The 144,179-nt window shown below is 34.0% G+C and overlaps 6 protein-coding genes, 1 long non-coding RNA gene and 2 pseudogenes across 10 annotated transcripts; 4 read left to right on the forward strand and 5 right to left on the reverse strand.

Moving 5' to 3' along the window:
- Positions 1-14,415: 14,415 nt before the first annotated feature.
- Positions 14,416-16,920, reverse strand: LOC120175075 (vesicle-associated protein 1-2-like). Of its 2 annotated transcripts, XM_039181779.1 has the most exons (9): positions 16,753-16,920; positions 16,589-16,659; positions 16,416-16,497; positions 16,219-16,334; positions 15,922-16,083; positions 15,820-15,838; positions 15,475-15,500; positions 14,978-15,055; positions 14,416-14,639 (listed from the first exon to the last, which is right to left on the reverse strand). In XM_039181779.1, the coding sequence occupies exons 1-9, from the start codon at positions 16,802-16,804 to the stop codon at positions 14,529-14,531; spliced, it is 717 nt and encodes a 238-aa protein (XP_039037710.1). In that variant the 5' UTR covers positions 16,805-16,920; the 3' UTR covers positions 14,416-14,528. The 2 variants fall into 2 exon arrangements, with proteins under 2 accessions (XP_039037710.1, XP_039037709.1); XM_039181778.1 differs by lacking the exon at positions 15,475-15,500 and having other exon boundaries at positions 15,794-15,838.
- A 20,586-nt stretch (positions 16,921-37,506) lies between these two features.
- Positions 37,507-41,787, forward strand: LOC120175049 (asparagine--tRNA ligase, chloroplastic/mitochondrial-like). Its single transcript, XM_039181759.1, has 15 exons — positions 37,507-38,013; positions 38,090-38,158; positions 38,240-38,350; positions 38,740-38,844; positions 39,071-39,208; positions 39,554-39,634; positions 39,907-39,984; positions 40,066-40,134; positions 40,255-40,329; positions 40,419-40,502; positions 40,666-40,752; positions 40,964-41,059; positions 41,144-41,218; positions 41,297-41,423; positions 41,628-41,787. The coding sequence occupies exons 1-15, from the start codon at positions 37,621-37,623 to the stop codon at positions 41,741-41,743; spliced, it is 1,704 nt and encodes a 567-aa protein (XP_039037690.1). The 5' UTR covers positions 37,507-37,620; the 3' UTR covers positions 41,744-41,787.
- Positions 41,788-45,603: 3,816 nt separating this feature from the next.
- Positions 45,604-45,921, reverse strand: LOC120175166. The gene has a single exon (XM_039181857.1). The coding sequence runs from the start codon at positions 45,919-45,921 to the stop codon at positions 45,604-45,606; it is 318 nt and encodes a 105-aa protein (XP_039037788.1).
- A 1,072-nt stretch (positions 45,922-46,993) lies between these two features.
- LOC120175167 lies at positions 46,994-48,356 on the reverse strand (annotated as a pseudogene).
- Positions 48,357-55,608: 7,252 nt separating this feature from the next.
- LOC120175085 lies at positions 55,609-75,161 on the reverse strand (annotated as a pseudogene).
- On the forward strand, positions 61,605-62,849 carry LOC120175086. The gene is made up of 3 exons (XR_005521228.1): positions 61,605-62,098; positions 62,572-62,634; positions 62,753-62,849. It is a non-coding gene; the product is annotated as an uncharacterized LOC120175086 (long non-coding RNA).
- Positions 75,162-75,539: 378 nt separating the features above from the next.
- LOC120175168 (proline-rich receptor-like protein kinase PERK3) lies at positions 75,540-84,547 on the forward strand. Its single transcript, XM_039181858.1, has 2 exons — positions 75,540-75,727; positions 84,163-84,547. Exons 1-2 carry the CDS (start codon positions 75,540-75,542, stop codon positions 84,545-84,547), a joined length of 573 nt encoding a protein of 190 aa, XP_039037789.1.
- A 10,435-nt stretch (positions 84,548-94,982) lies between these two features.
- On the forward strand, positions 94,983-95,881 carry LOC120175040 (ethylene-responsive transcription factor 2-like). Of its 2 annotated transcripts, none has more exons than XM_039181750.1 (2): positions 94,983-95,104; positions 95,135-95,881. In XM_039181750.1, the coding sequence occupies exons 1-2, from the start codon at positions 95,019-95,021 to the stop codon at positions 95,814-95,816; spliced, it is 768 nt and encodes a 255-aa protein (XP_039037681.1). In that variant the 5' UTR covers positions 94,983-95,018; the 3' UTR covers positions 95,817-95,881. The 2 variants fall into 2 exon arrangements, with proteins under 2 accessions (XP_039037681.1, XP_039037682.1); XM_039181751.1 differs by having other exon boundaries at positions 94,987-95,070; positions 95,104-95,881.
- A 44,767-nt stretch (positions 95,882-140,648) lies between these two features.
- Positions 140,649-142,330, reverse strand: LOC120175078 (60S ribosomal protein L37a-1-like). Of its 2 annotated transcripts, XM_039181782.1 has the most exons (5): positions 142,243-142,330; positions 141,551-141,590; positions 141,196-141,284; positions 141,001-141,083; positions 140,649-140,919 (listed from the first exon to the last, which is right to left on the reverse strand). In XM_039181782.1, exons 1-5 carry the CDS (start codon positions 142,243-142,245, stop codon positions 140,856-140,858), a joined length of 279 nt encoding a protein of 92 aa, XP_039037713.1. In that variant the 5' UTR covers positions 142,246-142,330; the 3' UTR covers positions 140,649-140,855. The 2 variants fall into 2 exon arrangements, with proteins under 2 accessions (XP_039037713.1, XP_039037712.1); XM_039181781.1 differs by lacking the exon at positions 142,243-142,330 and having other exon boundaries at positions 141,551-141,596.
- Between the last annotated feature and the right edge of the window lie 1,849 nt (positions 142,331-144,179).

Raw genomic sequence — 144,179 nt, forward strand, 5'->3', positions numbered from 1 at the left:
ACAAACCAATAATTTTATCAAAATAATTAAAAGCATGCAAGAAAAGGGAAACTATAATTTTAAACCCTACAGGACCAGAATGTAAAAACGCGCTAAATTACGAGGGACTAAAATGCGAATTACCCAAAAAAACAAAGCACACACAGAAAAGGAAAATAGCAGTTTTGGCCCCTACAAGTGACCAAATTACAAAAATGAGCTAAACGTTTAGGGACCTAATTGTGATTTTACCCTAAATTTATCCTATAAATATAAACATTATTTTTTATTTCATTTCAGTCGAGAGTTTGAAAAAAACAAAAAAAATTAAAAAAATGATATGTTCTCTCTCGTCGGCCAGCCTACTTTCGACCGTCCTAAACTGCTTCGAAAAACCCAAAATGCCCAAAAAATTACAACAAACCTAGATCTACCCACCTAGGACCTAGTTTAGGGCTTAAAACCACCTAAATCCCCCTAAACTACCCAAAATCGGCCAAAACACTTCGGCTCCCCAGACTCCGGTGACACCTCTCTGACTAACGTAATACTCGGATCTAGCATTTCTTTTATTTTTTAGCGTTTTTTATTGCATAAAATGGTTGTTACTATTATTGATCGATTTTAAAAAAAATCTATTTTTGTTTGTTATTCGATATATATTAGTGTTTTTGGAACGAAGCTAAAGGTTATGTTTTTATTTCGAAATCTAAATGAAAAAAACTTTGTTTTACTGAGATCCAAACCCAAAAGCAAAAAACAGGAATAAATAAAAAAAAGAGAAGCTATTCGAATATTAAAAAAAGAGATAAATAACCTTGTAATATTGATGTTATTGCTTAAAAAAATGGTGTTACAATATTTTTCTAATCCCTGTACAATGTTTAATGCATGGGTTATATACCCATTTACAAGGAATTACAATGATTGTATCTTGTTTGCTTGTCTTTTTTTTTCTGATGCAGGGCCGTAGAGCTTGGCGTACATGGATGGCTTTGCTGGGATTGGGGCTGAAAATGGTGGCCATTGGTTGGGGGAGTGGGCGGCTACCTAGGACTAGGTTTAGACTCGTGTCGGGTCTAATTTGGGCCCCGTGTTAGGTTTTAGGTTTAGTTTGAGTCAATTTTTCTACTTGGTTTTTTAGGTTTGGGGCTTGAGGCCCTATTTGTTTTTCTTTTATTTTGTAATGGGTTCGGGTTTAAATTGGGGGTTTGGTTTGTTTTGGGCTTGAGGCCCGATTGTAAATTAAAATAAAAAATGGTGATCATAGTTGCCCCTCTTTGCTCATTACTGTAAAATAGGAATGAAGCAAAGATAATATAGCGCCATTTTTTAGCTCAATCTCTGTTCGTCAAGCTATGTGTTCTTCTCATCATGATATTTCTACTGGAAATAATGATCCTTCAAGCAAGGCGTTGCTAATTTGAAATATTGTGAATCGAGCAATAGGTCAAACAAGTTCTTCTCATTATGAATTCTCCATTGAAAATGTTAATCCCTCAAGCGAGATGTTACTGATTCGAAGTGTCCTGAATCGAGCAATAGGTCAAACAAGTTCTTCTCATTATGAACTTTTCTCCCTCTGTCAGATGAGTTCTTCTCATTATGAACTCTCCATTGGAAATGTCAATCCCTTAAGCGAGGCGTTGCTAATTCGAAGTGTCGTGAATTGAGAAATAGATCTAACAAGTTCTTCTCATTATGAACTTCTTCTCCATCTGTCGGATGAGTTCTTCTCATTATGAACTCTCCATTGGAAATGTTGATCAGTTCATCTTCTCTTTGAAGATTTTTAAACCTGTAAAAGATTATCATGTATCAGTGATTTGGTGTTTGAAGTACTCGAAGGTATTGACCTGAAGGTCTCAATTTGCTACGATCCATGAAAATTATGGGCTAATACTTTGCTAAAGTTGTGAAATGAATCTTTGTTGATTCCCTGAATTCATGTCAGACATTCAAAACTTGATGTAAAATGAATGTATATGCTTCTATTCAGTAAATGCTTGAGTATGCATGATGTGATTTTTGTGTTTTTGGGATTTAAGGTCTTGTAAGCCTTTGTTTCCCCTCGATTCATTGTCTTCTCTGACTCCTTGTCTGTTTGAAAGACCGATCTCAAAGACTATGCGTCTCTCTCCAGGAATGGCAGGAGATATGCCTTAGAATGAACTGTGTTATCTCCTCTTCATCATTTACTATGCTATTTGGGATACTGTCATCTTTTGTATCACCCTTTTGTTAATCACTTATGTTAATGAATGCAAATGTCGACCTGATGGACTGCCTTGGATTCTCAGTATTTTATAGATCAATTAAAAGTAATACCGAGAAATTACTCGTTTAGAATTTGGATTATGCAAGGATGTTTATGATACGCAGAAATGAGTGATTTGAAGATTGAAATGATAATAATGAAATTCATTGATGGAATATAAGTTTTACACAAAGTCATAGTAATTGAAAGAATTGAACAGAGATACCGAAAGAAAAATAATATGTCATAATGAATTCTAGCACAAGTGTTCCTCAATCAGTTAATTCGACTTCTCGAGGTGATCTTTTGTCGGGGAGATCTCAAGGTGGCAGGGTTATTTGTATATGTGAAGTCCTTCACGAACTACTAGTCTTTCGAGAAGGTTTATTTGCCAAATGCCTCATCATCAAAATGTATTTGAGCCACCTTTTCAGGTTTTCAACTCAAATTCTTCTCTTGGTTTCAAGACGCCCTTTGCGGATTTTCACCTTGAACCTCTCATTTTTTTTCTTTTTCTTTTCTTTTTTTTTCTTTTTTCCTTTTTCCTTTTTCTTTCTTTTTTTTTTCTTTTTTCATTCTTTTTCTTTTTTCTTTTCTTTCTTAGGCGTAATATTTCTTGACAGAGTCTGAATGTATTGGGTCTTTCAGTACTCTTCCGTCCATCTCTGTCAAAATTAATGCTCCTCCAGATAAGGCCTTTTTGACAACGTAGGGCCCCTCCCAATTGGGCATCCATTTCCCGCGAAAATCTTTCTGGATCGGTAAAATCTTTTTTAAGTACTAGATCCCCCTCTCAGAACTCTCTTGGTGCATTTTCTTATAGTGGGCTCCCATCATCCTCTTTTGGTACATTTGCCCATAACATATAGCATTCAGCCTTTTATCTTCAATAAGATTCAATAGATCAAGGCGAGACTGATCCCATTATGCTTCATCCAACTCTACTTCTTTCAAGACTCGAAGTGATATAATTTCAAACTCAACGGGTACGACTGCCTCTGTTCCATATACCAGAGAGAAGGTCATTGCCCCTGTCGATGTACGCACAGTCGTCCTATATCCATACAGGGCAAAGGGTAATTTCTCATGTCAATCTCTATAAATTTATGTAGTCTTTGTAATGATCCTTTTGATGCTCTTGTTCGCTGCTTCTATTGCCCTATTCATCTTCGGGTGATAGGTCATAGAGTTGGCATGTTTTATCTTGAAATTCACACAGAGTTCATCCATCATCTTTTTGTTCAGATTAGTAGCATTATCTATGATGATTCTTTCTGGCAATACATATCGACATATTATTTCCTTCTTTATGAATCTACAAACTGTAGATCTTGTGATACTAAAATAGGAAGCAATCTTTACCCATTTTATGAAATAATCAATTGCCACTAAGATGAATCGATGCCCATTTGAGGCTTTCAGTGTGATTGCCTCAATGACGTCCATGCCCCACATAGAAAACGGATAGGGTGAGCTCATGACATGTAATGGCGAAGGCGGTGCTTGAATTTTATCCGTATATATTTGCCATTTATGGCATCTACTTAAGTAATTGATGCAATATGTATGCATCGTGGCCCAATAATATCCGTATCTTATAATCTTCTTGGCCATAGATAAACCATTTGCATGTGTTCCACATGTTTCGTCATGCACTTCTTCCATTACGCTTATTGCTTCCTTGGTCGTTACACATCTCAACAAAACTTGGTCACTGCCCCTTCTGTATAAGATTTCCCCATCAAGGAAGTATTCGACTGTCATTCTTCTAATTGTTTTCTTGTCAATTTCAGATGCGCTATGAGGATACGCATGACATCTCATATATTGTAAGATATCGTAGTACCATGGATGGCTATCCATTTCTTATTCTAGATGATAGCAATGGGTCTGGGTCTTATATACTTGCATCCTTATTGGTTTCATGTCCGTTCTCTTATTAGCTTTGAACATTGCCGCCAAGGTAGCCAAAGCATCAGCCATTTGATTATCTTCTTGGGGGCGATACATGAACATGACATCCTCAAATTCTTTCAGTAGTTCGAGGACCAAATTTTGATATCCGACTAACTTTGGGTCTTTTATCTCCCATTCTCCCTTTAGTTGGTACACTACTAATGAGGAATCTCCGTATAATTTGAGCATTTTGACCTTTCTTTCAATGACTACTTTTAACCCCATAATGCAGGCTTTGTATACGACCATGTTGTTGGTGAGAAAGAATTCTAATCTACTCGTGAAAGGATAATATATCTCTTCTGAGAAAATCAACACTACCCCAATTCCTTTTCCTAAATCTCTTCTGGAGAAATCAACATTGCCCCAATTCGTGAAAGGATTCTAACCTTCCCATTCTGCTTAGGTACCAAAACTATATTGGCTACCCATTCGGGATATTTTGCCTCCTGAATGAAACTTGCATCGATCTATTTTGTTACTTTCTCTTTAATCTTTAATAACATTTTTGGTTTCATTCTTCTAAGTTTTTGTTGAATTGGCTTGCATTCTGGTTTAATGGGCAATGTATGGAATATTATATCAGTTCTCAGCCCAGGAATATCTTGATACGACCATGCGAAGACGTCTTTAAACTCTTGGAGCAAACTTATCAAATCTAGCCTTATTTTTTAGGATAGAGTAGTGCCAATTTTTATTTCTCTCTTTATTTCCAATGTCCCCAAATTCACGAGCTCTGTTTCTTTCTTGTGGGGTAGAATATGTTTTCCTCTCTTTCCACCAATTTTAATAGCTCATTAGGGACTGCATATTCTTCTTTATCTTCGCACTCGTTGACTTTTTCCAGACACAATGGTCACTCGAAATCTATCTTGTAACTGGCCTCAATAACATTTATGCTAGTATTATTATGACATATGCATAAAATTTGGCTCGGATATATTGGAATGTAAAGAATAAATAATAATGAATATGATACAAAGAACGCAATGCAAAAATACGAGGAATGAAAGTGATTATCATTTGAGAAGAAAAATAGCATTCATTAATTAACTTGATAATCATTGAGTTTTACAAAAAGTTCCATAGATACTATTAAGATGCTAATAAAAATTATTTATGGGCATTACTTTGGATTGAACCTAAAAACTACGGGGAGGTCTTCGACTGTCCAGTTGTCGAGCTTTTCACCGGGGAAGCAAGAACGAATTACAACTAGAAACTTTCTAGGTCGGTTGGCCCCGGTAATCATGTTGATTGATAGTCCTTTCAAAGCTTCTCCCATCCATTTTTCTTATTTTGTCAGCCTCTCGATCTCGATGGCACTGGACAACTGTTAATCTATGTCGTATACTCCTCCGAACTTAAAAGAGTTCTTTAAAAGAGAGAAGGACATGCATTCTCCGGGGATGTCCTCTCTTTTTAATATGGTTTTTCTCGCTTCAGCCCTTTTCTTCAGCTCTTGGCCACGCTGCTGGAAGGTGAGCTTAAACACGAGCCTAAAACGGTCTCTCTTCAATTCAATAGTTATGGGTCGTACTAGCCCTTGCAGATCTTTTCTTAGTCATTGTCGGTCCCTGTTCCTCTTCCTAGGATTTGTCTTACTGTCATCTTAGTACAATCTGATAGTGTGGGGAGTAAAACCCTACTTTCTTCGGCCACATAGGCCACATTAATAAATTCTAAGGCCCTAAAAGAGCATTCCAAGGTGTCCTCATTGACATTAATGTACGGGGTATCAGACGTTACAGAAGAAATGATTTCTTGTTCAGCTCCAATGCTAACCAACCTTCCATTAATTACAAATTTCAGATTCTGATGTAGAGATGAAGGAACTAGCCCTGTAACATGGATCCAGGGTCTCCCTAGTTAGCAGTTATATGTTGCATGGATATCCATTATCACGAAGTCAATGTTGTAGATGGAAGGTCCGATCAACAAGGGCATTTCTATCTTTCCCACATCCTTATGGGTTCCATCGAACGCCCTAACGACATTATGATAAGCTCTCATGTGTGAGCTGTCTAGGGGCATAATTTGCAGTATAGCCAAAGGCATTAGGTTCAATGCAGACTCGTTATCTATCAGAACCCCCGGCAAGACATGGTTGTGGCAGTGCATCCTAATATTTAAAGCTTTGATGGACCCATTCCTCCTTCCGGGATCTCATCATTAGTGAATACAATATAGTTATCGGTAGCTATGTGTCACACGATTCGGTCCAACTTATGTGTCAAGATATCCTCAGGGACGAATGTCTAGTTGAGTACTTTTAGCAGGGTGTTCTGATGTACTTCTGAGTTGATCAACATATCCAATATTGAGATTTTGGCATGTTGCTTGTAAAGTTGCTCCACTATATTGTATTCACTATGTTTTAATAACCTCAATAATTCACGACCCTGAGCTTTAGTCACTGGCTCATTAATCCTCAGTGGACGTCTCAGGCAAGTAGCATCTTTCACTCCTTGTGAAGTAGCCAACCTCATTTACTTCCTCTGTGAGTGACGTTTTTTCCTCATTTATCCTTTCAGAAGACCTTGACCCTTCTGGTATGGATACACTAGCTGTGTAACTCCAAGGAACATGTCGTGTGCCCTTGAACGGGAAGGGAGATGGAGGTGTAATTACAACTTTAGGAGTTTTTGATGATGAGCTCTCGTTTCTTGGTATAACTATGATGATCACCGGCTTCCTCGTTCCCAACATCCTATTAGAGCCATTAGTCATACAAACACTCATCTTTCGTGGTTTTTTCTCTTCATTAAATAATTCCACTTCACCGTTGTTCATCATCTCCTGAAGTAATCCTCAAAATTCATGACAGCTCTTGATGTTGTGGTCATATCTTTGGTGATACTTACAGTCTGTTTCACGTCCCAATGGCTTCGGCTTGGGATAGCCTCTTGTCATTCCTGATGTTCATATCTTCCTAAACACCCAGCTAAGAGGATATTTGACTTATGATATATCCCTCTTTGTCCTCCTAATCTCCCTTTCATCAATCGTATTGACCCTTTACCCCCTATGATTGGACAGGAGGTGAGCATTCGCAACTGGTGTTTTTAACTCCAAGTCTTCAGTGTTGATGAGATTTTGTACAACCTTCTTGAAAGTCATGCAATTCTAAATATCATGCCCGAAGATCCATACATGGTACTCACAGTAGGTGTTGGCATTATACCAATGAGGGTAAGGCGGCTGTAACAGAGTCAACTTATAGGGGTGTATTAAATCTGCTTTCAATAACGAGGCATAGATCTCTAAATACGACACTGACACAGGTGAGAAAGTTGGTCTCATAATCTCCCTCCTCGACCCTCTATTTTCATGGGCATTTACTTTCTTTGCCTTGGGTTGGGTGATCGAAACACTAGCTGCGCAGTTTTTATGATAAGTGTTTGCGTGATTCACTACGTTTTCTTTCTTTTTAAAATAGGGCTTCTTTGACCCTTCTCCTCCTTCAATCTTTCAATTCTTAATGGCATTTTTGAATAGCTTTTCGGAAATGACTAGGTCGTCAAAGTTCTTAGTAGCATTTCTTAACATATGCCCTAAATACGGCGCTTTCAAGGTATTTACAAAAATAAATGTAACTTTCTTTTTCAGTAATGGGGGTTGCACCTGTACTGCCACATCACGTCACCTTTGGGTGTATTGCCTAAAGGTTTCATTGTGTTTTTTTTCTTCATATTTTGCAGTGTCCACCTGATGTAAGGCTAACCAGGCTTCTTCAATAATGGAGAAGATGGCAACCTTGTTATTTCCCGATCTAGGAGAGACACCAAATGCTACACCTTGAATTGAAAAGTAATCTGCTCAAAAGAAGAATAATTGGTTAAGTAAATGAATAATTAAGAAAGAAAATGGAAAGAATTGAAATGGATAGAATAGTTATCAAAGAATGGCTGCGGAAGTGTTGTAGAATGGTCCTTCAAGTGATAATGGATTCGGCCTCCAATGGTGGTAAATGGACGAATGCCTTGTTGATGATGAAGGATGATTATATGGGTGAGAAGGGATATGGATAATGGTGATGGAAATAGTAATGGAATGTTGATGGAGTTGGCGTGAAAGTGATGATAGAAGGTGGTAATGAATAGATAGTATATTATAAGACTAAGAAGGAACCAATGCTATAAAGGAGCAAAGACCCGTTTCTTATAAGTCGTTATAAGGGATGGTATTAAGGACTTTGACCCTCTATCTATAGGAGATAGGTGTCCATTCGGCTAAATACATGACTATTAAATAGAAATACATGATGTTTTAATGAATGAAGATGTCCTTGGCCGAATGGTCTCCTTGCTCTTCATCTTGGCGCCAATTTTGAATCAAAAGGATGCTTAGGCCGAATAGAGAGAACCCTCTTCATTTTGGCACCCATTTCATCCACACGCATGGCACATGTGTGGGCTGGTCATGAGGCACTCACATGGGTAGCTTGGGGTCTTATGGTGTGTCTCCTACTTGGCGTGAAGTTGAACAACAACTTAGGTGTAACTTTGCATCCAACTTGCTTCTAGATGACATGGCGTCAATGGGGCAGCAACTATTTATGAAAGGTCACATTTGTGGAAGGAAACCTTTCATCATTTGAGCTACTTCCAATGTGTTTGAGCTGAAGATGAGCTGGCCATAGATGCAATACATGACAATGAGTCTTAGGACAACTCTTTGTGAAAGGGCACTTCTCGGATTGGCAACTCTTCGCGAAAAGGTACGAATTCACAAAATTCGACCTAGACCATATTTGTAGTGCTCTGTGTGGTGAAGATGATGGCGTAATTCTCCAGCTGAAATGAGGCCTTTAGCTAGCTCAAAAATCCAGCTCAAGTGAGCTATGAGCTCGGGGGTCAGCTGACTACTTTTCACCATTTGTTCTTCATGATCTCCCGAGTCATCCTATGTAAGTTTTCCTAGCTCCATATCCTTAGTTAACCTCAAATTTAACTCCCATCATGTGGCCGAATATGTACCTACAAAAGAAAGCCTAATATAAGTTAAGTATTTGAAGTAAATAACTTATAATATAAAGATGTGACCTATAGGTTATAATAATAACTCATGCATCATATGATAATGAATGAATAGTATTACAACTATAGATTATATGCTTGAATATCAATCAATGATGCAAACCATATAATGAATGAATGCACATGTTATGATAATTCAAGTATAGTCTAATCTGTAAATGTATGCTCATAATAATAGATAATGAATAAATGAGTAAATATAAGATAAAGTAAGGTAGAACTCCCTTAGAACCAGCTTTGAATAACATCCATGGTGTGATCAAGTCATGGAGAAAATTGGAGCTAGACAGGATCACATCACCACCTCTCAGGTACCAAGTCAGTGACATGGTGATACTGCTCTAAAAAAGCTCGGGCCAAATCCCTCCATGATTTGACATGGGATTTGGTTAACTGGTTGTACCATTTTACAGTTGATCCAGTCAAAATATCCTGGAAGTAATGTATCAATAGCTTCATATTCTTGGTATACCATGCCATTCTTCTACAGTACATAGTGAGGTGAGCAGATGGACAAGTGGTCCCGTCGTATTTTTCGAAGTTGGGTGCTTTGAACTTCGGGGAAAGTACAAGATCAGGAACTAAGCTCAGCTCCCTTGCGTCCATCCCATAAAAAAGCTCTACTTCTACTGACCTCACTCTTTCCTCCAGACTTTTCAGCTGTTGAGTTATCTCACTATTAGCCTTTTCCTTTTCTGCTATTTCATTAAAGTCGGGCGGCAGCTCTTCCATGCCTGATTCGACAAGCCTTACCCTAGCAGTAGGTGGGTAATTCATTGGGAATACAGGCTCGGTGTGGTATTGTTGATTGACCACATAGATTCCAGAACGAGTCTTCTATAGAGCTGGAGATCGAATAAAAACGTGCACCAGTATAAAATCGAGAGAATGCGGGGGGTTCGATGTAAAACCCGATGGGAGTGACAATCCTGGTCCAAAACCTGGGGGATACGAGGACTCTTGATCGGACAACGCTGGTTGGTCAGCAGTGGCCTTTTTGGCCGTAAAATGCTTTTTGAAAAATGTCCTCGATCTTTTACAGTAAACCGAGCTGTGTGCTTGTTATTTCTACTTTCATTTTACTCAGTTTTTCTCTAATTTCCTCTTGTGCTTCCTTGTGGTCTTGTTCAATTCGGACTAGTCTCTCTTTTATTTTTTTTTTGTTAATTTACGAGTACCGTAGGGGTGTGAAGTGTACGTCAGGATCACTACAAATGATCAGAAATTGTATTTTATTATTTGGTGTCTTATTAAATGAATGAATTGTTGTAATGCAAGCATTTAAGATTTAAATATTAGAAAAACATAAAAATACAAATGTAAACGATATTGATTCCAAAATAACTAGTTCATATAAAAAGTTCTCAACAACTCACAATGCCTAAGCACTTAGACAAAGAGAGTTCATCCACAAGAAACTAAATAAAATATCTATCCCTATCTCATAATCTCTCGAGCTCTATCATCATCTTTATGATGTGCTGCTCTTCTTCTGATTTTGGGATCACGAAAACTCTCAAGGCTTCCGCTTCTTCAAAAAACTCATAGACTTGAAGAGCAACACAGCTGGCCTGATCCATTGCCTTCTCCATCACTTCATGCTACCTCTGAATGGTATCATTAGCATATCGTAGTGTAATTCCCAGTTCTTGAATAGTCAACAGTCAGCTCTTCTCAAGCTGTTGGATTCGCTTATGGCATCTTTGTATCGTTACTTCTAACTCAGTAATCTTCACTTTTAAGGCTTTATTTTCTTGCCTGGCCATTTCTCGTGCAGATGAGGAAATCAGTTCTTCTCCCTCCAATTAGCTTTCATCTTCTTCAATGCCTCATTCTCTCTTTGAAGAATGAAACTGTTGATGTTGTAGGGGTCTTGAAAAGTCTCTTCTATGCTAATCAGTTGTGATTCGAGCTGCTCAATATGTGTTTGCCTCTGTGCCAACTCTTGATTGGCCCCATCCCTTTGCTCTCTCAATCTTTAGGCATGCTGTATGACTCGTTTCTTTTCCTTATGACTTCTTCTTGTACTTCTCTCCACTCCATCGAGTTTAATCTTTAAGGTCTTAGCAATATGATGTAGACCTTGGGCTTTCATGTTCTTCTCTAGGTCTTTGAAATACCGATCCAGAGCATCAAAATTCTCTTGGACTTTCTCTTTTTCTTTGGCTAACTTCTTTATCACCCCATCTTTCTTAATCAGCTCGAGCTCCCACATTATCCTTTCATCTGATAAGCTTCTTTGTTCTTTCTCTCTCTCCAGATTTATCAACCATATTTCCTCGCTTAAAAGCTCGGCCTCAGTCGAGAGCCTTCTTAATCGTTACTCTATTGTTAACCCGTCATCCAAATTTGGCCTCAGGGTGTTATCATTGATCTTCGTTAACCTCCAAACCTCGTAGGCTGGTGTGAATACATACTCTATCATCTTGAAGCTCATAAAATAAGGTTTTTTCCATGCAGTGTAGATCTTCGAGACCCACTCTCGGTAACCTAGGGTAGAGAAAGAAAACTCTGCCTCCTTCAAACCATGAGTAGCTGGTATGAATTATCGAGTACTGAACTGTCGAATTACAATTAAGGGAGTATAACCAACTACTCCCCACAGTCCGTGCAATATCACAAAGTTATCATTATCGCATATGTACAGTATGCCTTCTTTTCGTAACTAGTAAGCTTTCCATATTATTTCGATGTCTTTTATGTTCCGGAGGGACTCAACCCAATCTTTTCTTTTATGATGTTGTGGGATTTGGCACTTGTCGAGGAAATCCACTAGAGGAGAGAAATTCGATTGATGCCTTTGAGCCCAACCCTTCTTGACTATCTAGGAATAACTCCACCACCATACCAGTAACAACGATGCATAATCGGTAAACTGACCTCCCCTGATCGCCTACACTGGTTTAATGACAAGAACGTTTCCTCTAAGATGACCGGTACGGGATTTGTCTTTATGGAAATGACTTCGAAAAAATCAATTAAAGCTATGTCGAAATGATCCTCCTTCCTCGGAAAAACCACCATGCCATATACTGTGAGCGCAAAGTGATCTCTCCTCTTCTTGGAAGGCTTTTGCTCGTAAATCGAACTTTTCAGCTGAGCCCAAGAGATTCCCTCATCGTGAATATACTCCTCAACCCATTCCTTAGTCTTTCCCGTCAGTGTAACCATCTTGGTTATGCATCCCTTGGGTCAGATTGTCTTGGTGTAAAGGGATTGCCTCTTAACATTTAGGATGTTTAGTAGAGCCGTATATTCTTCCAAGGTAGGGGTCATGTCCACTTTGCCAAAAGTGAAGCAACGGTAAGCCGGATTCCAGTATTCAGCCAAAGCTCGAACCACCACCGCATCTATCGGTACCCACAACAACTCGACGATGTCACCATATACTTCTCTGAACAATATCTTTTATGTCTCATCCCAATTAGCTCAAATTCTCGATAACTCGGACCAATGCGCTTGCATGACACTGACAATCACCTTCTCTGACAATACTGACTCTTCGGCAGTTGCGATACTGTCCCTAAACCATATCTTCCCATACTCTGACCAGGTCTGCACATTTATTACATTTTCGGTCCTATCGGAAGACATTGTTGCCTTAAGCTCTTTTTTACAGTAACTAGGTAATCCAGGAATCAATATCTTCTATGCAATGATATGACATAAAAATGAAAATAACACATGCAATCAAGAAACAAAGAGACATGTTAGTAACATTAGATTAATCCATAAAAATCAAAGAATAATTAGCAAAAATTTAAAAAAATCGGATGTAAAACACACCAAAGAAAATTAAAATCCTAACTGTATACTCTCTAGTTCTTCTAGGTTGTCCACATGGCTCTAGCGGGGGTAGGTTTACTAAATTATGTACATGTGGTTGGGTTTTAGCAAAGGTTCCCGAGCCATTTTTACAACATGCTAAGGTTGACTATGATTCTGGCCCATTACAGACTTGCGAATCAGGTTCAGCTCAGGGGATCACACCACTAAAAGCGTACCTTGGATCTGATATCCGGATAGGCAACTTAGGATGCTTTCCAGAGATACTTTATCAGACCCACGCAATGAAGCTCAATGCTCCTCATGAGGTGTGACGTTTCTCCCTACTTAGGTAAATTGGGATTAAGCTCAGGTTTAGAGCTATGATATGCAACAGTCTTAAATAATTTCACGGAAGTGTAAGCATTAACAAGAGAGAAAATCTCTTTTTTTCTTTTGAAATAACATAATGAACTGTAAATTAAATAAGATCGAACTCATAATTTCTAGAATCCTAAATATAGGGTAACCAACTCGTGGCTCGACTATCAAGTTGTTTAAAAAAATTAGAGTTCCTTTAAAATTTTAATATATTTTTTTAATTTTTTAAAAATATTATAAACATCACGCGATAGAATTACAATATATATAGCGGGACATAATGAATTAAATTTCTTAGTTTGAAAATTTAATTGAATATAAAATAATTATTAATTTAATCGATTTTAAAAAATTTGAGGTTTCAGTCATCCGTAAGCTATAATTTAATTAATATTATTTTATATAAATAAAATTACATCATTTATTGAATTAAAAAAACAAATATGTGAATAATTTGAAATGCATATCAAAGTTATGTTTTGTGTTAATGGTATATATATATATATAGTTTAAGTATATTTCAATAGTTAATCTAACAATTTTATTATAGCACGAACTAAGCGACTTCAATGATAAAAGAATTGTTGTTGTCTCTTAATGTCCCGGATTCAAACATCACTGTACCAGGAAAGCTAGGGGTATAAGCGTTCAATGTTAAACTTGCCCCATATTAAAGAAAAAATATTTTTATAATAATTAATTTAATTGTTATTAATTCTAATTACATTATTTATATGTACAATTATGATCTTATTTGTAATATATAAATAACATAAGATGGTATTTGCTCATTGTTCGAAGCCCAATAACCTTTTCATTATTAAAAAAATAACAAATATTAAATGATGTTATATTTAAATTTAAATAAAAATAAATAAATTATTATATAATAATTTGGACTAGACCGGACTATACCACACAGGTCGAGTAGCCTGATCCTTGAATAATCCGATTTCGGAACCGGTCTAACTCGGAAATTATATAATCATTTATTCATTAAGCAATAAAAAAACGATGTTTACAGAAAGAATGCAACACATTAATGGAAGTGCAACGACCAATTGCATACTCACCATAGGACCTTAAAGCTAACTGATGGAAGGAAAGTAGAGGAAGAATATGCAGATGAGCCAGACTAGGTCGGTCGATGTTTACGATCTCTTCATGATATATCCCGTAATTAATCCGATCAAGCCGACCAACATAACAAGCATGAATGACAGACCGCCACCACTTTTGCTGATTTCGCGCTTCAACAGTCCCTAAACATTTGTGATTTTTACTTGTGAGAATTTCGCATTGCTCGTGTAGACCGACAGAACATGGTAAACCGGTTGGAGACAAGTATATCGACAGCACAAATCTATCAGATGATGGAAGTTTTTAACTGCATTTCATAAGCAACTAACAACAAGATCATGTGTGGCTTGATGGTAAGATGTGTAGGGATCATGCTGAGGTCTGAGATGTAAAAGGGAAACAGAAGGCTTGAAATTTTCAATAACTAGAAGCAATTACGGAGAGACAGTTAAGCAGAAAATAAAGGGTCGATGAATTTACTACGATTCCTATGACATATATCACGGTCAGTTCGACTCACCAGCTCTTGACGAAGCTTGTTATTTTGTTGAATTGCTTTATTTTTTTCTTCAGTCAGTTTTGTTATAAGAGCTTTTGCCTGCAATTATAGAAAGCATTATTGAGGATTATTACCTTCAATATATCACCATCACATACAATAAAAGAGCTTTAGGCCCCAACCCGGAAGCGTTGAAAGCAATGCAAATATCCCACTAGAAAAATACGGACCTTACTAAATACAGGAACTATGTTACTTTGACTCGGGTGTGAGTTCCAGATACAGGTAGAGGTATGTATACAACACAGATAGGATCAGTTTTTTAAGTTCTTTCATGTGTTTGGATGCTATAGGAGGATCATATTTTCTTATCGATATTGGATAAGGTGTTGGACACAAGCATTTCAAGAAAAATGAAGAATTGAAGAAACATAGATCCAAAATGCCAAAGTAAATGAACTAATCACGCGTAAGCAGCAGCATAGGGTGACACAGAAGATGCAGATTTCAGAATTTACTTTGGGAGATTTATCTTGAACTTCATCTGTAAATATCTACCTAGAAAAATATGATTCTTACCATATCCAAAACTATGTTACTCTGACTCGATGTAAGTTCCAGATACGAGTACGTTTTTCATGTATTCTGAGGCTATTGGAACATCATATTCTCATAACAATATTTGGATATGCATAGGATATAAGTGTTGAACATGAGTATTTCTAGATAAATGAAGAGTCGAAGCAACAGATATTGGAATGGAGAAATAAATGAAGAATAAATCATGCATATGCAGCAGCATAAGGTGATACAGAAGATACAGAATCCAGAATTTACATCGGGAGATTTATCTTGAACATCATCTGTAAATGTTCTTGCAGCCTGCATTCACCGACGAAATGCAAACTATTAGCATAACATAGCCAATAACAAAAATATACGCAGCAAGATCTCGGTTTCGGTACATTAACAAACTCAGAAGCATTCGCCTGGCCATTGTCCGAAACAGAGCCTCTCATTGAAGACCCTACTTCAGATCCATCATGTGCAGGTGTATGTTGAGATGAAAAAACATATACCACTCTCAACTTGAATTCCTCAACCACATTGCGAGCTTCTCTATTGAACTAGAAAACCGAACATTTCCGCAATCAATCAAAACTATACACTATTTTACTCGAATTCGAAGGTAAATGTCAGATATGGGTACGTGTCCGCCATGTCAAGCGAAACGAAGGGCCGGAATAATAATAATATCATACCATTTCTGCAGTTATATCCTTTGGGGTTGCACCATCAGGGGCTTTTACACCTTGGAGGAGGAATTTGTCCTTGCATTGCATATCAGCAGGGAACTCGTTTTGCGCTTGCATGGTGACTAAATTAAAAAAGAAACTGATTCTTTTAAAGATTACCAGAATTCAACAATGATAAAAATATGGGGAAAATGCAATTGTACCTATAACCTCGCATGTAGAGTTAGGTAAAACGATCCCCGTGTTGGGACGAACACAATACTTCTTCGGATTGGTTGTTTTCACCTGAAAACAAAATCCAAATAAAATATTGATTCACATTTTTTTTCTCAGCTTCCAAACAGACCATTTCGATTCGACATTAACAAAAGGGTACCTTGAAAGCAACATGATAATCGGTTTTATTCGACAATTGAAGAGAACATGAGATCTGTTTCTTCAGCTCAACTATTGAAACACCATAACAACAACGACGGATCAAAATTAAAAATCCTGAAATAAAAACACAAACCCAAGACCGGAGAATCCCAGAAAACTTACAAGGAAACTTGAGCTCTACAGGGTCGACGTTGAGAAGGTCGCCCGTGCTCATTTCGAAGCAATGGGTGATAATTCGAGAACTCGATTAATCTCTAAAAAGAGAGGAAGAGGAAATGAAAACGAGAAGGAATCCAATCTCTTCCTTTATTATTGGAATCGGCAACTGCTCCTACTCGATTCCTCCTTTTCGGGTTTCTTTTTTATAAATTAATTGCTTCAAAAAGAAATTCTTTTTCTTATTATTATTAGTTAAAATCATTTGAATCGACCAAAAATGATTGTATTGGTCGGTATTACAGGTGATTTGACTAAATTGACACTTTTTAATTGAATGTCTTTTTTTTAATATCGTTTTATATATATTTTTTTGAAGTGAGATCCTTTCGGTTGAGATGGCAAAAGAAGCATCTCCGGAGACGCGTTTTACCTGATTTTAGGCTGAGTTGGATGCCACGTGTAAAAGGCGCATCCTTGGGGACGTGTCTTCACGGGATTTTGCTGATTCAACTGTCACGTGTGAAAGGCGCATCTCCGGGAACGCGCCTTTCATTAAATGTCTTAAATGTCTATCCGAATTTTCCCCAACTACTCCTCCTCTTCCCCTATATAAACCCCTTCAACCCCCTTATTTTTCACACCAAAATCATCTTCTCCTCTCTTATATAACTCAAATTCTCCAAATCTTTGAGTTTTAAATTTCTTATTAGTAGTAAGAAATTTATTTTTAAGTTAGTATTTTTTTTAAAATACTCACATTCACATTTGGACTACAAAAATTATGTTGATCCCGTATACTAACTTTCACAAGTATTCAATGTATATGAATTTGAGTTTCCGCCCATAGGAAACAAAAGAGACCCAGATAAGATTCAAACTTGGCTTACAATTGTACCAGATCCATTGCTATTGAGACTCAGGTCGTCCAAAATCTACTAGAATACATTGTGATATGAATATTCGGGAGAAGTCAACAGAACAAAAATGATGTGGGCATTGTAGAAACATCGGACACAATAGAAAAAAATGTAGTTTTCATAGAAAAAAATCTACTAGAATACATTTTTCATATAACTACAATAAAATAAAAACTAGTTTTCATCTATCGTTTTATCCGATTAATGTGGATAATATACTCTACCTTTAACACACATTAAAAAAAATACATTCGATAATTATTAAATTATAATCGACACAATTTATATAATATATTACTAATTTATAATAACAATAAAAATAAAATTTTTATTATTAAAAAAAATACCACCGTGGCAGCTGAATTAGCAAAACCCCGTGAACACGTGACATCTAACTCAGCGTAAAATCAAATAAAGCGCGTCCCCGGAGATGCGCCTTTCGCCACCACAACTGAAAAGGCGCCACTTCGAAAAATATATATCAAATGATGCTAAAATGTGAGATATTTAATTAAACGGTGTCAGTTTGATCAAATCACCTTAATTATATCTCCATCGTTTATTTGGGTCAGTTTCATATTTAGATTGTTTGATGTTACTTGTTGAGTAATCACCGTGGATCTTAGAAAAAGCTCCAACTTGAGTGGTAGCGTATGAAATTCGAAAATATCCATGAAGGTTGAAAAGCAATAGAAATTAATACCATCGAAAATATTAAATAATAGGGTAAACTACATGGATGATCACTCAATTATGATCGACAATTATTTTGACCACCGATATTTTAATTTGATCAAATATACCATTCAACTATTTGAATGCTTCAATCAAGCCACCTGCCGTTAAGAGCTAACGGAACAGGTGACATGGCAGTTAAAAACATTTTGGTATAATTTCGCAATTGATCCATATTACTTATATATTCAATCAATTTCATTGAAGCATTTAAATAGTTAGATGGTGAAGATATTAATTTTTTATCCATATTATTTATTATTATTATTATTATTATTAATATTATTATTATTATTATTATTATTATTATTATTATTATTATTATTAAATATACATTAAACATATATATATAAATAATAATTATTACATACCAATTACAATTGGACCGGCCCAGTTACAAACTAACCATAACCGGTCCAAATCAAACCAGAAACCCTAAACATTTGGGTTTCCAGTTAGGGTTTCCTAACCCTAATCTAAACCAGCCGCCTCATCACAACCGTTGGATCTGGCACGATCCAACGGTCCAGATGACTCCAGAGGGAAACCCTAGGGTTTGATACCCTAGGGCCACGCGGCGCCGCCCCAGCTTCCACGCGGCTGCCGACAGTTTTCTCGCCGCCTCCGCCGTTGCCACGTCCCAAATGAAGACTCCAGAAGATCAACGCCAACCGTCCATGCAAGGCTACGGGGTGAGTCACCACTGGTAGTCCGGTGACTCACCGAGACCCCCTCTTCGGACCGGTCCGACGGCTACAACGGTGGTGGCTATAAAAGCCACCACCCGAACCTGAAAAGAAAGAAAGGAGAGACAGAAACCAGAGACAAAGACAGAGAACGAAAAAAAACAGAGAAAGAAAAAAAAAACAAATATACCAACGATCTCAGTCAACATCAACGCAGCAAGAAAAAAAAAAGAAAAGAGAGGAAAGAAGCTTACCCTGTCATCGGAGAACCACAACCGTCGCCGGATCTCACCAAAACCTTCGAAAAGCCGAAGGTATTATTTTAGATTTGCTCCGATTGGGAGCCGTTTAACGAAAAAAACATCGGAACCGTCATTAGGACGGTCCGATCTACATTTAGAATAAATTTTTTTTTTTCCGGCCACCGAAGACGGTGGCCGGCGGCGGTGGTTGACGGCGGATGAACGCCGGCTAACGGCTGCCGGCCGGTTGGGCTTCTCTCTGTTTTAGAGAGAAGCGAGAGAAAACTCTCTCTCTCAGAGAAGAGAGAGAGAAGGAAAATGAAAAATGAGGGCTGGCCCTTCGGGCCAGCCGGGTTTGGACCATATATAGTCCTTCCCGAACGACGTCGTTTCGGGAAGGACTATGCGCGTAATTATAAAATAGTTAAATCCCGTCTGTAGTCCTCCCAACTTGTAAATTTTATATTTTGGTCACTAAACTGAATTTATAATAATTTTAATTCAGTCTTTGAATTTTAATTTTATTCATTTTAGTCCCTTTTATTAAAATAATATATTTAGGATAAATGACAGATTTAATCCCTTAATTTTAATAAATAATTTTTTAATCCCTATAATTTCAATTAATTAGGAATTAGATTTAATTTTATTTTTATTATATTTAGATATGTATTTATGTTTTCATTTTACTGCTTAAATATATTGTTTTAGTGATATTTTTATTTTATATTGTTAAATATTTTTATATATTCATAAATATACATATAATAAATAGTAATTTTTTAAATATTTATTTTTAATATCGAAGAAAAGGACAGTCTTAATACAACTGGATGTTCTATTCTGATATTTTAAAATTAAAAAGTAAACAATATTATTTAAATTAATATTTATCAATATCAAAGAAAAGAGCTGTCTTAAGGCACCTAGAAGTTCTTTTCGGATATTTTTAAATAAATAAATTTTTTTATAATTTTGAAATAATAGAATTATAAATTAAATATTTTTGAATTTTTAAAATTTAATAATAGAGACAATTTATAATTAAAAGTACCAATTTTGGGCGTTGTAGGGGTGCTAATCCTTCCCTAAACGTAACCGACCACGAATCCCTTTTTATTATTAAAAAGAATGAATTTTTGGTTATAAACGCAGATCAGTTTATTTTTTTTTAATTGGTGTTTTATTAAAACTCTTTTAAAAAAATAATTTTTAGGTATTCGACCTACCTGACCCAAAAGGCCGATGGCGACTCCCAAATTATTTTCAAAACCATTTATTCACATCACTTTTCCCGCCAAACAAATAAATTCGTGCCCGGACGAAAACCGGTTACGACAGCTTGGCGACTCCGCTGGGGACGGTCAAACTTTTAAAAATCAATTATAAAATTGTCTCTATTAATTAAAAATTAAAAGTTCATATATTTAATTTTTAATTCTTTCTTTTTAAAATTTTTATATATATTTATTATTTTCATAATATTTATATGTTTTATTTTATTTGCAAGTATTTTATTTCATTATTTATTTTTCTGTCGAAGGTTTGAACATTTCTCCTCACACACAACACTTGCATTGCATTACATAAAGCTCTATAATTGAGTTGTCCCTTCTAAGTGGGAGTGAAAGCGACGTCTTCGTGAGAATTTATTCTCCGTGTCAGACCTAGCAAGTAACTTTCGGGGTTCGTATGCTCTATGTCTTCGTGAGAATTTATTCTCCGTGTCAGGCATAGAGAAATGTATCCCCTTGAATTGAACTCGATCCACTTTAGTCTGTGATGGACTAGGATTGAGGGTTAGCAGCCTAAGGGGGCACTAACATGGACAATTCAAGTACCTTTACTCCTAGATCTGAAATCCTGCATATAAAAAACCTTAGAAACTCTTCCGATCAGAAGTCATGCCGAAATTTTGTCCAAAATAGGTGTACACACAGGAGAAATGAATTCTGTCTTTCCTGTTAATTTATTTATTATTTAAATTACATGTTTATTTAAATTATTTAAATTCAGAAAAGCATGTTTAAATAAAGAATATTTATGTAAATGTTATTATTAAATTTCTTTATTATGTAAACTAATTTTTTCTTTTTGTGTGTCTTTATTTTTCTGTTTGCATTGCATCATACAGGATAAAAGACATTGATCCTTGTGTTAATTGTCTCATTGGAAAGCCTTTATCTATGGATAAAAAAGTGTTCAAGTCAAGTAATTCTAAACTCAGAAGTAAGACAGTGGGCTGAGGATTTACAAAGACAAGAAGGAGACAGTTTGCAGGATGATTATGTATCTGACTTGGCCAGTAATGCTTCAGTTTCACTAAAAAGAAATGATATGCAAGATTTACGAAGCATTTGGGAAAGTTGGGATTCAAACAAAAAATTGCAGTTTTATCAGACTTACGGAGACATCCCATATTTGCTCTATGTTGAAGTTGATGATTGAATTACTCAGAGCCCTAGTTCAATTCTGGAATCCAGGGTACAATTGCTTCACTTTCAATAAGGAGGACTTGGTCCCTACTATTGAAGAATATACAACATTATTACATCTTGAAGGTGCTTTGGAGAATCGAATATATTCAAAGTCAATTAAAACTCAACCCTTTCGAGTTAAATTAGCAAAGATTGCCGGGGTACGAGAAGAATGGGTAGCATCCCGTACAAAACAAAAAGGCGAAAGCGAAGGCATAGCTTGGACCAACATCAGAGAACTTATTCAGAGCCATCCAGATATTAAAGTACGATTCGATCTATTTGCTCTGGGAATATATGGTATGGTCATCTTCCCAAAAGTATTGGGATATATTGAAGCTGCAGTGGTAGACTTGTTTGAACAGCTACCGAAGAAGATTAATCCTGTTTCTGCAATCCTAGCAGAGACCTTCAGATCGTTAAATGCTTACAGAAGGCTAGGAGGTGGACGATTCTCAGGGTGTACTCAGTTGTTATATGTTTGGATCCGTAGTCATTTCTGGAGAACAGAAAAGGTTTCATACCGACGCTTTAATACGGATTATTCACCATTAAAAGAATTTCTGGAGCAGGAATGACCGAAAGAAATTAAGAAAGATATGTGGATTAATGCCTTTCGAAATATGCAAAGCAATGACATTGTTTGGCGAGCCCCGTGGCAAATACAAAGGGAACTCTTTTACAGGTGTGGTAATTACGATTGGATAATGCTGCTCGGATTATGGGGAGGAATTGGATATGCACCACTTCTGGTTATAAGACAGTATGAAGGTCGTCAATTTGTACCTATCACTGCTGGATTACAGTCATCTGAATTCGCATTCCACAGCAAAAATTATAAAAGAAGTATCATGGAAGCCGTTACAGCTTGGAAAACAACTTTTTGTATCCGAGCTAAAGCAGCAAAAGAAATGTTAACTCCTGATTATGAAGAATGGAGATCTGTCAGAAAAAACGAAAATATTCCTCTACCAGATCAAAATGAAGATATTTCTATGGAAGATCGCATTAAGGTGGTTCCATCAGAGATTGAAATCTTGAGAGCTGAGTTTGAAGCAGAAAGAGATGGCTGGTCGAAAGAGTTAGAGCAAATGAGACAAGATAAAGCTATGTTGGGGGTTGACATTGACTTTCATTCATCACAATGTGCAATGTTGAGAAAATATAAAGAAAAAGGTGAGGATGAGTACAGAGCCTTACAGAAAAATTACCAGGAGTTATATAAATCCCGAAAAGCATCAGGACCCAGCCAATCGACGGTACAGATGACCAGAGAATTGAACATTGAGAAAAGACGAGTTGAAGATCTGAAAGGAAAGAATAGACGTCTACTTAAAAGTCTGGAAAAAGGAAAGCAAAAAATGGAAGATTTCGAGGTTGACAGAAGAGAGCGAATTATAAAACACAAGGCTGAACACCGCGAGATCATGAATGAAATGCAAAGAGAAAGGGATCGAGCCAAAGATTTAGAAGAGATGAAGAATGACATCTTTGATAAATTTGAAGGCGAGAAAAATATTATGTTCAAGGGATTTGAATCTGAAATGAACCAGTTGATTGTTGAACTTGAAGTCAGAGGCCAAAAGATGGAAGAATCCAATGTTGAAAAAGAAAAATGGGAGCTAGAAAGAAAAAATTTCAACACCAGACTTGAGGTAGAGCAGGAAGTGGCTAGCAATTGGATGCAAAGATGCGGAAACAAAGATGTTCAAATCCAGAAGCTTAATCGAAGAACACAAGAAGCACGAACAAAACTTGAAGAAGATCTGGATCAGTCTAGAAACAAAAACTCAGAGTTTAATGCTTACATTTTGAAACTTGAAGAATCATTGTTTCAAGAAAAGGTTCGTTTAGGACCTAATGATCTCAAAGAAAGTAATGAGGAAAATGCTTCACTGCGAAGACGCATTAGAGATCTTGAAAAAATTCTGCACAATTGTCAAGTCAGAATCACTGAATTAGAGCAGACTCTTGAAGAAACAAATGAACAATGGCAAAAGTCAACTAATTTCTATGTGGAAAGAAGTGAAGAAAGAAGTAATATGGTGTTCGAGGCCATGGTTCAAATGAGCGAAGTTGCCAGATATGTTGGGGAACTAGCTGTTGAAGCAAAAATAATTGAGCATCAAGTTGATCCAGTTTCTAAGTGTGGAAAGAAGGTTTCATGGTTAATGAAAGAAATTATAGAGCTTAATAGGAAAGCTATGCCTTATCTGTAGTTATGAATTATTATAAAGAAACTTTTGTATGCCGATGAAAGTTGTTCTATGACAGTTAACTTTTTGGGATCAATGTTTTTACATACATGCATTTTGCATACATTCATCATTCATTTCATAATTTTCGCTATGAATTATTTTATTAAGTTAAAATTCATTAATTAAAATTTGAAAAAATAATATTAAAAGATTTTTTTAATCGCAGTTACTCTGGCCAAAAGAGAAATACTACATCACTATGGTACTAGACAAGCTACTAAGAGAATTATGGATGATAAAATACAGCGTATTGAGGAACAGCATCATAAAGAACAAGAAGAAATGAGAATGAAGTTGGAAAAAATTGAAGCCAATATTGCAAATTCACAAGACAGTATGATGAAGAAAATAGAGGACATGTTTAAAAGGCAGGCTATCAGTGGAAAAATGCATGAAAATCCTGTATCTTTCGACCAAGAACCCATATATCCTCTAGGTTTTTCACCAGAACCAATTTATCACTCTGTTACTACACCTATACAAATCAATGCTCGTACATCTGCATTACAAGAAGCCAAACCACATGAAGATCAACAAGTGGATCCTGCATCTTCAAGCAAAAATCCGCTTATATCCGATGTGAAAATAGGGGATCTTAATACTGAGCATTTGATCCCGGATTTGAATGATCTGAATGAGAAACAAAAGTAAATGAGAACTGACCAGACAGATCAAGAGCTTAGAAGAACGAATGAAATCCGTGGAAATAACTGAATCGTTCTATGGGTTTGATGCTAGTGAGTTGAGTTTGGTTCCAGACTTAATCCTTCCCATCAAGTTCAAAGCTCCCGAATTTGATAAATATGATGGTACTACATGCCCTTCATCCCACATTACTATGTTTTGTCGAAGAATGGCAGGATATGTGAAGGACGAAAAATTGTTAATTCACTGCTTTCAGGATAGTTTAACAGGACCGGCTTTAAAATGGTATACTCAATTGACCAAAGCCAACATTAGATCCTGGAAAGATTTGGCTAAAGCATTTTTAGAGCAATATCGCCATGTAACAGACATGGTTCCTGATAGATGGACTCTCCAGAATTTGGAGAAAAAGAATAACGAAACATTCAGACAGTATGCACAGAGATGGCGTGACACTGCAGCCCAAGTTCAACCACCTTTGTCAGAAAAAGAGGCCACAATGATGTTTGTCCATACATTGAAGGCTCCTTATTTAAACCATCTAATGGGGAATGCAACCAGAAATTTTGCAGATTGGTCATTTCTGGAGATTAATTGAAAATGTCTTGAAAAGTGGCAAGATTGAATCAAATGATGGGTCTAGTTCCAAAAGACCTACGTACCGGAAAAAGGAGAATGAGGTCAACAATGCAAATTCTTACAGCAAGGATTCATCGAAAAGTGTTACATAACCCAGCCAAGGGTAAGAAAGAGGAAACAAACACTAATCGAGCAGAGTCCAGAGGATCTCGAAAGGAAAATGAAAGGTTGTCTTTTACACCTTTACCAGTACCATATGCAGAGATCTAGATTCGCTGTTAAAAGCAGATGTTATACGGCCCTATCCTTTGGTTACCATGCAACCACCATTCCCTCCTTGGTATGATACAAAGGCACACTGTGTTTACCATGAAGGAATTACAGGACATTCCATTGAAAACTGTTTAGCATTCAAAGGGTGGTTCAAATTTAGCCGGTATAATTCCACAACAATTCAGGCCAAAGCAGAATGAAGGCAAGAATTATTGTGAATATCATCAGAGCAAGGGCATAAAATTCAACTATGTCCTGAGTTTAGGGATTTGGTGCAAAAGTTGATGAACAACAGAGAATCATCTACGGCGATCATGCCCAATAAAGCCAAAAGTAGTTATTACCACCTCTACCATTTCCATACAAAGATACCCGCAGGGTACCTTGGAATTATACTACCAATGTTTCATGGTAGGAGGATCTGTTTCTCTAGATAAAACAGAAGAAAAATACAGAGTTTGGGTACCACATCGACGTCTGAAGCAGAGCGAGGTCGGTTTCTTTACAAGAAGTGGGAGATGTTACTCCCCGAACATCCAATGCTTCAGAACAAATGAAAGCAAAGGAAAAGCCATGGCAATACCTCATAAGGTATTTGAAGATGAATCCCTTCCAGCATTCAATGAGCCTGTGACAGAAAAACAAGCTCAAGAATTTTTGAAATTCCTGAAACATAGTGAGTATAGTGTGGTTGAACAACTACACAAACAACAAGCGAGAATTTCTATTCTTGATCTATTGATGAATTCAAGCGCATAGGAATGCTTTGATGAAAATTCTCAATCAAACATTATCCCCGAAGATATATCCCTCAATAAACTTGACAGAGATTGGGACATATAGCCGCTGACAATTACATAACGTTCACAGATGATGAAATCCAGAAGGCGGAATGGGGCAGTAAAAGCTTTGAACATCACGACACATTGTCATGGTCATGTGTTGCCAGGAGTATTGATTGACAATGGATCTGCTCTCAACTTGATGCCTCTAGTTACACTTCAAAGAATGCCTCTGGATCAATCACACATGAAGAGTTATCAGAATGTGGTACGAGCATTTGATGGTACTCAAAAAGAAGTGCTTGGGAAAATGGAAATACCGTTGCTAATCGGCCCAGTCGTGTACAATATTGACTTTGTGGTGATAGACATCCACCCCACATATAATTGTCTATTAGGGAGGCCATGGATTCATTCAGCAGGAGCCGTTCCTTCTTCATTACATCAGAAATTGAAATTTGTTGTTGATGGACAACTAATATGCGTCAATGCTGAAGAAGAAATCATTGCGTCTGTAACAAGCGATGTTCCATATATCGACACCAATGATGAGGCTCTTGAATGCTCTTTTCGAGCTCTTGAATTTGTAAATGCAACCTTTATTGTAGAAGGAAGCAAAATTCCACATCCCAGATTGTCTGATTGTACCAAGATGACGGTACAACAAACTTTAGGCATCGGAGCTAAAACTGGGAGAGGTCTAGGAAAGAATCTTCAAGGGATTTCAGTTCCTATCAGTATAAAGATGAAAAAAGACCGTTTTGGGCTAGGGTTTAAGCCCAATTTTCAACAAAAGAACAAAGAGATGAAAAGAAGATGTGAAGACAGAAAGGCAAAATTGAAAGGAGGAGAAATCCTTTGGAAACACATGTCTTTCCCACAGTTGAAGACCACATTCAGATCAGGGGGAACAATTAATGTAGAACAGCAGCTTGTTGAAGCCTTTAAAGAAAAAAAGTTGACGAAAGATCAAGACATAGTTGAAGAAGCTATGAATGGATTATTTGTCAACATGATCATGAATGACAACAAAACTGGCAAATACTTGGATAGGATTCGACCATGTCTTCCTGGAGAAACACTCACCAATTGGACTACTGAAGATCTTCCTATAGTTTTTAATATTAATGCAGAGTAATATTCAGAACTAATCTTTATGTTTAGCTCAAAAATATGAAACTTTTGTTATCTTGTAAAAGAAATTATGTTAAATATAAGGAACTTTCTTTAAAATTTTCAGATGGCAATCATTCTTTACATTTTCTTACATTTTTACATTTATTTATTTCATAAATTTACTATATTCTTTCGGAAATATGTCCGATTTAAATTTGCAGGTGTCACAGTGTTAATAGCATGTTTATTCCTAGATTTAATCCAGTGATAAATTTAGAGCAGCCTATATGTCTGGAAGAAATCAATGGTTGTGAGGATGAAGTGGAATGTGATATTCCTACTGAACTATTAAGATTGGTAAAAAAAGAGGACAAACAAATTCTACCACACAAAGAAGAGGTTGAGACTGTGAATTTGGGAACAGATGAAGAAAGAAAAGAGGTGAAAATTGGCACTACTCTGACAATCCAGATAAAACAAGAATTGATAAATCTCCTTCAAGAGTTCAAAGATATATTTGCCTGGTCCTATCAAGATATGCCTGGTTTAAGCACAGATATAGTGATACACAAGCTTCCTATTAACCCAGAATATAAACCGGTTCAACAAAAGCTCAGAAGAATGAGGCCAGAAATGTTGTTGCAAATCAAAGAAGAAGTGATGAAACAAATCAATGCAGGTTTCCTACAGGCATCTAAATACCCAGAAAGGGTAGCCAACATTGTTCTCGTACCAAAGAAGAATGGGAAGGTTCGAATGTGTGTGGATTACAGAGATCTCAACAAAGCTAGTCCGAAAGATAGCTTTCCCTTACCCCACATAGACACATTGGTGGACAATACTGCAGGGCATGCATGGTTTTCATTTATGGATGGATTTTCAGGATATAATCAGATAAAAATGAATCCTGAAGACATGGAAAAGACAACATTTATAACCATGTGGGGCACATTCTGTTATAAAGTGATGCCATTTGGATTGAAAAATGCAGGGGCAACATATCAAAGAGCCATGGTAACTTTGTTTCATGACATGATGCACAAAGAGATTGAAGTATATGTAGATGACATGATTGCCAAATCCAGAACGGAAGAAGAACATATTCAAAATCTGAGAAAGCTTTTCCAGAGATTGAGGAGATATCAATTAAAGCTTAACCCCGCTAAATGCACTTTTGGGGTAACTTCTGGAAAACTTTTGGGATTTGTGGTCAGCAAAAAAGGAATTGAGATTGATCCAGATAAAGTCAAAGCAATTCAAGATCTTCCACCACCCAATACAAAAAAAGAAGTTCGAGGCTTTTTGGGAAGATTAAATTATATATCTCGGTTCATTTCTCAATTAACTGACAAATGTGATCCAGTGTTCAAATTACTTCGAAAGAATAATCCTGAAGTCTGGAATGAAGAATGTCAAGAAACTTTGGATATTATTAAGAAATATTTATCCAATGCCCCAATTTTAGTATCACCAATGCCTGATAGACCATTAATTCTCTACTTGACGGTCTTCGAAAATTCGATGGGATGTGTACTAGGACAGCATGATGAATCAGGAAGGAAAGAAAAAGCTATTTATTATCTGAGCAAGAAATTTACTGATTGTGAAGTTCGATATCCACCAATACAAAAATTATGTTGTGCCCTGGTGTGGGCTACTCGAAGACTCAGACAATATATGTTATACCATACTACTTGGTTGATATCCAAACTTGATCCTTTAAAGTTTTTAATGGAATCACCAGCTTTAACAGGCAGGATGGCTAGATGGCAGATGTTATTATCTGAGTTTGATATTGTATATGTCAACCAAAAAGCGATAAAAGGAAGTGTCATAGCTGATTTTTTTGCCAGTCGTGTATCAAATGATTATCAGCCTTTGAACTTCAATTTTCCCCGATGAAGATTTTTTATGCATATCCATGAATGAAGAAGTCAGAACAAATGATGAATTTGCAACTTGGAAGCTTTACTTTGACGGAGCATCTAATGCTTTGGGACGAGGAATCGGGGCAGTGTTAATTTCTCCAGAAAATGTTTATTATCCCTTTACAAGTAGACTGGATTTCTTTTGCACCAATAACATGGCGGAATATGAAGCTTGTATCATGGGGTTGAAAGCAGCTATAGAAAGAAAAATCAAATTTCTCAAGATATATGGAGATTCATCGTTAGTGGTGTATCAATTGCGAGGAGAATGGGAAACAAAAGATCCCAAATTGTTGGAATACCGAAATTTTACCCTCGAATTAGTAAAAGAATTTGAGAGAGTTACCTTCAATTATCTCCCTCGAGAAGAAAATCAAATGGCAGATGCTTTGGCTACATTAGCTGCTATGTTTCAGGCAACTAAGAAAGTTGATATGATGCCAATCAAAATGCAAGTATATGAAATTCCTGCACATTGTTATAGTGTGGGAAGAAGAGGTAAATGGTAAACCGTGGTATCATGATATTCTGCAATATATCAAAAATCAAAGTTATCCACCAAATGCATCGGAAATTGATAAAAGAACTTTGAGAAGAATGGCTGCTGGATATTTTCTTGATGGAGAGATTATGTATAGAAGAAGCAGTGATCAAATGCTATTGAGATGTTTAAATACTAGCGAAGCTCGAAATGTCATTGAAGAAGTACACAGCGGAATATGTGGAACACATGCAAATGGTCTTTCCATGGCCAGAAAAATAATGAGATATGGATACTATTGGGCTACTATGTACACAGATTGCATTGATTACGCAAGGAAATGTCATAAATGCCAGATATATGCAGACAAGATTCATGTACCCCCATCTCCTTTACATGTAATGACAGCACCCTGGCCATTTTCTATGTGGGGAATAGATGTCATTGGAGCAATCACACCAAAAGCATCGAATGGACATTGTTTCATCCTTGTGGCAATTGATTATTTTACCAAATGGGTTGAAGCTGCTTCATATACCAATATTAAGAGGTCCACAGTCTGCAAATTCATAAAGAAAGAGATAGTTTGCCGGTATGGCCTACCAGAAAGAATCATTACAGATAATGCTCTGAACCTGAACAACAAAATGATGGCTGAACTTTGTGCGCAGTTTAAGATTAAACATTCAAATTCAGTGGCATATCGTCCAAAGATGAATGGGGCAGTTGAAGCAGCAAATAAGAACATCAAGAGAATCATTACAAAGACCACTGAAACTTACAAAGATTGGCACGAGAAGTTACCTTTTGCTCTATATGCATACCGAACTACTGTTCGAACATCTACTGGGGCAACGCCTTTTTCTTTAGTCTATGGGATGGAAGCAGTCTTACCAATTGAAGTTGAGATTCCATCGCTTCGAATATTGAGAGAAACAAAATTGGATGAATCTGAATGGATCCAAGCTAGAGTTGATCAATTGAACCTTATTGAGGAGAAAAGATTGAAAGCTATTTGCCATGGACAGATGTATCAAAAACGGATGATGAAGTCTCATGATAAGAAAGTACATCCAAGAGAATTCCAAGAGGGTGATCTAGTACTAAAAAAGATCTTGCCTATACATAAAGATTTCCGTGGGAAATGGATGCCTAATTGGGAAGGGCCATACGTTGTGAAAAATGCCTTTTCCGGAGGAGCGTTGATCTTGGCAGAAATGGATGGAAAAATTCTGAAAAATCCAATAAACTCGGATTCTGTCAAGAAATATTATGCTTGAAGAGAAAAGAAAAAAGAAGAAAAAAAATAGAAGAAAAAAAATAGAAAATGAAAAAGAAAAAAAAAGGAAAAAAGGAAAAAAGAAAAAGGGGGTCAAGGTGAAAACCCGCAAAGGGCATCTTGTAACCAAAGGAAGGATTTGAGTTGAAAACCTGAAAAGGCGGCTCAAATGCAGGTTGATATTAGGCATCCGACAATTGAATTCTCTTAAGATTTTGATAGTTTGGAAGAAACTTCACATCTACAAGCATTTCAACAACGTTTGAGATCTTCCAGACAAAAGCTTACATCATCTCTAAATTGTGTCAACTTGATTAATTTAGAAATACTTATGCTTATAATTTGTTGAGACATTTGAATTTTTATCATTCTTATGTTTGCCATAACTTTGAATACAATTCTATTTATTTCAAGTTCAATTTATTTGAGATTCAATTTATTTTTGGAAATTCAATTTATTCTTTTCTATTGAATTAACATAATTTTGAAATAATTTAAAGATTTCTGAATATCACTTTATGTTAATACATGGAATACAAAGTAAGCAAATCATCACTAGCTTAAAGCCATGAACATCAAGATTATTACACGGGATCCTACCGACAACAAAGTCGAATCCGCCAAATCTACTCATCAATTGCTCCAACCGATCACCATTCAGTTCTTGCACATCTGTTTTCAAAAATATACTAAGATAATAGAAGGTGATCTTTGCAGCACTGATTCCAACAAAAGGAAACAAGACATTGATATCACTGGAAAATATGTCTCTATACAGATCCTTGTGTATGGTTTTTAAAGAAAACTAGAAGTATTTCCACCTCATCAGGTTCAAGTGGAGCAACTTTATTACTTCCAACCCATACTAGATTCCATTTTCAGCACTCATCAAGAAAATACTTCTGGACACTCAAAGGAAGGCCATCATTTCTTTGTCAATGGAAAAGCATCAACACATGGAGGAAGTAGAATAAGAGAAAATCTGTTCTTAATTGGCAGAATTAAGAATATAGCCCTTTTTAGTGTAGCAGCATGGAAATGCTTCGAATCTACAAATTATGGCTTTACATCGAATAAGTACTGTGATATCCCAGTCCAAACATTAAATAGAACAAATGAATTTGCCAATAGCATCTTCTGGAAGTGTTCTTTGAGTTATCTGATCTGATTGTACAGAATCAAGCATTGAATTTGGAAGATGAATTTGCCAATAGCATCTTCTGGAAGTGTTCTTTGAGTTATCTGACCTGGTTTAGCATAACCAATCATTGAATTGGGAAGATGAATTTGCCAATAGCATCTTCTGGAAGTGTTCTTTGAGTTATCTGACCTGGTTTAGCAGAACAATCATTGAATTGGGAAGATGAATTTGCCAATAGCATCTTCTGGAAATGTTCTTTGAGTTATCTGACCTGGTTTAGCAGAACAATCATTGAATTTAGAAGATGAATTTGCCAATAGCATCTTCTGGAAGTGTTCTTTGAGTTATCTGATCTGATTGTACAGAATCAAGCATTGAATTTGGAAGATGAATTTGCCAATAGCATCTTCTGGAAGTGTTCTTTGAGTTATCTGATTTGGTTGGACAGAACAATCATTGAGTTTAGAAGATGAATTTGCCAATAGCATCTTCTGGAAGTGTTCTTTGAGTTATCTGATTTGGTATGAACCCAAAAAACCAATCATTGAATTTGGAAGATGAATTTGCTCACAGTAAAAATAATGATACTCAATAGCATCTTCTGGAAGTGTTCTTTGAGTTATTTGATCTGGTAAGAACTACAGAACCAATCATTGGAATTAAAAGATGAACTGCATGATTATCTTCATTAAGAAGCTTCTTTTCAAGCTTCCTCTGCTTCTTCCTTTTCAAAAATCATAGCCCAAGTTTTGCCTTTGCTTGTAATTGGGATCATTGCATAATGACTTCCTATTTTTTACCAGAAGAAGTGCATCAGCAGCCTTAGTCATTTGAGCCGCACATATAAAATTTGCCAATTCTGCAATTGATGAATCTGGGCCACATTTCTCCAGGGCTATTGAAGTTTCAGCCCATGAGAATCCCATTTTTGTCAAGTATAACAGTTTATTCTCTTCATCAGAATCAGAATTCAAGATTTCTCGGTATTAGAAGAACTATCGATATCTGTGAAATCATCTTGAAAGGTCACTTCATAATCAGATGGATTGTTATCAGAATCAACATGTTGCCTGAATGCAAGCTTTTCAAGAGCCTATACTATTGAGTTTTTATTCTCAAGAGGTTTTGTGACATTATATCTACATTTGTCAAAGATGATAGATTCTCTGATTTGAAGAAGAAAGATCTATTGGGTTTTTACAATTGAATAAATACTCAATTCACCAGTCTGAAATCAAATAAATTAACATTCATGCATCATATTTTAGGTGTTTACAAAAATAGGTGCATTTTCATTCATTTTCATCTATGTTGAATTTTTAACAGGAATTTCAAAGACTTTAACAAAGATTCAAATCTATCATTTGATGGATTATCTTTTCCAGAGAAGTTCATAATGAGAAGAACTCATCTGAAGAAGGAAGAAGAAGTTCATAATGAGAAGAATTTGTTCAACCTTTTATTTGAATTCATCAAATTGATGGATTAGCTTTTCCAGAGAAGGTTCATAATGAGAAGAACTCAGCATCTGAAGGAGGAAGAAGAAGTTCATAATGAGAAGAATTTTTTCAACCTTTTATCTGAATTCATCATTTGATGGATTATTTTTGCCAGAGAAGGTTCATAATGAGAAGAACTCATCTGAAGAAGGAAGAAGAAGTTCATAATGAGAAGAATTTGTTCAACCTTTTATTTGAATTCATCAAATTGATGGATTAGCTTTTCCAGAGAAGGTTCATAATGAGAAGAACTCATCATCTGAAGGAGGAAGAAGAAGTTCATAATGAGAAGAATTTTTTCAACCTTTTATCTGAATTCATCATTTGATGGATTATTTTTGCCAGAGAATGTTCATAATGAGAAGAACTCATCTGAAGAAGGAAGAAGAAGTTCATAATGAGAAGAATTTGTTCAACCTTTTGTCTGAATTCATCACTTGATGGATTATTTTTGCCAGAGAAGTTCATAATGAGAAGAACTCATCTGAAGAAGGAAGAAGAAGTTCATAATGAGAAGAATTTGTTCAACCTTTTGTCTGAATTCATCACTTGATGGATTATTTTTGCCAGAGAAGTTCATAATGAGAAGAACTCATCTGAAGAAGGAAGAAGAAGTTCATAATGAGAAGAATTTGTTCAACCTTTTTGCTCAAATCTATTACTTGATGGGTTATTTTTTTCAGAGAAAGTTCATAATGAGAAGAACTCATCTGAAGAAAGAAGAGAGAGTTCATAATGAGAAGAACTCATCAAAAGCTTATTCAACCTTTTGAATGACTCTATCACAGAAAAAAAGAGGTCATCATCATCCCCAGCAGAAAGTTCATAATGAGAAGAACTCATCTGGAGAGAGAGAATAATTTATTCAATATCTCCATTATGATCAAAGTAAAGTCAAAATGGATAAAAAATTTTATTATCTTTTCATCTTTGCCCTATTCTTGTTAACACAAGAATGAGCAAAGAGGGGCAGCTGAAGATATTAATTTTTTATCCATATTATTATTATTATTATTATTATTATTATTATTATTATTATTATTAAATATACATTAAACATATATATATAAATAATAATTACATACCAATTACAATTGGACCGGCCCAGTTACAAACCAACCATAACCGGTCCAAATCAAACCAGAAACCCTAAACATTTGGGTTTCCAGTTAGGGTTTCCTAACCCTAATCTAAACCAGCCGCCTCATCACAACCGTTGGATCTGGCACGATCCAACGGTCCAGATGACTCCAGAGGGAAACCCTAGGGTTTGATACCCTAGGGCCACGCGGCGCCGCCCCAGCTTCCACGCGGCTGTCGACAGTTTTCTCGCCGCCTCCGCCGTTGCCACGTCCCAAATGAAGACTCCAGAAGATCAACGCCAGCCGTCCATGCAAGGCTACGGGGTGAGTCACCACTGGTAGTCCGGTGACTCACCGAGACCCCCTCTTCGGACCGGTCCGACGGCTACAACGGTGGTGGCTATAAAAGCCACCACCCGAACCTGAAAAGAAAGAAAGGAGAGACAGAAACCAGAGACAAAGACAGAGAACGAAAAAAACAGAGAAAGAAAAAAAAAACAAATATACCAACGATCTCAGTCAACATCAACGCAGCAAGAAAAAAAAAAGAGAGGAAAGAAGCTTACCCTGTCATCGGAGAACCACAACCGTCGCCGGATCTCACCAAAACCTTCGAAAAGCCGAAGGTATTATTTTAGATTTGCTCCGATTGGGAGCCGTTTAACGAAAAAAAACATCGGAACCGTCATTAGGACGGTCCGATCTACATTTAGAATAAATTTTTTTTTTCCGGCCACCGAAGATGGTGGCCGGCGGCGGTGGTTGACGGCGGATGAACGCCGGCTAACGGCTGCCGGCCGGTTGGGCTTCTCTCTGTTTTAGAGAGAAGCAAGAGAAAACTCTCTCTCTCAGAGAAGAGAGAGAGAAGGAAAATGAAAAATGAGGGCTGGCCCTTCGGGCCAGCCGGGTTTGGACCATATATAGTCCTTCCCGAACGACGTCGTTTCGGGAAGGACTATGCGCGTAATTATAAAATAGTTAAATCCCGTCTGTAGTCCTCCCAACTTGTAAATTTTATATTTTGGTCACTAAACTGAATTTATAATAATTTTAATTCAGTCTTTGAATTTTAATTTTATTCATTTTAGTCCCTTTTATTAAAATAATATATTTAGGATAAATGACAGATTTAATCCCTTAATTTTAATAAATAATTTTTTAATCCCTATAATTTCAATTAATTAGGAATTAGATTTAATTTTATTTTTATTATAATTTAGATATGTATTTTATATGTTTTCATTTTACTGCTTAAAATATATTGTTTTAGTGATATTTTTATTTTATTATATTGTTAAATATTTTTATATATTCATAAATATACATATAATAAATAGTAATTTTTTAAATATTTATTTTTAATATCGAAGAAAAGGACAGTCTTAATACAACTGGATGTTCTATTCTGATATTTTAAAATTAAAAAGTAAACAATATTATTTAAATTAATATTTATCAATATCAAAGAAAAGAGCTGTCTTAAGGCACCTAGAAGTTCTTTTCGGATATTTTTAAATAAATAAATTTTTTTATAATTTTGAAATAATAGAATTATAAATTAAATATATTTTTGAATTTTTAAAATTTTAATAATAGAGACAATTTATAATTAAAAAGTACCAATTTTGGGCGTTGTAGGGGTGCTAATCCTTCCCTAAACGTAACCGACCACGAATCCCTTTTTATTATTAAAAAGAATGAATTTTTGGTTATAAACGCAGATCAGTTTATTTTTTTTTAATTGGTGTTTTATTAAAACTCTTTTAAAAAAATAATTTTTAGGTATTCGACCTACCTGACCCAAAAGGCCGATGGCGACTCCCAAATTATTTTCAAAACCATTTATTCACATCACTTTTCCCGCCAAACAAATAAATTCGTGCCCGGACGAAAACCGGTTACGACAGATGGTATGTTTGATCATATTGAAACATCGGTGGTTAAAATGATTTTTGACCATAGTTGAATGGTCACCTGTGTAGTTTATCCTAACAATATAACAATTTTAATAATATTTTCCGTTATAAAATATTATTGAAAAATATAAAATATTGTAAAAAAATATAATATTTTAAATTATTTCCAACTTAAAATAATATTTTTATAATATTTTTTCGTAACAATTTCTATCATTTTTAGCTTTAAATTATTAGGTTATATCATAAAACTTTATTGTTATACGTAAATATGAATAAAATTTGGATTCAAAAAAATATTCTTTTTAAGATTTAAATTATTTAAATTAGTTTAAATATTTTTATTGATATTTTGAGTTAAAGTCAAATTTAAATTTATAAAGTTCAAATAATTTAAGATTTACGACAAATGTTATCATACGTGACAAATTCATCACGCTCTTATGACGAGTTTGTCTAAATAATATTTTTGATTTAAACTCATAATGTAAAAATGAAAAAATTTAAAAATCATTTTTATTAAAATTTTATCTCATTAAAAATATAAATTTTAATAAAAAAATATTTTATTAAAATTTATCATGTCTAAATAACATGAATTTCAATTCAATATAGTAAATATTATAGTTCCTAAAATAAAATATTCGGTGCTCTATTAAGTTAAATAATTAATTCGCTTACTGAATTTGGTTTGTTCTTTTTTTACTGACAACACAATCTGTTTGTGATATGAAATGATAATTTTTTTTTTGGAAATTTATGCACTTATGGTCGAAATCACAGCAGTAGTGTTAACAAAGAGCCCAATCCAAGCAAAGCAAAGAGTGGCGCAAAAATGGCTGCTGCTCTAACACCCGCCACTCCTCTCCGATTCAAACCCTACTCTACCCTTCGTTTCCTTTCATTTTATTCCAAAAATCCAACAACCCCTCGCCTTTTCCCGCCGCTTCCTCGCCGGCCGGTCAATTTCCACTCGCCTTTCCATCCGCAGCGATGCTTCTGCTCCGTTATTTCCGCCGCGCTGCAGTCCGGGGAGGTGAAGAAAACAGAATTCCCAGAAAAGAAAGTTGGCGAAATGGGGAGTAAAGTAGGCGAATTTAGGAAAAAAGTGAAGATAGCTGACATAAAAGGAGGACCCGATGAAGGTTTGAATCGGGTCGGACAGACTCTGGTGGTTATGGGTTGGGTTCGGACTCTCCGGGTACAAAGCAGCGTTACATTCCTTGAGGTAAAAATCAAAACTTTTTTCAGTCTCCTTTTTTATTTCAATTAATGTATGTGGTTGATATTATTATAATTTGTAGGTAAATGATGGTTCATCCCTTTCAAACATGCAATGCGTGATGAATTCAGATGCTGAAGGTTATGATCAGGTAATTCAACATTAATTTGTTAGTCTTCTTAGTACCATTTGTTGTTTGAGAGTGAAAACTGGAAATATTTCAAGCTTGTAGGTTGAATCTGGCTTGATTTCTACTGGTGCATCTATATGGGTGCAAGGGACCTTGGTGGCTAGCCAAGGGTCGAAGCAGAAGGTGGAGCTGAAGGTTGAAAAAGTTGTTTTGGTATGGTAGATTGTCCCCTCTTTCGTTTTGTTGAAGTTGATTACTGTGATATGTAGGAGTTTATTCATCCCTTTTGTCTCAAGAATCATCCTAGTGGTCTGCATCTGCAAACCATCAAAGTGGCTTTACGAAATCAGAAAATGATTATAACTTATCATACTGCTCTATGAATTGCTACGTTGTAATCCCAATTTGTTTTTGACTTTTTGTCACTATCCTTTTTCATGGCAATGCTTTGAAAAATTGACTATTGATGTGCCATATTACATTAATGTTACTGCATGTTCCTCTGTTGGGTTATTAAAAGAAATTTCCCCCCTAATCGAAGTAAAGTTTTTAAACTTCTAGTATTCTTGACTAGTTGTATGTATCCTTTGTTCTTTTGGCAGGTTGGAAAAAGTGATCCTTCCTATCCCATTCAAAAGAAAAGGGTCAGCCGAGAATTTTTGAGAACTAAGGCTCATCTTCGTCCTAGAACAAACACATTTGGTGCGGTATGGTTCTGTTGCTTGTTCACTATCATCTCTAGTTGCGATTATATTAATTTATTCTTAATCTTGCCATAGTTTGTGCAAGGCATCATCTTTGATAATAGTTTTAACTTCTACTTGCTATTTGCCAGCATGGTTACTTTGCCTTCCAAATGAAACCATGGTGATTTTCTTTGCTTGTTTTTTGTATCTGTGTGTATTCTCTTTTGATGATATAAATTCTGTTTAGGTTGCACGAGTGAGGAATGCTTTGGCTTATGCAACACATAAATTTTTTCAAGAAAACAGTTTTGTATGGATCTCAAGTCCTATCATTACTGCTTCAGATTGTGAAGGAGCTGGTGAACAGTTCTGTGTTACTACTTTGGTATGAACCGTATCTATAATGAATCTATTTATTTCTTCTAATAGCTATTTTGTTATTTTAGGTTTTGATCATTGAAAGTTAACCTACGGGTCCATATTATTTTAGTTAAGTTTGTGTAAAGTTAAGCTTGTCGACCTGTCTACTTGGAGCATCTAGACTTAGGGGAATTATTATAGTTTTTATAATTTTCTAGCATCCTTATTGCATATTTAACTTGTCGATTTAAATGTAGAATCCCGATGTCTGTGAAATGGTTTCAATAAGAACTCATTATCAATTATGACTCGATTATGTTTAGGCTTTTCATTTATCTTTTTGACTTGTAAAGTTCTTTGTAATTAATAGATTCCAAGCTCCAGAGAAGCGGCTGATTCTCCTGTGATTGCCATTCCGAATACAAAGGATGGGTTAATTGATTGGTCTCAGGTGAGCTAGTTTTACTTCACATCACACTACTTCGGATACAACTACATAGAGTTGCATAGCTTTCTCCATGCATCATCCGTGCATGTCGTTTCATAGCTTTGCTCCATGCATCATCCGTGCAATTGATGGATTAGTTCATAAGATGTTTTATCTGGAAATGTACTTGTAAACATTGCAATTTTTTCATCGTCTATCGTGAGATATGTGTCTCCAGAATTAGTGTGTTTTTGAATTCCACTAATGGTATTCTCTGTCCTATTTTTACGTTCCAGGATTTTTTTGGCAAACCTGCATTCTTGACAGTTTCCGGCCAACTTAATGCTGAAACATATGCTACCGCTCTTACCGATGTATGCTTCCACTTGTTCTCATAGTAATTCAAAATATTAAGGTAACCAGTCAAGAAATAATGCATACTTGTACTTTTTTAGGTGTATACATTTGGACCCACCTTTCGAGCGGAAAATTCAAACACATCCAGGCACTTGGCTGAATTTTGGGTGAGCATTCGTGGTAGCCTCGTAAAATTTTAACATTCTTCATGCCCCTACCTATTTTTGAGCATTTGGTGTGACCTTACTAAACCTCTTCTCGAAGAACTTATACCCTTGTTTATTTAGATGATTGAACCAGAACTGGCTTTTGCTGATCTCAATGATGACATGGCCTGTGCTACTGCATATCTCCAGTATGTAGTATGTTACTCTTCACGTGTATTTATGAAATTCTTTAGTTCTATTTTTCTGATTGGATTTTCTGTAATTTATGCTCTTTTCCTTCGAAGGTGAGACACGTGCTTGATAATTGCAAGGAAGACATGGAATTTTTCAACACTTGGATTGAGAAAGGGGTCATTGATCGACTGAATGTATGAGCTCAATGTGTATCTTAACCTTTTTTTTCCTGAATTTGGAAGGAGTTATTACACATTATTTGCTCTTCTAGATTTTGATCGGCTCTTCTACTGAGCTTGACGCCATTACCGGCAATGTTATTGTACTGATAAAGGGTAACGTTTATTTGGTTAACAGGATGTGGCTGAGAAAGACTTTGTGCAGCTGACTTATACAGATGCAATTGAAATTCTTCTAAAAGAAAACAAAAAATTTGAATTCCCGGTATTGCATTTTCTTTTTCGGATTCAAATCCATGAAGAAACATTCTCTTGCATTAGCTGTATAAAAGAAAAAGTTTCCGGTTAATTGAAAAGATAACCGTTTCCATGCCATGAATATTCCTTGCTTAAATTTATGCTCGTTAGCAGGCCTTTAAGAGAGAATCCTATGACGAGCTTATACGGAGGTCTATAACTCTTGGATTCTTTTGTAGGTGAAATGGGGATGTGATTTGCAAAGCGAGCATGAACGATACATAACCGAACAAGCATTTAACGGATGCCCTGTTATCATCAGGGACTATCCTAAGGCATGCAATTACTCTCTATCACGCTTCTCTGAGTCAGGATTTTATCCGCTTTCTGTTTTTAATGCTGGAATGTAAAACTCTCAGGAGATCAAGGCATTCTATATGCGGGAAAACGATGATGGGAAGACTGTAGCAGCAATGGATATGTTGGTACCTCGGGTAAATATTACCTTGTGCTGCACTCTATATTCGTTTTTCATTGGTTGGTAAGTTCATTGAAGTTCCGTTTCTTGTTAGGTTGGTGAACTCATTGGCGGAAGCCAAAGGGAAGAGCGACTCGATTTTCTGGAAAATCGTTTAGATGAGCTAAAGCTTAGTAAGGAGAGCTACTGGTGGTATCTCGATCTGCGTCGTTATGGTTCAGGTTAGGGGTGATCCTTCTCACAAACCTATAACAACACCTTCTGCTCCCGGAGAAGTTTTTATCATGGTTTATGTTTAATGACCATTTCATTGCATTCACCGTTAGAAAAAGGTTTTTTTTTTTTGTTTCGATAAAACCTTAAAGAAACGGTATAGTTCGGACGCTTATTTATGAATCAAAATCGGTTTGATTATCATCTGGCAGTTCCACACGCGGGGTTTGGACTAGGGTTCGAGAGGCTGGTGCAGTTTGCGACCGGAGTTGAGAATATAAGAGATGCAATACCTTTCCCAAGAACACCTGGTTCTGCTGAATTCTAGTGTTGCAACAATCATGTATAAGTTTTCTCATATTCTTTCTTTTCCTTTCAATTTTATGCTTTATACAATTTGATCCTTTGGTGATGACCCTTTGTAACCTTTTTCCATCCATACTTTGTCATCAAAATCTCTTCTTTAAAAGTATTATAAATACGCTGCATAATTTTAGAGGGTATTTAAATAATTATATTTAAATTGAAATAAATACATTTGATTTAATTTAATATAAATTTTATAAATTCATTTTGAAAATTTTCAAATAAAATTTAAATGATAAAACAATATCTTGAAATTCAACTAATTTGTTTTCTTTTCATTCCACTTGATAGACCCCTTCAACAATTTACAATATAACTATGCAACGGTGCCTGTTCCGGTGCATGTTGCTTACTTGCTTTATCTTTATAATAGATAGGAAATTAAATTACCTTAGTGGTTAGAGAAATAGCTGTTATCCTAGAGATTTTGAGTTCGAGCACCAGTAATTATCTTTGTTAATTTGTTAAAAGTCTTTAGAAAAGATATTATCATTTGTAATTACTCTATAATAATAAAAATATTTATTAATAAATTAAAATTCGTATATTTTTTTTATTAACTTGAACCCGACGGGTTCCGATCTAACCCAATCGATTCGGGTTTTTTTTTTAAAAAAAATCAGATTTGGGTCGGATTCGGGTTTAGGGTGAAAAATACCTGATCCGACCCGAAAAATATATATAAGTTTACCTCATATATTTAAGAATAATTACAATAATATCATTCTATATATTATTTTTTTTCTATTAAATCATTATTTTTATTGAATAAAAATAATATTTTTTTTTAATTATTTTAGGTCGGGTGAAGGATGTAAAATTTTCGGGTCGGTCGGGTTATCTGAAACCCGACTCAAACCCTACCCATGCCCCTCCTTATATATATATATGTATTGTTAAATTGATATATGGAGTAGGTAATTGGACCTATTCTGGATTACTTAAATAAAATAAACTCCGATTAGCTAATGCAGTCGATGGTGTCAGAAGGGGAGGACGACCAAAGAGGAAGTGGGTAAACTGTTTGAGATCTGATTTAAAGGCCCTTACCAAGGATATGACATCTGATAGGAAAATATAGAGACTTAAGACCAGAGTGGTCGAGTAGTATGGGTCAAAGCCATAGGGTGTAGCATCTCTGTCTTCTTTTTAATGCATTTGTAATAATTTCCATGACTTCTACTTTTTATACGTTTCTGACATTGGAATTTATGAATGCTTAGAACTAGGGTAGCGGAGTAGTGTTGCCTTAGTTTAGGTTTTAACCCATTTGATTTTATTCTTTTTCGTAGCTTGTTATCACTGACTTCTGTGTATCATTCTCTTCATGTTTCCTCTTTTTAAATTTATCTAGGTCTTACGTTTCTGTCTACATGTAGGAATTTATTTACAGAGATTACTTCCCATTATAGGCGCGCATATAAAGACCGCATAAAAAGAAAAGATTGTTCAACTATATATTTATTTATTTATTTATACATGCATTGTATTTATCCCCCACTCATTTGGGTGATTCTGCTGTGCGGCGCCTAAAAAACGGCGTGACATGTTAAACAAGTGACCGGTTAAAATTTAGAACAGTTATGTTATATCATTTAACCGGAAATATTATCAAGTACAATAATATATTAGGTAGCGCTTATATAATGTAATAGATAGCTCTTATATTGAACTATTTTCTAACTAAACAGGTATATTTAAACCAGTAACATTGCAAATTTACTTATTACATTATAATTATCGGTTTTGATGTATTTGGGATTAATACAATTTTAAATGTATCGACACTTTATGCATGCACCTCGTTGTGCTTTCATTTTGGGGAAAAAGTATCGACACATATTTAAAGAGTGTTGATACATAATGTAAACCTATTTGCTAATTAACCAGTATATTTTTACCGGTTACATTGTAAATTTACATGTTACATAATAATTATCGATTTCGATGTTTTTTAAATCGATAATTTTCATAAATGCATCGACACTTATGCGTGCACCAGTTTGAGTTCTTCAATTATAAGTTTATTCTTAAAGAAACTAAAACTGGTCTAACTTTATCCTATGGAGATAATAAGAGTATATCATAAGTTTGCATTGAGAGATGTTTGTTTCTGGGTTTTTGTTCTTTGAGAAACTAATAACATGGTGGGTTTCCCAATGTTATTCTTTTGTTACTGTAAAGTTTTTGTTATTTTCTTACTGGGTTTTGCTTAAAATATCCAACTTTTTGTATTAAAAAATAAAAAATCTGAAATAAAAATGATCACACAAGCACACTTTTTTACTACCGGTTTTTTCATTTCGAGATCGATTTTGTCATATTTTTACTTGTTATATTGTTATGGATCGATACATTTTTATAAAGTATCGACACTTTATTGACGTTATAATTTCTTTTCTTTTAAATTCCAAAAGTGTCGATACTTATAATAAAGTATAGACACTATCAACATATCCGGTAGCTCTTTACCGGTTTTGTCATTTCGAGATCGATTTTGTCATATTTTTACCTGTTATATTGTTATGGATCGATACATTTTTATAAAGTATCGATACTTTATTAGCGCTATAACTTCTTCTCTTTTAAATTCCAAAAGTGTCGATACTTATAATAAAGTATCGACACTATCAACATATCCGGTAGCGCTTTACCTTTTTTGTCATTTATATACCGGTTTTGTAATTTTTTTACCTATTTTATTGTTATGGATCGATACATTTTTATAAAGTATCTACACTATCAACATATCCGATAGCGTTTTACCTGTTTTGTTATTTATAGATCAGTTTTTTCATTTTTTTACTTGTTATATTGTTATGGATCGATACATTTTTATAAAGTATCGACACTTTCAATATATCTGGTAGCGTTTTACCTGTTCTGTCATTTATAGATCGGTTTTGTCATTTTTTACCTGTTATATTGTTATGGATTGATACATTTTTATAAAGTATCGACACTTTCAATATATCCGGTAGCACTTTACCTGTTTTGTCATTTATAGATCGGTTTTGTCATTTTTTTACATGTTATATTGTTATGGATAGATACATTTTTATAAAGTATCGACACTTTCAATATATCCGGTAGTGCTTTACCTGTTTTGTCATTTATAGACCTATTTTATCATTTTTTTACTTGTTATATTGTTATAGATCAATATATTTTTATAAAGTATCGACACAAACCGACAAGCTAAGTTTGTCGGTTGCCAAATTTTTTAATATTTCTTCATAATTTCCACCTATTATATTATTATTACTCGATATTTCTAATAACACTAAACTAAATTTATCAAATATTTTTTAATGTATCTAATAAGATTATATATTAACCGTATATTAGTCCGTCTTTCCGAATAGAATCCCCACTCATTTGCTTGTTCTGATTAACCACTTGAACATCAAAACCAATGTATTCCCAAGTCTTCTGTTGTCCCAGTCTTGAAGTTTTACATGTGGCCACGTGTATTTTTCTTAAAAAATTGAATCAAAATCGAATTAAATATTATAAATAATTAAAATCGAATTAAATATTATAAATAATTAAGTTAATTCGAATAGAAACAATAACATATAAACTAAAAATCAAAATGAACTAAACACATCGAATTATTACTAAAATCGAAACCGAATAATACACTTTGATAAATCATTCAAATAATTACAGTTTTTCATGAACTTTCTCCCACTTAGGGAAAGAAACGTAATGATTATTACCCAGAAAGACCATATGCACATGTTCCATCAGTCCCTGCAATCAACATTCTGATTCCTAATTAAAACGAAAACCAAAGCAAAAGATGGTCTCAATCTTCTATCAACCGGTCACACATGAAAACATCCTGTGACTCTTAAACCTCGTAAGTTTTGGCCCCGTCGGTGTCCGAGACCCGCCGGTAATAGTGATATTTCCCGTGGACATCCGCCGACGGTGACCATGACGGTCGATGTTCTCCTCGGATACCGGATTACTATTCGATTCCGTATAGAAATGAGTTTGACCCGGAGTCGGACTCTGAACATAGAAATCAGCAATGTTGTAAGGTTGAGTTGCGCCGGACGAGAGACACTCATACCGACGGCGGGTTTTGGTCTTCTTCAGCGTTCGATAAACCAAAGGGATAAGACCCTCCATTTTCTGTGACAGAAGAGAAAAGAGAGATGGAGAATTTTGGTAGGGTTTGGTGGAGATGAACCCATCACTGAAGACTATATATATATATGAACGGTGGTTTTCTTGTGGGGATGAATTGGCAAGTCTAGCACGCCATTTCAAGTGTGTTATTTGACTTTAGGATCATTGAATATTTCATACAAATCTGGTTGTTTAGAAACATTTGGTGATTCCAGATCAGATTTTACAAATAAAATACATGCGTACACGAGAACGAACCTATAATTTTATGTTACGATGAAATTTTAAAACGAACGAATTTATAAAATTTTAAAAGATAAAAATATATTATCATTAAAATTTCTATTTTCATCATTAAATTTTAATTTTTTTAAATTTACTCTTTTAACTTTTGATTTGTTTCTATTTTAATCATTCTTGTGTTAAATACTCAATGACATTATGATTACACACTTTTTTTTAAAAAAAGTATTAAATAATCTCATTTTTCCCGAAAACCCCTAATTTTGAATATTCTTTAATTTCTTGACAATGAAATATCTTCCGAATTTCAATAGTAGAGAAATGGAGAAGAAGAAATATCTTCCGAATCGAAAAATAATCCGAATCAAATTTAACCCGATCCAAAATTAATTCGAATCAAAAGCAATCTGAACCAAAAATCTATATATATTTGATTAGACTTGTAATCGAATTAAGCCTAAATGATAAGATTAACTAACAAGAAGGCATATTTTTACAAGAATATATCAATAATTCTATATATACTTGATCAGACTCATAACCAATCCAATCCGAATTGACTTGATCTAAAGGTTGACCCAAATCGAAAATTGATCGATCCAATATTGACCCGACCCAAAATCTAACCGATCCGGTATTAATCGGACTCAAAAAATCAACTGATCCAATAGTCATCCGATCCAAAAATTGACCCAACCAATTTATCATACACTCGAACTAAATCCGAACCAGATCCTATTTGACCCGAATAAAATTAAACTAAATATAATCCAAACCGAAATTACCTGACCCAAATTCCTCTAACGTACGTTTGTATGCATTTTAGTGTTTACCTTCCTAATGAAAAGATTCCCCCCAAGGTAATAACAGAGAGGACTGCAATGACGGTTCCAATGGGGTTGAACATTGAGACAAGAACTGGTCCTCTCTTCATCATTGCCCATCCATTGAAGCTTAAACATGCTCCGCCCGTTTCACCTCCCTGCCCATCCTGATTCGAATACATAAATATATCCGATACGGGTATCGGAACACAAATATTTCAATAAAAATGAAGGGTGGGAGCAACATTATCTGAGACATGCTTTTAGTATATGAGAGAGCTTACAAGTAGACAAAAGTAAATCAGGTCCTTGACACTAACGAGGGGCGATCTCCAATGCAAACCATGATCTTGAACCAACTGAAGCACCGCGGTCACGATCATTCCATCAGAGAGGTTATCGCGCACAGGGACATCGGCGCGGGCAAGTCTACCATTGTTGTAGCCTGTAAAACACATCATTTCTTAGCTAACAAAAAATAAGCAAAAAGGAAAACACCATTGTTGCTTAATCATATATACTTGCAAGAAAACATTGATTGGTAGAACCAAGACAGCTGCAATGAGGTACGAACAACCGAACCGCATGATGATGATGATTAGTTTGGGAAGGCATGGCATCATCTGGTGACACGGTGGGCACCTAAGACACACAGGATTGTGCCTGCAATCTTCAATTTACTGTATAAATAACTTAGATCAACTTTCTCTAACCTGCATTAAAAAGAACCTATGACCTCAAAAACTTAAAATCGACGAGGACGGAACTAGGATCAAATATCGTGTTACTTAACGTCAAAGTTACCTGCAAGTCCAAGCAATGATGAAGATAAGGCCTGGAGCAAGGTTTGGCATGGCTGTTGCCAGTGCAGGTGATGCTAGATTTATCCCCTTGAGGAATAGAACTGGAATAGACTTACACTGAAACAAACATTATCATATGTTATTATCTGATACATTGAATTTACTGGATGTGTGTATATAACTTTACTGTAAATCAATGAAAATAATTTTACAAACCCTGCAAATGAGATGAACAGTAATTGAATCATCAACGTCGAAGCCAATTGTTTAGGCCATTTTCTCCTGCAAAATCAAACACCAAAAGATCATGGCCGACAAGCTTTTGCAATGATAATAATCTCCAGAAAAAAAGAGGAAGAAAGAACCTTTCAAAATAAAGAGCAAAAGGAAAGAGAGAAATGAAAGTTGAAAAGGAGAAGAGAATAACAATGGTGAAAGGCTTAAGGCCAAGCGTCATTAGATATCCGAGCAACACTGAGTTCGCCGCCAAAAACAACTGCACCCTCACCAATCCCCCTACTATCACCGCTTCTTTCTTCACCTTCTCCATGGCCATCATCGCCATCTTTAATTATTTTCCCTCACTTTCCTTCCTTCCAAACAACCCCTAAGCTTAAACACACACACACACACATATATAAACTGTATGCACGACCTTTTTTCTTCACATCTCTGAAACAATAACACAGATGATCAAACCAAACCCTTTCTTCTTTAAGTGAGATTAGAATTAATATCCATATTTATTAAAGTTAAAATGTTTTTCAGTTAACAAACTTTCATGAACGAGGCTATGCACGTATCTCTTTCTATCGCTTATGGATCACTTAGCTAACGTTCCTCCTACAAGTCTCCTCTTCCGAAGAGGTTGACGATGATATGATACTTTCATCTTTTTAACGTATTTTTCCTTTTATAGCTTTAGTTTTTTTTTTTTGGATTTTTATTTAGGGTAAACTAAGTGTTTAGCACTTATACTATTAGTTTTTGTTCAATTTAGTATCTAAACTTTCAATTTGTTTCAAAATCATATCTAACATTTAGTTGCTATTTCATTTTAGTACCCACCGTTAAAAACTTAATACGTTTAGTACCTAAACTATCAGTTTTTGTCCGTTGTAGTACCTAAACTTTCAATTTCTTTTAAAAATCATACATAGCGTTTAGTTTTTGTTTCATTTTTTGTATCCACTATTAAAACTTACATGTTTAGTACCTAAATTATCAGTTTTTATTCATTTTTGTACTGAAACTTTTAATTTTTTTCCAAACTCGACGTTATGTTTTTAACAAGTACTAAAATGACACAAAAACTAAACGCTAGGTATGGTTTTGAAAAAATCAAAAGTTTAAGTATTAAAACATATCAAAACTAATAATTTAAGTGCTAAATGCATAGTTTACCCTTTTATTTAATAATAATAGTATCACGTCACGTTATTCCAAAATTAAATGTTTATTTTAAAATTTTAATTACAAAGCATATTTTTATTTATTTATTTATCTTACCATATAAAATTCTTTAATTTTATTAAAAATAAAAAATATTTAAATTACAATAAAAGTTTATTATCACAATCGTAAATCAAACGTATAATAATATTTTTTTCTATAATCATTGACGTGAGAAATAAGTCACTTAAGATCACACAAGAACTATACAAGAAAAATGTTAAAATTTAACAAAAGAAATTCGAATAAAAGGTAGATACGAAGAAATCTGATTACATTAGTAAACAAATCACAAAAGGAGATCAAGTTATTAAAGGACCATCAACAAACCGCAAATTAGAGTTAAGCAACGTAATAAAACTATCTACAAACGCAAATCACATATCCAAATCTAATTTGAGAGTCCAAAACATGAAAAATCAAAATGATAACAAAATAAGCATCATCTTAATCAATTAAGATGATATCAAATCCATCATTGAGAAAACAATAATAAGCATAATGCCAAAAATAGCCCCCAACGTTTATCGAAATGGTCATTTTATTCCCTATTCTTTTCTTTTTTTTTTTTAGAATATTTTGACCCCTAGCGTTTCACTTTGAGGCAGAAAACTTCCTCTACATATGAAAAACATTAGTTAACATATTATTAACGCTCCAAAATATGAGCCTTTTTAAACTAAATTGAAGCGTTAAAAGTTAAAATGCTTCAGAAAAAGAATAAGGGACAAAATGATTATTTAGTGAAATGTTAGGGACATTTTTTCCCCTAGAATGAAACGTTGGGGGCAAAATGCTCTAAAAATAGAATGAGAAAAATGATCATTTTGGTAAACGTTGGGGGATAATTTCGACATTATGCCAAAATAATAATAAAAATAACGGTGAAACGATCAAAAGCGTGTCAAAAGACAAAAAAAAATGTTAAAAGAAAAGAGGAACACATGTTATAAAAAAAGATTCATTAAAAATATGAAAAAATAAAAATATAATATAATAATAATAAAAAATTAATGAATATTGACGAACGACGACCAACATGAAAATTAGTTTTGCCGTCAATCACAAAAAATAAAGAAGAAAAAGGACAAAGGAGAAAAAGAAAAGGAAGTTTGAGTTGAAAACCTTAAAACTAAATAACATAAAACCTGAATAAAGCATATTTTAGTTTTGTGGTAATATATTTAATAAATAGGTATAAGAATAAACGAGTATTCTGAAATCATATTTAAAATCATTTAATTTGAGTATGATAATAAATATATTATTTTTAAATAAATTATGAAATTATTGCTACGAGTGTTTATAATCGTGTATTCATATTTTTTAATACTTGTATTTTTCAGGTAATTGAATATCCGTTACCTAAAATTTTTTAATTCAAAAAATCAACTCCTGTCTTGATATATTAAAGTCAAAATACTTATATTTTTAAGTCGTCGATATTCTATTTATATTATTTTTTTTAAAAAATCATATAAAAGTATAAAAATTAATTTTTAAAAATACATAATATATAATCCACCTAGAATGTAAAAATTCAAATTATATAGTTCAAAGATAAAACTTAAAATTCGAAAAAAAATATATATAACTGAATTTATAATATTTTAAAATTTAAAAGATAAACTTAAAATCCAAAAAAATAAATAAACACAATTGATTACTTATGAAGGCTGGCTCCGTCCCTATGGGTAGAGGTGCACAAAAAATTCGAATATCTGATTTTGCGAAAAAAATATCCGAAATCGGATTTGGGAAAAATCGGTTTTTTTTTAACCGGATCGGATTTTTTTAAACCGGTTATTTTAACCGGTTTAGAGAAAAAACCTAGATCGGTTTTTTTAATGGTTAAAAAACCGGTTTTTATCCGAAAAAACCCGATATGGGTTTAAAAAACTAGCCGTTAATATAGCCGTTGGGGGGGTTTGTGACCGTTTTTTACCTTTTTTTCTTTAAAAAAATTACCATTTTACCACCCTAAACATGTATAAATAGGTTGGGGATGTATTTGGTTGATTACAACTTTCTCAAATCTTATTACACAACACCTAAACATCTCTCAAATCTTATTTTTGTAATTTTTTGTTCATCATGAGTAACACGGCTGAATCTTCCGTCGGGGGAAACCTTGAAGTCGTGAGAGTGATCGAACACACTCGAAACAAAGATATTTGAGATCACTACGATTTATGTGAGATGTCAAATGGCTCGAGGAGGGCGTGTTGTAAACTTTGTCTAAAGTTTCTTGCATCGGAAGGAAACACAACGTTGAAGAACCATTTGACAAAATCATGCAAGGCACTTCGCTCAAGATCGGATCCTAGTCAATCGAATCTTACACCGCAAGGTGGTGTTTTTGTTTACGACAACGAAAAATTACGAGAAGCGTTTACAAAGTTCGTGATTACAAAAACATTGCCGTTCGACCACTTTGATGATGATGATTTCACGACAATAATTCAACAATTAATGCAACTACGTTATACTTAAGTAAGTCGTACTACCCTTAGAAGAGATGCTATAAAAATGTGGTGTACGACGAGGGAAAAAATGATTTTAGGATTCCAAAAACACCGTTATGGTGTGTCGCTTACATGTGACGTTTGGAGTTCCCCTCATAATACCGGAAATTCTTTTTTAGCCGTTACGTCACATTGGTTAGATCAAGATAATTGGCAAATGATGAAAAGAACAATTGCGTTTGAATTATTCGGTGAGCCGCATACCGGTGCTAATTTATTTACACTTTTAAAAAGGGTAATTTGTCTTTATAAATTAGAAAATAAAGTTTTTTCTATATCCTTTGATAATGCATCGAATAATACAAACGCGGTTCCAAGATTGAAAATATTACTTTCACCGATTTTAGACGGTACGTTTTTTCATACCCGTTGCGTTGTACACATAATTAATTTATCCGTGCAAGCCGGTTTGGAGGTTATTGAGCCGATTAGATTAGAATTTAAAACAATGATAAAATCGGTTCTTTGTAACAACAACAAAAGACTAAATGATTATAAACGATTTTGTAAGTCCGTTAATAAAAAAGCTTTGGGTCCTAATTTGGATTGTCCAACTCGTTGGAACTCAACTTGGATGATGATGCATACTGCCTTAAGGCAAAGGGAAACATTGCAAACATTTCACGATCGGCTTTTCGAGAGGGGTCATGTCCCAAACATTTATCCGGATTCGAGTTGGGAAACTATAGCCAAAATAACCGATTTGCTTGAGGTTTTTAAAAATGCAACAACTTTTTTATCCGGTGTTTATTACCCTACTAGCCCGTTGGTTCTTAATCAAATATTTTTATTGGCTACCCGACTAAATGACTTTGAATTTGAAACCGAAGTTTTTCAAGAAATTGACTTTGCAATGAAGGAAAAACTTTTAAAATATTTTAAGGAGATTCCCCCCATTTTTACTTGTGTCGCCGCTTTAAACCCAACGTTAAATGTTGGTGGGGTTTAAACACTAATTGAACAAATTACGGTTGCTTTTAATCTAACCGATGATGAACCCAACTTTGTCCAAAATCAAATAAATTATTTTAACAAATGTTTTCGAGACATGTTTGCAATTTATTTAACTAAATACGGATCAAGTAGTGTAATACACGATCAAATGAGAATGAATGCGGAATCATCTAATAGACGTCCAAGTAACATAAATTTGAATCTTTTTAACACTCTTGTAAATTCCCAATCCAAACGATCACGTACTACCACCCCAAGTAGCGAGTTGGGAAATTACATGTCATGCGATTTTCTATCAAAAATGACATTTGAAGAGTTTGAAAGTTTGGATATTTTGGCTTGGTGGAAAGAAAAGGAAGCACAATTTCCGATTCTAGCCGCCATGTCCCGTGATTTACTAACCGTCCAAGCTTCTACGGTAGCTTCGGAATCCGCTTTTTCTGTTAGTGGCAGGGTTATATCGCAACGGAGATCAAGACTAAGTCCCGAGTCGGTGGAAGTATGCATTTGTTTAAAGGATTATTTGGATGGAGCGGCTCGTAAGCAACATATCACCACCCTAGAAGATGCAATTGATGCCGATTTGGAAGTAAACTTACACATTGAAGAAGTCGAACTTGGAATATCCCCTCCAAACGAAGAAGGCGAAGATGATGAAGAAGAGATGGCAATGTAGTTTATTTTTAAATTTTATTTCAATTATCGTAAACTTTGTTTCAATTATCGAACTTGAAGTTTTTAAGTATTTGAATTTATCGAACTTGGAAGTTTTTAAGTATTTGAATTTATCAAACTTGGAAGTATTTAAGTATTTCAATTATGTTGAGTTAATTAAGTATTTCAATTAAGTATTTGAATTTATCGAACTTGAGGTTTGATGCTTTCTCTTTGATTCTCTCTTGATTCTAGTTGCTTGATGTTTCTTGTCTTTGATCAATGGCTTCTAAGCTTGCTTAAATACACCTTGAATCACTTCTGAACGTTAGGGATAATTAATAAAGATAATATAGCCGTTTAAGTGTGAAAACATTTAATAAAAATGCTTGGAGCGTGGGGGGAATAGATACCCTCTCATAGGGAATCGATTCCCTAAGTGTAAAATTCAAATATTTCGACCGTTGAATAGGGGGGAATCGATACCCCCTATGGGGGAATCGGTTCCCTCCGAGCATTCTGGAAATCTCGGAGCCAAACCATTCAGGGGGAATCGGTACCCCTTGGGGGGGAATCGGTTCCCTATAAGCAATCTAGAATTTTTTGGCTTTAAAATGGTTCGAAATACTTTGAAAGATTATTTTGAAATTGTTTTAAGATTAAAACTTAATTTTACACTTAAGTAAGGATTAAAAATGATTTTTGAAATATTTGGAGTAATGTTTTGATATTCGAATAATTATATCGAATATACTTAGAAAATCATTTGGAAAATCTTAAAATTCATTTAACTTAATTTGTTATATCGAAATATAAAAATGTTTTCAACAAATTATCGTAAACTTTGTTGCAATTGATGACGATGTAATTTTAATAATATTAAAATCGGTTTTTTTATAACCGGTTTTTTAAAAAAACCGATTTTTTTAAAATCGAAACCGGTTACACCGGTTAGGATATCCGGCCCTCCAAACTGGTTAGAAACCGAACTGGTTATTTTATAAACCGATTTTTTTTCTATGGGAAAAAACCGGATCGGATAAAAACCGATCCGGATCGGATTGAAATCCGACAAATGTGCAACCCTACCTATGGGTCTGCAATTAGGAGATCTTTGTCGATTAGCATCTGTACTAATATTAGAATTGTATAGTGTAAAATTAATTTGGATAAATTATATTTTTAATATATTAATTATTACTTTTATTTTATTTTAATCATTTAAGTATTTTTTTAAAATCATATCTAACTTTATATTGTTATTTTATTTTAATCACCCTAATAATTTATTCTTCAAAAACATATTTAACTTTATGTTGTGATCATCCACCGTTAAAAGTTTAACGATGATGTTGATGTGTTATTTTAAAACAATGTCACGTTATTACTAAAAGACTTTTTTAAAAATACAATATCAACATATGTAGTTTTTTTAACGGATCAAAATGAAACACAAATATAACATTAAGTATAATTTTGAAAAGGGTAAACTATGTGAATAGTTCCCTTTATTTTTGGTCTGACCGATTTTGGTCACCAATTAAAAATTAAGGGTACATAATCCCTATTGTTACCGATCTATTCGATTTTAGACCTTCAGTTGTTAATCCTTATTAATCCTTTAACAGAAGTATTATAAAACAATTTAAAAATAATAAATAAATCTACATAAGTCAACTGGGAGTTAGGGATTTTGGGTTTATGATTTTCTGAAGTTAAGATTTTCAATGGTGTTTTTTTTAAGATTTATGTTGCAATTTAAAAATACGGTTTTTAAAAAAAAATTAATTGTCACGTAATACTTTTGTTAAAGGATTATCGAAAGTTAACGATTGAGGGACTAAAATTGATTAGACCGATAATGTAAAATCGAACGTAGCAATAACACTAGGGACCATGTATCCTTAATTTTTAAATTGGTGACCAAATTCGGTCAAAACAAAAATAAAGGGGACTATTTGCATAGTTTACCCTTTTAAAAAATAATAATAATTGAAAGCCTAAGACGGAATAAAGTAATAGTTAAAGGTACTAAATGTGTAATTTACCCAGTTAGTTTTAGTTCCACATTAATCCTGTACTTTTTTAGTAAATGTAAACACAAACATAACAATGGTTTCTTCACTTTGAAGCAACTACTTTAATCTATTCAAACTAGGTTTACAAAAGCAGACGAAAAGAATTCATGCAATGGTCAATAAAAATTAGGGTTCGAGAGATGGGAAGACAAATTCACACATCTGTCAATAGTAAAGAAGATACAATCACCACATGCAAGGAAAAAGAAAATCGCAATCTGAATGAAAAACTTCGGGTTTTCCCTCATGTTCGGAGATGTTACCGCCCTGCAAACACGGACGGAACCATTCGTTTCATTGAACCTTGGGAGGGAGAAAATCGATGATAGAAGATGGAGGTTAATCAACTGTGATTCAGGTGGTGTTTTTTTTTCTTCTGGAATTCATGTTGCAACCATACATTACCTTGCAATTCGCTGTGAAAATCGATGAAATGGCAAGCTCTGAATGAATACGATACCAGGCCCTGTTAGAACAGCCGTCACCAAATTGTCGGCCTGCGATTCAGATAGAAAAGAACATGCAAAATTACAAGGTCGTTGATTAAGCAAAGTCTAAGAAGAGAACTGAGACAGTAGAAGTAGGATTATAATGGTTTTCATGTGCAGCTATCAAGAGTAAAAACAAAGATCGTAACACGATAGCACGTATGCATCAGCAGTCCTGCTCAACCACCATTATATTAAGATAGTGCAAAAAGAATAACCGAAAGAAATTACCCCAAAGACTGGCCTTCTTATTGGACCATTGTATTTGATTTGAACATCGATGGAAGCAGTAAGGGCTGCAATGCACGAGACATCAACTGCCAATACCTCACCGACCTCAAGATTTTTCTGCACAACTAGCAAAATAAAGAACCCCATGGTTTAGCTAGGGATATCAACTTCAACATTTTGCTATAACTAGAAGAACGGAATACAATATCAATGACTGCTTAAGCAACAACAAAAGTTTTGTTTTTCTGTTTTCTTCTTTTACCTTTCTAGGAGGAAGGGGAGAACAAAAACATCAGAGAAAAAGAACATGGAAAAATGAAACTAATGCATGCTCTAATACGACCAGCCATGAAACCACAAGGAGAAGGTAAAAAGAAATCAGGATATCTTTTGAACTTAGTAAGTCTAACAAAAGATTAGGATGGATTAAAATAAAGATAAATACCAGAACCACCAGCAATGATAAACGCAAGACCCTGTCCAGATAACTTCTGTCTCAGAAATCCCTGTCATGCCAGTACAATGTCCATCAAATAAACAGATAAAAACAGCTTAAAAAGTTCGAGAAATAAACCAAAGAAATAGAAACACATGTCAGAAAATGATATTTGAAAACACAGATTGAGAATCAATCAAAGAGAAGGGAGAATGCAAAAAAGAGTCATCACTATGTCACCTCCACACCAGTTACAGCATTCCGCGCCCGCTGATCAATTGTATTACTGACTTTCACATCTTTGATGGAGCAAAGAAACGCATCTGGCTACAATACAAGTTTACAAGGTCACGTAAAAGTTCCAGTCGATGGAATGAAATCCAAGCTAATCATGCAGCAAAAACAAATCTCCATGCCAGTTATTGCAGTCCTTAACTTCAAATGAGAAGGAGAAAGGTAAACAACTAGGAAATAAAAGTAAAATCAGTAGTTAACAAGTCCGTTACCTGACATAAAAGCTGTCCACCAAACATTGCTAAGTCAATCTGTCAAATAAGCATGAACCAAAAACAATCGAAAACCAACGGTTAGTCACAACAAAGTGACAGTTCTGGAATCAGGAGGCACTCAAATTCACCGTCTTCTATAAATATAAATATAAAAATTGTTGACATCTAGTGAGTTTAAAACACAAACCGGAAGAATCCTTGCAAGAGAAGGTGCAGCAATTCCAACGAACCCATCATTTGGACCAGGGTTGCGAAGAGCAATACTAATTATACCCTTTCAGAAAAACCACTGCCACATGCCTACCTCATTTTCAGGGGCATAAGTGTTTTCCATTTCAATGGACCCAGACGTGAAGCACATGGATCCTACATTTTTTTCTCTGTCAATTCCTTTGCAGTTTTGCATATGAAGTTTTCATGATAACAAACAGTAACTAATGCAGGAAACAATTCATTTTATCAACTGAGCACTGTTCCTTAATGTTCAGCAGATGAACTAATTCATAAGAATCTGATGACTAAATAATATGAAACTACAAAGGCATAAGAAGAGATGATTTACGTTGATAGTACAGTAGTACCTCTGACACTTCCAAACACCATACCATTAGTAGTACAATAAATTCTAGAAAATATAAAATGACAGCCTTTTAAATTGTAGAAAAAATCAGGGCTGAGAGCACAGAATCCAACAAACCTCGCCCATTCATAAGCAGACAACTGTACATCTGTGCGTAATTACCAGACTACTAGAACTATGATGAAGGCATACATCACAGATGCATCAAGACCCTAATTCCTAGTTTCCTACATTAAAACATTAAACTAGTGGGGAGAGCAAAACAACCTACCGGGTTTTGCAACAACCTTTTCTTGTGGCTTCAACATTATCTGGTAAATTAAAGAACCAAAAATGCAAAATAATAATAATAAATAAATAAATAAAAAGAGTTTACAATCATAGGGACAGCATTACTAGCGTAAGCACTAAAAAGATCCAGATAAAAAGCTAGGAAGTACCTGAACAATTTGAGCCTCACCACCCAATATTTGAAATGGGATCACAGCATCTTGCTGACTCTACACAATTTTATACCAACATGATATTGTTATGGGTGTCATGTTTATGTATTCATGCCGACACATTCGGATTACACAATATTAACAGTCTAAGTTCCACTAATTTCCTCTACAAGAAAAGCTGAAAAAAATATTTCCATTTCCCGACTTTGCCATTAATTCTCTCTACTCTGCTCTCACCATTTGATTATAAAGTTATTTTACATACAATTTGATTATAAACAGATCAATTTCAAAAGAAATAGGGTCAAAGTCAACTCTATTTAAGGAAACCCCAATTTGTAAATATCTTCAACAAGGCGAGAAAAACAAACTCATAACAGATCAAACGCCGAAGCAGTGCCTAAATACGATAATTTCATGCCCAAAGGAACAAAGCTCAATTTTCTTCTGATTTCACTTCAATTTTCTCATGGAACAAACAGAACATCAGTGACAGAGCGAAACCAAGAAAAAACAAAAAACAAAAAACAAAAAACAAAAGAAGAAGAAGAAATCTAGAAAAAGGCCCAAAAAAATGTTACCTGATAAACGTAGGGTTGAAAAGGAGTAGAATAAAAAGGGGCGGCCATGGAGAGATTTCAAGTTTGCAATTAAATCCTTCGATTCCCAGAGTTCAAATTTTTTGTTTCAACACTTCTAATCACTAATCCAAGAGCTACAAAATCGAAAATAAGGTGGAAATGATTTTTTTTAATGTTCGCCTTGTAATTTTTTTTAAAAATTATTTGATTGTTATAATGGGTAAAATAAAATCATCTGATTGTAATTTTTAAAAATATAATGACCTAATTATAAATATACTCATAAAACAATGACCCATGATATATTTACTTTTTATAATACTATTATAAATATTTTTTTAAAATTTATTTAACTATAATGTAAAACCACCTAATTACATTTTTGTCATTAATAATTAATAAAAGTGTTGACATAGTAATTAATAAAATTAGTGTAATTACACATTTGGTCTTTAATATTTATATTATCTATCAATTTGGAAATAATTTTAATTTAATTTAATAAATTTAATTTCTAATTATATGGTGACACATTTTACAATCTAATCAGATTAAATGATATTTTTAAATTTTATTTATTTTATTTATTTTATTTTATATCCAAGCAAAATACATTAAAACATGATGCTTCCATGGAAGATTGAACTAGTGTCCTACAGTAAGTATCCTAGAGTAATCTTAGGTACGCCTAAACCACTAGGTCAAACACCTCAATTAATTACAATTTACAATTACATTTTATATATAATAGGTTATAACTAATGGCAGGGAATTTAAGAGAGAATACAAGTATGGGTGGCAATAGGTGGAGAAAAATCGAAAATTGTGGGGATCCGAATCGACGGGATAGAAAATAATTGAAATCTTCATCTACAGAAATGAGGATGAGGACGATGATTGCTATATCCGAACCGTGAGGAAAATCAAATTGTACCCGTGTGAATAACTGTAGGGATCCCCGAAAAAATAATCATAGGGATCCCCGATATTTTACAAAAAATAATCGTGGGGATCCTCGAAAAATATCCGTGAAATTATATGTTGTCATTGTTACATCTCAAATGAACTAAAATTGAAGTTTAGATCTTTTCTCATTTAATATATATTGATTTGTTGAGATTGAAAATAGTAAAGATTGTATATATACATTGAGTGTTAGATGAATATTAAAGTTTGAAAATTTCATATTATAGATAGAGACCAATTTAAGACAATATGATATATCTTAAAAATTTTAGGTGTTGAATTAATTTAAAAAATGTTTGTTTATTTTTTGAGATGGGGATTAACCGAAACCCGCAGAGATCCGTAAGAGATGGGTATGGGGACAAAAAAAATCCCGAAAATTATAATGGGGATTCTCCAAAACCGTACCCGCAAGTGTTGGGGACAGAATAAATAATGCAAAACCGTCATCGCCCCGCCCCGTTACCACCCCTAAATACAAACACTTTAACCCTTAAACCAAACCCTATGTTCAATTAAAATTTACAATATTATATATATATATATATATAATAAAAGTAAATTTTTATAATTTTAAGCTATATTTATTTTTTATATTTAATAATTAAATTAAATTTTAATGATTATATATAAAGAAATTATATATATAAAGATTATTAATTATGTTAAAAATAAAATTATTCTTTGGTTATATAAAAATATAAATATAGTTTAAAATCTGGTGAAATTAATTTTTAAGTTTAAAAAAATGCTAAATTTAAACCGACTGCTCAGACTTTTTATTCTTACTGTAAAACAATCCATCTCATATACAAATTCCAGAAGCTATGTTTAAGTTGTGTCTGCTAATCATTAGAACATTTTTAACTGTAAAACAACCCATCTCATGTTTAAGTTTCAAGGCTGACAACTCCATAAACTATACACTGATTCAGTAAGATAAACCTACAAAAATATCCCAAGCTCCACAAATCACATATCTGACATGTATTTCTCAGTTTCTTCAATTTAGTCCTCCATTCTTATTGAATATTTGGATGTAGTGGTAAGTCCGTAAAAATATTGTTATCGAGCACAATCCTTAAAGGTAAAATAAAAGATAAAAAGAAGGAAAATAGTAAAGGGTAAATTACTTTCCTTATGAATTAGTTATGAAAGATTTTAATGTAATCATTATTCTTTTAATTTTATCGATCAGACATATTTAATTATTTAAATTATATCAATCAAGTCATTGTTCGTTAACATTAAACATTGAGGGCGACATAGTAGTTAAAAAATGATATAATTACACATATGGTTCTTTTATTTATATATTCTATCAATTTGGTCTAAATTTTAATTAAATTCAATAAATTTATCTTTTAATAAAATGATGGCATTTATCTCTAAATTACAATCAAGACTAAATTGATAGAATGTGTAAGTAAGTAGGACCATATAATTAAATAGTTTACTCAATATTGAAAGATGATGGGGTAAAAGGGTAAATTAATGGTGAAAGTCTTCTTTTTTTTATTAGCCTATGGTAGTATCTATTTAAAAAAAAACTTTTGACCTTTTTACATTGAATATTTACACTCCTAACATTTATGATGCTCGAACCCAAATCCTCAAAGAATAACAAATCACGGAGACCACTTAATTCGTGTTAACGGTGAAAGTCGATTTTCAACTAAGAGTGCCTCAATTGAAGTGACAACATGGCAGTCAAAGTTTGTCACACCCTGAAAATTTTATATTAATAATTTTTTTTGTAATCTTTCCTTCAAGGGACCAATTTGTGAAATTTTAGAGATTTGAGATCTGTTATGCAAACTTTCTTTTCGTCAAAGAACTTAAATTGAAAAATTACTCATTTCCCTTAATTCCCAATTTTAATCCCCCTCATCCTGTTTGTCCTTCACTTTTTACGTGTGAGAACCCTTTTCGTAGAAAGCACAAGCCCCGTCGACGTTCATTTACCTTCAGCCAGCAGTGGTGTGCACCGCTACCACCACGACGTTCCTCACCGTTCCTCGATCAAAACCCCTCCTCTTATTCATCGAAAACCATCGCCAATCGACATGGAAAACTCGGTGAAGCTCCGTCGAAACCCACCGTTATTTTTTTTCACGATTTAGACCACCGTGAGCGTTCATAGGTCGCGTCACCGCCGCCATTCGACTTATCGTCCCATCCCGGTCAAAACTCGACCAACCTTGCCCCGGATAATGTTGTCGTTCACCGTAAATTAGTCAGAAAAATCTATTCGAAAAACCCCAACCCCGCCACTGTTATTGTGCCTTTCAGCTGATTTTGTCGTCGGTTTGCCTCACTGCCACAACCATCGAGTTCCCCGACCTGTTCTGGCCAAAACCCAATCGATATCTTTCCCTCCTGTCACCATTTCCTCCGTCCGCAGTGAAGGGTGAGTCTCAATTTATTTTTCCGACGGTTTATTCGTGTTTTGGTTGAATTTTTTACATTTGTATCGAGTTGATATTGATGTTTGGTTGTTGTTCGAGCGCTCGTCCGTCGTCCCCATCCCTTTGGCCCACCGCATGCACTGTAACCTCGCGTGGGCATCGTTTGTATAGAATATTTTGGAAAATTGAGTCAACATGGTCGAGTCAGCCGAGTCCGTTCTGATTAAGTCAACCCGTTGACCTAGACCATTAACCTGACTCGTTAACTTTGACCAAAAAACTAAAATTTTTAAAGAAAATCTATTTTATGTTTTTCGACTTCCTAAGTCTTAATTCGAAGTCAATTTTTACAAATTCTAATCTAAAAACCTTTAAGTTGACCTCCGAACCCAAACTTATATAGTTACTTTAATTAAATTGTTTAAGGAAAAATAAGGAAAAGACAAGGATTGATTTATGACCTTGGTTATGATAGGTACCCGTGTTTCTTCTGACCCGTCGAATGCCCAGCCCAACTCCTCTCGTCTCGTCCGACAATGTGAGCATTGATTTCTTTTGTAATTTCATAACTTTGTTAAATACTCTATTCAGTATATTATTTTGATAATAGCACTTTTCTGATCTGATTTAGAATTGTGTACTATTTTTGTTCGTAGTGAGACCAGTGTTCAGTAGATCTCTCAACCCGACCCATTTTGCAAGGTGTGTTCCTTGTGTGCTACATATATGTTTTTAAATATCTGTATGAATCAACATGCGCACATGAATGTTTTATCTGATTTGAAACATGATCGATTTAAATGACTGAAAAGTCTAATTCTGGTTTATTGATTTTCTAAATACTTGATATCTATTTTAATGATTTTAAATTCCAGTTTGACTGATACATGTTCTCTAGTTATTGTTTACTGAGAAATGTCTTGCCTCTGATTTCCTGATTTACTAGTACTATATGAAATTGTTTTCACTGGGGAAATTCCAAGATGTACTCTGGAAGCTTTGTTGGTTCAGCTCTTATTAAATTTGTAATTCCTTATGGATCTAAGACGACCCTTGGTGGACTCCTTGGCCTAATGGGCCTAGTGGTAAAACCTTATGGACCCTATGTCACTCTCATAGGGTGGCTCCTTTGCTTTGTGGATTGTGGTAAGTCCTTATGGACCCATGGGCACTCCCCTCAGATGGCTCCTACGCTTCGACTAGGGTAAGTCTTTATGGACCCAAGGTACTCCCTTAGGTTGGCTCGTAGTTCATTTGGGCTTAGGATAAGTCCTTATGGATACAATTTTAGAATTTTGGGGAAGTGTATTTGGTGTTTAGTTGGAGTGTAATTCTTTGTTTTTGAAATAAAAACATCACTCATATTCTTATGATACTCTACAAAAAAATTATTTTAAAAAAATTATATGTATGTTTTACTTTGCGCTGTTAGAAACACTGAGCTCCCTAGTTCACTCCCCATTTTCCCCCTTTCATATATTTTGAATAGGCACTCATATCGGCACTTGGAGGATCGACACATTCCGTACAATATATTTTGTTGTAATGTTTTCATCGCCTTTTTTTGGAGACATGAGCCTGATATTTTGATACACTGATTTTATGGCCTATTTCCTATCACCTCTTATATAAGTATTAATCTTGTCATTGGGTATGAATACTCTATCTCACTGGTGATATTTCATATTTTATATTACTCGTTTGGGTTTTCCCGATGTAAATATGTTTTAAAAGAGATTGGTATTTTTTTAAAAGTGTTGAAAATGATTTGAAAATGGTTTTATATTGTAATCCATTAGATTTGGACGTATCGTATAGGCTGGGTCTTGGGGTTACAAAGTTTGAAAATTTAGATTTTCTTTAAATAAAAATAAATAAATAAATAAATAAATAAATAAATAAAAGAAAGGGATTTTAGAATCGATGGTGATCGTCCGATTGAATAGAGGTTTGAAAGATGGACGATCACGAGTTGTTGTCTTTCAAAAGCATCAGTGGGACCGTTATACCTCAACAAGTGTAGAAAATAACAAAGAGAAAATTTGACATGATGTCCTTATTCTGTGATCCATAGTTTATATCAATTATCAATATTATTCTATTTTAATATTTTTTAACATGAAGTTAATCTAATTGTTAGAATTAATATGTTTTTAAATATCTTAAAATTTTTACTAATGGCCTTCTAAAATTTTCCTAAGACTTTTAGAAATAAAATAATTTTGTATAAGGTCATGAGTTCCATTCACTACAACAAGATAGGTTTTTAGTAGCATTTTTCGGTCATATAATACATTTTAAAGCGCTGCTAAAAACCATTTTGACAAAAAAAAGGCCGCTAAAAACCATTTTGGTGAGAAAAAAGGCTGCAAAAAGCACCGCTAAAACCAACACTGCAAAAGGTAGCGGCGTTTTTCGTCTACAAACGCTGCTAAAGTTTACAAGTTTTAGCGGTGTTGTTTCCATAAACACCGCTGAAGGTTATGATATTTAGCGGTGTTGTTGAAAAACACCGCTATATATCTTTTTCTTTTGTGGCATTTGTAAAACACCGCCGCTAAATGTTATGACATATAGTTGCGTTTGTTCCTAAAAACATCGGTAAAAGTTGTGATATATAACAGCGTTTGTAAATTAAAATGCTGTTATTGACTATGTCTAAAGTGAAGTTTTTTATAAACGCGCAATGATCTAGAACTTTAGTGGTATTTTTTTTTCTAAAACGTCGGTATTGATTATGTATTTAGTGACGTTTGTTACACAAACGCCACTAATTAACACATATTTTGTCAAGGGTGTTCCAACTCTTGTGTTACCCAAATTTAAACTTTTAACCTGTAGCATTATCCAATAATCATAACATCCATAACAACCAACTTTAAATCCATTATAATAAATCAACTTTACCATTAACGTAAAATATAATGCAGTTCAACATTGTTAACTAGAATGAACAAAACATATATCTAAAATAAGACCCAAGATGATGGACTTTGAGGTTGATTTTTTCATATCATCTGCATCATAGCTTCAAGTCAATTTTCAAATTCTTGCTTCTGTTCCCCTCCCCTTCATTTTCAGCTTTCATGTTAGCCTTTTTTTATCCATTTCAACCAACTGTTGTTTTAAACGACTAACTTCTAATTGGGAAGACTGACTCTGTGATGACATATATTGAGATGAATTGGATCCAAAATATTTGGTGGGACTAAAGAATAATCCTTGACAGCGAACCCGACCATATCTTTCAGGACCCAAAACTTCATTAATAACTTGATTTTCGATGTCATCCGCATTAACAATACCATGATTTGAAGTCGTAGCTTCATACTCCGCCCTTTTATCCCTCAAATTTCCTAATAATCAATTCAATAATTATTTTAAATAAGAATGGCATACTATAGATATAAATATAACATAATTCAAATCTTGTGTCCAATAAATGTACCATAATTTATGCAGCTTCATCAGTCATAGGAGTGTCATCCTTTTTCGTATATGTCATGTCGAAGTTCTTTATTCGTCCAACGTTACAACCAACGTATTCTTCTACAATGTAGAATAAAAATTAAGTCTTGCAAAAAATTAATTAATAATATAATTAATTTTCGTTAGTATGTGCTACCAATTGTAAATCATTGTGTGAATAATCAATAATACTTCATCATTAGCTATACAAGTAAAGCTCTTCGATCCAGCTGTGTGAGTAAACTTTTGTTGTTTTCTACTACTAACATCAACATGCTCCCGATCCTAAAATTTGAATTATTTACTTATAAAGTCAATATTATAATGTCATTAGATTATTTTTGAAAAATATCATACATGTTCTCTCTTTGAACTCCAAAATCTGATTGCATCTTCCCATTGATACCTGAGCATTCCAGGTGGGACAGTTTGTAGCTTCTTTTCAAGACTGAGATCATTCTTGAAGTATTTCTTTTTTTAATGAACTCTTGTGGTCTTTCCATCTCTTCCCTAACGCTTGCTTCAAATAATCGTCTGAGACCTCTAAAGAAAATTTCTCCTACAAATAACATAAGTGTTCAAAGTAAGTATAAATTACTATTGAACTGTTATAGATTGTCTATTATAATGACATTATTACCTTAACAAAATCCAAAGCCTGATTTTTGTTACTATTTGGCATTTCACGCCATGACTCATAATTGATCAGTAAAATATTAGCATTACGTGCAACCATGCCTAAGTATTCGGATAGAAGACGTGCTTTTGAGCCAACAGGTTGACCGACATCATTTCTTTAAACTTTCACACAATGCCCAAGAGGAAGTTGGTATAATTCCTTCAACGTTGTACATCCTCTAGTCTTGTGTGTTCGGCCATTTTCAAATATATAAGAAATAATGAAATGTAAGTTCTCAAAAATAAACCAACAATTAAAGAAAGTGTCGAACACTACCTTCAATTTCTACAGCTTCTTCAACAGTAATAGGAACTTCTGAAGAGTCAACAACAGTCGATTCCTCATTATTTGTTTGCTCCTCCTCTTGAGAAGCTCGAACAATCCGCAAATCACTTAATTTTCTCATGTGCATGATATCTGTAATAAACAAACAACAATTTTAGTAAGAAAACGGTTCAATTAATGGATATATTGAAGGAAAACATGTTTACTACTAAATATAAAACTTATAACTCAGTTATGTTATATTTCAATCTTTACTACTAAACTATGTTTTTTATTTCTCGGTAAATATGATTTTATTAGAGAAATCATAAACAAAAGCCAAAGTAGAATGCTAAAAACCTCCCTAAACCTAAATGAAGGAAAATAGTACATCTTATCCGAAAATACAAGGACAACACGAAACCAAATAACCCCCACCAAAATGAAACATCCCCTGCAAACTACCCACCTTGTAACCGAAAATCACCATGATTGCAAAAACAAGTGAACTTTTTAAAACACTCTTCTATCTACTGAAATGGAAATCAAACACTATTATCAACAAAGAGGAAAAAAAACACCTAACAAAAAAGACCACTCCCCAACAAACTTTCTCTCCTGAAAAAAATGAGAATCACCAATATGTGACAAGAGAAGTAAACCAACAAAACAAAGGACAAGAATAGATCACCAACATCAAAGAGAAAACCACCCAACCATGAGGAAGAATGATCTGCGCAATATCCAGTCTTACTCAAGAATACACCGCCCTTCACTCCCCAAAAGCAAACAAACAACAATGAAAATTCATATTGTAATAAACATTTTTAGGTAAAACAATTAAATATTATTTTTAAAAATAATTATGACTTTTATTTTGGAAAATGGGTGATTTTGGATTAACTGGGATTAAATCGAATGAGAGTCGCCATCGACCTTTAGGTTAGGTAGGTCGAATACCTAAAAACGTTTTTAAAAAACAATTTTAAGAAAAATCGTTTTTAAAATAAAAACCCGGTCTGCGTTTACAAAGATTTGATTAAAATAGGTTCGGGAGTCGATTACGCGTGGGGAAGGACTTGCACCCCACAGTGCCCAAAAGTTGGTACTTGATCGCTTACGCGTTGTCGTAAATGGTGGAAATGATGAATCGAATATAAAATTAAATTGTGATCCATTTATCGAACATTGATTAATTTGCTTCGAATTAAATTAATTACATAAAATTCTTTAACTCGAAAAGAAATATCAAAATTAGTAATCCTCCATCGGGAAAGCTAACTCGACTATTTCTTGTCAATAAAAGAATATTCCCTCATAGATAAATATGCAAATCAAATATAAATAAAATTGACGTTTACATTCGAATAAAAGGAAATAAATAGTAAATTAAAAATAACACACATTGCATTATTAAAATAAATTAATTAGTAAAAGAAAATAGATCTATTTTAAGTTCGTATCTGTTCGAATGTCGTATTGGATTATACCACTTCGATCAAGTAGTACTTTCCACGCCCGTTCTATAAATACGTATTCTTGAAATATTCGAAAAAAAATTAATAGCGTATTTTTACATTTTTAGTATAAATATGCATAATATAAAACTGAAACATATCATATTCACATGCATAATGTACAGTAACTGCTTGTAATATAAACATAATTAATCGTGTATTGTATTGTATTATATACACACATATATATATATATATATATATATATATATATATATATATATATATATATTTACTTACACGAATACAAATGATCATTAAATTCTACCTTAACATATATATAACATGATATATTAATTTTAATGTTAATAAAACAATGGAAATATCTAATTAATATGCAAAGAACTCACACACACAATATTCAATAATGTAATATAAAGTATAAATATGCCATAATATTAGTTCATAAAACAAAGATAAAGTAAATAAAATAAAATAAAACATAAATAAATAAAACTCAACACAAGGATTAAAATACTAAACACATATTTAACACAATGATCTAAACAACACTTCTATAAATAACAAGGGGCCAAACAAGCAAATAACCCCAAAATAAAACTGAATAGTGACTAAAACACACATCAGGAAGATATCATGGACTAGATATATAAATTTCCATTTCCACATAACAGATAAAGGACTAAAATATAATGAAAATAAAATAAACAGACATTAATCAAAATTTAACCTAAAATATGAGAGTAGTGATCAAAATAAAAGTTTCATAAATAAAGAGTACAATGTCTAAACTTTACAAAATATAGGACTAGAAGTACAAAATAAATAAAAATACACTAAGCCCTTAAACAAATTTACAAAACACGGGGACCCTTACAGTGTAATTAAACCATAGACTAAATAGTAACTAAAATAAAATGTATACAAATGTTAGAGCCAAATTCAAATAACCTCCAAAATACACAATACATTAAATTAGTGACTAAAATTAAAATAATGAAAACATATTATGCTTAAGAATAAATGAATGAAAATACCATGTCTTCAGCGTAAATATGCATAAAATAATTACAAGCTATCAAGGACGGAATTGAAACATTTGCAACACAAGAGCTCGAATTAAAAGGAAATAAAGTTGTATTCATGATTAAAATAGGCGATTACAAAATAGAAAGGACCTTTAGGGTAATAAACCCACGCATAAAAATGCTCCCAGGTCCTCTGTGAAACGACGTCGTTTCAACACACATATATAAGGCCAAAACCAGGCCAAAAATCAGGCCATTTCTCATTTGTTTCCTTTGCCCGGGTTTTGAAAGAGAGAGAAAGGAGAGAAAATTCTGGGAGCTTCAAACGAAGCCCAGGACACGATGGTGCTCAGCCGCGTCGGCCACCACTGATCGGCGGCCACCGTCGTACGCCGACGTCGGGGAAGAGAGAGGAAGACACTAATCGACGTGTCTTCTCGTCGTGAAGGTGGGTCCGAGCTCAGTTTGGCCTAAAAATGGCTCAAACGCCATAGATTTGTGAAGAAACCTCTCGGTTTCTTCGGCTCCGACGACCCTTGGTTCACCGGCAGTTCGAACAAGGGTAAGAACTTTCTCTCTCTCTTTCTATTTCTTGTTTTGTTCCAGTGTTTTTCCTCTCTCTTTTTTTTAAACCCGAATGAGCTCTCTCTCTTTTTTTTACCCCCCAATCCCCCTCATCTGTTTCTCTTCATTTGATTTTATGTTAGCTTCCATGATTTATGATGATTGACTTTGCTGCCCGAGATACTAGGGTCGACAGAGGCTAGATGTACCTTAGGATATCATTTGGATTTTCTTTTGATTTTTTCCTTATTTTTCTCTGATTGCTCTGACCGATTTGGTGTTTTATGGTCTTGTTATCACTGTGGATGATGGATTGACTCGATGAGAGGTTCGGCGGTGGCTCAGGCTTGGCAACGGCTCATGGCTGGGAAGCTGAGGAGTTGAGGGTGGCGACGGCTGGATGATATGCTTAGGGTTAAAACCCTAATCTGGGTTGCTTGTGGGCCATTGATCTTCCTCCAGATCTAACGGCTGGTGTTATAGGCGGCTAGGGAGAAGAGAGGGTGAAACCCTAACTGAGTTGGGTTCTTTGTTTGGGCCTAAACCGGTTCAGGTTTGACTGATGGGTCTGCTGAATGTTGGGCTTCGGGATTGGGCCTTTGTAATTTGGGCTTCAAGACCTGCAAAATTGTAATATGTAAATTTCAAAATAATAATAATAATAATAATAATAATAATAATAATAAATTAAAAATAGAGAAAAAAAACCCGGACAAAAACAGGTGTCTACAGCTGCCACTCTTTGCATATTTTTGTGTTAACAAGAATAGGGCAAAGACGATAAGACAACACGTTTTTGTCTGATTCTCTTCCTTTTATGCTTAGAAACTTGATAAGGTTTGTTGGGGACGACACTACTCATACATGATGAAGAGTTCTAGTCGTTTAAGGGTGACACGGTTCCTACGTGATGAGAAAATCTGGTCGGGGGATGACACGGCTCATACGTGATGACGAGTTCTGGTCATCTTTAGGAAGGGTGATAACTCGGTTCCTACGCGATGAGGACGGCTGGTTATCTAGGGGTGACACGGCTCCTACGTGATGAGGAGATCTGGTCGGGGGATGACACGACTCATACGTGATGAAGAGTTCTGGCCATCTTTAGGAAGGGCGATAACACGGTTCCTACATAATGAGGACGTCTGGTTATCTAGGGGTGACACGACTCCTAAGTGATGAGGAGGTTTGTTCGGTGGATGAAACGACTCATACTTGATGAAGAGTTTAGGCCATCTTTAGTGATTATGGTTTCAAGGGAAACCGACTCAAAGATTTGTTTCAAAAGAAACAAACTCAAAGATTTGTTTCAAGAAAAACAAACTCAAAGGCGATGTGTTTCAAAAGCAATTGTATCAAAAGAGACAAAATTCGTTTTAAGGGAAACGACTCAAATATGATGTTTAAAGGAAACTGTCTCAAGCGAGACAAAATTTGTGTTTAAGGGAAACGTTCTCAAAGATCGGTGTTTCGAGAGAAACAAACTCAAAGATGTTTTTGTTTCAAGAAAAACATACTCAAAGATTTTGTTTGTTTTTGTTTCAAGGGAAACAAACTCAAAGATGATAAATTTTGTTTCCAAAGAAACAGACTCAAAGATTTTTCTCAAAGAAACTGTCTCGAGAGAAACAAAATTTTGTTTCCAAAGAAACAGATTCAATGATTTTTTTTCAAAAGACATCGTCATAAGAGACAAAACTTTGTTTTTCAGAAAATTGTATCTTAGTGAGACAAAATTTTGTTTCCAAAGAAACAGACTCAAAGATTTTCATTCAAAAGAAACTATTTTAAGGGAGAAAACCTTGTTTCTAGAGAAACAAACTCAAATATGTTCTTGTTTTAAGGGAAAATCTTTCAAGAGAAAAAATTCGTTTCAAGGGAAACGACTCAAAGATAGTTTTATTTCAAGAGAAACAAACTCAAAGATTTTGTATTTTTAGAGAAATTGCCTTAAGGGAGAGAAAATTTGTTTTATTAGAAACGATCTCAAAGGTGGGTATTTTCAAAAGAAATTGTCTTTAAGATATAAAATTTTGTTTCAAAAGAAACAAACTCAAAGATGGATTACATCTTAAGTGAGACGAAATTTGTTTCAAAGGAAACAATCTCAAAGGTTGGTTTTTCATTAGAAACTGTCTCAAGAGAGACAATTTTTTTTTTAACAGAAATAGACTCAAATATGATTTTGTTAAAAGAAACAAACTCAAAGATTTTTTTTACGAAAAACTATCTCAATAGAGACAAAACTTTGTTTCAAAAGAAAAATAATAAAAATTGGGTTTTGTTTCAAGGGAGACATGCTCACAGATGTTTGTTTTAAGAGAAATTGTCTCAAAAGAGACAAACCTTTGTTTTCATAAAAACAGACTTAAAGATTTTTCTTCAAAAGGAACTGTCTCAAAAGAAACAAAATTTTGTTTCCAAAGAAACATAGGAACAAAATTTTGTTTCCAAATAAACATACTCAATGATTCTTTCAAAAGAAACTTTCTCAAAAGAGACAAAATTTTGTTATCAAAGAAACATACTCAAAGATTTTTTTCATTTTGTTTTAAGTGAAACAAACTCAAAGATTTTTCAAGAAAATCTATCTCAAGAGAGAAAAAGTTTTGTTTCAAAAGAAATAGACTCAAAGATCATTTGTTTCAAAAGAAACGACTCAAAGATGATGTTTGTTTCCAGTGAAACAAATTCTAATTTGGAAAATTGTCTCAAGTGAGACAACATTTGTTTTAGAGAAATTGTCTCAAACGACACAAAAATTGTTTTTAGAGAAATTGTCTCAAGCGAGACAACGTTTGTTTTTGAGAAAACGATCTCAAGTGAGATCAACTTTGTTTAATATGAAAACAAATTCGAAATTTGTATTTCTAAGGAAAAATGTCTCAAGCGAGACGAAATTTGTTTTTCAAGAAATTGTCTCAAATGAGACAAAATTTGATTTTAGAAAACTGTCTCAAGTGAGACAAGATTTGTTTTTCAAAAGAAGCTGTCTCTAGCGAGACAACATTTTGTTTCGAGAGAAACAACATCAAAAGATACTGATAATCTGTTTGTTCATGCTGGTGGAGGAAATGTCTTAATTGTTAACTTCAGGAAGTCACATATGTGGATGTCATTGTTTCTTCAAGTTAGAGATATTTTGTCATTTCTGAGCTTTGATTTCCTGAGAGATCAAAATGATGCATTTTGACTGACTATCTTCGATGTTAAAAATGAAATTTATTTGATTTTTTATTGAATTTGTCCTCAAGTGAGGAGAAAAATGTCTTTAATATACATCATGATAAATGTTTGATGCAAAATTTATGTATCATGCATGTATGTGTATGTATGCATGTATGCATGTATGCATGTATGCATGTATGCATGTATGTATGTATGTATGTATGTATGTATGTATGTATGTATGTTTTTCTCGATCTGGAATGAGAATAGTTGCAAGAGCAATCTTCACTCTATCATTGATTCAGTTTGTCTTTATTTCCACTAGGGTGTACTCTTGCAAACCTTGATCTGAGACCATTTGTTTGTCCCATCAAAATTTTGCCCCCAAAAATTTGCTTTCTCTTGCCCCAGTTTAGATATTGAGCTTCAGATAGATATTCATTGAATTCTAAGATATGCCACCAGAGATTATCTTGTTTGAATTTTTTTATTTTCAGGAGCCTGAAAACATCAATTAAAAGAGTTTTGAAAAATGTTTAATCAAAGATTTGAAAATATTGCCCCTTTCAAAGTTTCACAATTGACAAATCATAGAACAAGAGTTCATTAAATATCAAAGAATTAATTACACTATTAATCCTTCAATAAATTATAGCTATTTGACAAGTGTCAATATCAATGCTATCTTTGATAAATGGTTAAGTATGGAAAGGATAAAAAAATCTCAGGTTGTTATGTTTGGTTAAAGGTATGGTGTTCTCATTTATTTGAATGTTCAATGATCTGATGGGGTAACGTATCTCTCTTTTGGAAGTTTTCTCTCCGACTCCCAGCTCTCATGATCTCCTTCAGGTTGGGATGCCTTATCAAGGGACTGTACGATCACCTCATATGCAATAGTCTTCATATTCGAGCTGCCTTTTCAGGTTTTCAACTCGGTTAAGTATGGAAAGGATAAAAAAATCAGGTTGTTATGTTTGGTTAAAGGTATGGTGTTCATTTATTTGAATGTTCAATGATCTGATGGGGTAACGTTACATTTTTGGAAGTTTTCTCCGACTCCCAGCTCTCATGATCTCATTCAGGTTGTGCGATGCCTTATCAAGGGACTTGTACGATCACCTCATATGCAATAGTCTTCATATTCGAGCTGCCTTTTCAGGTTTTCAACTCGTTTGTTATTTTTCATCTATCATGCATTAAAGATTTTAGAAAACCTTTTTGTAAATAAAAGATTAATCCTGATGGACGAGATAAAATCTGAAGATAGTCTATTCTCACCGTGAAGGTGGGTCCGAGCTCAGTTTGGCCTAAAAATGGCTCAAACGCCATAGATTTGTGAAGAAACCTCTCGGTTTCTTCAGCTCCGACGACCCTTTGTTCACCGGCAGTTCGAACAAGGGTAAGAACTTTCTCTCTCTCTTTATATTTCTTGTTTTGTTCCAGTGTTTTTCCTCTCTCTTTTTTTTAAACCCGAATGAGCTCTCTTTTTTTTACCCCCCCAATCCCCCTCATCTGTTTCTCTTCATTTGATTTTATGTTAGCTTCCATGATTTGTGATGATTGACTTTGCTGCCCGAGACACTAGGGTCGACAGAGGCTATATGTACCTTAGGATATCATTTGGATTTTCTTTTGATTTTTTCCTTATTTTTCTCTGATTGCTCTGACCGATTTGGTGTTTGATGGTCTTGTTATCACTGTGGATGATGGATTGACTCGATGAGAGGTTCGGCGGTGGCTCAGGCTTGGCAGCGGCTCACGGCTGGGAAGCTGAGGAGTTGAGGGCGACGGCGGCTGGATGATATGCTTAGGGTTAAAACCCTAATCTGGGTTGCTTGTGGGCCGTTGATCTTCCTCCAGATCTAACGGCTGGTGTTAAAAGCGGCTAGGGAGAATAAGGTGAAACCCTAACTGAGTTGGGTCCTTTGTTTGGGCCTAAACCGATTCAGGTTTGACTGATGGGTCTGCTGAATGTTGGGCTTCGGGATTGGGCCTTTGTAATTTGGGCTTCAAGACCTGCAAAATTGTAATATGTAAATTTCAAAATAATAATACTAATAAATTAAAAATAGAGAAAAAAAAACCCGGCCAAAAACAGGTGTATACATATATCATTTACGCTTGACTTTGCAAATAAGCCTCCATGGAATACTAACCATGAAATTTACACGATTAGCACCTTCCTTAGAATAATTTTCATTCAATCGATCTTAACAACAATGAATACCACCACTACTTCTCATCTTCGTAAGGTACCGTAGTCCATGTCACCTTAACTCCCTAACAAATAAACACCCCTAAACAATTACACACACATAGACAAACCTTACAATGCAGTAGCCCAGAGCATCCTATAAATTTCACTCCTCCAAAAGCTACAAACAAGTAACTACCCATACAACTGGAAATTAAATCCAAATTGAAATTCTGATATGCTACTTTTGTTCTTTGACCCAAACATTTGAGGCTATCGAAAATCATAACATGTAGAATGTTGCTCAAGCAAACTGAGCCATCTCCAAGACTCACCAAGAACTAAAAAGAAGCATAAACAAGAACCAAAACTGCACTCTGAATTTGAAGGTTAAAGAGCTAACAACGACCATTGCTTTACCATCAAAAGAAAAAAAACAGAGGTAATCTCACAAGATCTAATCCTAAAAATTCTCAAAACCAGGAAACCCATATACTTGAAACTAACAAAACAAGAAAGGCGCAATCATGAAAAACTGAATAACTTAAAAACCCAGAACAAGGGGACCCCCAATCAGCAACCGAAGCATGGAATAGAATGAATAAACCAGATGGAATAACGTTGATAGTGAAATCCGCACCTCAAATCAGAGAGTCGAGCGTTGATGGCGTAACGTTGGAGGCTTCGACGGCTTCGACCGGCGACGAGCAGCACCAGTTTTGCGTGGGAATTTGGCTATGTCCGGCGGAGATGGGAAATAGGGAAGAGTTGTACGAGAGAGCGATGTAAGGTCGCTTGGACATCATGGATGAAGCTGCGTGAATCCTTTACCCTGGGTGAGAGTTGATTCCCATTGCAACATTATAACTAGTCAACTCATTTTTGACACCAATCAAATGGGACATGTGTCACCCTTTCATTGTATTTTAAATATATTAAAATAAAATATAATTAAGTGGTAACAAGTGTCATTATTTGATTGGGAGATTAAATTTATTAAACTAATTTAAAATTAAGATTAGATTGATCGAATATATCAATATTAAGGATTAAATGTGTAATAATACTAATTTTATTAACGGTTATGTCACCACTTCTATAAAATATTAACGACAACTGGTTTGATTGGATACAATTAAATAATTAAGTGGTCTAATTAGCATAATTGAAAAATCAATGATAAAAATAAAAGAGCTAAATAGTTTAGTGATCATTCATACAGTTTATCCTAAATAATTTACCTTTTAAATTTTAACTAATTTATAATCCTACGTTGAGTGTTTTAAAATTTTAAATTTTTAAAAATTACATTATTAGAGATGTTTCAACCTAAGAAAAAACTCATTTAATTTTTTGAAATTCATATCAATATATGTATATATAAATATATATTATTTTTCAATGTCGCTAACATAATGAAAACATTAATTAATGCTGTAAAATCAGGTAATCGGACAGGTTTCAGTCGGATTTTGGTAAGTCAGGTAAAATCGGGTACATGTCAATTCAGGTCAATTTGATGGTTAGACTCGGATCTGGCCGGGTATATGTCAAATCAATTCGGGTTATTTTCAGTTTGATTTGACACCAGATCAGATCGGGTTCATGTCAGGTCATTTTCAGTTCGGATCGATGTCAGTTCAGGTCAAAACTGTTCAGGTCCGAAGCAGATAAAGACCAGGTTAATTCAGGTTCAGGTGGACTTCAGTCGGATCTCGTTCAGATCGTGTCACATCATTGACAGATAAAATTCAGGTCGGATGTTTACCGGATACGGATTGAGTTCAGGCCGTGTCATTTTTATTTTTGGATTAATTATTTTGTCATCTTTCGTGATTGTTGAATTGCAAGTTGTAATTGTATATTATTTCGAGTAAATTAAGAGAAAAATAAATATCCATTGATCAATTTTTTTAAAAAAATATAAATTTAAGGACAAAATTGAAGAAATGTAAAATTACAAATAAAATTTTAAAATATAAATTAAACAACACACATAGGTAAGGGACTAAATTGAAATAAATTTAAAATATGAGGTTTAAATTAATATAAAAAGGACTAAATTAAACACATTTAAAAAATTATGGGTCAATTACAAAAATATAAATAACAATTAACAATGGGCCAAATGAAGATGCAAATATAAATTTAAGAATTAAATTGAATACATATAAAAGTGAAAGACTTAAAATTGAAATAAATTAAAAAATGCAAAAGGATTAAATCGAAATAAATGCAAAATATGAAGAAATAATGAAAAATATAGTAAAATTGCATTCATTTAAAAAATTGAATATATATATATATATATAAAATATAAGTTTATATATAAACTATATAATTATTATAAGCTATACATATAAATTATGTTTATATGAACTATATATGTAAACTATATATGTATAAACTATAAAAAAGTATATAGTTTATAAACTATAATTTATATTAATATAGTATATATATATTATTCAAAGTGAATGGTGGGAGAAAATTTTTTAAAATAAAGATTTTTGTGTGTGAAATTTTTTTGATTTTATTTGAGAATTTAGAAGAAAATTGGGAAATTTTGAGAATATAGGAAAATTGAGAATTTAGAGAGAAATTGAGAAATTTAGAAGGAATAGAAAAATTTGGAGGGAAATTGATAATTGAGATTTTATTTGGAAAGATATTTTAGGTTAATTAGCCTCATGCTCCTCCAACAATCATCATTTTTCCACTTGTATTTGATTTTTGATTTCTTTCATTTTAGTCATGGTTTAATTGTAAATATCTTCTTGAATTTTCAATTCGATGCAATTTAATCCTATATACATTCTAATTACTTTTAATTTTCTATTTATCTGTGTGTGTGTGTAAACTACATATGTATAAACTACATAAAATATATAGTTTATAAATTATAATTTATATTAATATAGTGTATATATATATATATATAACTAATATAAGTAATCCATATTATATATATATATATATATTATATATATATTATATATATATATATATATATAATATATATTAGAAACACTATGCATAAACTATATAAAGTAATAAAATATATAGTTTATAAAAACCCTAAATCTTTAACCCTAAACCCTAACCCCTGGACTATATTTGTAACTTATAGTACATGTATGTATAAACCATGTATAGTATATATAACACACACACACACACACATATAAACTATATAAAGTGAATTACTTATATAATTTATAGAAATACTATGCATAAACTATATAAAGTAATAAAGTATATAGTTTATAAAAACTCTAAACCTTAAACTTTAAACTATAAACCCTAATATAAATAGACTAGCACTAATGCATATATATTTGTAATAAAAGAGTGGGCTTATGTATTGGGCCTATGTAAACTAATGTAAATGAACTAGCACTAATGTAAATAGACTTATTTTTGGGTTTTATTATTACTTATTAATAACAACAAAATAAATGGGCTATTAATGTGAATTAACCTAACATGCAACTAAAATACTAATTATGCAAATGAAATTAATATGACATGTACTACTATTTATGAACCATATAATATGCAATGTGACATACTAATTATTTAACACCTAATTAATCATGTTTTATATAATTTACATTTAAATAATTTTATTAATTTTATTAAATAATTTTATATAATATGTATAAAACCATGTATAGTATATAATATATAATATATATATATATATATATATATATATATATATAAACTATATAAAGTAAATTACTTATATAGTTTATAGAAACAATATGCATAAACTATATAAAGTAATAAAGTATATAGTTTATAGGAATCCTAAACCCTAAACTTCGAACCATAAGCTTTAAACCCTAAACTCTAAACCCTAATATAAATGAACTAACACTAATGCATATATATTTGTAATAAAAGAGTGGGCTTATGTATTGGGCCTATGCAAACTAATGTAAATAGACTAGTACTATTGCAAATGGACTTATTTTTTAGTTTTATTATTACTTATTCATAACAACAAAATAAATGGGTTATTAATGTGAATTAACCTAATATGCAACTAAAATACTAATTATACAAATGAAATATGATATGTACTACTATTTATGAACCATTATTTAACACTAATTAATCATGTTTATATAATTTACATTTAAATAATTTTATTAATTTTATTAAATAATTTTATATAATATATATATATACTATTGCAAATGGACTTATTTTTGAGTTTTATTATTACTTATTCATAACAACAAAATAAATGGGCTATTAATGTGAATTAACCTAATATGCAACTAAAATACTAATTATGCAAATGAAATAATATGACATGACTACTATTTATGAACCATATAATATGCAACGTGACTACTAATATTTAACACTAATTAATCATGTTTATATAATTACATTTAAATAATTTTATTAATTTTATTATAATTTTATATAATATATATAATATAATTATATAGTTTATAGAAAAAACTATGCATAAACTATATAAAGTAATAAAATATATAGTTTATAAAAACCCTAAATTATAAACCTTAAACCCTAAGCTCTAAGCTTTAAACCATAAACACTAAACACTAAATTATAAACCCTAATGTAAATGGCCTAGCACTAATGCAAATATATATGTAATAAAAGAGTGGGCTTATGTTTTGGGCCTATGTAAACTAATGTATTATCAAAATTATTTATATTAATAATGTAAAACGTTAATATATATTACATAATAAATACTTTCATAATTAATATTATTTTTTCTTTATATAAATTAAACTATATAATTTATATAAATTAAACTATATTAACTTTCCTTTGCATTATTAATCATGTTTTATCTAATTTACATTTAAATAATTTTATTAATTTTATTAAATAATTTTATATAATAGGTCTATTTATTAATTTATTTATCATAATAAATATTTTATTATAACATTTAAAAAGTAATCATTTTAATTTTTTTTAATTATATCATAAACTAAAAAATTTATAATTTTATTAAAATCTTATAATTTCGTGCATGGTAATATATAAGTTAGGTAAATATCATATTAGGTCATTAACAAGTCGGATCATTTATAGGTCAGGTTAAAAAAAGGTCAGGTTAAAAACAGGTCATGTTGAAAACATGTCGGGTAATACCAGTTATTTACCAGGTCAATATCGGTTTCGGGTTCATATCAGTCGGATGCAGGTCGGTTTCAGGTATCATTTTTCGGTTCAATTTGGGTTCAGGTCGGATGCAGGTCGGTTTTAGATTCACAATTTCCAGATCCAACTCGGATTCAGGTAAACACCAGTTCCGACTCAAGTCAGTTTCGGATCGCTACAGCGCAGGTTAAAAATAGTTTTGACTCAAATCGGTTTCAGTCAGTTTTACAGGTCGGGTCAACTTTTTACAACCCTAATTAATACCCTCACTCACACGTGCTTTAATCTTTTCAACTATTGTACATAGTTGAGAAAGGTAATGTCGTTTTGACTTTTGACAGAAGGATTTGAAGACTCAACGCCGCGGTCCAAACGCACACGTGCTTGGCACGGCGTCACCAGTTACCCTGCGATCTACAACAATAGAAAAGCAGATTTTTCTTCGGTCAAGTCGTATAATTGACCAGCATTTTTTACAATAGAAATGATTGATTTTATTCGATTAAGTTGATAAATATTATTGTTAATACATTAAATATATTAGAATTTGTTTGATTATGGATGTCCATTTATGAGGTGTTTTCATTGGTGTATTTTGTGCTTCAGCGAAAGACTAATCTGGATTGATCCGGATCGCACACTTGGTTTTGGTGGGTGAGTCTCCTAATGAGGATTTTATGCATACACAAGGACCTGAACCTGAGACCTTAAACGATATCAATCTGCTTACCACTTAAACCAACTCCGTTATTTGTATGATTCTTTTCTTTAATCATACCTTCTTTATCAAAAATATATATAAACATTCCATATTTTCTGATTTATCATTAAAGAAATAAAAATTGTATAAGCATTTTAGTGAAAAAAATATATGCTGGAAAAATACTCGTTGATATCATAAATTCAAAATATTTATATAAAGATTCATGAACATGTTTATGTTCTACTAATTTTATAAAAAAATTGTATTTTTAATATTATTTATACAATTAATATTTTAAATAATACTTAAAATAAACTTACATATGCAAATAATTTAGATTTGCATGGACCAAATTATCTCATTGATTAAAGAAATCGTTGTTGTTCCTAGATGTTACGAGTTCGAGTACCATCTAATGCAAGGTGATTAAACGTTTATTGTGAAAGGATTGAGAATACTTAAAATATGTACTATTTTGATAAATATATAATAATAATAATAATAATAATAATAATAATAATAATAATAATAATAATAATCCAACGAAAACAAGAAAAACTATTTTGATATATATATATATATATATATATATTAGGGTATAAGATACAATTAATAAATTGGATATCAATTTGATTTAGTAAAAGAAATATTGTATTAAACTATATATTATTCAACTGAATAAATTAATATTTTATTTAATTATGTTTCTATTTGAAGAAAAAATATATAAAAATTTAAAGATAAATTAGATCAAACCAAAATGATTTTTTAATTAAGATGTTAGATTAAATTAAAAGGAACAAAATAGTTTTAGTCAAATTGATTCAAAATAATTTTTTATCATAATAATGACATCGACTTTTTAGTATAGAAGCCACTAATTTTATTAAAAATATAAAATATTCAAATTACAATAAAGGTTTACAACTATAATCATAAATTAAATACAAAGATATTTTCCTAAACGAAAGAAAACTAATCACTTAAAATCACAAGAACCATATAAGAAAAATGTTAAAAAACCTAACCAAATAAACTCAGATAAAAGGTATAATGAACGGATCTGACCACACCGACAAACGAATCGCAAAATAGGATGAAGTTATTGAAATGCCAACGACAAATCACAAATCATAATTAAGCGACATGAAAATACTATCTACGAACGCAAAATCATTTATCCAAATCTAATCTCAGGGTCCAAAACAATAAAGATTAACATGATAACAAATAAATTATCATCTTGATCACTCGTGATGATATCAAATTCAACCTTAAAAAAAGAATTAAGAAAAATAATGACCTAATGACCGAAAATGTGTCATAAAGATAAAATTATTAAAAATAAAAAGCAAGAAAAAAAAAATAAAGATACACTATAATAAAGCAAAAGAAAACAATAAATATGAAAGCTATGAAAAAAAGAGAGAGAAAATATGATAAATTAGTGGCGGCTACGAATAAGGTGATCAGCACCAAGTTTGATGTCGTCATCGATCACAAAGATGAAGAAGAAAAAAGACTAACGATGACTATGAAAAAAAAGAGAAAAATAGGGCAAGCTAATGACAAATGTATGAACAATCTAAAGTGGGCATGTGCTTATATTTGAATCCAATTTTTTTATTTTAATTATTTATTTTATTGAACATATTTATCTAAAATTTTATTTATTTTTACTTTAATATTTATTTTTATTATTAATACATATGTGTACATCCTAAATAATATTTTTTTTAAATCTGCCACCTTACAAAACCTTAATATTGATTCGAGTTAAGATATATTATTGCCATTCTATTTAATGGACTGTTGACTTTATGCCAAACTTATCCAAAAGTTTGTTGTTAATATTAATTTCTTTAAAATTATTTGTTGTAGAACATGTCTAGAGCCAATGTATATCTAATGAAAAATGAGTGAAATATTAAAAGAAATTTAAATAAAAAAACAAAGAAAACGACTTGGCAAAAAAGGAATAAAAATTAGAACAAGTTGGCAATGAGACATGCCAACTAGACAAAGCAACGACTTGCTGCTGCCAATTAGTGGCGACAATTGGTTTGATTGGATACAATTAAATAGTTAAGTGATCTAATTGACATAATTGAAAAATCAATGATAAAAGTAAAAGGGTTGAATAGTTTAGTGATCATTCATATAGCTTACCATAAATATTTTACCTTTAAATTTTAACTAATTTATAATTATGCATCGAATCTTTTAAAATTTTAAATTTTTATAAATTACATTATTAGAGATGTTTCGACCTGAGACAAAACTCATTTAATTATGCGTAGAATCTTTTAAAATTTTAAATTTTTATAAATTACATTATTAGAGATGTTTCGTAATGAAAACATTAATTAATACCCTCCTCACTCACACATGCTTTAATCTTTTCAACTATTGTACGTAGTTGAGAAAGTAGGCCTTTAAACGAGCCGAACGCACACGAATGGAGGTATGTTCATGTTCATTCATTTAATACATAAACGAACACGAACATAAACGAACAATTTTTTTTTTGTTCATGTTCATTTATTCAAGAATATAATTTGTTCATGTTCGTTCAATTAATAAATAAACGAACATAAACGAACACGAACATAAAGGAACACGGACATAAATGAACACGAACATAAATGAACATAAACGTTGGAGACCCTACATTCCATTGTTCTTTCTAGGCGTGTAAACGAGCCGAGTCGAGCTAGAGTATTGCTGAACTCGACTCGAACTCGAAAACTTTAAGAGCAAGCTCGACTCGAAAACTCGCAAGCTTAAAATTTCAGCTCGAACTCGAAATATAATAATGAAACTCGACTCGAACTCGAAAAAGCTCGAACTTAAAAAAAAGCATCAGCTCGAATAAAGCTCGATTTTGAGCTCGATTCAAGCAAGGAGATAAGTATGTTGAAAGGAGGTAGCTGTCTTTTATTTATAATACCAAATATGTGGTCCACTCGTGTACTTCCCCAATGTGGGATATTGCTTCAGCAAGGCCACTGAGCTATCGTAGGGCTGATGTCTTTATTCTTGCATTTTCTCTCATCAGCAAGGCCAGTTACGAAAATGTTTAACCACAATGACTATGATTTTCTTTTCGGTTAGCTATAATATCCGTGCTTATAATTTGTTCCTGTGCATTCCATGGGGGGAAGGCAGAAGCATCTCCTCAAGAACCTAGTATGTTTAACCACAATGACTATGATTTTCTTTACGGTTAGCTAAAAACTAAAGCTTGAGTTGTGTGATTTTGCGCATCTTGTAAAACCTTGTAACAAGAATGCTGATTGATTCTGCATTACTGGTTTTAATTCAGTCTTGCAGAGTGCTTAGGTTTTTATTTTCTTGCAGTAAAACCAAAGACTGCAGAGTTGCACAAGCTGGGTCTCTTCCCCGCCCAAGCAGCACTCAGTTTCTACAATATGAAGAGCTCAAAGAAGCAACAAACAACTTTGCACCCGCAAGCACGCTTGGGGAGGGCGGATTCGACAGAGTTTTCAAGTGTGTTTTAACTGATGGGATGGTTGTAGCGATTAAAAGGCTTATCAGTGGAGGGCCTCAAGGAAATAAAGAGTTTTTAGTTGAAGTTGGGATTCTTAGCATATTGCATCATCGCAATCTTGTGAAACTTGTAAGTTACTATATCAGTCGTGACTCTTCACAAAACCTGCTTTGTTATGAGCTTGTTCCAAATGGAAGTTTAGAAGCCTGGCTCCAAGGTAATTTGCCTCTCTAAACTTGAACCACTTGGCAACTCATTAAATGATGTTGTCCTTTTTTTCTTGGAGGGGCTTTTAATATGTGGAAATGACTCCGATAACAAGTTAGTGACGATCGATAACAAGTTTAATTTTTCATTTACGTGAATTTAATCATCATTCTAAAGTTAGTATATTTAGCTTAAATTAGTCCTCACATTTAGGTTTCTCTTAATTTAGTCCCTGTTTAGGATTGTTTTCTTTAATTAGTTGTGTATATTTATTTTGCATGTGGATATGTTTATGTATAAGTATGTGAATGATTTATTTAGGAGTCACATAACATCATTTTGCATAATTTGTATGTTACCTTTATGTGCATAACTTAACCCCTATCACATAATTAGATTGAGAGTTTAGGGTTTAGGGGTTAGAGTTTAAGTTTTATGGTTTAGGGGTTAGGGTTTAAGTTTTATGGTTTAGGATTTAGAGTTTATGTTTTAGGGTTTAGGATTTTAATAATTAGATTAAGGGTTTAGGGCTTAGGGTTTTTAATATATTTTTAATAATGTAATTTTAAAAAATCTAAAGTTATAATATAACATTATAACTTACAAATTGGTCACCAAAATTGATTTAAGAAGATTGGGTTAAACATAAATGAACGAACATAAACGAACATAACCGAACAAACATAAACGAACATAATCTAACAAACATAAACGAACATAATCTAACGAACATAACCGAACATAACCGAACGTTCACGAACGTTAATGAACGTACGAGACATATGTTCATGTTCGTTCATTTAATTAAACGAACATAAAATCTTGTTCATGCTCGTTCATTTAATAAATAAACGCACATAAACAAACTTCTCGCCGCACGGTTCATGAACGGTTCACTGAACGTTCAGTTCATTTACAGGCCTATGAGAAAGGTAATGTCGTTTTGACTTTTGAGAGAAGGATTTGAAGACTCAACGCCGCGGTCCAAACGCACACGTGCTTGGCACTGCGTCACCAGTTTCCCTGCGATCTACAACAATAGAAAAGAATATTTTTCTTCGGTCAAAGTCGTATAATTGACCAACATTTTTTTAAATAGAAATAATTGATTTTATTCGATTAAGTTGATAAATATTATTGTTAATACATTAAATATATTAGAATTTGTTTGATTATGAAACCCCATTTATGAGGTGTTTTCATTGGTGTGTTTTGTGCTTGAGCGAAAGATTAATCTCGACTGATCCGGATCACACATCTGATTTTGGTGGGTAAGTCTCTCAGTGGGAATTTTCTGCATACACAAGGACTCAAACCTGAGATATTGCTTAAGTGATATCAATCTATTTTTCACTTGAACCAACCTATTAGTTGTATGGTTCTTTTCTTTAATCATACATTCTTTATCAAAAATATATATAAACATTCATTATTTTCTGATTTATAATTAAAGAAATAAAAATTGTATAAGCATTTTAATGAAAAAATATATGTTGGAAAAATACTCATTGATATCATAAATTCAAAATATTTATATAAAGATTCATGAACATGTTTATGTTTTACTAATTTTATAAAAATATATATATTTTTATATTATTTATATGTTGCGAAATACGGCTGTAGGATAGAGCAAAATCAAACCTGATAATTTGAGAAAATAAAAAATTAAGATAAAGAAGACATAAATTTTACGTGAAAACCCCCTAAATAATATAGGGTAAAAACCACGGGCAAAGATAGAAGAATTTCACTATGAGAAAATAGGAATTACAACTTCTCTCGATCTAACAAGGAGAAAACAATGACAATTTTCTCTTGACAAAAAGGAGAAAACAACTCTCAAGAAACTCTCTAAATTCTCTAGTATTAGGAGAAAGCTACAATGATTTGGGATGGGATTGAAGCTAAATGGGTTAGGGTATTTATAGTTGAAGCTTAAGGACTAATCTTATAAATACCTTAAAGTACATAGACTAATTTAGCAATTTTACCATTTATGTTTTTCAACAATTGATGCACTGAATTTTGACAATTTTTGCAGCCCAAAATTCGGTGCTTTCGGTGCAACAACTTGCACCACCGAAAACCAATTTTCAACAATCTCCCACTTGAAAATTTGATTGGAACAATCATATCTTCACACCATTCTTTTTACCTTGTACCATCATGTTGCTTACGTCTCTGACAGGCCACAAGAGGATCGACACCAGGTAAATTTATCAGCATTGATTGCCTTCGTCATAAAATCTGCTATGTTGTCTTTGGTATGGATTTTCTGCATATCTACCGTCCTTTCTTCCCCATTTTCACGAATGAAATGGTATTGAACTCGTATGTGTTTTGTCTTTGAATGAAATGTTGGATTCCTTGCTAGATGCAAGGCACTTTGACTGTCATCACAAAACAGAGAGACATACTCTTGATTGTGCCCAAGCTCCTCCATTAGCATCTTCAACCAAATTGTTCTTTTACTGGCTGGTGTAGTTGCTACATATTCTGCCTCTGTTGTGGAAGTAGCCACAACTGATTGCAATTTTGAAACCCAGCTTACAGTTCTACCAGTAACTTTGAACACATATCCTGTAGTAGATTTACTTTTATCCAAATCCCCTGCATAGTCAGAATCGACATACCCATTGATAAGTAAGTTTGATCCTCTGTAACATAATGCAATATTTGAGGTCCCTTTGATGTATCTCATGATCCTCTTTACTGTATTCCAATGCTCTTTGCCTGGATTCTCCATGTACCGACTAATCACTCCCACTGCTCGTGCAATGTCTGGTCTTGTGCATATCATAGCGAACATTAAACTTCCCACTACTGATGCATACGGTACTCGAGACATCTCCACCCTCTCTTCTTCACTACTAGAACTCATATTGGAGGATAATTTGAAGTTAATAGGAAGATGAGTAGAAATTGGATTACAATCTTGCATGTAAAATCGTGACAAGATCTTTTTCAAGTAATTTTTTTATGAAAGCCAAATCTTCCTATTAGTTCTGTCTCGGTGAATTTGCATCCCTAGAATCTTGTTTGTTGATCCCAAGTACTTCATTTCAAATTCCCTAGCCAGTTGTGCCTTCAATTCTTCAATATGATCTTTGTTGGGTCCTGCAACCAACATGTCATCCACATACAATAGCAATATAATAAAATCGTTACCACCAAACCTCTTGAAATAAGTACAAGGGTAATGAAGGAATCAAATCTCTTATACCAGTATCTCGGTGCCTGCTTTAGACCGTACAGAGATTTGTTCAACCTGCAAACCAAGTTCTTCTTTTCTTTTTCTTTAAAACCTTCAGGCTGGAGTATGTAAATCTTTTTTTCAAGATTTCCAATAAGAAAAGCTGTTTTAACATCTAGCTGCTCTAGATTTAAGTTCAAGGTAGCATACATTGTCAAGACTACTCTAACTGTTGTTAGTCGAACTACAGGAGAAAAGATTTCATTGAAATAAATACCTTCTTTTTTAGCATATCCTTTGACCACCAGTCTTGCACGATACCTCTCCACTTGATCGTCACCATTTCTCTTGATTTTGAAGACCTATTTGTTACCAATTGGCTTTCTTTCTTGTGGTAGTGGCACAAGGTCCCATGTATTATTTTTATGAAGGGCTTCAATTTCTTCTTGCATCACCATCATCCATAGTGAAGCATCTGAGCTGTTTATTTCCTCCTGGTATGTTGATGGCTCATAGTCCTCTATTAAAAGGTAGTATGCAATATTTCATTCTATAACATAATCTGAGTGTCAATTGGGACGTCTTCTCACACTATCTGATTGACGAGTTATTGGAGCTTCAGAACTTTCTAGTTCTTGTTCATCATGTGATGGTTCTGCTTCAGAAGTATCTCCTTGTTCAAACTCCTTTTCCACATGTATATGTGTAGTCTCTGACTTTTCAGCGCTATCATCGTCTTTTCTTTGTAGTTTATCTTCTACAAAGATAACATCCCTGCTGATGATCACTTTGCGGGCAGTAGGATCCCACAAGCGATACCCCTTTACTCCATCAGCATACCCCAAGAATTTGTATTTCCTGGATTTTGGATCTAACTTTGAAATTTCATGGGAGTTATACATCATGTACAGAATACTTCCAAATACATGGAGGTTTAAATAATCAGCTGGTTTACTAGTCCACGTATTCATTGGTGTCTTCAGCTCTATTGCAGTTGATGGAGCTCGATTCACTAAATAACAGTCGGTATTGATTGCTTCTGCCCAAAATGATTTTTCTAGGCCTATAGCCCTCAAAATTGCTATTGTTCTTTCTAACAAGGTTATGTTCATCCACTCTGCCACTCCATTTTGTTGAGGAGTGTTCGCCACTGTGAACTGTCTTTTGATGCTTTCTTTCCTGCAAAAGTTATCAAATTCTTTCCCGCGCTTTGAAGTTTTTGAAAGTGAAAAACACATCTGACTTCCTTTTAATAGGATACACCCAACATCTCCTGGAGTAGTCATTAATAAATAAGACAAAGTATTTTACTCTGCCTAGGGATGTAACTGGTGCTTGACATACATCAGAGTGAACCAATTCTAGAATACTTTTACCTCTATAATTTGATGTGTTGAATTTTAACCGGTGCTGCTTACTTGTTATGCAATGCTCACACAAAGTAAGTGACACATTCGTTAAGCCTAGAAGTAGCTTTTGCTCCATAAGGACTTTCATTCTTTGTTCTGACATGTGTCCAAGTTTCTGATGCCATAGCATTGTAGAATCTGAACTACATGAGGCAACAGAGACTTCTGCTTCTAGCAAAGTCTCTCCCTTCAGTATGTACAAGTTTGTTGCTATCTTTTTGTCTTTCATTACCACAAGCACTCCATGGAACACCTTTATGATTCATTTCCGTGTTTCAATCTTGCTTGTATTATTATCCAACAATCCGTAGGATAATAAATTTTTCTTCAGGCCTTTCACGTGTCGCACATCTCGAACAACTTTAATTGTTCCATCATACATCTTTAATTTGATGGTTTTCACGCCAACAATCTCTAAGGCATGATCATTGCAAACTATACACAGATCCTCCTGAGACAGGTTCATAATGATGGAACCATTCTCTTCTTGAGGTCATGTGATATGTTGCTCTCGAATCAATGAGACATATATCTGTAAATCTTTTTCTACCTTCCACGGTGGTTAACACTTCACATCATAGAACATCTCCATCATCTGAAGTGTTTGTTGTATTGCCTTTTGGATTAGAGTTTTTACCTAGACTCCAACAATCCTTCTTCAAGTGACCCTTCTTTCCACAGTTGTAGCACTTTAAATTCTTTTTGCTTCTCGACTTCGATCTACCATATTTATGAATGCTACTTTGGCCACGTTCTATTAATTTCTCTCTCATTGTTGTTAACACTTCTGCTTGTTGCAAATTTACTTCTGTCTTTCTTGTTCTTGCGTCGATTTTCTTCTTGTAGAACAACAGCTGCAACGTCATCGAATACTAGACTGGTGACATTACTGTTTGTCAAGTTGATGGTGAGTTGATCATACGGATCAGGTAGACTTTGAAGTAGAAGTTCAACCCGTTTTTGTTCTCCTATTGTACATCTTAATAATGTAAGCTGAGAAAATAAAATGTTCAGTGTGTTTAAGTGCTCCGTCACTGAAGTAGACATACGAAGAGTGTACAAGTTCCTCTTAAGGAAAATTTTATTGTGCAGCGATGTGGCCTCGTACAGTTTGGTGAGATGATCACATATCTCATTAGCTATCTTATTCTCCTTGATGCTTGACAATACTTCATCTGCTAATGCTAGATGAAAGTTTGTCATAGCATTCCCGTCCATTTCGATCCACTAGTTGTCATCTGCGAAATCTATCGGCCTTTCATTGATAGCTGCTAGACACCCCGTCTTTCCTCAAGATGGCCTTCATCTTCAATTTCCACAATGAGAAATTTCTCCCATTGAACATTTCAATATCAAATTTCGTTGCCATAGCTTCTATTACGGATAGCTCTACTATTTCACTATCGTGAATAGTTCTCTGGAACCTTCAAAGAATGGGTAATACCTTCTTACTTTCTTATATTGGAGGATCTACCTTTTGGTGGCAACCACAAAGACAATAAGTTGATATGACACACTCTAATCTGGCTCTTGATACCAATTGTTGTGAATCACGGCTATCAGATAAAGTAAAATAGCAACTGATAATTTGATAAAATAAAAAATGAAGATAAAGAAGAGATAAATTTTACGTGGAAAACCCCTAAATAATATAGGGTAAAAACCATGGGTAAATATAGAAGAATTTCACTATGAGAAAATAGGAATTACAATTTCTCTCGATTTAACAAGGAGAAAACAATGACAATTTTCTCTTGATAAAAAGGAGAAAACAACTCTCAAGAAACTCTCTAAGTTCTCTAGTATTGGGAGAAAACTATAATGATTTGGGATGGGATTGAAACTAAATGGGTTAGGGTATTTATAGTTGAAGCTTAAGGACAAATCTTGTAAATACCCTAAAGTATAGGGACTAATCAATTTTACCATTTATGTTTTTCAACAATTGATGCACCGAATTTTGTAGCCCAAAATTGGGTGCTTTTGGTGCAACAACTTGCGCCACCAAAAACCAATTTTCAACATTATACAACTAATATTTTCAATAATATTTAAAATAAACTTACATATGTAAAAAAATTATATTTGCACGAACCAAATTATCTTATTGATTAAAGGAATCGTTGTTGTTCCTAGATGTTACGAGTTCGAGTACCATCTACTGCAAAGGTGATTAAACATTTATTGTGAAATGATTTAGAATATTTAAAATGTGTACTTAGGGATGGGCATGGGTCGGGTTGGGTCAGGTTTTTGGTCCACCCAACCCGACTCGAGAACAATGAATCCTCCACCCGAGATCCGATCTGACCCGACAAAAATAAGATTTTACCCGACCTGAACCCAACTCGATATATAACTTAAAAACCCGACCTGAAATAATAATAAAATATTATTTTTATTCAACAAAAATAGTGACTTAATTGATAAAAAGAATCTATAGAGGGGTATTATTGTAATTATTCCTAAATATATAAGGTAAATTATATAGTTTTTTTTGGGTCGGGTATTTTTCACCCTAAACCCGATCCCGACCCGAACATCATATTTTAAAAACCTAACCTAACCCGACCCGAACCTAACTTTTTTTAAAAAAACCTGGCCTGATAGGGTCGGAACCCGTCATGTTCGAGTCTCATGCTCATCCCTAAATATACTATTTTGTAATGATCATAGCCTAATAAAAAATATAATAATAATAATATAAATCCAACGTAAACAAGAAAAACGCGTAGTATTATGGATTAATATTTTATGTATAACATTGTCCTTATCCTTATCCTTATCCATATCCATGTCCATATCCATATCCATATCCATGTCCATGGGATAGTAAATTATGCATAGTTTTATAACAAATAAGTGTTAAATTTATATGTAACGTCCTAAAATTTTTAAAATATAAATTGACTTGAAAATTTTAAGGACCGATGTGAAAATGTGACTTAAATTATTGGACTAAGAAGATGGTCCATTACATGTCATAATATATCTTCTTTAATGGTAGGGATAGAATAAAAGCCCTTACTCAGTAAATTTTGACTTGATTTAATTATATAATTATTTTTTTAATATAAAATTTAAGTTTTGGATCAAAATTCTGTTCTTTAGCTTGTTTGTGTCAGGTTGATTTTAAGAAAAAACTCTCTGTTACATGATAATTATGAAAACTATTTTTATGTATTCTTAGTTAATTTTGATAAATATATATAAAAATTAGGGTATAAGATACAATTAATAAATTGGGTATCAATTTGATTTAGTAAAAGAAATATTGTATTACACCATATATTATTAAACTGAATAAATTAATATTTTATTTAATTATGTTTCTATTTGAAGAAAAAATATGTAAAAATTTAAAGATAAATTAGATCAAACCAAAATGAATTTTCAATTAAGATGTTAGATTAAATTAAAAGGAACAAAATAGTTTTAGTCAAATTGATTCAAAATAATTTTTTTATCATAATAATGACATCGACTTTTTATTATAGAAGTCACTAATTTTATTAAAAATATAAAATATTCAAATTACAATAAAGGTTTACAACTATAATAATAAATTAAATACAAAAATATTTTTCTAAACAAAAGAAAACTAATCACTTAAGATCACAAGGACCATACAAGGAAAAAGTTAAAAAAATCTAGCCAAATAAACTCAGATAAAAGGTATAACGAACGAATCTAACCGCACCGACAAACGAACTGCAAAATAGGATGAAGTTATCGAAAAGCCAACGACAAATCACAAATCATAATTGAGAGACATGAAAATACTACTACGAACGCAAAATCATTTATCCAAATCCAATCTGAGGGGTCCAAAGCAGGAAAGATTAGCATGATAACAAAAATAAATTATCATCTTGATCAGTCATGATAATATCAAATCCAACCTTAAAAAAATAAACAAAAATAATGACCAAACGACCGAAAATATGTCATAAAAATAAAATTATTAAAAATAATAAGCAAGATAAAAAAATAAAGATACACTATAATAAAGCAAAGGAAAACAATGAATATCAAAGTTATGAAAAAATAGAGAAAATATGATAAATTAGCGGCAGCTACGAATAGGGGTGATCAACACCAAGGTTGATGTCGTCGTCGATCATAAAGATAAAGAAGAAAAGAGACTAACGACGACTATAAAAAAAGAGAAAAATAGGACAAGTTAATGACAAATGTAAGAACAATCTAGAGTGGGCATATGCTTACATTAGAATCTGAATTTTTTTATGTTAATTGTTTATTTTATTGAACGTATTTACCTAAAATTTTATTTATTTTTACTTTAATATAATCTTTTTTATTATTAATATATATATATATATATATACACATCCTAAATAATATTTTTTTGAATCTGCCACCGTACAAAACCTTAATATTGATTCGAGTTAAGATATATTATTGCCATTCTATTTAATGGATTGTTGACTTTATGCCAAACTTATCCAAAAGTTTGTTGTTAATATTAATTTCTTTAATATCTAATGAAAAATGAGTGAAATATTAAAAGAAATTTAAATAATAAAAAAAAAAGCAAAGAAAACGACTTGCCAAAAAAGGAATAAAAATTAGAACAAGTTGGCAACAAGGCATGCTATTAGACAAAGCAACAACTTGCTGCTGTCAATCCGATGACGTCACTCTGTCTGAAATTAGCGGTATCCGACACATGCGAAAACATTCTTCACGTGTCTTAAATGAACCTTCAATGAAATTCATGCACTGGAGCTTTTTGGGTAAAGCACACCAAATGGTCATTAAATTATTTCAAATAATTAATCTGGTCAATGATTATATAAAAATTATAAAACAATCGTTAAATTTATTAAATTATTAGAAAATAATTCAGGGATGAAAATTTAAATCGAAATTAATGGGTTTTAATCTGATTCAATCTGACCCGATCTAAGATCGTATTATAATGATCTAGGATCGAGTCCTATGGAGGGCATTTCATAATTTGGAGGTCTCCCACGGAAGCTACTCTCAATCTAGTGTTGGGGGCAGCCTACTATCTTACCTCTCCCTTACCCCATTACATATGAGAACAAGGGACAACCATTTTATAATAATAGATATTTGTTTATATTTAATTTTATAATAATAGATATTTGTTTATATTTATTTCAATTAAATCATTATTTTACCTAATAAAAATGGAAAATATACATACATATATATATATATACACACGCACATATTTGTCTTGAGTTGAATCAAATGTGGGTGTGAGTTCTTACACTAAAAATTGGGTGTGGTAGAAGGGTGTAATATTTAGATCGGTTTTGGGTTGTCAAAAAATTCAACCCAACTCATGATCATCCTAGTTATAATGTTATAATAGTTGTAAGTTTTGAAAATTTAATGATTATTTTATAATATTTTGATAAAATTTAAGGACAACTTTGCAACATTTTAATAAATTTAATGATTATTTTCTAATAGTATGATAAATTTAATGCCAATTTTATCATGATTCGATAACTTTAATGATTATTAATTTTTAGTTGCCATCTCGGTTCTAAGGCTTCGCCCTGACTAATTCGGATTACTCGCGTCACACACCTGACTTTGGTGGATGAGTCTTTCTACGAGGGTTTTCTACATACACAATGACTCAAACTTTAGACATTGTTTAAGCGATATTAAGCTACTTAACACTTGAATCAGCCCCTATTGGCAATTTAATGATTATTTTATGACTTTGTAACTTTTAGTCGCCTAAATAATAATTTGAATATAGTTAAGTGATCTCTGATGTACTTTGCCCTTTTATTTTAGTTCATGCACCTAACTTCCCTATATAAACCCACTTTCCTTCCGAAAAATTGAAAATTCTGAAAAGAAAATAAGTAAACTGTTTTGTTTGGCTATGGAGATGTATTCAAGTTCAAATAATTCCGATTTTGCTGTGCTAGACTCAGTTCGGGACTACTTACTTAGCGAGTCATCCGACCTTCGACTCACTGCTTCCACCGAGTTTCCCGCCGTTCCTCCCATGTTTTGCCGGAGCTCAAGCTTTAGCCGTCTGTACCCTTGTTTCACCGAAACCTGGGGAGATCTTCCTCTCAGAGAAGACGATTCCGAAGATATGCTCGTTTTTGGACTTTTACGAGATGCTCTGATCGTCGGCTGGGCTCCGTCCGATAAGTTATCAACGAATTTCACGCCGATTAAACCAGAAACTCAAGAGTTTTCAACGGATATCAGATCGGCGGAGAAAATGGAAACGACGGCGGAGACGACGGGTCCCACGGTGGTTCCGTCGAAAGGGAAGCATTACAGAGGCGTCAGGCAAAGGCCGTGGGGGAAGTTCGCGGCTGAGATTAGGGATCCGGCTAAAAATGGGGCTCGGGTTTGGTTAGGTACTTTCGAGACGGCTGAGGATGCGGCTTTGGCTTATGACAAAGCGGCTTATAGGATGCGTGGATCCAGAGCTTTGTTGAATTTTCCATTGAGGGTGAACTCGGGTGAGCCTGATCCGATCCGAATAACGTCAAAGAGAGCGTCGCCTGAGCCGTCTTCGTCTTCCGCCTGGCCGAAAAGGAGGAGAAAGGCGGCTGCAGCAGCTCAGGCTGTGGTTCAAGCCGGGTTCGACGTGGGGTCTGGAGCGGAAGTCAAGTATCAAGTTAGCTTGTGTACACATGGCGAACAGCTATTGGTTAGCTGATGCTGATGTGGCCGTGGATTAACGTCAGCAGTGAGCTAATTCACGTGAAGTACATTCCTGGATTTATAATAGGTTTCGTTTTGTATGTGAATACAAGAGGTTTGTTTTATTTTTTTAATTTCTTTTTCTTATTATTAAAAGGGTTTTTTTAAGTATTTCTTAAGACATACGTTAAATTTTATGATACATCACAATGAAACTCAATGTTCACAATCCTTATCAATTATATTTAATATGCTTAAATTATTTTTTCACAAATTTTAAATCTAATTTAATTCTACAAAAGATATTCTAAAAGAAGAATAAAGAAAGCTCCTATGGATCTACAATATATGATCCAAAAGAAAAAAAAATGAACTGCGATCAACGGATGAAATATATTTACTCTAATATCCTTAAATTATTTGAATGTAATTATCATGAAAATTGAGTACAATTAGAGTGATATCATGTATGATAAAAATAGACTTTAAATAATCATTACATAATCATGAATTTTAAAAAGTATTCTTATCAATAAATCTAGATTAATATAATCAATAAAGATTTAAACTATTATAATAGTCAAATTTCATCTTGATTAAAACATAATTTTAGATAATAATTTTTAAGTGAACTCATTCTGGTTATTAATAATTTGAGATATTTTAATATTATATTTATTAAAAAAATTGGCAACTTATATATATCTTGCAGACGCAATTGCTCAAATTCAGGGCCTATAAATATAATTTTCGAACCTAATACCTTAAAAAGAATAATATTATCTTTTACTACTAGAACCACTTAATGAGTTCTATAACAACGTTTATTAACAGATATCACAACAAAACTCAGGCTTTAACAAGAAAGTGTCACTCGTATAGGAATTAGAAGAGCATATACAAGCAACAAAGCAACATCACCTATCATCTGCAATATCGAGTTAGTCTTGTTTTATGTTTCAAATTTTATTTTAATTTTTTATTTGAATCGAATTTATAAAAATCGACTTGAGTCAAATCGAGTCGAAATATTTGAGTTTCTCTTTAAATTTAGTTATATATATATATATATTTTTATAATATTATGCTTGTAACACCCTAATCTTTGAGTTAGTCTTGTTTTACGAGCACAATGTCTCATTAAAAACTGCACTATACTATATGCATTCATTAAATACGCTACCTGGTGGCACAAGTATAAGGATATAAAAGATAATGGTCTACTATACTGTAGCAGACATCATAGTGCGATGGAGGGATTATGCATCTCGAACCTCGCGCACCCCTCTAGTATGCCAAAATATCTTAAGGTACTCTAGGTGATATCTGGAATCTGTATCAGAAACGTACACCTGACCAACTAACTCCGTCGAGTGTTGGGGAATATTCCCCCAACTGGTGTTAAGTGCCTTGGCACTGACTGGGATATCCGATTGTACAATTGTATTTGCTAAAGTGACTCGAGTGTCTTGACTATATCCTTAGCGTCAAACAAGACTAGTTTTATTTCATCCTAGTTGTTTTTAACTGTTATGAGTTAATTTAATGTTCTCACTTGTAGTTTTATTTTGAGACATTCTGGTATAAATAAGATCTCTAGAACATACTCCTTAAATTCTTGGGTTCTTTACCCAAAACTGTCTGTGAGTACCAATACTAAACTTTCAATATCAGTATTGACCCCTGAGTATCGATACTGACCCCTGGATATTGATACCATATTTAGCTTCGATGTTTTGATAATTGATTGAGTATCGATACCCCTATAGAGAGTATCGATACTAATATCGATACTCCCTTAGGTATCGGTACCAAAATTGCCTAATGGAATTTGCTAAGTGATTTTGGTATCGATGCCACCCCATGGGTATCAAGACCAACCATGTAGTATTGATACTCCATGTTAAATTTACTATTGGTTTTAAGAACAATATCGGTATTGCTCTTCTAGTGTCGTTACCCTCGTTCGAAAATGCCCTATTTGGGCACAAAAAATGCAACATTTTCATTCTAAAAAGACACACTTAAGGTCTCAATTGTTTTTAAAGTTTTATGTATGATTAAAGGGGCCATAAAGGGGCTATAACATGTTGGAAACACTGATTTCTGATTTCTACCATGAAAATGCTACTTAACTCATGCAACATACAAAACACATTTAATTAACTACATATGGTCTAGTTGAGCCTGAAGTGAGTTACCTTTGATTCCTAAGCTGCTGAAAGTGTTCAAGACTCAACCCAAGGTAGGCTTCTCATTTCCCTTAGCTTGAGAGGTTTCTCCCACTTCTCTCGCTAGACAAGAATCAAACACTTGTGTTACTGACTTGTTCTAGAAGTTTAGAAGAGACTACAATTTCTAAGACTTGAAATCCTCCAAAACAGATTGATTTCACAAGGTTACTAAACCTCTTACTAAACCCACGTTTTGGGAGCCAAGGTGGAATAAAAAGATTGTAGGCTTAAATTGAAGCTATGTTGGTAGTGATTCTGAAACTTACCTTTAAAAATCTCAACCAGGGTTGCAAGGTCACCAAACTAACACCTTTGTTTAGTTTTATAGAGAAGAAGATGAGAACTTTGGGAGAAGAAGACAAGGAGAGTGATAGAGAAAAGGGGAAGGGGATAACGTGGTAGCTCCATACAATTAAGGGTTTTCTACTTTTATTTTAAAAAATGGTTTATTTACTATTTTGGTCACTCTAATTTTGTTTAACTCTCATAATCATCATTTTTACCAACTATTGGGATCAATCCCAAGCCTAACTACACTTAATTTGGGTTAAGGCTTTCCATAGGCTAAGAAATTTATTCTAGGCCCAACTCGGGTTAGCCCGAAACTACTAACCTGGGTTTCAAGGCGTTATAAATCTCCAATCCTAGAAAGAAATTTTGTCCTCGAAATTTACCTAAATAGAAGAGGTGAGGATACTGAAGCTACATGTCCTCCTCGATTTCCCAAGTTGCTTCATCAATGCCATGGGTCATCCACAACACTTTCACCAAAGAAATCCTCTTGCTCCTTAATTGCTAACTTATCTGGCTAAGATTTGGATCGAATCTTCCTCATAGGTCATGTCCTGACTAAACTCGACTTACTTTAGAGGGATGACATGAGATGAATCAGACTGATATCTCCTGAGCATGGACACATGGAACACATTGTGGATGTGTTCCAACTCCGGGGGTAAGGCCAACCTGTAAGCTATTCGACCAACCTTCTCTAACACTTCGTAGGGTCCTATGAAGAACGGGATCAACTTTCCCTTACGATAAAAAAATAACTTTCTTACACGGGAACACATTATCCCCAATTAAGAATTTTATATCTTTGCGCCTTAAGTTTGTGTAGAATCTCTGCCTATCTGAGGCTTCCCTTAGCTGATTCTGAATCAACCAAACATTCTCTTCAGTTTCCCTAATCAATTATGGACCCACTATTTTACCCTCACTGAGTTCTTTCCAGCAAAGTGGAGTCCTACATTTGCGCCCATACAAGGTCTCATAAGGAGCCATCTAAATGCTCGACTGAAAGCTGTTGTTGTAGGAAAAATCCACCAATGAAAAATGGTCCTCCCAACTACCCTCGAAGTCTATAATAATGCACCTAAGCATGTCCTCCAAGATCTGGATGACATGCTCTGACTGGCCGTCTGTTTGACGATGGAGAGTTGCATTGAAATTTAGTTTGATGCCTAGGGATTCATGAAGGGCTTTCCAAAAATTAGAAGTGAATCGAAGATCTCTGTTTGATATGATGGAAATTGGTACACTGTGTAGTCTCACTATCTCTCAGATGTGCAACTGAGCTAATCTCTCTAAGGTATAATCCATCACAACTGAGAGAAAATGGGTTGATTTAGTTAAACGGTTGATTATGACCCAACTGGGTTATGTCTTTGTCTGGTCATCGATAAACCCGTCACAAAGTTCATGTTACCCTGTCCCATTTCCACTAAGAAATCTAAATGGACTGGAGTAATCCTGAGGGAACCTGGTGTTCCACCTTAACCTGCTGACACACTAGACACCAAGAGACGAACTTTGAAACTTTCTTTTTTATACTTGGCCACCAGAACAATTGTCGAAGCTCCTGATATATCTTTTTACTACATAGGTGGACTAACAGTGGTCTGTGATACGCCTCATGAAGTATCTTGCTACGCAACTGAGTTTCTACGAACATAGACAACTACCACTGAAGTACAATGCACCATTATCGCATAACTCAAAATATGGTGCCTCGTCTTGGTGAACCTGCTCAACTCGAGCCTTCAACCGCTAATATGATCTATGTAGTCTCTTGGTCTCACCAACTAGTTTTGGCTCGACTCACAACTCGGCTAACAACCCACCATCACTAGATAAGCTTAATTGCACAAGGGGGCTCGTAAAGCTGACATTGATTTCTAGCTCAAGGTGTATGCCATAATGTTTGCCTTTCCTAAATGGTAATCTATCACGCAATCGTAGTCCTTGAGAAACTCAATCCACCTATAATGCCTCAAGTTCAACTCCTTCTGGGTGAGTAGATACTTAATACTCTTATGGTCTATGAAAATGTGATATTTCCCTCCAAACAAATATTGTGACCAAATCTTCAGGGTAAACATAACTGCTACTAGCTCAAGATTATAGGTAGGATAATTACACTCATGGGGCTTAAGATGATGAGATACGTAGGCCACAACCTTGCATTCCTGCATCAATACACACCCGAGACCATTTAACGAGGCGTCATTGAAAACTATGAAGTCTTTACCCGACTATGGTTGGGTTAGAACTGATTCTTTGGTCAGAATAGTCTTTAGCTGCTCGAAGCTTTTTTTCCGTTTCTCATCCTATACAAAGGGAACTCCCCTTTGCAATAATTTGGTTAACGGGGCAGCTATCATAAAAAAGCCCTGAACAAAACAATGATTGTACTCGACCAAACCTAGAAAGCTACACACTTCTGATACATTTTTAAGAAGTTCTCACTCGACTGTGGCCTGAATCTTCTGAGGGTTCACTCTGATACCATCCAATGACACAACATGTCCTAAAAATGCTTCATCTGTGAGTCAAAACTCATACTTTCCAAACTTGGAATATAACTGACTGCCTTGGAGGGTTTGAAGAATAATGTTAAGATGCTGATCATGCTTCCCTTTTAAAAGAGAGTACACTAGGGTATCGTTTATGAACACCACTAAAAACTTATCCAAATAGGGTGAAAGACTCAGTTCATCAAGTATATTAATATTGCTAGGGCGTTGGTAAATCCAAATGGTATTACTAGGAACTCATAATGATTGTACCTTGTTCTGAAAGTTGTCTTGGCTACATCAGCATCAATGACCTTCAATTGGTACTATCCCGACCTCAAGTCAATCTTGGAGAACACACACGCTCCCCTAAACTGGTCAAAGAGATTGTTTATCCTCGGGAGTGGGTAACAATTCTCGATGGTTAACTTGTTTAGCTGTCTGTAGTTGAAGAACAACCTCATTAACCCTTTTTTTTCTTGATAAACAAGACTGGTGCTCCCCTCATGGAAATGTTCGGTCGGATAAAGTCTTTCTCTAACAACTATTGAATCTGAGCCTTTAACTCTTTTAATTTTTTTAGTGCCATGTGGTGGGGAGCTATGGATACTGGAGCTGAACCTGACATTACCTAAATGCCAAACTCTAACTTTCGATTGGGCGGTAAACCCGATAACTCTTCCGAGAATACATCGGGGAAATCTCGTACTGCTCAGATGTTTGCAATTGTTGGAATTAAGATTCGGGTATCAACCACGTGAGCCAAGAAGGCCTTACAACCTCGGTTGATCATCCACTAGGCTTTTATAGCTGAGACTATCCTTAGCTGACTTGATTTCTCACTGGTCATTACTAACTTGGTACCATCATCCATCTTGAGCTTGAGCTGTCTGGCTTTACATTTCAAACTAACATCGTGTTTAGACAACTAATCATGCTTAAGATCATGTCAAACTCTTGGAAGGACAACTCCATTAGATCCACTAAGAATGTATGTCATTGGATTCTTACTCGACATTATATATGAATTTTGTCTACAATGACATCTATACATAGAGGGCTTGATACATGAACTCCTATTTCTGAGTATTCTGTTGGGATTCTTATTTCTTGAACTAGGTCGGAGCATATGTAGGAGTGGGTGGAACTAGGGTCTATCAATGTGATACTGGGATAGAAAATATTGTGAAGTAACATGAGATCACGTTTGCCGCATCGCACTCATCGCGGGCTTTCATTGCATACTAGGAGTCGGTTACGCGCGGGGAAGGATTAACACCCCCATAACGCCCAAAATTGGTACTGTTTTGCTTATACGTTGTCGTAAATGATGGAAATCATGAATCGAATATAAAATTAAAATATGATCCTTTTATCGAAGCTTAATTTTTTTGATTATTAATTAAAAGAGAAAATTCTTTAATATGAAAAGAAATCTCGACATTAGCAATCTTTAGTCTGAAAAGCTATTTCATCTATTTCTTATTCATAAAGAAAAATTCTATATTCGACTAAAAAATGAATATTGACATTTGCAATAAAATGAATTAATAAAAATGCATTGAAACATTCACATAAATATATTTAATTAATAAAAGAAAATAGATTTAAATTTAATTAATAAATAAGCATTTTATAATAACCAACAAATATACACATGAATATGTAAAGTTAGAAAGTAATATAATATGCATACATATATACATGATTTGAAATAAACAAAACCCATACAAGAAACACAATTATCACACAAAACCTTTAAATCATAGCATATACCTCGAACAAATACATGTATTAACATACATATTAAGAACATAAGTGATAATTTACAAACATGATGAATTGGAATATAAAATAATAAAGATTGAACAACCTAAGTTAATATATGAATAAATAATAATTTAATATAATTTACATTTATTCCACATAAAACATTTAAACTATAATATACAAATGATGTTTCACACATGTACAAGTTTGTAAATAAAGACACAAAGGACTAAAATCAGATCTATGAAACTTTACTGATTATAATATAAACAAAGGAATCTAAACACTTTATGATTCAAAGAAAAAAAAAATAATATGAACAATAATTTAAATGGCTAAACAGTAAAACCAATAATAATTAAGGTAACAATCGTAAATTTTAAATAATAAAACACTAGTAATGCAAATAAACCATGAAACAACATTAAGGCCAAAAATAATAATTATCACAATTAAGTGCTAAAATTAAAAAACTTAAAATAAAAATTAACAGAACACTAGCAGTGACTAAAAAAATAAATGTAAAAATGCAGTAATTAAATTCAAATAAAAAACATGACAGTTTAATGACTAACGTTCATATTTTCATTCAATTCATTCGTAACTGGATTCTTTAAGGGCTTGTCTCCATGAATCACAATATTCACCATGTCCATTAATTTGATCATCTGCTCCATTGACTCATCTTGAAACTTCTTTGCTTGATCATTCATTTCTTGTTGAATCTTGATAAGTTGCTCTTGAAGTTTCTCAATTCTACCAACCCTTGCTAAAATCTCATTCATGGTTCTTATCATTCTCTAGGAAGACCAAGTTAACTCCAATTTGAATTCAAAAATTCTATCATGAAATCCTCTACGAATTATTCTCATATTTTCATAATTTAATGCATGTAAAATAGTTTGAAACAAAATGCAAATGCATGATGTAAGATTAAAACTATAAATATAATTATGCAAAGATGTGAATTCAAATGCAAATACAAAGATGCAAATGCAGATGCAAAAATGTTGATCACAACGATGGATATTGTAGAATAATTTTCACCAGAAATAAAAACTTTTACATTCTAACACAGTGCACTTTACAGACATGCCTTCACTTATATGTTGAGCCTAAAATGGATCGCTTCATCTTAAATCTTCGTTCTTGAAAATGCCCGTCAATTATTTTGTAGCCTAACTCCGTTAATACCCAGGCGGTACTGAAGTACATTACTCCTTGATGAAATGATCATATATAAGAATCTATTGCTGGATTACTCCTTGGATCAGTGGATCGTCATTTCAATCTCAAATGCTACACAATCTTTCAGCTCATTGCTTTGTCTTGGATCTTCGTATTTGGAACTGATGCCCTTCAATGCTCTGTAAACTAACTCCATTAATGTTTCAGCGATGTTGAAGTCAATATGTTGCTCCTTGATGACTAGTTATGAGATGATCGTAGATAAGAATTAACTGCTGGATTACTTCTTGGATCAAAGAATCAGATTTCCAATCTCAAATGTTGCACAATTTTCTAATAAGTCACATTCTGGTACTCTGGACTTCTCTTAACCCTCGGTGTATGTCTGTGTATGCGACTGCTTGATTGAAAATTTTTATATCTTCTCTGCAAAATTTCCACTTGAGTATCCCCTTGTGAATCAACACTTTTGCATTATGTCATGAAGATGCAATGCAATGCAATGCAAAGAAAGATGAAAAATGACACAATCAAAAGAAATAAGTTAGTGTACACAAACAAAAGAAAAAAAATTAGTTAATACATGTAAGATAATCAATACAGATAAAAATGTTATTCAAAGATGAATAAAACACCTACCCCGTCATGATACCTACACGAACAAACTTTAATTAAATAGTAATCCTACTCAGACATGCTTTCTACCCAAATGATTAATTTCAAGAAAATAATCCTAACCGCATGGTATCTAGTTCACATGCTTTTATTCGAAAAGAAAAATATATTATATGAATTTAAAGTAAAAGAAAAGGGTTTAGAAACGCTCCTCCTTTGTGTACACCTATTTTGGGTACCTATTGACGGACAGAGATTCGGTATAGCTATATCTAGGGTGACCATTCTACGGTTCACTATATGCATGGTTTCGACTCTATGAGGAAAAAGGTACTCGAATTGTCCTTGATATCGGTGCCCCCTTGGACTACCAAACCCTCGATCCTCACCCATTACAGGTTTCGAGCGGAACGAGTTCAATTCGAAAGGATTCACTACCCTATACCCATACGGGGAATAAATCCCTACGAAGGTATAAAATATGTATCCTATGGGTTATTTGCTAAAACTCATACGAAGAATAAATTCTTACGAGAGTAAAGCATTCACCCCGACTAATTTGGAACGAAGCTCGGGTTTAGAGCTCATGTTATGCCAATGCACGTGATGTGTGTGAGGAGGAAATTCAACCCTTTGACTCCAAAGGAAAACGAAACAACTCGACAAAAACTTGGACAGATCTGAAAGCAAAGATTCAAATGTTAGTATAACAATAAAAAATAAAACAGTTAAAAAAAACTTCAATAAATAAATCATAAGTTAACTAAAGACTTGAACTCATAATTTCCACCACAATGACAATGTGTAAGCAACTTACAACTTGACTCTCTAAAAAAAGTCCCCAGCAGAGTCGCCAAGCTGTCATAACCGTTTTTAGGTGGAATAATTATTTATTGTTTTTTAAAAATAGTTACGACTTTTAATTTTGGAAAATTCAGTGATTTTGGATTAATTTGGATTAAATTGAAAAGAGTCGCCATCGACCTTTGGGTTAGGTAGGTCGAATACCTAAAACTGTCTTTTAAAAACAATTTTAAGAAAAAAATCATTTTTAAGATAAAAGATGGTCCGCGTTTACCAAAGATTTGATTAAAACGGGTTCGGGAGTCGGTTACGCGTGAGGAATGATTAACACCCCCATAGCGCCCAAAATTGGTACTGTTTCGCTTACACGTTGTCGTAAATGATGGAAAACATGAATCGGATATAAAATTAAAATATGATCCTTTTATCGAAGCTTAATTTTTTTAATTATTAATTAAAAGAGAAAATTCTTTAATATGAAAAGAAATCTCGACATTAGCAATCTTTTTTCGGGAAAGCTATTTCATCTATTTCTTATTCATAAAGAAATATTCTATATTCGACTAAAAAATGAATATTGACATTTGCAATAAAATGAATTAATAAAAATGCATTGAAACATTCACATAAATATATTTAATTAATAAAAGAAAATAGATTTAAATTTAATTAATAAATAAGCATTTTATAATAACCAACAAATATGCACATGAATATGTAAAGTTAGAAAGTAATATAATATGCATACATATATACATGATTTGAAATAAACAAAACTCATACAAGAAACACAATTATCACACAAAACCTTTAAATCATAGCATGTACCTCGAACAAATACATGTATTAACATACATATTAAGAACATAAGTGATAATTTACAAACATGATGAATTGGAATACAAAATAATAAAGATTGAACAACCTAAGTTAATATATGAATAAATAATAATTTAATATAATTTACATTTATTCCACATAAAATATTTAAACTATAATATACAAATGATGTTGCACACATGTACAAGTTTGTAAATAAAGACACAAAGGACTAAAATCAGATCTATGAAACTTTACTGATTATAGTATAAACAAAGGAATCTAAACACTTTATGATTCAAATAAAATAATAATAATATGAACAGTAATTTAAATGGCTAAACAGTAAAACCAATAATAATTAAGGTAACAATCGGAAATTTTAAATAATAAAACACTAGTAATGCAAATAAACCATGAAACAACATTAAGGCCAAAAATAATAATTATCACAATTAAGTGCTAAAATTAAAAAACTTAAAATAAAAATTAACAGAACACTAGCGGTGACTAAAAAAAATAAATGTAAAAAAGCAGTAATTAAATTCAAATAAAAAACATGACAGTTTATTGACTAAATTAAACCTAAGTAAAATATAGAGTTCAAAATAAAACAAATGCATCTAGTGACCATAATATGAAAACACGACTAGACTATGGGGACTTAGGGGTGATTATACCATGAATTAGTGACCAGAGTGAAAAAGGTGCTAAAATTAAAGGGATCATTAAATGATTAACCCCTAAAATAAGTAAACAAAGCATGAAGTTCCCAGAAATCAAGGACCTAACACGTGATTTACTCAAAACAAATTAAAATGAATACACCCCCACATTTAACACTCCAAAAACGTGAAAACCAGAAAAACATTGAACCCATTTCTTTCATTTTCTAACTTCGACCGTGGAGCCTAAAGAAACTCAAGCCATCGCCGGTCAAACTCGAGCCCTCCACGACACCAACCGTCATTCCTCAACGGTCTTCCTCGGCCACCACCCATGGTTGTCCGAACGACCAACACTCTCCCTAAAACAAACCCACAACAACATCCTTTCACTCCTTAGAATCTAATCGAGACCCTAAATCAAACTAAAACCCGACCCCATAAACGACGATATGGCCTTAGACGCGACTACCTTCTCCGACGAGGGTCACTCCTAAGGTAAATGTATTCTTCCCTCCATTTTCCTCTACCGTTTTTATTCTTAAAGCACATACACATAAAAGAAAATAAAAGAAAGGAAAAGATTCCAACGAACCCCTTTTTTATTATATATATTTCAAAAATCTGGAGGGAGCCTCGGTTACAAAGATATTACAAAATGTCTCTTTTTTTTAGAGAAGAATCAACGAGAGAAAGGGGAAGTCCTCCTCTCTGTTTTTTCTTTTTTTTTCCTGTCTTTGAATCCTTTGCATATTTTATGGTTGATATCTTCACCTAATCTTCATGGATGCATCTGAAATTTCTTTTCGTTTGGTATGAAATGACGAGCTTAGGTGAAGTTTAGGTAGAATTTAGTTGCGTGGGTGTATAACTTCCACTAACTATTTTTTCTTTTTAGCCTTTCATCATGCACACAAATCTAATTAAGGATGGTGTCCACATCCTTGAATCTTGTCATTGCTAGTATGGTGCACATGATGCGGTCTGTTGGTGAACATGTCGTGAAACTGCTGGGGAGATGCCTCGGGTTTGTATGTGGCCTGCATCAAAATATAAATTAGTTAATTAAGTATAATAATAATAATAATTTTTAAACCCCGGACAAAAATGGGTGTCTACAGAAATCTTATATATTTTTTAAAAAATTAAAAATTATATAATTAAAGTGAAAAAAGTTATAATTATCAATAATATGTTGGATTGCATTCCATTAAATAATAAACCCTTGTTAATTGTGTGCATGAAAATATAATTAAAATATTATCCAATCTTTTTTCTAGTTGTACCATTTCTTGTCATATTGACTTCTGATCATTCACGTATGATTAGTAATTATAATATATATATAGACACTCATTTTTGTCCATTATATATATATATATATATATTATAGTTAGAAGTCGTTTTGAAATTATATAATATAGTCTTTTAAAAAAAACATTTTGAATGTATATAATATATGGTTTTTGAAACATTTTGAAAACTTATATAATATTTTTTAAAATCATTTTTCCAAAACTATATAATATATAGTTTTGAAAACTTTTTTTTAAAAATATATAATATATAGTTTTAAAAAACTATTTTTGAAATATATATATTTTATAGTTTATATTATTTTATTATAAGTATATTTTATTTTATTCATTTTATTTTATTTTTGGTCTAGGTCCAAAATAGGGTCCAATGAAATGGTCTAGTAGCAGTCTAATCAGGTTTGGGCCTGATTTAGCCCGTCGAAGTTTAAGGTTTGGGGAACCCTAAAACAAAATCAATAAAGGCATTGCATATAGGGGTCAAGGGGCGCATGTGATAACACGCGCCGGTCAAACGGTTGAAGAACAGGCAAAACAGCCGGTCGATAATCCCGAGACGATCGACCTCACAACGACCACAATCCCTCTCATCTCGAGACCAAAACGGCCAACACCGAGGCTATAAAAAGCCCCCGATGAGGCCATGCAAAGGGCATGGTACCAACATAAGCCACGAGAACACAGATCGAACCCACACCAACAACAAAGAGCATCATCCACAAACCAAACAGCTAAAAACTGAGAACCATCAACCATCATCACAGTACCAGAACTATACATCAATAACGAAAAAAACAGCAATATCGAACCACAACAGATCACAAACACAAATACCATACAAACACAACACGAGTCATATACGAGATACCAAAGGAGGCATCGGAGAATCGAAACCACGTCGAAAAGAGGTAATAAAACCGAACGGTTTTCTTCAGATCTATACCGTTCGGGGCCCTTTCTGGGGATTTTGACCTCGGATTATTGTTGAGAGTGGTGAGGAGAGTGTTTCGATGGGATTGTTTTTTTGGGCGGCGGCGTCATGGCAGGGAGAGACTACCGGGCGATGGTCGACCATCAGGGAAGAGAGAGTTGAGAGACTTTGTAATGAAAGGGGAGAGGTGATTTTGAGAGAGAGGGATAAAATGAAGCCTAAAGCTAAAATGGTGGCTTATATATTCGACCCAGGGGTCATCTGTAACCCGCGCGCGATCTGACCCATAAGCAAGGATCCTCGTGTTTTCAGTAAAAATGGGAAAATCTCATTTTGGTCCCCTATTTTTACCCCCAATCTCAATTCATGTTTCAATTTTCTCCCAAATTTCGCCATTAATTTTGCTTTTATTTCAATTTGACCCATTATTATTATTATTATATGTATAGTAATTATTTTTTATCTTATTTATTTTTACACTTTTATTTCCTTTTAGTTTTTATTTGTTTATTTTTATTATTATTTTTTGTTAATGCTTACATATGTATGTATGTATATATATATATATGCTATTTTTATTCTTATTTTATTTTTTTTCCTTTTTATTTGTATTATATTTTTTATTTATTTTGTTTTATTTTATGTTTATTTATTTTACTGTTTTATTTTTTATATTTTCCCTTATATTATTTTTTTCTCTCTTTTTGTTTTGTTTATTATTTTTATGTTTAGCATTTATTATCTGATTTAACGTTTCATTATATTTTCAACATTTATATTTTTTAAGGGTCTTCGTAAATCAATTAGAGGTAAGTAATTCGAATCTGATTTTTAGATTTTAATTTAAATTCTTAATTTTCACAATTAAAGACAACCGATAAATTAATTGGTACTGAAAGGGCGATTCAAGGGTGATAATCCTTCCTTAACCTTAACCGACTCCCCAACTCGACACATTTCTGGTAAAATGCAGATCATGTAAGATGGTGTCCGATCTACCTAAACATCGTTTTAAAATGATCGGTGGCGACTCTGACCCAATTATTCAATTCGAAGCTCAATTCCGAGACCACCCAAAAGACGACCCCGACAATATGTAAACAATTTATGAATATAATTAGGATACATATTTTTTTTATATATATTTTTATTCTAAGAGTAGTATTAATGATAAGTTTATTATCATAATTTAACTTTAAACAATCCATAGGATTCTAGATTAGAATTATAAAATATTAGATATTTTTTTTAATAAAATGATCATTAAATTTATGTTTAGAAAGTAAAAAAATTATGAATATAAACGCGTCGAAAATTTTAAAATCAAACATTAGTAGTGGTTATAGTCGATGACAACTGATGACGGTAATGAACAACGAGAGACTAATCGGATTCAAAAGTCAAAATAATATTTTATCAAAATTCATAAGTTTAAATTGATATTTTTAACTAAAATTAAAAATTAACTCCTTTTACTAAGATATCACGATACCAAACTAATAAGATTAATAATTCAATTATCAAAATGTAACAAATCAATAATATAAATAATTAAAATGTAGTTTTAAAAAAAGTTGGTGACAATAGGTAAACAAAAATAAAACTGAAGTGGTCATTTTGAGAGTTTACCCTAAAATTTACCTTCTCCTTAGGACCTTAGCATTTGTTGTTCAATAAAAAACAATTCAATATTATTTTTATAAGAAAAGAGAAAAACCAGACGGTGACGATTAGGGATAGGCAATGGGTCGAGTCAGATCATATTTTTGGTAATCCGACTCAATCCGAAAATATTTCCACTTAGAATTCGATTTGAATTGAATTTAGAAGTGATTTCATTCGGTTCACACCCGATTTAATCTTTTAAGAAAAAAATTTGAAATCGACCCGACTATTTATAAAAATATTACTTTTATTCAATAAAATTAAATATCTAATTGAAAAAATAATATATAAAAATTATTATTATAATTATCCATAAATATATAAGGTAAATTTATATTATTTTCGACTCGTGTCAAATATTTTTCACTTTAAACCTAAATCCAACTCAATTCGAACATATTTTTTTAAAATTATAATCTAATATGAACTCGATTTTTTAAAATTTAAATCCACGAGTTGAAACTCATCGAGTTCAAGTACAGTGACCGTCCATTGAGGCTATTAAGATAATTGTCGTGGTCATCTTTCGGGTGGGCCCAGAATTTAGCTTCGACTTAAATAAAATATTAGAGTCACCACCGATTATTAAAAAATATTTAGGTTGATCGGATACCATCTTACCTGATTTGCATTTTACCAGAAATATGTCGGGCTCGAGAGTACGTTACAGTCAAGGAAGAATTAGCACCCTTGAACTGCCCTTTCGGTACCATTTAATTTATCGGTTGCCTTAATTGTGAAAATTAAAATTAAAATTAAAATTTAAAAATTCGATCATAATTATTTACCTTTTGATCAATTAAAATTATCCAAAAAATCATAAATAAAGTTAAAAAAACAAAAACAAGGAGTTAGTATTAAGATCGAAATAAAAAAAGTAAATTAAAGGAATGAAAGAAAATTTAAATTAAAAAAATAAATTGGAAAGAATTAGAATTCATGGATCAAATTAATTCTAGGAATAAGCTACAAGAGAAAAACAGAAACTTAAGGGATTAAATAGCAAAAAACAGAAATTTAAAGTACCAAAATAGCACAAACAGAAATTTAAAGAATTAAAATAGTATTAACAAAAACTAGTAGGACCTAATAAATAAATATGAACAAATCAGAGCCTCAACAAATAATTTAAAATAAATACAGGGACCCAAATTATAATAAAATCTAATTATGTTAAAATGCAAGAAAACATAAGATGATAGCTACATAAAAATAAACAAGGATCCAAATGTAAAAATTAAAATAACAATGACTAATTCAAAAAACTAATAGTGACTAAACTAAAAGAAAACAAAACTGAATAAAAAAGGTTTTCATAGGTACAATTTTATTCTTAATATAAATATTTTAACAACTGTGATTAGAGTACTTGTTGGATTATATTTTTGTGTATTATATAACGTTTGGTGCAATTATATTATGATTGTTAGATTTTCATATAAAGAATCTAGACGTCTTTGGGACTAGATTCATCAACAGTCCACGCCTTCAATCAACTTAATTACATGGTTATTTATAATTGATATATTTATTACATAATAGATTTGTTAATTGTACAACATAATCACGGGTTTCCAAATAAACACTTTTTGACCAAACAACCTAGGGACTTAGTGCCAAATTTACCCAAAAATTAAAAAAACGAACAACCCCACCCTTATCATTTCCAATAGTCCCACGAACCAAAAAAATCAAAATGCATTTTCCCTTTCCTTTCACTCACGCATAGGCTTGCTCAAAGGACGAAGGGCTAAACGTCGGTTTGGTGACCAACACACACCCCGACCGACGCCTCTATTCCCCGACGAACCCACCGGCAACAAGCTAAGTTTCGATCCTTCTTTTTTTTTATTAATTTTTGCTTTAGAAACAGTAAAAATTGCATGAAAATAAATAATGAAATTGAAAGCTAGATTACTTTTTAGCTACATTGCCAGAAATTAGTCTATAAACAAAACGTAAAAACCAACTAAGATACCTTGAAATATTTCCTTTCGTTTTTGGATTTGGATTGTTGAAAAACAATTCTCTGTATTTTTATTGCTAATTTTCCACCCCCTTTACATGGTTTTCGGTTGGGTTATATACCCATTACAGAGAGAAAAAATGATAGTGGAGCACTATTATCATAGGTGGCGTTGGTGGCCGACAAGTATGGGTGGTGACAGCATGATGGAGCAGCATGGGTTGAGTTAGTACTGTGCAACATGGTGCTTTTGTTGATGGTAGATGAGGACAAAATTTAGTGTTGGTGTCCGACAAGTTTGTATCTTTACAGCAAATGAGGCTTTTCCTTTTGCCGCAGATAAGTCCCCTTGCAGTTAGGGTAAAATCTTGTGTGCGATAACCACTTGTGGGGTCGGTGGCATAATTACCCCATCAGATGAACTAACTCCAGGTGCAATTGCTTGATGCAATCCAGAAAATTTGGCTATAATCTGATCAACCAAGGACTTTTGGCTCTTCGTGATTGAATCCAGAGTACTTCGACTGCTTTGGTTTATCTTGTCTTCTAACTCTCTCTGTAATTTCAACATATTATCCTCGATCTGAGCAATTCTGACATCTATTTGTCTTTTCTTCGTTCGAGTGTTGTGAGGATGATGTGTGTCTTGAACTTGTATAGGTAAACTCAGTTGTTGTTCTCTCTTCTCAGGAGACATTTTCTGTTAGTTAATTGTAAATGTAAAAACATGGAAAATAAAATAAACATGGAAAATAATAATGAAAAGTATGAAAAGTAATGCATGATGCATGAGAATTAGAGGCACTGATCCAGAAATGTGTATGTTATAATAAATAATCCTTATTGAGACAAAAATGTTTTATTTTTTAAGAGATGAAAATACTTTAAAGGTACGTTCTAACTAAACCCTCTAGACCTCAAACAACTTCTAATAGGTTGACAAGTCTTCTTCCTTCATCTGTCACTGGTTGAATGCCTTGTCGAACCACTCCAGCTTCTCTTGATAAGCCATACAAATGACGAGCTGTCTTCCGTACTTGTTCCAGGAAATCACGGATGACTGCATCTTTAGCCTTCACCCTTTGCTGGGCTTGCTCCGAACGGAAACGCCACTATAAACCTCCGTCAAAGGGCACTATCTGAAGCTCGCTTGCATGTTTCTTGAATTCATCCACAATGGCTTATAATTCAGCTACAATTTTGCCATCTCGCTCTTGTTGTCTCTGAAGGGACTTCTTTAAGTCAGCTAACTGGGTTCTTAAATGCTTATTCAGATGATGGTTGTCTATTAAACGCCTCTGAGCAATCTTCAGTTGTTCTTTCAGAGTCTCTCTATCATCATGCCCTTCAAACTTCCTTTTCAAGCTACTGACATTGCCTTTCCAGTACTCAGAAGTCATTTTCAGATTGGAGTTATTCTCGACTTGCTCTTGGTATCCCTTTCTCAAGTCCTCGAACTCGAAACAAACTTTCTTATGTTCCTTTTTCAGCTTGTCTGCTCGATCTTTATGGGTGTCGGCATCTAACTTCCACTGGTATCACTCAACTTCAAGTTCCCTTACCATCTGCTTCAGCTCATTCTTCACAGCTTCAAACTCTTCCCTCGCTATCTCAAGTTAGGAAGGGACATGCCTGAGATGTTCCTCCATGGTACGGGTGTCCTCACAATCTGGCACTGGGATGTTGTCGGTTTTCCTCAATCTTCGCCACTCCAAATAGTCCAAAGTAAGCACGTCCTTGGCAGCCTCGACATCCATCCGACACACCTTCTTCCATGAGTCGGCCACTTCCTTGATCAGTTTATTATAGTTGTCACCATGGTACATAAACTCTGATCCAGACAACCCGTATGTTACTAGGACAAACTGACGTGCCCCATACTGTCGAAGTGACAAGAGCGAAAATATCCGACTCCTCCCCATAGTCCAAGTATGGTCATAGTGTCTGAATCCCCACATCGGAAGAGAATGTCACTGTGGGTCAACTAAGGAGCTCTCCAGACAATATCCCGGTTCCGAAGATGTGTGAAGACTTTTATCCATTTTTCCTTTGAGACGATTTCATGCCATTTCAGAGTGATGAATTCACTTAAAGGTGAATAAGTGGTACTAAATCGGCGGTAAGCAGTCCCGTTAGTTTTCAAGAAATGGCTGTGAATCCAGACTTGAAGAAGCTTAGCACACCCAATGAACCTTCATCAGCCAGTTTTTCTGTAGTGGTTGAGAGAGTGGAAGGTCTCAGCTAAGATTGTCGGTGCTGGATTTACTCGCCTCAGAAGTTGTTCAAACAGTTCCACCATAGCTGCATCGATGCACCCCAAAGTCTTCGGGAAGATAATTAAACCATAAAGACCCAGTGCAAAAAGATTTATAGCTTTACATTCATCAGGGTGATTCTTCATCAATTGCTTGATGTCAGACCAAAGAATTCCTTCCCTAGTACCTCTACGTTGAGTCCAGTCAGTTACCCATTTCTCGTATCCCGTAACTTTTTCTAACCCATTTTTTAAGGGCTGACTTTAAATATGCTTGATATAGGCTCACTCCAATCTGATTCTTTCGCAGTGTAGTATACTCTTCGATCGTGGGCACCATGTCCTTCTGGTTAAAGGTGAAGCAGTTGTATCCCGGATTCCAAAATTGAATCAAGGCTCTGATTAAGGGCTCATCTACCTTGATATAGAGCAGGAGTGCGATATCACCATACCACTGGCTGAACTTCTATTTCCGGTCACCCTTCCAACTGTCCCAAATGCTACGTAGTTCTTGGACATCGTTCTGCTTTAGGCTGACAGAGATGTAGCTAACCAGTTCTGACACACAACTTCCCTGAAGACTGTCTCCCTTTTCTTTCTGAGTCTTTTCGAACTATAGTTGTACCTCGACTTTTTTTACCTCTTGCATTACAACCCCTTTATCCATTAATGCATATTATTTGTGTATAACTAACACTTTTTTATGGATCAATAACCTCTTTTATGATGCAAATGATAAAAAGAAAAACATAAAAAAAGGTTAATAAGATAAGAATAATAATAATAATGAAAGTAAAAAAACAAAAAAAAACTGTATGGTTAAGGTAAAAACGTCCTAGGTTTTAAAACGGAGTTTTGGGGTGGCTCTAATTCATTGTAGTCTCCTGATTTTAGTTCTAAAGAAGGTACCCGAGTTATCCTTGTTCGGTGCCCCCTTGGGCTTGCCAGACCCTTAGTCCTAAGCCCGTTACAAGCTCATATAGACTAAGTTAAACTCGAGAGAATACATTCCCTTATGCCCATACGGAGAATAAATTCACACGAAGGCATAATGTATATGAATCCCAAAGATTACTTGCTAGGCCCATATGGAGAATAAATTCTCACGAAAGTGTCACTTTCACTCCCACTTAAAAAGGGTTTAGAGCTCGAGTATAAAGCCAGAGATGAAAACTTTTAATAAGCTGAAACCATTAAAAGAAAACATCAGTACAACTATTTATTTGAAAAGATAATCAAAGATAAGTAATTAGAATCAATTAAATAAATTAAAATTTATTTTCGCTTAAAAAGACATCCAAAAATTAATTCTGGCCTGACTCACTTACCTGTCCCCAGCAGAGTCGCCAAGTTGTCGCTCTTGTCTTTCGGGTGGGCCCGAAATTTGGCTTCGAATTAAATAAAATATTAGTCGTCACCGATTATTTAAAAAATATTTAGGTTGATCGGATATCATCTTACTTGATCTACATTTTACCAGAATATGTCGGGCTTGAGAGTCGGTTACAGTCAAGGAAGGATTAACACCCTTGAACTGCTCTTTCAGTACCATTTAATTTATCGGTTATCTTAATTGCGAAAATTAAAATTAAAATTTAAAAATTCGATCATAATTATTTACTTTTGATCAATTAAAATTATCCTAAAAATCATAAATAAAGTTAAAAATAGCAAAAAAATAGAGCCTCAAAGCCTAATAAATAATATTAAAATAGTATTAACAAAAACTAGCAGGACCTAATAAATAAATATGAACAAATCAGAGCCTCAACAAATAATTTAAAATAAATTCAGGGACCCAAATTATAATAAAATCTAATTATGTTCACTAAAATGCAAGAAAACATAAGATAGTAGCTAAATAAAAATAAACAATGATCCAAATAAAAAAACTAATAGTGACTAAACTAAAACAAAACTGAATAATAAAGGTTTTCATAGGTACAATTTTTTTTCTTAATACAAATATTTTAACAACTGTGATTAGAGTACTTGTTTGATTATATTTGTTATGTATTATAACGTCTGGTGTAGCTATATTATGATTGTTAGATTTTCATATAATGAATCTAGATATCTTTGGGACTAGATTCATCAACAGTCCACACCTTCAATCAACTTAATTACATGGTTATTTCTAATTGATATACTTATTACATGATAATAGTTTTGTTAATTGTACAACATAATCACGGGTTTCCAAATAAACACTTTTTGACCAAACAACCTAGGGACCTAGTGCCAAATTTACCCAAAAATTAAAAAACAAACAACCCCCACCCTTGTCATTTCCAGTATTCCCACGAACTAAAAAAATCAAAATGCATTTTCCCTTTCCTTTCACTCACGCGGCAGCCTGCTCAAAGGACCAAGGGTCAAACGTCGGTTTGGTGGCCAACACCCCCCCAATCGGAGCCTCTATTCTCCGATAAACCCATCGACAACAAGCTAAGTTTTGATCCCTCTTTTTTTTTTGTTTTAGAAACTATAAAAATTGTATGAAAATAAAGAACGAAATTGAAAGCTAGATTACTTTCAAAAATTAGTATATAAACAAAACGTAAAAACCAACTAAGATACCTTGAAATATTTGCTTTCGGTTTTGGATTTGGATTAATAAAAAAAATTCTATGTATTTTTATTGCTAATTTTCCACCCCCTTTACATGGTTTTCGATTGGTTTATACCCATTATAGAGAGAAAAAAAACATAACGATAGTGGAGCACTATTATCATGGACGGTGTTGGTGGCCGACAAGTATGGGTGGTGGAAGCATGATGGAGTGACATGGGTGGAGTTAGTGATGTACAACATGGTACTTTTGTTGGTGGTAGATGAGGACAACATTTGGTGTTTACAATAATATAAGAGAAGTCAGGGTGTAACCGCCCACAGGTATATTTGTTGCTCTGAATAAGAAAAATGAACACAAAAATTAAAGTTGACGCAGAAAATTTCAGAGGAAAACAAGAGGATTTAGTTATCGTTTTCACGTTGTATGAATCAAAAGAAGTATGGGAAACATCAGAAGATCAGAAAGTCAGCATCTCTTCCGATTCCGACCAAACAACTCCACTAATATCTTCCTTTGATCGAAACGAGCCCAACAACAACCACCGACGGATGTATGTTGAACGCAGGGTAGGCAAATGCCCACTGTAACCTGTATTTCTTTATGTTACTTGTTCATTTTATTAAAGATATCCACCATAAAATTTTATTTGTGGCCACTATAAAATCCAATTTTTTTATGTTAATTGTTCATTTTATTAAAAGTACTCACCCCCAAAATTTTATTAATACCAACCTTATACAAAAAAATTTGTTATTAATACATTTGTGTCCACCTTAAAAAAACATTTATCTATCCGCCACTGACAACAACCCATCATCATTGTAAACACCAAATTTTGTCCTCATCTACCACCAACAAAAGCACCATGATGCACAACACTAACTCCACCCATGGCGCTCTACCATGCTGCCACCACCCATACTTGTCGGCCACCAACGACGCCCATATAATACTACTCCACTATCGTTTTATTTTTTTATATGTAATGGGTATATAACCCAACCGAAAACCATGTAAAGGGGTGGAAATTAGTAATAAAAATACAATGTTTTTTTTCAGCAATCCAAATCCAAAATCGAAAGCAAATATTTCAAGGTATCTTAGTTAGTTTTTCGTTTTGTTTATAGACTAATTTCTGGGAATATAGCTAAAAAGTAATCTAGCTTTCAATTTCGTTCTTTATTTTCATGCATTTTTTACGGTTTCTAAAACAAAAATAAAAAAATAAAAAAAGAGGGATCAAAACTTAGCTTGTTGCCCGTGGGTTCGTCGGGGAATAGAGGCGCCAGTCAGGGTGTGTATTGGCCACCAAACCGGTGGTCGGCGTTTGGCCCTTGGTCCTTCGCACAGGCCGCCGCGTAAGTGAAAGGAAAGGGAAAATGCATTTTGATTTTTTTGGTTTGTGAGGCTACTGGAAATGATAAGGGCGGGGTTGTTTGTTTTTAAGTGTTTGGGTAAATTTGGCATTAGCTCCCTAGGTTGTTTGTCAAAAAGTGTTTATTTGGAAATCCGTGATTATGTTGTACAATTAACGAAACTATTATCTTGTAATAAGTATATCAATTAGAAATAATCATGTAATTATGTTGATTGAAGGCGTGAACTATTGATGAATCTAGTCCCAAAAACGTCTAGATTCAATATATGAAAATCTAACAATCATAATATAGCTACACCCGACATTATATTACACAACAAATATAATCAAACAAGTACTCTAACCACAGTTGTTAAAATATTTGTATTAAGAATAAAATTGTACCTATAAAAACCTTTATTATTCAGTTTTGTTTTATTTTAGTTTAGTCACTATTAGTTTTTTTAATTTAGTCATTGTTATTTTAATTTTTACATTTGGATCATTGTTTATTTTTATTTAGCTACCATATTATGTTTTCTTGCATTTTAGTCAACATAATTAGATTTTATTATAATTTGTGTTTTTGTTTTTGTTTTAAATTGTTTGTTGAGGCTCTGATTTGTTCATATTTATTTATTAGGTCATTTTAGTCTCTGTAAATACTATTTTAATTCTTTAAATTTTTGTTTGTGCTATTTTGGTACTTTAAATTTCTGTTTTTTTCTATTTAATCCCTTAAGTTTCTATTTTTCTCTTGTAGCTCATTCCTAGAATTAATTTGATCCATGAATTCTAATTCTTTCCAATTTAATTTTTTTTTAATTTTAATTTTCTTTTATTTCTTTTTTATTTTTATCTTAATATTAACTACTAGTTTTCGTTTGTTTTATTTTTTAAACTTTATTTATGATTTTTTAGGATAATTTTAATTGATCAAAAGGTAAATAATTATGATCGAAATTTTAAATTTTAATTTTAATTTTTGTAATTAAGACAACCGATAAATTAAATGGTGCCGAAAAGGCAATTCAAGGGTGCTAATCTTTCCTTGACTATAACCGACTCCAGGGCAATTCAAGGGTGATAAATTAAATGGTATCGAAAGGGCAATTCAAGGGCAGCCCAAAGGGGAACCAACAAGGAGAACTAGGGTACCTTCTTTAGAACCTAAACCGAGAGACTACATGGAATTAGAGCCTACCCCAAAACTTCGTTTCAAAACCTAAGACATTTTTACCTTAACCATGCAGTTTTTTTTTTTACTTTCATTATTATTATTCTTATCTTACTAACCTTTTTTATGTTTGTCTTTTTAGCATTTACATCATAAAAAGAGGTTATTGATCCATAAAAAGGTGTTAGTTACACACAAATAATCTGTATTAATGGACAAAGGGGTTGTAATGCAAGAGATAAAAAACGCCGAGGTACAACTATGGTTCGAAAAGACTTAGAAAGAAAAGGGAGACAGTCTTCAGGGATGCTATGTGTCAGAATTGGTTAGCTACGCCTCTGTCAGCCTAAAGTAGAACGATGTCCAAGAACTACGGAGCATTTGAGACAGTTGGAAGGGTGACCAGAAACAGAAGTTCAGCTAGCAGTATGGTGATATCGCACTCCTGCTCTATGTCAAGGTAGGTGAGCCCTTAATCAGAGCCTTGATTCAATTCTGGAATCCAAGATAAAACTACTTCACCTTTAACCAGGAGGAAATGGTGCCCACTATTGAAGAGTATACTACAATGCTACACTACGAAAGCATCAGATTGGAGCGAGCCTATATCAAGCATATCAAAGGTCAGTCCTTCAAAAATGGGTTAGCAAAAGTTGCGGGAGTAGAGAAATGTGTAATTGACTGGACTCAACGCAGAGGTACCAGGGAAGAAATTCCTTGGTCTGACATCAAGCAACTGATGAAGAATCACCCTGATGAATGGAAAGCTATAAATCTTTTTGCACTGGGTCTTTACGGTTTGATTATTTTCTCGAAGATTTTGGGGTGCATCGATGCATCTGTGGTGGAACTGCTTGAACAACTCCCGAGGTGAGTAAATCCAACATCGACAATCTTAGCTGAGACCTTCTGCTCTCTTAACCATTGCAGAAAAAATGGCGGAGGAAGGTTCATTGGGTGTGCTAAGCTTCTACAAGTTTGGATTCAAAGCCATTTCTAGAAAACTAACGGGATTGCCTACCGTCGATTCAGTGCCACTTATTCACCTTTAGGTGAATTATCACTCTGAAATGGCATGAAGGCGCCTCAAAGGAAAAATGGATAAAATTCTTCACACATCTTCAGATCCGGGACATTGCCTGGAGAGCTCCTGATGAGACCGTCGAGTTTTGTACGAAAAACTGAAATCGGGAGTAAGAGATGCGAATACTTACAACGGGTTCCTTGAAAAACAACAAGGACAACAGTGAATACTGGTGGTGTAGATCTGTTCGAATCGTAAGCCTCCACGAAATCACGTCTCGACCTCTACTCAGTTCACTCGATTAAGAGCAATTTTGTTTTCCACCAAAACCATTTTGAGAGAAAATGATTGAAGGTTTTTATGTGTTCTCTGAAACGGCTGATAGACCTAACACACCATTTTATAGACAAGTTTCCCTAATCATATTAGGGTTTTTATTATTTCAAATTAATTAAATCTATATTTAATTAATTAGAATTTAATAATCCTTTTATATCCAAGTTACCCTAATCATATTATATAGGAAGGACAAATCCTATCTTAATCATACACACCCACTACATATATTGAGATATATTAAATAAAAATCTTTATAGAGCAACCAATTACGGAGCTTGTTTAGCTGCATCAAAACATACAACAATATATGTTGGGATAGTTTTGATCTCAAGTATGAGGATCATACATATAATCATCACCATGAGCAATGTTATGACTGTCACATAATAATCCAAGACATATAGTCATGGTGGGTCAATCCAATACATTGTTCTCTAACAATATAATCATGTATCAATTCTGACATCTCTATGTCAATGACAACTCGTTGTCATCAATCAATAACATCTTAGTCTTAAGCAATCAATAACAATATAAGTTTGATTCGAGTCATTTGTTTTTTTATCTCTTAGTATTTATGTTATAAATGGTGTTTTCTTGATCCAAAATATAGAGACCATTAACCAATTGTGTCAAACCATAAAAACGCTATCGAGATAAAAAGAACAACAATTATTCTTAATAATATTCTAAAAACCAATCTTGTCTAAACAAGAAATAGAAATAATGTTCTTAGTCAAACTAGGCACATAATAACAATCCTCTAAATTTAAATCAAGTCCACTAGGCAATGTCCCTATAGCTAATGCAACAACTCTTACTCTATTTCCCACTCGTAGGTCCACGTCTCTTTTAACCAGATTCCTTATCTTTTGTAGTCCCTGTACAGAAGTACAAATATGAGAACCACAATCGGTATCTAATACCCAATAAGTATATGTTAACAAATTAACATCAATAACATAAATACTTGAAACAAACGTTCCATTTGCCATCTTCAAGGTAAACAGGGCAGTTTCTCTTCCAGTGTCCAGTCTTATCGCAAAAGAAACATTTTCCTTTTTTGCTAATTCCCCCTTTGGGTTTCAATGCATTTTTCCCTTTTGGTTTGAACTTACCATTGCCCTTAGACTTTGTCACTACCTTTTTCTTCCCCTTTCCTTTGTCCTTGTGGACCATCAAAATGGGCGTAAGTCCAACCTTTTTCATGTTACTTTCAGCAGTTCGTAACATGTCAAGTAACTGTGGCAAAGTCTTGTTAATTTCATTCATGTTGAAATTAAGGACAAATTGGCTAAAGCTATCTGACAACGATTGCAGGATAATATCGGTAGCCAATTCATCTTTGAGAGGAAATCCCTACTTTTCCAACGTTTGGATGTAGCCCATCATCTTAATGACATGTGCTCCTACAGGAGTTCCCTCTGCCATTTTGCATTGAAATAGAGCTTTAGAGGTCTCATATCTCTCTTGACGTGCTTGCCCTTCATATATTTCTTTGAGATTTTGAATCATCTCATATACAATCATGTCCTCATGTTGCTTCTGAAGCTCAGGAGTCATGGTGGCAAGCATTAGACATCCAACATCTAACATATCATCCATATGTTTCTTGAATTTGTCTTTGTCAAGTTTTGAAGCATTAGCTACCGATTCATCAAGAACAGGTTCCTCAATGACATATTCATTATTTTCTTGTTTGAGAACAATTCTCAAATTACGAAACCAGTCAAGGAAGTTTATGTCATTAAGTTTATCCTTCTCAAGGAGTGATCGTAGTGATAAAGTATTGTTCGCCATTAAATCTACAACAATGGAAATATTAAAGTAAGTAAATTTACTGAATTAAAATTTATAAATAGGAGTTTATTTACAAATTACTCTCACTATTTTATTCAAAATTAAAAACCCTCTTTGTTTTAATTTCAGAAAAATTCAACGAAAATTTTTCTAGTGTGTGAGGATCCATAATACATCAATTTCCTAAATCAGCTTTGGCTTTTCTTTTAGGATAGTGATTATTTAGGTAAGTAACACTTGACTAGTTATATCTCATGTAACTCCTCATTTTGGTGAACTTTTGTTTAAGTCATCTCATGACTTATCCAAATATTTAACCTCTAGGTTTCTAATCCTATAATAATAACCTAGCTAAGTTATTACCAATATTTCATCCGGTGAATTATCACTTACTTTAATATTTCCATTGTTGTAGATTTAATGGAAAACGACACTTTATCACTGTGATCACTCCTTGAGAAGGATAAACTTAATGGCATAAACTTCCTTGACTGGTTTCATAATTTGAGAATTGTTCTCAAACAGGAAAGGAAGGAATATGTCATTGAGGAACTTATTCCTGATGAACCGGTAGCTAATGCTTCAAAAGTTGACAAAGACAAATTCAAGAAACATATGGATGATATGTTAGATGTTGGATTTCTAATGCTTGCCACCATGACTCCTGAGCTTCAGAAGCAACATAAGGATATGGTTGCATATGAGATGATTCAAAATCTCAAAGAAATATATGAAGGGCAAACACGTCAAAAGAGATATGAGACCTTTAAAGCTCTATTTCAATGCAAAATGGTAGAGGGAACTCCTGTAGGAGCTCATGTCATTAAGATGATGGGCTACATCCAAACGTTGGAAAAACTGGGATTTCCTCTCAAAGATGAATTGGCTACCGATGTTATCCTGCAATCATTGCCAGATAGCTTCAGCCAATTTGACCTTAATTTCAACATGAATGAAAATAACAAGACTTTGCCATAGTTACTTGGCATGTTACGAACTGCTGAAAGTAACATGAAAAAGATTGAACCTAAGCCCATTCTGATGGTCCACAAGGACAAAGGAAAAGGAAAGAAAAAGGTAGTGGCAAAGTCTAAGGGCAATGGTAAGACCAAACCAAAAGGGAAAAATACATTGAAACCCAAAGGGGGAGTTAGCAAAGAAGGAAAATGTTTACATTGTGATAAGACCGGACACTGAAAGAGAAACTGCCTTGTTTACCTTGAAGAGGTCAAGAAGGCAAAAGCAAACGGATTGTTTGTTTCAGGTATTTATGTTATTGATGTTAATTTGTCAACATCTATTTTTTGGGTATTAGATACCAGTTGTGGTTCTCATATTTGTACTTCTGTACAGGGACTGCAAATGAGAATGAATCTGGTTAAATGAGACGTGGACCTACGAGTAGGAAATGGAGCAAGAGTTGATGCATTAGCTATAGGGACATATGTTTTATCTTTGCCTAGTGGACTTGATTTAAATTTAGAGGATTGTTATTATGTGCCTAGTTTGACTAAGAACATTATTTCTATTTCTTGTTTGGACAAGATTGGTTTTAAGATTATTATTAAGAATAATTGTTGTTCTTTTTAACTCGATAGTGTTTTTATGGTTCAACACAATTGGTTAACGATCTTTATATTTTGGATCAAGAAAACACCATTTATAACATAAATACTAAGAGATCAAAAACAAATTACTCGAATCAAACTTATCTTTGGCATTGTCGTTTATGCCATACAAGTGAGAAACACATATCAAAACTCCATAAAGATTAATTCTTAGATTCATTTGCTTGCGAACAATATGATGTATGTGAATCTTGCTTGTTGGGAAAAATGACTAAAGCTCATTTTAATAGTAAGCGAGCAAGTGATTTATTGGGGTTAATTGAAATTAAATATTTGAGATTATTAAAACATATATTTAATTAACTCTAGATATATTTTAGTATCATACAACAAATTGTACATCTTTGCTCGTTTCAATCCTAGGGTGTGACCTTGTAGGTTCTTGTAACGTTGGCAATAATTATTAGAACAATTCTAATATTACATACAATGAGTAACATCTAGCAATATATCATTGTCACCTAAGTTACAAGAAAATATGATTCGACATATCATCTTGGTGATCAACTCTTTTATGTATTACATCTTTATGTCCTTTATATCTAGAATAGGCACAAGTCTTGGAATAGTCACACTTGTATAGCCCATCTATTGTTTCTTGGTATCTAGAGTAGATTTTAATTAACGATTAGTTTATGATATCTCATATCAACTTATTCGAGCATGACCATATGTTTCTAGTCTTACTCAATCAAGTGGTATGTGATATATTTCCTATTATGTAGGAATGACAAATCTCATCTTAATCATACACACCCACGACATATATTGAGATATATTCAATAACAGTCTTTATAGAGCAACCAGTTATGGAGCTTGTTTAGCTGCATCAAAACATACAACAATATATGTTAGGATAATATTAATCTCAAGTCTGAGGATCATAAATATAATCATCACCATGAGCAATGTTATAACTGTCACATAATAATCCAAGACATATGCTCATGGTGGGTCAATCCAATACATTGTTCTCTAACAATATAATCATTTATCAATTATGACATCTCTATGTCAATGACAACTCGTTGTCATCAATCAATAACATGTTCGCTAAAGAGGTCAAGAAGGCAAAAGCAAACAGAACGTTTGTTTCAGGTATTTATGTTATTGATGTTAATTTGTCAACATCTACTTCTTAGGTATTAGATACCGGTTGTGGTTCTCATATTTGTACTTCTGTACAGGGACTACAAAAGAGAAGGAATTTGGCAATAAAAGGATGTGTTAGGTATGGCAGCCGTTTCAGAAAACACACACAAAAACCTTCAGTCATTTTCTCTCTAAACGATTTTGGAGGAAAACAAAATTGCTCTCAATCGGGTGAACTGAGTAGAGGCTGAGACGTGATTTCATGGAAGCTTACGATTCGAACCGATCTACACCACCAGCATTCACTGCTATCCTTGTTGTTTTTCAAGGAACCCGCTGTAAGCATCTCTTCTTCCCGATTTCAATTTTCGTACTTGGATCGCTGATGGACCGTCGAGTTTTGTTTTCATTGTGCCATGGGGTACGTCAACGTACCCAATAGTGGCATCAAATAAATGAACCTGAAGTTCAGCATGTTTTACAAGTTGTTGAGGAGCATTCAACAGATTTAGAAACACAATCACTTGTAGATCCACAAGAGAACATCGTGCACCTGAGAGATTTGGATTTCTCGTTACGACACATGGAGATGTTCTTCTTATGGATCAAGATGAGCCCAGGACTTATCAAAAGACAGTGTCTAGCCCAAACTCTGAGAAATGGCTTGAAGCCATGAGATCTGAGATGGATTCCATGTCAGTAAACCAAGTATGGACTTTGGTTGAACCACCTGCAGGGGTCAAACCTATAGGGTGTAAATGGGTTTTCAAGAAGAAAACCGACAGTTGATAATGTACAAACATACAAGGGGCGATTAGTCGCTAAAGGTTTTCGACAAGTTCATGGTGTAGACTATGACGAAACATTCTCCCTTGTAGCTATGTTTATGTCTATCCGGATCCTGCTCGCAATAGCTGCATTCCATGATTATGAAATCTAGCAAATGGACTTTAAAAATGCCTTCCTTAATGGAAAATTTGAAGAGGATGTGTATGACACAAACAGAAGGTTTTGTCTTTCCAGGAAATATTGGAAAGGTTTGTAAGCAACAAAGGTCTATTTATGGACCAAAGCAAGCTTCTCGAAGCTGAAATCTTCGTTTCAGTGATGCAATCAAAGAGTTTGATTTTATCAGAAATGAAGATAAGCATTGTGTTTACAAGAAGACTAGTGGGAGCATTGTTTCTTTTCTTAATCTTGTATGTAGACGACATACTCATCAAAGGAAATGATATTCCTACTTTACAGTCTGTTAAGACTTGGTTAAGTAGTTTTTCAATGAAAGATTTGGGTGAGGCAGCGTATATCTTAGGAGTTAAGATCTATAGAGATAGATCAAGACGACTTCTAGGTCTAAGTCAAAGTACATATATAGACAAAGTGAAAGGATTTTTTTTCTATGAGACATGGCATTTCTCTTTCAAAAGAAATGTGTCCTTCAACTCCACAAGAAAGAGAACAGATGAATAAGATTTCATATGCTTCGGTTATTGGTTCTATAATGTATGCCATGATATGTACTCGACCAGATGTATCGTATGCTTTAAGCACGACGAGTCGGTATCAAGCGAACCCTGGTGAAAATCATTGGGTTGCGGTTAAAAATATCCTTAAGTACTTAAGAAGAACTAAGGATAAATTTCTTGTCTATGGAGGGGAGTAAGAGCTTTGTATAAAAGGTTATATTGAGGCCAGCTTCCAAACTGACAATGATGACTCACGATCGCAATCGGGTTTTCTGTTTTGACTTAATGGAGGTGCTGTGAGATGGAAAAGTTTGAAGCAAGACACAGTAGCTGATTCTACAACAGAGGCTGAAGACATTGCAACCAGTGAAGCAGCAAAAGATGTTGTTTGGATCAAGAAGTTTATAATGGAATTAGGGGTTGTTCCTAGCATATCAGATGTTGTAGAACTCCGTTTTGACAATAGTGAAGCCATCGCACAAGCAAAGGAACCCAGATCTCATCGACAGTCTCACCAGCGATCCAAGTACAAAAAACTGAAATCGGGAGGAAAAGGTGCAAATACTTACCGCAGGTTCCTTGAAAAATAGTAAGGACAACAATGAATACTGGCAGTGTAGATTGGTTCGAATCGTAAGCCTCCACGAAATCACATCTCGACCTCTACTCAGTTCACCTGATTGAGAGCAATTTTGTTTTCCCTAAACTCGTTTTGAGAGAAAATGGCTGAAGGTTTTTTTGTGTGTTCTCTGAAACGACTACTAGACCTAACACACCATTTTATAGCCAAGATGCCCTAATCATAATAGGATTTTTATTATTTCAAATTAATTAAATTTATATTTAATTAATTGAAATTTAATAATCTTTTTATATCTGGGTTACCCTAATCATATTAGGGATTTTATTATTTCAAGTTAATTAAATCTATATTTAATTAATTGAAATTAAAGATTCAGGATTATTAAAACATGTACTTAATTAACTCTAGATATATTTTAGTATCGTACAATAAATTGTACATCTTTGCTCGTTTCAATCATAGGGTGTGACCCTGTAGGTTCTTGTAACGTTAACAGTAATTATTAGAACAATTCTAATATTACATACAATAAGTGACATCTAGCAATATATCATTGTGACCTAAATTACAAGAAAATATGATTCGACATATCATCTTGGTGATTAACTCTTTTATGTATTACATCCTTATGTCCTTTATATCTAGAATAAGCACAAGTCTTGGAATAGTCACACTTGTATAGCCCATCTATTGTTTCTTGATATCTATAGTAGATTTTAATTAGCGAATAGTTTGTGATATCTCATATCAACTTATTCGAGCATGGCCATGCATTTCTAGTCTTACTCAATCAAGTGGCTTGTGATATATTTCCTATTATGTAAGAAGGACAAATCTTATCTTAATCATACACACCCACTACATATATTAAGATATATTCAATAACAGTCTTTATAGAGCAACCAGTTATGGAGCTTGTTTAGCTACATCAAAACATACAACAATATATGTTGGGATAGTATTGATCTCAAGTCTGAGGATCATACATATAGTCATCACCATGAGCAATGTTATGACTGTCACATAATAATCCAAGGCATATGCTCATGGTAGATCAATCCAATACATTGTTCTCTAACAATATAATCATGTATCAATTCTGACATCTCTATGTCAATGACAACTCATTGTCATCAATCAATAACATCTTAGTCTTAAGCGTATTATTATTGTACATGCCCATAATAATACTTGACTAGGAATCTTTTAATAATAACAATTATGTCATTATATGCACTTTATTATCTTTCAGTTTATGTTAAACACATATATATAACTGAAAATAATAGCAGCAATGCCTTTATTCAATAAAATCGGTAAATAAAAGTATTATTACAATCATTATATGATTGGTCTTTGGGCATACTCTAACAGATCCTTGGTTGACCCACAGTAACATTCTCTTCCGATGTGGGGATTCAGACACTATAACCCTACTTGGACTATGGGGAGGAGTCGGGTATTATCTGCTCTTTGCACTTCGACAGTATAGGGCACGTCAGTTTGTCCCAGCAACATGCGTACTATCTGGATTAGAGTTTATGTACCATGACGGCAACTACAGGAAACTGATCAAGGAAGTAGCCGAGTCATGGAAGAAGGTGTTCCGGATGGATGTCGATGCCTCCAACGACATGCTTACTCCGGACTATTTGGAGTGGCGAAGATTGAGAAAAAATGGCAATATCCCAGTGTCAGATTGTGACGACACTTGTAACATGGAGGAACATCTCAGGCATGTCACTTCCGAACTTGAGATAGCGAAGGAAAAATTTGAAGCTGTAAAGAATGAGCTAAAACATATGGTTAGGGAACTTGAAGCTGAGCGATACCAGTGGAAGTTAGATGCCGATACCCATAAGGATCGGGCAAACAAGCTAGAAAATAAATAGAATAAAGTCTGTTTCGAGTTCGAGGACTTGAGAAAGGGATACCAAGACCAAGTCGAGAATAACTCCAATATGAAAAACACTTCTGATTACTGGAAAGACGAAGCCAGTAGCTTGAAAATGATGTTTGAAGGGCATGATGATAAAGAGACTCTGAAAGAACAGTTGAAGACTGCTCGGAGGCATTTAATAGAAAGAACCAGCATCTGAACAAGCGTTTGAGAACCCAGTTAGCTGACTTAGAGAAGTCTCTTCAAGGAAAACAAGAGCGATATAGCAAAACCATAGCTAAATTAGAAGCCATTGTAGATGAATTCAAGAAACAGACAAGCGAGCTTCAGAGAGTGCCCTTTGACGGAGGTTTACAGTGGTGTTTCCGTTGGGAGCAAGCCCAGCAAAGGGTGAAGGCTAGAGATTCAGTCATCCATGATTTCCTGGAACAAGTACGAAAGGCAGCTCGTCATTTGTATGGCTTACCAAGAGAAGCTGGAGTGGTTCAACAAGACATTCAACCAGTGACAGATGAAGAAAAAAGACTCGTCAATCTATTAGAAGTTGTTTGGAATCTAGAGGTTTTAGTCAGAACGTACCTTTAAAGTATTTTTGTCTATTAAAAAATAAAACACTTTTGTCTCAATAAGGGTTATTTATGATAACAGACACATTTCTGGATCAATGCCTCTAATTCTCATGCATCATGAATTACTTTTCATACTTTGCATTATTATTTTCCATGTTTATTTTATTTTCCAATGTTTTACATTTACAATTAACTAACAGAAAATGTCTCCTCAGAAAAGAGAACAAAAACCTAGTTTACCTATACAAGTTCAAGACACACATCGTCCTCATAATACTCGAACGAAGAAAAGACAAATAGAGGCTATAATTGCTCAAATCGAGGATAATATGTTGAAATTACAGAGAGAGTTAAAAGAAAATATAAACCAGAGCAATCGAAGTACTCTAGATAAAATCACGAAGAGCCAAAAGTCCTTGGTTGATCAGATTGTAGCCAAATTATCTAGATTACATCAAGCAAGTGCACCTGGAGTTAGTTAATCTGATGGGGTAATTATGCCACCGATCCCACAAGTGGTTATCACCCCCGAGATTTTACCCGAACTATAAGGGGACTTATATGCGGCAAAAGGAAAAGCATCATCTGCTGCAAATATATAAACTTCTACAATCAACCTTCACAACCATCCAGATGATTACCATATTCCGAATTTTGATGCTGGAATACCAAATTAAGTTGGTCAAAGGGGACTATGATTATTATGGAATACATGCATTGGAGCTTAGCTTGGTCCCGGATTTGGTGCTTCCACCAAAGTTCAAAGTCCATGAGTTCGAGAAATTCGATAGGAATAGTTGCCCCTCAGCCTACATCACTATGTTTTGTCAGAAAATGACAGGATCTATGAGAAATGATCAACTCCTGATCCACTATTTCCAGGAGAGCATGTTCAGTTCAGCTATCTGGTGGTACAATCAGCTGAACCGATCTCATATCAAGACATAAAAAGACTTAGCTAAGTCATTCTTGGAACAATACAAGCACATTAATGATATGAGAGACCAGACCGAGTTATGCTGCAAAGCCTGAAGAAGAAACGTAACGAAAGTTTCCAACAATACGCATAGAGATGGAGGGATTTGACCGTGCAAGTTCATCCACCCTTGGATGAAAAGGAAACTAGGAAGCTTTTTGTACAGACCCTAAAGGCTCCTTACTTCGAGCACCTGGTCGCAATCACATCAGGAAGTTTCTCAGATCTAGTTATGGCCAAAGAAATGATTGAGTTGGCTATAAAACAAGTTAAAATTGAGGGAGGAGAATCCAGCAAGAAACCTCTCATTAAGAACAAAGACAGAGAGATCAACAATGTCAGCACCTACAACGCCAACAAAGGTGTTACGATCTCCGGAACAAAAACAACTACAGTTGTACCGTTAGGTACTTCTAAACAAAATCAAAGAGAACCGAAGAAAGAAAATGAAAGGGAGCAATTCGATCCTATTCCCATGATGCATAAAGAATTATACCAACAGATTTTTAACACTCACGTGGTGTCACCTTACCCTATGGAGCCAATGAAGCCCTCATACCCCAGGTGGTATGATGAGAACGCCCACTGCGAATATCATGGTAGTGTACCGGGGCACACGATCGAAAATTACCTCGCATTCAAGAGGCTTGTACAACGAATGTGAAACAAAAATTGGATCCATTTTAACTCTGGAGCACCAAACGCTGCACAAAATCCCTTACCCAATCATCAGGAGACTAGGATTAACACAATCACTACCGAGAAGGGCAAGAGAGTTAAAACTAGTGTTTTGAAAATAAAATCTCCTTTGGTTTGGATATGGAGCCAAATGATAAAGGCAAGGCTTCTCGTACCACAGTCAGACACAATAAGGAGAATATATGGTAACCACTATTGATACCACGATGAAGAGGTCCAAAAATGCCCAAAATTCAAAACTTTGGTCCAGCTCATGATAGATAAAAATAAGCTTGAGTGTAATGAGGAAGTACAAGATTCTATGAAAGCATATGTTTGCGCTACTGGAGTCATCAGAAAAAAGATACGGTATGGGTAATCCTTTGATAATTACGCCTAAAGCAAAGACAACAACAACAAAACAAAACAATGGTGGTGATCACAGCACCCCGGCCTTTTCAATACAAGGCCATGGAACTGTGAATGTCAGGTGAGCACTTCAAGAGAAGGTGATAGCAAAGTGGGGCAGAGACCACTTGAACCCTTTAAGGAATATGTGTTGGCTATCAACGAGCCTGTAAAGGAAAAAGAAGCTGAAGAGTTCCTCAAATTCTTGAAGCAAAGCGAATACAGCGTTGTATAACAGCTACATAACCTACCGACACGCACCTCAATGTTGGCACTACTATTGAACTCACGAGGCACACCGAGAGGCACTATTGAAGATCCTAAATCAGACGTTTGTGCCACATAACATAGCAGTTAGTAAGATGGATCGACTGGTAAACAACATTCAGGCCGATAATTTTATCTCATTTTCAGATCATGAGATTCCATCTAGGGGAGAGCCCGAACTGAGGCATTACATATCACTACTCACTGTAAGGGGCACGCTTTACCGAGTGTATTAATCGAAAATAGTTCAACCCTAAACATTATGCCTTTAGTTACACTAAAAAAGTTGTCAATTGATACATCTCATATGAGAACCTGCCAGAGTGTTGTCCGAGCATTTCATGGGACCAAGAGGGATGTGTTGTGCAAAATTGGGGTGCCATTAACCATCGGACTGACCATCTATAATGTTGAGTTCATAGTGATGAATATCATGCATTCTTACAACTGTCTTTTGGGAAGGCCTTGGATTCATCAAGTTGGTGCAGTACCATCCACACTGCACCAAAAAGTCAAATTTGTTATTGATGGAGCTCTGGTGATTATAAACGTTGAAGAAGATATTGTGACAAATGTAACCACAGACGCTCTATACATCAAAGTAGACGAGGAGGTGGTAGAATGTTCATTATGCTCCATAGAATTTGTGAACGCCATATTCGTGGTTGAAGGAAGGAAAATTTCCAAACCCTGGCTTTCCATGTGCACCAAGATGGAAATAAAGCAGACATTGAGAAAAAGCGCCAAGACAGGACGAGGATTTGGAAAACTACAGCAAGGAATGATTAATTCAGTCATTCCTATATTAAAGTTCGATCATTTTGGACTTGGTTTTCAGCCCAGTCATCAAGAAAAGAGGAAGAGAATTCAGAAGAACCGGGAAAGAAGAATAGCCATGTTAACTGGAGATGAATTCCAACGGGAACCCATGGTATTCCCGCCTCTTTATAACACGTTCAAGTCAGATGGTTATGTGTTTGAGATCACCTCATCAGATTTAGAAGCGCTCTGAAAGATTTGAGTATCAATGCCGTAATCACAGAAAATGCTGAAGAAGCGGATAGATCCGGAATTCGCCCACTGCCACCTGGGTCTGTGCTTAGCAAATTGTCGGCGGAAGAACTACCTATGATTTTCAAATTTCTTTCAGAGTAATATTCGAACTATCCTTATTTTCCTATACCTCGGGCAATATATGATCTTTTGTAAGGGTGAATAAACATTTTGTTTTAAATTAAATAAAAGATGCAATCTCTTTCATGACAAATGTTTTTTTCATTTCTTTTGAACTCAATTTTTCTTCATTTCAATACTCCATTTCATTCTCTTTCGAATTTAATTTTTTATCGTTCCATGTAGGATATTTTTCTCTCACGCATACACGTTTCTTTCCCCTTCAGATCCCAAGGTAACAATAATGAAGCACTGATGATCCTAAGCCGGATGTGGATTTTGAGTCACCCTATTGTCTCGGGGATATCAATGAATATGACAATGAAGAAGAATGCAATTTACCTATCGAATTATTGAGGATGGTAAAAAGAGATGGTAAACAGATATTGTCGAATGAAGAGAAAATCGAAGTCTTGAATCTAGGCAACAAAGAGGAGAGAAATGAGATAAAAATTGGCATAACTCTTTCGGCTGAAGCAAGACAAAACTTGATGGTCTTACTTCAAGAATACATAAAAGTGTTTGCATGGTCGTATCAGGACATGCCGGGGCTAGACACAGATATGGTGGTCAACAAATTGTCTATCAAACCCGAATGCAAACCCGTGCAACAAAAGTTAAGGAGAATGAGACCTGAAATGCTCTTTAAGATCAAAGAAGAAGTCAAGAAGCAATTCGATGTTGGTTTCCTTCAAATAACCAAGTATCTGGAATGGGTGGCCAACATAGTGTCGGTTCCAAAGAAAGATAAAAAAGTACACATGTTTGTTGATTATCAGGACCTTAACAAAGCAAGTCCCAAAGACAACTTTCCTCTGCCACACATAAACACTTTAGTGGATAATACAGCCGGAAATGCTTTCTTCTCCTTCATGGACGGATTTTCGGGATATAACCAGATTAAGATGCATCTTGAAGAAATGAAAAAAAAACACATTTGTCACAATGTGGGGAACTTTCTGCTACAAGGTGATGTCATTCGGATTGAAAAATGTTGAGGCAACATATCAAAGAGCTATGGTGACCTTGTTCCATGACATGATGCGCAAAGAAATCGAAGTTTATGTCGACGACATGATATTTAAGGCGTAAACCGAAAGTGAACATGTCAACAATCTGAGAAAACTTTTTCAAAGATTAAGAAAGTTCCAGTTGAGATTGAACCCCAGCAAGTGTACCTTCGGGGTAACATCTGAAAAACTGTCAGGCTTCGTAGTTAGTAGGAAATGTATCGAGGTCGATCCAGATAAAGTCAAATTCATCCAGAATTTACCTCTCTCGCAAACACAGAAAGAGGTTCGAGGTTTTCTGAGCATATTAAATTACATAGCACGGTTCATATCTTAACTAACTGATAAGTGCGACCCAATCTTTCACCTTCTTCGAAAGAACAACCATGGAACAATGGGATGAGGACTGTCAGACTGCATTCGATAAAATAAAAGAGTTTATCTCTCTCTTGTTCGATGTCTCTCATCCCGTGTAAACCTCTAGTTTTGTATTTGGCCATATTCGAGAATTCAATGGGATGTGTCCTGGGTCAACATGATGAATCCGGGGGGAAGGAAAGGGTTATTTACTACCTAAGCAACAAGTTCACTGATTGAGAGGTTAGATATCCCCCATCAAAAAGGTCTGTTGTGCTTTAGTTTGGGCTACGCGAAGACTCCAACAATACATGTTGTACCACACCACTTGGTTGATTTCTAAGTTAGATCCACTAAAGTATATGATGGGTGTGTTTGCTCTTTCCGGAAGGTTAGCCCGATGGAAGATGTTATCGGAATTTGACATCGAGTATGTGAACCAAAAAGCGGTAGAGAGAAGCGCCATATAGGATTTCTTGGCAAATAAAACTACTGAAAATTATGAGTCGTTGGACTTTGACTTTTCAGACGAATACTTCATGTCCTTAGAAGAAACAAGTAACTCCACATGCGATTCTTGGAAAATACATTTTGACGGTGCATCAAATGCATTAGGACATTGCATTGGGGCAATATTGATTTCCCCTGAAGGGAATCATTATTCATACACTAGCAGACTGAATTTCGATTACACTAATAACATGGCATAATATGAGGCTTGTGTTTTGGGGATTCGAGCTGCTATGGGAAAAAATATAAAGACTTTGCGGGTATATAGAGATTCAACCTTAGTGGTTTATCAGCTCTGTGGTGAATGAGAAACAAAGGATGTAAAGTTGGTGTAGTATCGAAAACTAATATTAGATTTACTCGAAGAATTCGATGAAGTCACCTTTCACTATGTGCCTAGAGAAGAAAATCAAATGACTGATGTGTTAGCTACCTTGGCAGCCACATTCAAGGCCGACAGAGAGTCTGATATAATGCCAATTGACATGCAATCATATGAGTACCCGGCTCAATGTTACCAAATCGAGGAAGTAAAAGACACTAAGCTCTGGTACCACGGCATTCTGCAATACATTAAAAATCGAAATTATCCAAAGGAAGCCACCGAAACTGATAAAAGAACTATTAGAAGAATGACGGTTGGATATGTCCTTAATGGAGAGGTCTTATACAAGAAAAGCTCTAATCAGGTCCTGTTGAGATGTGTAGATGCAGAAGAAGTAAAGATGATAGTAGAAGAAGTACATGATGAAGTTTGTAGAATGCATGCTAATGGACATATGATGTCAAGGCAAATAATGAGATACATTTATTTTTTGTCCACATTGGAAAGTGATTGCATCAATTATGCTAAAAATTGTCACAAATGCCAAATCTATAAAGATAAAATAAATGTTCCACCTCAATCTCTTAATGTAATGACAGCGTCATGGCCTTTCTCTATGTGGAGCATGAATGTTATCGGACAAATCCATTCGAAGACTTCAAATAGTCATCGGTTCATTCTTGTGACAATTGATTATTTCATAAAATGGGTAGAAGCTGCGTCATATAACAGTGTCACTCAGTCCACTGTTTGTAAGTTCTTGAAGAAAGAGATCATATGTCGATATGGTTTACCCGAAAGAATCATTACCGATAATGCTACAAACTTGAACAATAAGATGATGGACACTGCTTGTGAACAGTTCAACATAAAGCATCAGAACTCTACTATTTATAGACCGAAGATAAACGGAACAGTAGAAGCAACCAACAAAAACATCAAGAAGATAATGGAGAAAACAACTGAGATATACAAGGATTGGTACGAGAAATTACCTTTTGCTTTGTTCGCTTACCAAACCTCGGTACGAACTTCGACTGGGGCAAAATTGTTCTCATTAGCATATGGAATGGAGGCAGTATTGCCCATTGAGGTAGAAATCTCGTCACTCCAGGTTTTGTCAAAAGTAAAACTTAATGATGCAGAATGGGTCCAAGCACGATATGACCAGTTGAACCTGATAGAGGAAAAGATGTTGAAATCATTCATCATGGTCAACTCTACCAGAAGCGAATGATTTGGGCACATAATAATAAAGTTCGCCCAAGTATATTCCATGAAGGAGATCTCGTGCTGAAGAGAATTTGGCCAATTCAAAAAGACTTCAGAGGAAAATATATGTCAAATTGAAAGGACCTTATGTCGTGAAAAAAACCTTCTCCGAATAAGCACTTATCCTGACTGATATGGACGGGACAGAACTACCTAATCTCGTTAATTCAGATGAAATAAAAAATATTTCGCTTACGATGAAAACCCGAGAGAGCATCCTAAGTCAAAAAAAGAAAAGAAAAAAAAAAAGAAAAATAAGGTGGGTTCAAGATTAAAACCCGCAAAGGGCATCTTGAAACCAAGGATGAGTCCAAGTTGAAAATCCAAAAGGGCGATTTGAATAATGATCTAGAAAAGATCCCGAATCAAGACAATAAAGTGTCACGACATCCAAATCTTCTACAGACTTAACGACTCAGAGGAATGGTGCACTCTCCCGAACATTGTCATATTTTCAAAGATCCCTTGACAAAAGTTGTATTCAAAAGTCATCTAACGATAAAAGGTTCAAAAGTGCCCGCATTACTGAGATCTAAGGCATCCATTTACTGGCTTTGGCTTTCTAGAATGTTTGTCAAGTACTGTTTGCTCTTCTTTCCTTATAAATAAATACGACCATTTCACTAAGTCAATTCCTTTTAAGCATCTTGGGTTAAATTTAAATCTAATGATTCATTCACTCTTGGAAAAGATAATTGCATATTACTTTACAAAGATTTTTTGAAAAATACAAATGCTCGGAAGCTGATCGAGGCTTAAGCACCATACATAAGATGGTTGAAAGGCATTTCCCAAATCAAGAATAAAAACAATATTTTGTACAGTGGATTCATGCATATTCTAAGAAATTCAAGATTTCAGAATCAAGAGTCATCAAAACTGACAATCAAATATTGAGATTTCCCTCTAAATCCTAAAAGAACATATTTCGCATATACATTTTAGGCATACATAAGAGTATTGCATCCATAGCATCACATATGTGCCTCATTTTGCAGATTCGCGAGTCAATTTCAACTTCGTAACGAATGATTTTTGGACTCGAGACAACGCAACAACACAAGATTGGATTTCAACTTCACAACGAAAGTTATCTAACTCAAAGCCAATTTAGTGAAAAACAATACTTGGATTTCAACTTCACAACAAAGGATATTCAACTCAAAGCCAATTTAGTGAAACTTACACAAGATTGGATTTCAACTTCACAACAAATGATATCCAACTCAAAGTCAATTTGGTGAAATAATACTTGAATTTTAACTTCACGACGAAGGATATCCAACTCAAAGCCAATTTGGTGAAACTTACACGAGATTGGATTTCAACTTCACAACAAAGGATATTCAACTTAAAGCCGATTTGGTGAAACACAAAATTGAATTTCAACTTCACAACGAAGGATATCCAACTGAAAGCCAAATTGGTGAAGTTATACAAGATTGGATTTCAACTTTACGACGAAAGATATCCAACTCAAAGCTCAATTTCACGACGAATGAGCGACCCACGATTTCAACTTCACGAAGAAGGATATCGTGCCCAATGGATCGACTTAGTGTCACAACAAGCATTGTCATCCACCAATCAAATCTCCTCATCATGTAAGAGTCGTGTCAAACTTAGATAATTAGTCATCCTCATCACGTTGGAACCATGTTATCAAAGATTGTCTACCTTCCTCATCACGTAGGAACTGTGTCATCCCTCGACTAGGTCTCCTCCTCACGTAAGAACTGTGTTATCATCCTTTAGATAACCAACCGTCCTCATCATGTAGGAACCTTGTTATCATCCTTATACGACCCGAACTCTTCATCACATATGAGCAATGTCGTTCTCCAAATCAAACAATATCAAGTCTCAAAATAAAAAGATCGGACAAAAACTAGTTGTCTTTTTCGTCTTTGTCTTATTCTTATTAACACAAGAATGTACAAAGAGGGGCAACTGTAAACACCAAATTTTGTCCTCATCTACCACCAACAAAAGCACCATGTTGCACAACACTAACTCCACCCATACTTGTCAACCACCAACGCCACCCATGATAATAGTGATCCACTATCGGTTGGGTTAAATTCGGGCACTTGGGTGTAAGTTTACAATAACGGGGATGTCTATGAAGGAGAGTTTCACAAGGGAAAATATTCAGGGAATGGGGTGTATTACTACATGAAAGGGAGATATTAAGGTTATTGGATAAATGGGAAATATGATGGTTATGGAGTTGAAACATGGGTGAAAAGAAGCCGATATTGTGGTCAATATCGACAGGGATTGAAGCATGGAATCGGAGTTTACATGTTTCATACCAGGGATGTTTATGCTAGCGAGTGGTCTAATGGGCAGTTCCATGGATGTAGAGTTCAAAGTTGCAATGATGGTAACAAGTATGTAGGGGAGTTTCAAGTAGGGTCTCAAGCATAAGGTTGGCCAATACAATTTCAAGTGATTTCTTCATTGTGTTTCATAATCTTTGATCATACAAGTACAAGCTTTGAATGCTGATATTTCAGATTCTAATGACTAGTTTCGTACTTCAAAAAGCAAGAATGGGGATATATATAACGAGGAGTATTTTTCTTACAAGATGCATGGTTTTGGTGTTTATCAGTTTGGAAATGGGCATCAATATGAGGGAGCCTATCATGAAGGAAGAAGGCAGGGATTCGACATATACTCTTTCAGAAATTGAGAGACACAATCTGATCACTGGCAAAATGATGCTCTGGATGTTAGCGCAGAAACAGAAAACACTTGGTCCAGAGTCATTCATGTTGTCCAGGTACCGCTCGTTATATAAAATTTGCTAGTAATCTGAGATTTCAGGTCTTGTAATAAAAGCTACTGTGTTTTTTCTAACACAAAGAACTAAGAATTTTCTTACAATTTGTTGTTCAACAGGAAGCAAAACGAGCTGTTGAGAAAGCTCAAAAGACCACAAAGATCGATAAGAGTGTTAATAAAGTTGTGTCAGCTGTAAACATAGCAGTCAATGCTACCAGAGTGGTGGTTGTTAAAGCCGTGCAAAAACATATGCATCGGCACGAAATACCAACAGTTATTGCCTAATATGGAGCCTTAAAAAATGGTATCTTGGTGAAACCATTTCTCACCATCTAGGCATTTTCTTCTGCTGTTCTCTTCTTAATTTTTGAAATGAAAACAAGGTTCCCACTTGGAACCATGTTTCCATATAGGTTGCCCCTTTCCTCTTTCTTTCAATTGCATATGTATATAGGTTGCGTTTACCATTGACTCCTATGATTTTCTACTATAGCTAAATATGCAAGCTTTGCAGAACAATAAAGGAAGAGGGATTGATAAAGACCAACATAATTTGATGCAAAGTAACAAGATTTTAAGAAATAAAGTATTCAAATATTTAAATAGAGATAAAGTTCCAACACCAGAATTGAGAGTCAAGATATAAAATTGAGAATTAAACACACATAACACATTACTTTCAACAAAATGTTTCTCATTTTTTGTGGCCAAAACAAGCAAAAACATCGTACCGAAGTTGAATACGCCATCACTGTAAGCTCAGCTCTCAGTTTGCTCCCTCAACCTCCTAATAGTACTCTTCACCGTAACAACACTGGCAGTGCTGTAAAATAACAAATGAAGTACTTTTTAATTACATGGACATACAAAGAGATGATATTGAAATGAGGTACAGTGAAGACACTTCATAGTATATGCACCACCAGCTTTAACTTCGCCGCAATCCTTGCAGCCGCATATTCTGACGGCCTTTCTCTTAACTGCATACTGTACAACAGCAGAAGATTATTAAACAAGTGCACCAATAGACAAGCAATGAAATGAACATAAGCTTAGCAACACAGAAATAGAATCATGAAGATAACCAAATGTGTCATACCTTTCCACAGAACTCACAAAAGTACTTGTTGTGTTGACTCACTTCCATCTTCTTAATTTGCTTCCTCAAACTAGCACCATAACGAGTACCTTCATTAAGAGGGAAAACATAACAAGGAATTAGAAGAGGAATTTCAGTAATTAAAACACTAAAATTAAATTTAAATCTAGAATCATTTTATGTGTAAAGCTACAATGGTTAAAAACTTCAAGCAATTTAGATAAAAATTGGAAAGGCAACTATTCCCACAAGATTCAAATGGCTATCAAATACCACTCTTTAAAACAATATCAAACATTTCTATGCAGAAATCCTCAAAGAAAAATAATACTTCATAAAATTAACCAGCACATACCGTATTTCCCAACAATTCCAGCCTTCTTTGTTCTTTTTGTCTGCATGTTGATAAAAGCATGGAGTTAATTACACCATGAAACTATACAAACAAATCAATCAGTCCTAAGCAGGGAATTAAATGGCAGTTCACTATCAGAATAGCAATTGTTGTATGGCAATAAAGTTAACATCCGAAGCACAATCATGATACCCGCAATGACAACAACACCTGCTATTACCACAATAGCAATAAATGCAACACAACCGCAGCCACAACTTTAATCCCTAATCCTAAGAGAGAACTAATTGCTACTTAGCATTTTAGACTTTACATTCTAATTCGAAACGAATACATAAATTAGTATAAGGGGAGCGAACTTGACACTAGGTCAAATTTATGAATGACCCATCAACACTTTGAACCCTAAAATTGAGATACAATTGTCAAATCTCCATCCCATTTCCTTTTCTTTCTACGTTGCACAAAAATAAAAATAAAACAAAAGCTACCATTGCCATAACACAAATGATATTTAGCTACAGAACGGAATACCGTCTCAATTCGAAGCTATAGAACGAAAAATATATTATTTTAACATTGGTACAACACGATTAACCGGAAATTTTAGGATGAACAATTTCTCCGGAAACAAACACGTAAACAGATAATGCAAAAGAAATGAAATTAAAAAGCGAGAAAGAAGAGAATGCCATGGTGGGATTGTTGAGAGGATTTATGTGTCTGGTCCGGAAAGGTGAGTAGCGGCGCTTCGAGAGGAAACAACAACGAGGACTATGGTTCTCTGGATCGGGTTTTTATAGAAACTTGAAACGACTGGGTCAAGTAAATCGTGTACTGATCTAAACTAACCTATAACAAATCATGGGCCGTGGACTATCCATCCGCATATTTCTAAAATTACATTTTTTTAAAAATTCGGCTTTGCCTCTTTTTAACATAAATTGCTATTTAACAACATTTTTATTTAACTAAATTAAAATTACTTACATATTAGGATAAAGTACATAAAATAGTTAATGATTATAGGGTGTTATTTTATTGCTTCTTTTGACTATTAAAAGTTATAAAATGGTTCTTCGACTATAAGATGTTATTTTATTTAGTCTCATAACTATTAAAAGTTACAATCACTCGACTATCATTGTGTTCCAAACACGTCCTTTATGTTAAAAAAATTGATATTAGTTCGAGTTAAACGTTAACTCGTTGACTGAGATATGAGATAATATGTACCTAGAATCTTAAATGACTATCATATCCTAGTCAGCATGTTAACGTCCAGCTCAAACTACCATCAATTTTTTAACCAAAAGGACAAGTTTGAAACACCATGAATAGTCGAGTGATCATTTGTAACTTTTAATAGTCGGGGACATAAAAAAGCAATGTATAATTAAGGGATCATTTTATAATTTTTAATAACCGGATGACTCAATAAAGCAACATCCTATAATTAAAGAACCGTGTAGATTACCCTACATATTAATATAAAATTTATTCTAAAAGCTTTTTATTGATAAATAAATAATAAATTAACCGTATAAGAGTAAACGGGTCATACCAAATTCATCTTTATTGGTGTCGTATCAGGAGAAGGCGTCGAGGTTGGAGCTATTATAACGTCTGATGTTATAAAAACTTATGTTATTTGGATTCGGAGTATGAGTATTAGATAAGATATATATTTAAATTTAAGTTTTTATAATTTATTTGAAGGATTGTATCCTTCTAATTATATCCGAAAATGATTCTTAATATGAGTATTTCATGAAAAATGTATAATTCAATTATTTTTTGAGTTTAATATCATTTATTAATAAAAAAAACACTTATGTAAGGATATTCCTAGGTATTGTTAGACCATGTATTTTTTCTTTATTTCTTCGAGAGTCGTGATTGATTGTTCTATTCTTCTTTTAGGCAAAATGATAACTTTTGTTCTTGTAGTGGACTCAATTTATCACTTTCGTATCAATTTAACCCTCAAAGTTGTTCAATTGCATCATTCTATAACCCTATCCCTAACTTAAACCATAACCTCACTACCTCTAAATACTTGGGATTTATAATTTAGGGTTTTAAGTTAGGTGAATGACATAAAATGATACAATTAAACAATTCTAAGGGTTAAATTGATGCGAAAATACGATAGGAACGAAAATGATAAATTTAGTCTATTACAAGGGCAAAAGATGACCCTTAAGCCTTTTTTTACGAAGAATGTTGCATTTTAAAAATGAATAAAATAAATAAAATAAATATTATAAAGTAATTATAAGAATATAGACCGAGTCATAACATCAAGCCAAATGGGTACTACCAATGCTTACGATTGCATATTATCTCTGGATTTTTTTTTGAAGTATTTGTGATGCATTTCTTCTTTTTATTATGAAATAATAATTCGATAAGAAATTTGAATTTGAGAAAAATTAAAAAAAATTAAATTATTTAAAAATAAAAGAGAATTAAACGGAAATAAAAATATTCTTTTATTTTTTATCTTGTGATCAGAATCAATTAAGCCATATCGCTACACAGTTTCCTTAAGATAGATTTTTTGTCACATTCCTTGGTGCTCGAGATCTTTTGGTCTTTGTAATCCAAGATACAAAAAACTAGATGA

This window comes from Hibiscus syriacus, unplaced genomic scaffold (genome assembly GCF_006381635.1).
Source record: "Hibiscus syriacus cultivar Baekdansim isolate YM2019G1 unplaced genomic scaffold, ASM638163v2 tig00112159_pilon, whole genome shotgun sequence".
NCBI lineage: Eukaryota > Viridiplantae > Streptophyta > Magnoliopsida > Malvales > Malvaceae > Hibiscus > Hibiscus syriacus.

Coding starts and splice junctions, on each gene's coding strand:
- LOC120175075 (XM_039181779.1), bottom strand. CDS start 16,804: ATGAGCACGGGCGACCTTCTCAACGTCGACCCTGTAGAGCTCAAGTTT. Junction 15,056..15,474: donor TTCAAGATAAATCTCCCAAA/GTAAATTCTGAA, acceptor CTATAATTGCAG/GCAAAAGCTCTTATAACAAA. Junction 14,640..14,977: donor ACAAGCTTCGTCAAGAGCTG/GTGAGTCGAACT, acceptor ACAAATGTTTAG/GGACTGTTGAAGCGCGAAAT.
- LOC120175049 (XM_039181759.1), top strand. CDS start 37,621: ATGGCTGCTGCTCTAACACCCGCCACTCCTCTCCGATTCAAACCCTAC. Junction 40,135..40,254: donor GGCACTTGGCTGAATTTTGG/GTGAGCATTCGT, acceptor TTGTTTATTTAG/ATGATTGAACCAGAACTGGC. Junction 40,330..40,418: donor CTGCATATCTCCAGTATGTA/GTATGTTACTCT, acceptor TTTCCTTCGAAG/GTGAGACACGTGCTTGATAA.
- LOC120175166 (XM_039181857.1), bottom strand. CDS start 45,921: ATGGAGGGTCTTATCCCTTTGGTTTATCGAACGCTGAAGAAGACCAAA.
- LOC120175168 (XM_039181858.1), top strand. CDS start 75,540: ATGAATAAACCAGATGGAATAACGTTGATAGTGAAATCCGCACCTCAA. Junction 75,728..84,162: donor GAGTTGTACGAGAGAGCGAT/GTAAGGTCGCTT, acceptor ATTTTCTTGCAG/TAAAACCAAAGACTGCAGAG.
- LOC120175040 (XM_039181750.1), top strand. CDS start 95,019: ATGGAGATGTATTCAAGTTCAAATAATTCCGATTTTGCTGTGCTAGAC. Junction 95,105..95,134: donor CTTAGCGAGTCATCCGACCT/TCGACTCACTGC, acceptor CGAGTTTCCCGC/CGTTCCTCCCATGTTTTGCC.
- LOC120175078 (XM_039181781.1), bottom strand. CDS start 141,596: ATGCAGACAAAAAGAACAAAGAAGGCTGGAATTGTTGGGAAATACG. Junction 141,084..141,195: donor TTTGTGAGTTCTGTGGAAAG/GTATGACACATT, acceptor GCTGTTGTACAG/TATGCAGTTAAGAGAAAGGC. Junction 140,920..141,000: donor GGTGGTGCATATACTATGAA/GTGTCTTCACTG, acceptor GTTATTTTACAG/CACTGCCAGTGTTGTTACGG.